This window comes from Solanum lycopersicum, chromosome 12 (assembly GCF_036512215.1).
Source record: "Solanum lycopersicum chromosome 12, SLM_r2.1".
In the NCBI taxonomy this organism is placed as follows: domain Eukaryota; kingdom Viridiplantae; phylum Streptophyta; class Magnoliopsida; order Solanales; family Solanaceae; genus Solanum; species Solanum lycopersicum.
Window position 1 is genome coordinate 29,852,529 of NC_090811.1, and position 144,179 is coordinate 29,996,707.

A 144,179-nucleotide genomic window follows, 5' to 3' on the forward strand; every position below is an offset into this window, starting at 1 on the left:
ATTGAGTTTTTGAAGCTCTTTGAGATTGATTTGGGTACTGAATTAAAATGACAGGTGATGAGAAGCCGCAGAAATAATAATTTTCTGCCAGTTTTTTTCTAGAAAAAGAGACCTCATGAGGTCTCTATTTTGCATTAACTTTCCAGATATTTCATTATAGCGACCTCATGAGGTCTCTTTTTTGCATTAATTTTTCCAGATATTTCACATTAGAGACCTCATGAGGTCTCCATTTACCATTTTCTATTTTATAAATGCAGAAGAGAGACCTCATGAGGTCTCCCTTTTGCATTAATTTTTTCAGCTATTTCAAAATGGAGACCTCATCAGGTCTCTAATTAACATTTTATAATTGCAGAAAAGAGACCTCATGAGGTCTCTTTTCTGCATTATATTTTCCGTAAATATCATAATGGAGACCTCGTGAGGTCTCTAAATATAAATGCAGAAAAGAGACCTCATGAGGTCTCTTTTATGCATTTATTAAATTAAATTAAATAATATCTTAGCGACCTAATGAGGTCTCTTAATTAAAATATAAAATTAAATAATATTATAAAATTGTGACCTCATGAGGTCTCTATGTAAAAAATATAAAATTAAATTAAATAATACATTAGTGACCTCGTGAGGTCTCCTTTTTGTAAAAAATCAGATTATTTGTTGGTGACCTCGTGAGGTCTCCGTTTGGCGACCTCATGAGGTCTTTGTGAAAAAGTGACCTGCATTTTACTGACCTAGCGTTGAGGTCTCTTTTTAGGTCTTCGTGCCAAGTCAAACTAACTTACATATATTTAGACGAAAGGAGTATTCATGTACTACACGTGGGCAACGAAGAGTCTGATGACCTTAAATTTTACTTTGTAAAATCATTTTTTTTGGGGAGGGGGGGGGGGGATCAAGAGTCTATCAAAGACACTAACACAACATTATTTATATTCTCTTCTTTTTTCCAAAGTTGTTATTATCTTGCATTCTACATTAGGTTGGTGTACATTAAAATTTTCGTCACCAATTTGTACTTATAAGAATTCATACTGATTCATTTATTTGCATTCTTTAAAGTTTCATGCATATTCGTATTTTTTTTGTTGAGAAATATGTAATTATCATAGTTACAACATGAATATTCTCTAATATGAAGTTGTAAGTGAATTTTTATTTTTCATATCTGCATGTTTTTGAGTTTTTTAAATACAATTTCGTAATTGATTACTATATTTTTGTATTCTTCATTTCTTCTATCTTTAGGATATAAATATAATTAACATAATCTCAATTTTTATATTTATAATTAATTGTTTTGAGAGTAAACATGTTAAATCCCGCAAAATATTTTACAACTAAACTTGTAAAGGAGAATTTCTTTCATAATCATTTATATTTATGTCTTCTTCGTTGTTTGATAATCATTTATTTTTTGAAAATAACATAGTTGTATTTTTTACCATTTACATGTAATCTTAAATGTTAAGAAAATTCATGTACTTAATGATTACATAGATAGGTACACAAAATAGTGCAAAAGTAAAAAATAAAAAATAAAAAATAATGTAAAGTAAAAAATTAGTGAAAATATTCATTGAATTTTATTGTATTAGAATTCATATTTAATTGTTTTATATAGAAATATTTTAGCATAAAGTTCAATAAATATAGTGTATTTATATTTTAACATAGTCATACTTTATTTTACTTTTGTAATTTTAGTTTTTCTATACATAATATGAAACATTTTGTCTATAGCAAGTTGATTTCTAACAAAATGTAGTTCAATCAATATGATAATATTTTTGTCTATATATTTTGATGTGATGTTTTTTATTATGGATGTCATGTCTTTATTTACTTTTGTTTCTTTTCCGTTTGAACTTGTACTTTTTTCTATAAATTTGATATTGCACCATCTAGATATTTTGTAATATTTTTCTTTATATGTATCTTCTTTATAGTAACTTTCTTTTTTGAATTAACACTTATGTTAGTAATTAAAATACATTAATACCTCTAATATAATAAAAGGTTTATTTTCATGATACATTAAAAATATTATATGTCCAATGTAATATAAGATTTTCAAGCTATATTATGTGATGAGGTATATTTTTGTGTCAAACTTACATGCAAAATGACTTAGCTTTGAACTTAGAGAAGAATTTATATAGGCTCCACTATGATATATTTACTTATATAAATTAACTTTTCCAATGTTCATTAGGGGACAAACGTGCAACACACATTATCAAGACTAGTATTATAAAAATAGAGAAAACACAAAAATCCCCCCTTAACTTGGCATGAAAACTTACTTTATCACTTTGACTTTACATACTATTATTTGCCCCCCCCCCCCCCCGCCCAATCATATCCAAAATAAATTCAATATCACCTTAAGATTATAATGTCATTTTCACAGTGACAAGTGCATCTCTAACGTGCCATGTCATTGGCACATCAACATCACGTTAATGTAACCTTGAAAAATTATTTAAATTTTGATTTTTAGTTCTTTTTTCTTTTAATTGACAACAATTTTAGAAATAAAAAAATAGAAAAAATGAGGATTAATCTAAAATTAATTATTTTTAAAGATCATCACCATAAATACAACAGTGCCATAAATAATGATTTTGAACAACAATTTTCAACTCCAACAATCTTCTCATTTCAATTTTCAAAATTAATGATATCAATTTTGATTCAGATCATGAAAAAAAGAAGACCCTTTTCTTAAAATTGAATTTGATATGTACGAAAAATTAGAAGAAAAAAAATAGTTGGGTATTCGACGACCAAGGAGAAAAAGGTAAAGAAATGATGGTTTGTGTAACACCCCGTATCCAAAATATACCAAAAAATGCATATTTTCAGAAGTTGCAGGTGCCAGTGACGGAGTCAACTATAGACCGTCAGTCGACTTACAGTCCATCAGTCGACTCCGTCGATGGGCCAATAGACTCTCAGTTCTTAGTCACAAATGACGGTCGACCAATACAGTATCAGTCGACTTACGTTCCATCAGTCGACTCCATCGATGAACATCTAACTTTCAGTTCTCAGTCACGAACGACGATCAGCCAGTACGGACGGTCAGTCGACTCTGTTGATTGATCAACTTAATTCCAGTTCTCAGTCGTGAACGATGGTCGACCAGTATGGTCCATCAGTTGACTCTGTCGATTCACCATCTGACTTTCAACTCTAGTTACAAACGATGGTCGACTAGTAGGAGTGTCAGTTGATTTATGATCTGTCAGTCAAATCCGTCAGTGACTCTAACAACTTTTAAGTCAGGGGTCTTTTGGTCTTTTCATTTTTTGTTTGGCCCCTAAGATACGTCGTTTAGACCCTAAATCATGAGATTTTAGTCATTTTAATCCTAGAAACATAACTAGAACTTACCCAAGGCAAAATCACTAATCAAAACTTAGAGAATTAAAAGCAAGAGAGGAGAAAAAGGTAAAGAACCCTAGTTCAAGAACATAGAAAGTTTCCATCAATTCGAACCCCGAAATTGAAAGATTTCTCCATGGAATTCATCACCAACTATATGAGATTTAACTTAAACCATTAGATCCCTAGATATCAGTCAGATTCTTGACTCCCTTATCAAGATTAGACCTAGGGTTTCTAGAACTTCATTAGATTATCATGAATTAGTTAGTTATATGTTCTGAATCAGATTACCATGTTGTTACTCAGTTTATTGCATGAATTTTAGAACTCTAGCTATGTTTTACTTTAGTTCTTGAATTACACATGCTAGGTCAGATATTTCAGTTATACATGCCTGAGTTATTAATGAATCAGTATCATTAATTATTGCATTATCATTTTGCATGTTCATTTTGAGCTATCGAGTATTTTCAGAAACTTAGTCATAATCAATTAACCGCTAAATCCATTGGGAGTAGCATATTATTTCAGCTATACTCTATCTTTTATTCTCAGTACCTTTCAAGTACTGACGCATACGTGCGCTACATCTTCTGGTGATGTCGATTAGGGTTCTTAGCATCCAGATCACATTTAGGTCGGTTCCTGATCTCCACTTCAACAAAATCAATGGTGAGTCCTCATTCTCCGAGGAAAATAGTCATGAGTTTCTTTTTCAGTATTTTTAGTCCTTTAGTTTCAGTTTGCTAGACTTAGCTGAGGCATGTCCTAGCATTTTTGGTTAGTTAGAGGCTATTCTCAAACATAGTTAGTTTCAACATAGTATTGAGTTAATATGTTCTTCATATTAAAATCATCAGTTTCATATATCTCATTTATATTATATGGGTATTCTGCATCTTTTCATTTTCATTATGATTTAGTTTCTGCATCAATTTATTATCTCTAGTATGCTCATGATCATGCCAACAGGGTTCGCTTTGGATCACTTGTGGTCCTAGGTCCTGTGTCCGCGTCTCAGGGGTAGCACGTGGCATGAAAAACTTGGTATTAGAGCATTAGGTTTAAATGTCCTAGGATGTTTGAAAAGTTTCACTAGGTAGAGTCATTTTCATGGGTGTGAAGTGCACCACATCTATTGAGAGGGAGGATATTAAGTGTTTTAGGAAAAAGTTCACTTTCTTGTTACTCTTATCGTGTGTAAGGTATGATTTCATTCCATTCTAACTCAACGTTCTACCTTTCAGATCATGCCTCCTCATAGAGTTATTGCCAGGAATGCTAATGCAGCTCCTCTAGTCCCAGATTAGGAAGTCTCCAATGCGGAGTTCAGGAACGTCATTCAGATATTGTCTCAGATTGTGGCCAACCATAACAATCGGGTTCAAGCTCTGGTGAATGCTAATGGTGGATGAGCAACTACAAGGGTCAGTGAATTTGTTAGGATAAATCCTTCTGAGTTCTTAGGATCACAAACTGATGAGGATCCCCATAATTTCTTAGATGAGATCATTATCTTTGAGATGATGCACGTCACTAGGAATGATCGAGTTGAGTTGGCATCATACCAGCGGAAAGATGTTCTCATATCTAGTACACTCAGTGAAAGGAAAATAGGGGTACAAATGCAACTACTATTACGTGGGATTGGATTAGTGAGACCTTTCTGGATAGGTTTTTCCCAATAGATTTGAGAGAAGCAAAGGCCTAGGAATTCATGAACTTAAGTCATGGTAACATGATAGTCCAAGAGTATGGGCTAAAGTTTAACCAACTCTCCAGGTAGGCTCCTCACATGGTTGCTGACTCTAGGGCTCAGATGAATAAGTTTTTGTATGGGTTATCAGATTTGGTGAAAACAGAGTGTAGAATGCTATGTTACTGAGAGACATGAACATCTCTAGGCTTATGACTCATGCTCACCAGGTTGAGGGTGATTAGCTTAGGGAACATTCAAGGAGAATAAGAAGGCTAGTACTAGGAACTATGACTACTTTTAGTAGAAGTCGAGTGGTGGAAATCGCTCACAATTTTAGTAGAGACCTTCGACCCCAGCCCCTTTGACAGCTAGTGTTCCATACTCCAAGAATAGTTATGGTCAGAAGGTTAGGGCACCAGAACTAAGTCTTAGGGAAGTGTTTTAGGCACCAAGACTTAGCCCACTTGCTCTAAGTGTGGTAAGAACCATCCAGGCGAGTGACCTCGCAGGAAAGGAAGGATGCTTTGGGTGCGGTCAGTCTAGTCAAAAGTTTAGGAATTGTCCTTCTAGATAGGGTTAAGGAGGTAGTAATGATAGAGTTCAGTCTACAACATCAGCAACACCATCAAGTCGCCCGACTCAGCAGGGTAACTCATCTGGTACAAAAGGTGTTCAGTGTACGCTCTTCATGCTCGCCAAGATCAGGAAGGTTCTCTTGATGTAGTCATTGGTACGTTACGAGTCTTTGACCTTGATGTTAATGCATTGTAGATCCATGGGATACTCTCTCATTTGTAACTTTTTACATTGCAGTCCAGTTCAATGTTAGTCCAGAAACTCTCTTGGAACCTTTCTCAATTCTCTACACCAGTTGGTGACCCAGTTATAGCTAGACGGGTATACAAAAATTGCCCTGTCGCAGTCTCTGAGAAGTCACCTCAGTAGATCTTGTAAATTTAGAAATGATAGACTACGATGTCATTCAAGGCATGGATTGGTTACATTTTTTTAATGCCTCAGTCGATTGTAAAACTAGGATTTTTCGTTTTAAATTTCCAAATGAACCAATCTTAGAATGGAAGGATAGTAGCTTAGCGCCAATGAGATGATTTATTTCTTACCTTAAGGCTAGAAAAATGATCTTTAAGGGTTATATCTATCATATAGGGGTTAAGGATTATAGCTCTGAAACCCCAAATCTTGGGTCAATTCCAGTAGTCATTGAGTTTCTAAAAGTGTTTCTAGAAGATCTTGCCGGAGTTCCTCTCGAAAAGGAAATTGACTTTGGAATAAACTCCTTCTAGATACCCAGCCTATTTATATTCCTCCTTACATAATGGCTCCAGCTGAGCTTAAGAAATTGAAAGAGCCGTTTAAAAACCTTCTAAATAAGGGCTTCATCAGACCTAGTATTTCGCCATGGGTGCACCAGTGTTGTTCGTAAAAAAGAAAGATGGTTCTCACAGAATGTGCATTAACTATAGACAGTTGAACAAGGTCACAATCAAGAATAAGTATCCCATCCCCAAGATTGATGACTTTTTTGACCAACTTCAGGGTGCTAGTCATTTCTCAAAAATAGACCACAGATCGGGTTATTATCATCTCAGAGTCAGCGATAATGACATTCCGGAAGCAGTCTTCAGAACTCATTATCGTCATCATGAATTTGTAGTTATGTCATTTGGACTAATCAATGCTCCTGTAACTTTCATGGATTTGATTAACAGAGTGTTCAAATAGTACTTGGACTTGTTTATTATCATCTTTATTGATAATATTCTCATTTGATCTAGGAATGAGGAAGAACATGCAATTCATTTGAGAGTTATTCTACATACTCTCAAATATCTCTAGTTATTTTCTTAGTTTATCAAATTTGAGTTCTGATTGCAATCCATTGCTTTCTTTGGTGACATTGTATCTGCGAAGGTATCTGAGTGAATTCGCAAAAGATAAGAGTAGTGAAACAATGGCCCAAACCTATCTCTGCTATAGATATTAGAAGTTTCTTAGGTCTAGGGGGTTTATAGAAGGTTCGTGGAAGTATTTTCATCCATACCCTAAGCATTAACTAGGTTGACTTAGAAAATGGTCAAGTTTCAATTATCAAATGATTGTAAGAAAAGCATTGTTGAATTTAAAACTAGATTGGCTACAACTCCTGTGTTGACTCTACCAGCGGGTTCAGATGGTTATGTGATCCATTATGATGCATCCAGAGTTTTCCTAGGTTGTGTGTTGATACAGCGAGATAAGGTTATAGCTTATGCTTCTAGACATATTAAGGTGCATGAGAAAAACTATCCATCTCATGACCTCGAGCTTGTAGCAGTGGTGTTTGCACTTAAGATATGGAGACACTACTTGTATGGTGTTCATGTAGATGTGTTCAGTGATCATAAGAGCCTTCAATGTGTGTTCACCAGAACAGTTCAATCTTCTCCAGAGGAGATGGCTTGAGTTTCTTAAGGATTATGATATGAGTGTGCATTATCATCCTGGTAAGGAGAATTTAGTAGTAGATGCTCTTAGCAGATTATCTATGGGTAGTGGTATCCCATGTTGAGGAAGAAAGGAAACAACTAGTGAAGGATGTCACATGCTTGCTCGCTTGGGAGTTTGCCTTATATGTATATCAGACAGTGGTGTAACAGTTCATAATGGGACATAATCTTCTTTGGTAGTGTAGGTTAAGGAAAATATAGACAATGATCCAATATTTCTTGAACTTAAGAGTGCAGTCCATAATCAGAGAGTGGAGGCTTTCTCCCAAAGGGGAGATGGTGTACTTCGCTACTAGGGTAGATTTTGTGTTCCTAATGTGGGTGAGTTGAGACAACATATTCTTGCAGAATCCCATACCTCAAGATACTCTATTCATCCAGGTGACACTAAGATGTATTGCGATCTCCGAGAAGTCTATTGGTGGAATGGCATGAAGAGGGATATAGAAGATTTTGTGAGTAAGTGCCCCAATTGCTAGAAAGTCAAGGTAGAAGATCAGAAACCAGGGGGTATGACTCAAGATATAGACACTCCTACTTGGAAGTGGGAAGTTATCAACATGGATTTCATCATGGTATTACCTCAAACTCGCATACATCATGACTCCATCTGGGTGATAGTTGACATAATGATTAAGTCTTCTCACTTTTTGGCGGTCAAGACTATATATTCGTCGAACGACTATTCCAAGCTTTACATTAATGAAATTGTGAGGTTGCATGGGGTTTCTTCGTCTATCATCTCAGATAGAGGTTCTTGGTTTACCTCTCATTTCTAGAAGTCATTTCAGAAGGGTCTTGTTACTCAAGCGAATCTTAGCACAACATTTCATCCGCAGATGGATCGACAAGCAGAACGTACCATTCAGACCCTAGAGTATATATTTATATCTTGTGTGATCAATTTCAAGGGTATTTGGGATAATCACCTCGTTCTTGTTGAGTTAGCCTAAAACAATATCTACCATTCCAGCATTAAGATGGCCCTTTATGAGGCACTATATGGGCGTAGATGTATATCTCTTTTTGGTTGGTTTGAAATACGTGAGTCAGCTTCGATTGGGCCAGATTCAATCCTTTATGATATGGAGAAAGTGCAACTCATCAGAGATAGACTTAACACAACCTAGAGTTGGAAAAAATCTTATGCAGATGTGAGAGAAGAGAACTAGAGTTCCAAGTTGATAATTGGGATTTATTGAAAGCTTCACCTATGAAGGGTGTGATGAGATTTGTCAAGAAAGGGAAGATCAGTCCTAGATATGTAGAACCTTACAAGATCCTGAAAAGGGTTGGAAAGGTGCATATGAGTTAGAGTTGCCAGCAGAACTAGCAGCAGTGCATCAAGTCTTCCACATCTCGCTCTTGAAGAAGTGTGTGAGTCATCCAACCTCTGTAGTGCCATTAGAGAATGTGGCGGTGAAAAATAGTCTTTCTTATGAGGATGTACTAGTTGAGATTATTGACCGTCGGGTTAGAAGGTTGAGAAACAAAGAAGTCACTTCAGTCAAGGTTTTGTGGAGGAGTCAGCTTGTAGAGGAGCTACTTGGGAAGCGGAAGAAGCCATGAAAGCCAAGTATCCACACCTCTTTCCTTTTTGTTCCGCTCCAGCCTGAGGTAATAGTTCCTCTTTCGTTTTTCATTCATTCATGCGTGAATTGAGCCTTAGAATCAACTTCCCTCAGTTTGTACTTGCATTTTCAGCATAATTGCATGTTCTTGGGTCTCAATTCATTCAGAAACTCAGTCATTGATGTTTAGTGGCAGGATTGCAGCTTTCTCCCTCTATTTCAACTAGTTTAGTCATCATTCAAGGAAGAATGGTCTGAAGGGGGAGATAATGTAATACTCTGTATAAAAAATAGATCGAAAAAAGTGCATATTTTCATAAGTTACAAGTGCCAGCAATGGAGCCAACTACGGACCATCATTCGACTTATGATCCATCAATCGACTTCGTCGATAGGCCAGCTGACTCTCACTTATATGTCACAAATAACGATCAACTAGTACGGACCTTCAGTCGACTTATGGTCCGTCAGTCGACACCGTCAATGAACAACTAACTTCCAGTTCTCAATTGCGAATGACGATCGACCAGTACGGATCGTTAGCCATCTCCATTGATTGATCATCTTACTTCCGATTCTCAGTCGTGAAAAACACTCGACCAATACGAACCGTCAATCAACTTCGTCAATTCTCCAGCTGACTTTCAACTCTCAGTCACAAATGATGGTCAACCAGTACGCCCGTTCGTCGACTCCATCATTGACTCAAACAAATTTTAAGTCAGGGATCTTTTGGTGTTTTCCTTTTTCGATTGGTCCCTAAGATACATCATTTAGACCCTAAATCATAAGGTTTTAACCATTTTCAGCCTAGAAACATAACTAGAACTTTCCCAAGTCAAAATCGTTAATTAAAACTTAGAAAATTAGAAGCAAAAGAGGAGAAAAAGGTCAAGAACCCTAGTTTAAGAACGCAAAAAGTTTCCATCAATTACATCCCCACAATTCAAAGAGCTCTCTGTGGAGTTCATCACCAGGTATGTGGGATTTTACTTGTGGATTTCTTTCACCTATTAGATCCCCATATATCAGTCATATTCTTGATTCCCTATCATGTTTAGACCTAGGATTTAAAAAACTTCATTAGATTATCATGAATTAGTTAGTTATATGTTCTAAATCAGATAACCATGTTATTATTCAGCTTATTGTATGAATTTTAGAACCCTGGTTATGTATTTCTTTAGTTCTTGAATTACACATGCTAGGTAAGATATTTCAGTTATTCAATTATACATGCCTAAGTTATTAATGCATCATTATCAGATTAATTGTTGCATTTTCACTTTGCGTGTTCAGTTTGAGCTATCCAATATCTATAAAAAGTTAGTCATAATCAATTAACCACTAAATCCATTAGAGTAGCATAATATCGAGTTTTGACTAGGGTTTAGCAATACCCAAATAGTCCAAGAACTACTAGCCAAGTAGGTTAAGTCCTCTCTGTGGGCATCATTTTAGTGATCACGCAAACATGCCTTTATACTTGTGGCAGGGTATATTGGGTCCTCCCATTGGGGTGTATATATCATACTCCACATTTAGCTTACGTGGATTTATTAACGGTTATTAGTAGCCCCCACAATTCAGTGAGACTCTATTGCATTGACCATATTTACACTTCAGTTATTATTCACTCTCAGCATGTTATAAATTTGGTCATTGCATCCAATTAGCTCAGCATTCAGTAAATCATGTTCAGAATATTATACTTGCTTTTGTTCTTGTTGAGTTATGTATTATTTCAGCTTTACTCTATCCTTCATGCTTAGTACCTTTCAAGAACTGACACACAGGTGCGGTACATCTTCTAGTGATGTCGGTTCAGGTTCAGAGCATCTAGATCACGTTTAGGTCAGTTTTTGATCTCCAATTTAGCAGAATTAGTGGTGAGTCCTCATTCTCCGAGGACAATAGTCATGAGTTTCTTTTTCAGTATTTATAGTCCTTTAGTTTTAGTTTGCTATAATTAGCGGAAACACGTCCCAACATTTCTAGTCAGTTAAAGGCTATTTTCAAACATAGTTTCGTATTGAGTTAATATGTTCTTTGTATTAAAATCATCAGTTTCATATATCTAAGTTATATTATATGGGTATTCCCCTTCTTTTCATTTTAATTATGATTTAGCTTCCGCATCAGTTTATTATCTCTAGTATGTTCATGATCATGCCAACAGGGTTTGCTTGGGATCATTTGTGGTCATAGGTTCTGTGTCCGCATCTCGAGATTAGTGCGGGGCGTGACAACAAGAAGGCTTGGAGCAGGGGAAAGAGCGCGTCTGTGAAGTTCGATGAACAAGAATTGGTGCGGGGATTTCCAAAGAAGAACAAATAGGGAGAGGATGGGAGTCTTAATAATTAGAAGAATGAAGTGGTGCAATGGTTGTTGATTGCGGCAATGGGTGGTGGGGTGTGGGGAAGAAGAAAATGTTAGGTTTCTAGTAGCTAAGGGTGGGGTGGTAGGGTGTGAGGAAGATGAAGTATGAATAATAATTCGTAAAAAAAAATGAGACCAACTTATATTTTTCTCTTTATTCTTTTTATCGATATACGCTTGTACTTATTAACTTGCCACGTTAGCAATTTGAGTTCATTTAAATTCAATTGATATGAGATCTTAAAAATATGGATGTTGCTTTTATTTAGCAAAATATGACATTTCCTATCAACGATTAATAAAAGATAAATAAAAAGGTATACATTAAAAAGGAAACTTCATCTTTTTCTAATTTGATTCTTTATTTTTGGCTCATCTAATTTTTCTTCTTCTTTAGAACCCAATAGGAAATAATCAATAATAACAAACCTCATTACAAATTAAAAATAATAAAAGCAACATTGTATCTTGGTCATTGCGTCTTGGTATGTATACAAACTTTTTGATGCTTCAAATAAGTTATCAATTTTGTTTTTGTGTTTATTCTTTTGATATATTATTAACATCTATCAATATTTATATCTCATTCAACCATCAGTATACCTTAAAAACATGAACTTCTTAACATGAATTTAAATTATTATAGTGTCTCTTAACTAAAAAAACTCAATTAGTATATTTTATATTTATATTTATTTATTTATATGATATAATATAAAAATAGATACTTTTTTACATTGATGAGTTGTGACTTTTCGAAAGGTTGTGAATTTTTTGATAAGTTGTGAATTTTCTGAAGAGTTGTGAATTTTCTGAAGAATTGTGAATTTTTGAAGGGTTGTGAATTTTTTGATAATGTGACTTTTCTGAAGAGTTGTGACTGTTTAGAAGGGTTGTGAGTTTTTCAAAAAGTTATCACTTTTCTAAAGAGTTGTGACTTTTCTGAAACGTGTTAACTTTTGTAATAAGGATCAATAAACACATGTTCATACTATTATTTGATGATTATATATAGAGGTGTTTCCTCTAATTTTTAAATTATTACTCTTTTTTAAGTTTTTATGCTTCTTCTTCCAAGAAAACCTCAAAAGTGATTTGCAGTCAATGAGTACGTTTGAATTTTAACAGAGAGTAAGATGTCATATAAGTAAGGTTTTGTGAACACATTGTACCAAGCTTAATCCATAATCACACTAGGTTACAAGCATGGATACAAAGATTAGCACTATGAAGATGATGAGGTGTTATTTAGTTACATGTATTCGAAAATTGTTAATTTACTTTGTCTCCAATTTTCGGTATGTTTTTTAACAGAATGTTAATAATTTCTTTTCCAAATTGTATTCTTTACATAATATATGGACTAGATATAGCATTAACATTTTTTTGCAAATTCTTTTGTTTAATCATAGCTTAAAAATATATAGAATACACATTTTGTTCTTTCTTAACTTTATATCCTTATAGTATTATGATTAATTCCTTTTTAAGATATTCATAGGTCACTCAGACGTTATTTTTATTAATGATGAGTTGAGAATTGCGACTCACATAGGGCTTATTATTCAATGATTTAGTGTCCTCAATACCTATTTTGTGCTCATAACTAAAGTTAATATGTTATTATGCAACAATAGAGGATTAAAGGCAAGGCAAGGACATTACATGCGAAAAGGAGCAAAAAAGGTTGACAACTGAATAGAAGGTGAAGTTCGCAAAGGTTACACAGTGACTCTCCGAGTGAACCTCCAGCTCACCAAAAGTTCCAACGAAGTGTCCCATGTTTCGAACCAACTTAGAGAGAAAAAAGGAAATTCAGCGACTCGCCAAAATGGATCGACGATAGCAATCCAACTCATGCCTAAATTTCCAAAATAATTTGTTGCAGTAGTAAAGCCAAAAGGCGAGAAGAAGCAACCGCCGAATCGGTCGGCCAACTCAATTAACCTCGCTGAGTGGACTGCGTACTGAAATTTTTGAGAAGTATAAATTCATTTTTTTTGGAAAGAACCCACAATGTGTATTCCTAAGATTTTGAGAGTTTCTGCATTTTTACACATTGTTGAATAGCTTTGGAAAAGATTTGAACCTCGAATTTGAGATTTTAGGATTCTATCTTTAATTTCGGCATTGATTATTGTTGATGGTTAACAATTCATATAGAAAATCTTACTGGCAATGATTTATTACTTTCGACTATAATTGACTAAAACTCCTTATTTTAGGAGTGTGATCATGTAGTCGAATGCATTAATTAGCTAATAGGTGTTATTTATTATTGATTTTAATGTTGTTTAGAAGTAGGTTCAATTATATTTTCATATTTTAATTGATGAATTGAATTTGAAAATTATGTTCTAGCTTAGCTCTCTATGTTTGATTGAGAAAGAGGTATAGAGTAGATAGTTGTTTGATAGTTATATTAATTGAGTCTTAAAAATCTACCTTGAGAAAGTGGATTTGATTGCGTCTTTACAAACACAACTTGAAAGAGTGGGTCGATTAAGGAATTGGGTTTCTTAGAAATGATAAGCTTGTTGAGGTTTGAGGAACTCACTTGAAATACAATAATTGATCGAGAGATGGCTATTGTATTGAAACCTAGCCTACCAATTGAGATTCAACAACTTTAAGCAACTATAAATTACCCATTACACGAAATTAACTTTCGAATTATCACATTCCTAAGGTACGATCTCTAATTGTTTAATCCCTATGCTAAGTATTTTTTTGGTGAAATTTGGTTACTAATTGCCACTATTTGATAATTATCATTGAAACTTCCTGATTTGATTTCATGTAACGAAACCTTTACTTCTACAAACGGTTATGCCATGTTTTTACTTCCTAATTAAATTATATATTGTATCACGCCCTGTGGGATCGACCCCAACTCCTACTTGGGTTTATACATGTAAGCGACCACCTACACTTAAAATTGAATGAAGTGTAGTTGAGCGTTATTAAAAATGGTCCCAATGTTTGGAGTGATCTTTACAATTATTTTATTGTAGTATTTTCTTGATCTTATTCTATTGTAGTGGAATTTTTTTATTCATGTTTTTTTGTTGGATGATCTAAAACATATGAAGAAATTAGTGTAAATAGGAGTAATGCAAGTTAACTTGAGAACAATAATGTCAATGGCAACTTGCATGATGTCAATGAGGATTAGCTCGAAAGTACCGGTGCTATTTGGTTTCTTTCAATTGTGTAAAATGTGATGTTTCATGTGACCAACATGATGTTACAGTCGTTGCAAATGAAGGGTCTCTTTGAGGACTTTCCCATGAGGATCCTCATGATGACATCCACAACTTAGTGGATGTGTGTGGACCATTTTCATTCAAGAACATCACTCAAGAGTCAGTCTGATTTTGTTGGGTTACCTTTTCTCTAATGGGAAAGCAGCAGAGTGGTTGAATGAGTTACCAAGGGAATCTATCACTTCTTGGGAGTAGCTACGGAAGTCTTTTATGAGAGATTTTTCCCTTCCTCGAAAATGGTTAAGTTGAGGGATAATATTCATACCTTCAAGTAGATTGATGGTGAGCCTATTCATGAAACTTGGTTGAGGTTCCAAAGTTACTTCTTTAGTGTCCTACTCATAGGTTTCTTGATAATGTGTAAATGATATATTTTTACCAGAACCTCAACACGGTCAACAAAGGTGTTGCATACCAACTCATTCAGGGTGGAATCATGAGACTACCATTTGATATAGCATCAATCATGCTTAATGAGATGCCAAAAATTAATTGTGCATTTTACACAAGGGAATACCAGGTGTCTCATTTAAATCTTGGACTAACAAAGGAACAAATGGGAAAAAAACAAGAAAGAGATAAAAACATGGCCAAGATAATGACCCAAATGGACCAATTGATGAAACATGTTATGAGAAGTGGTTCCAAGGTCGTGAATGCAATTAGTTATAATAGTGGAGTTATCACACCTCGAGCCTACACCCTAGGCGGAACTGACACTCAAGAACCATTGATGGCCCCAAGTGAACTCTTACTTATTCAGTGAAAGACTCCAAGCATTATTACAATCATCATATGTATTTCTACACAACTGTTTAATAAAATAATTTAGAACGTTTAAAGGTCAAACATTCAACTTGGCCAAAGTAGCAATTCAAGTGTTAACATAAGAAATAACAATGTAAAGAAAACTGAATTACTGATGTGCATTATTACAATGATCATATGCATTTCTATACAACTGTTTAATAAAATAATTTAGAACGTTTAAAGGTCAAACATTCAACTTGGCCAAAGTAGCAATTCAAGTGTTAACATAAGAAATAACAATGTAAAGACAACTGAATTACTGATGTCTATGAAGCCTCTAAAACAGAGAGGAATGTTGAGATAAGACCTTGATCATCCTAACAATGAAACACTAAAAGAAAATGATAAAAATGAGCCGTCTAGGAAGGTAGGAGTTTCACCAGACTCTGAGTGCTCAACTAGATCAACGAGGTGCTGGATGAGGATCATGATAACCCGTGTCTACATCATAAGACGATGTAGGCCTAATGACATCAATACATTGAATGTACGAGTATGCGAGGGGAAAACTAAACATAACATAAGTTTGAAAGGAATCTAAAAGAAACACTTACTTTGGATTTTCTCAACTCATGAATAACTTAACTCAATATAGAGCAATAAAACACATGCAATATATGGAAAACTTGTAAAATAGTGGAAAACAACTTCGTTCAATAAATAATATACAATAACAATCTCAACTTTACTCATATAATAAAGTAATATAGTTTTTGTGGAAGTTTCTCTAACAGAAAACAACCACTATGAGCTAATTGGTGATACATTATCTTGCCCACGCTGCTAGAACTGTCATATACTTTATCGTCATATAAAATGCCTTAACTAAGTGGATCCACTAGTCTATGCTAAAAAGCACTTAAGGAATCATCTAAAAAGTATGATCATTTACTACCCATGATGGCTACATGGTTTATGGAGAGTGAGTTATCTGAAGTCAAACCAGGAGTGGCTTAAGAATATTAGTGGCCTAAAACAAAAATTAAATGGGGTCTTCAACTTGAATCGTCAATAATTTTATATAATTGATTTCTTCTAGTTTTCAACTGATAATATAATCATTCTTGTTTTAAATTATTTTTCATGAGATATAATACTTCAAATATGTCAAATTTCTTCTATAATTCCTTCATTTTTCATGAAAAAATTACTTTTTCTACAAATAGTGTTCAATGTTTGTTAAAAGACAATAACTTATAACTTATTATTATTAAAAATGAGGCCCCTTAAATTTGGGGGCCTAAGGCACATTTCTTTTTTTTAACACAATCGAGCCACCTATGAGTCAAACTCACCCCCATTTTGATGCTTAATACTACTTCAAAATACTCAGCAACTTCTTTCTTTGGTTTGAGATAATTACTCAAAATTTATCTTAAAAGCCCTTTTGGAATTGATTTTCACATTCTTGCTCAAATGTAAAAACATTTACTCTTTAACTGAAAACTAGATCAAAGACTCTTTTGGAAATCAAGGTTTCCTTTATTCTTTAAATGTGAAAACATTTTACTCTTTGGGAATACATAGTCCCAATATACACTTTTGGAAGAAATTAAGTTAAAATTTCACTTTACTCAACTCAAAACTCAAGTCTCAAAACAAAGTTAAAACATTTATAAAAGACTTTTGAAAGACTTTATGAACTTCTCTTAACTTGGATATTAACTTCTCTGGATGTAACTATTGACTTCTCTTGACTTGACTCTTAACTTTTCTTTAATTGAATTATGGATTCAAGGATTTTGATTTATGACAGGAAAGATCTCGTGATATTTAGAAGTGTTTTTATATTGTTAAATATGAAAAGAAGATTAAGAAATCACTGGAAGCAAGTCAGCGACGCTGAGATGCATTTAAATATTTGATACTGAAATAAAATTTTGAAACACTGGAGTCCGCGACCTCTCCGTGACGTGGAGAGAAAAATTTTACATTGAAAGGACAAATCCGCGACGTGGACCGAGAACATGTTCCTTGTCCAATTTTTTTTTCTCGTTTTCTAAACCCAATTTACCTAATTTCAATTCTTTTTTATCAATTCTTTTTTAGATTCAAATACTCAGTATATATACACAAGATCCTAATTCAAAACAACTCTTAAAATGACATGATTTCATCAAGAACTGCACAATCCTATCAAATCTAAAGTACTAAAACGAACTTCAAGAACATAATTTAAGAACATCATACTATCAACTTTCTAGAAATAAATTTTGCTGAAACAAACATGATTGTCGTGTACGTGGACGAACCCAACACTATGAAAGTCTCACATACCTTGTAGGATTAATCCATGGCGAATTCCACAACCAAAATTTCAAGAACTTTACAAATCTTGAACTTCTCTTCTCCTTTCTCCTCTTTTCTCTTCTCTCAAAGTCCTAGCATATTTCTTAATTGCGTAAACTGAATTAACTCAATTTAGATCCCAAATAATTTACTAAATATGCATTTAATTAATTGGGTAAGGAAAAGAAAAATTTCCCTTCAAAAATCCGGATAAAATTTTCCTTATTGTAACAACCTAACTTCAAATGGGCATATCCCACTCATACGAACTCAGAATCGCGCAAACTTGAAAGCGTTGAAAATATTATTTCAAGATCTTTCCTATGATATCTGGAAGCACACCTAACTCATGTATAAATAAGAGTTACGGTTTCTTGAAGTTGGCCAAAAACTCAACTTAACATACTTAAAAAATTTTCCAGATTTTTATATTCTTTCCAAAATCGACCATTCCAATTTTTTAAATCCTTTATAGTCCTTTCAATTAGAGAGATATTAGAGGAGTGAACCTGATGACACCCAATCTAATTCCATGTACATTGATAAGGTTCAGTTCATGTCGAACCAAGTGGGGGGTTCTCATTTGAGCTATCCAAGGTCGGGGCAGAAATCAAGGTTCGAATAGAGATCACGATGATGGTTGGAGAGATTGGGATAAATAATGGAGAGACCATGGTGCAAATTGGAGATAAATATATGGTAACAAATATCACTATGTGCCTCCTCATGAACGTCAAAAGTCGAAGAAATAAAGGGATGATCCCGAAAGTTTTCGTACTAAGGATATCTGTGCTTGTATCTTAAACAAAGTGGAAGGATCATACAAGCTACTCAAGGAAATGAAACAATGACTTCACACTCGTTTTCTATCAAGGTACTTAAAACTTAGATGGGTCAAATCTCGGTTCATTTGAATCCAAGATCAAAAGAGGGTCTTCATAGTAATACTTTGGTGAACCCAAAGAATGAGGCTTGATGACATGGACACGTCGTGCCATGACATTAAAAAAGGCGATTCATGGGAGGTAACCCACGTTTTACTTTTGTTTTGAATAACGGTTGTTGCATGTGAATACAAATTTGAAATTTAAAGGAAAAGGGTAAATGGGCGAGCCAAAGTCCATTCAGCGAATCGACAAGTAGCTCAGTGAATGCGACTTATCTCGCCTTTTGGACCGACTGAAGGACGATGACTCTTATAAATTCGGCAGACTAAAGTCCACTCGGAGACTCACCGAGTGGATAGGTGGAATTAATAGACCTAACTGATCGAAACGCTAACTGAAGGGTCATGGGTCTTTCAACCATTTTTAATTCAAACCTTATTTTGAAATTTTCGACTCTTGTACATTTACAATCAAAGTTTAGGTTCTATTTTTCATTTCAATATTTTTGTGGATGTCCTTGTGTGCTCAGAAGCTAAAGTATTACTTGTTGTATCCCTTTGCTTTAGTTTCATATCTTTGAAATTGAGACTGGTTGGCCAAACTAGTTTTAAAATTGTAAGAGTTATGTTGAGAATGTGTTTGAGTAGTTTGTAGATCTATTAGTTTCTTTGATTTTGTGTTAAATTATTCATTATATCTAATTCGAATTCAATCATGCCTGATATCTTATTTATCATAATTTAGTTTGAGATTGGCGCTTAAATTGTGGGTTTGCATGTTAGGATTTTGTGTGGGTAAAGTTTGAATAACCTAAGTTTCACAAAAAAACTCAAACTTGCCCAATGATGAATTGGGTGATGTCATTCTTAAGAGAAAAATCATTATTTGTTTGAATCTAGGTCAATTTGGGGAAGTATGAGTGCCTCGGAGTATATGATAGTAATGGGTTAGGCTTGAATGACATAAAATTGGTTTTGAAATTGGATTATTATAGGTTGTGCGTAAAAAACTGGATATTGAGGTGGGAATCTAGCATGTTGGGGTATTTGGCAAGCTGAGTCAAGCTCGCCGAGTGACTCGGTGGTTCGCCAATTAATCCTTGATTACATTTTGGACCTGGAATGTTGGTAATTAATTTGTAACCTTCAGTGATATGCTTGTGCTCACTGAGTAGAGAATATACTATTTCAAGGGACATGTCGTGCGTTGTGATAAATATTATAATTCGATTGACGTGTCACACACCACAATTGATTTTATTATCAAGATACGTGTTTCATGCCGCGACAGATGCATGGACATGTATGTCCCCCGTATGTTCCCGACTGAGAGACAGTCGATGTGTATAGTTAGGTCATACATGAATCACTATACTTGACATTTCATTTCATTGCATTGCATATCATTATCATTTGTTAACTTGTAAGTGCTTTTCTTTGGAACTTGTGACTAGTGAACTTAATCTTATGTGTTGCTGAGTTGTAATTGTTGGAGTGAGGTGGTTGAACTATGCGTTATGTTAATTGTGAGGCATAAGGTTGGACTGTTTTTATACAGGTTGTAGTTGTGGAGGTTCGGTTGGAATGTAAAATACACTTATTTTGTTCCCTTTACTTGTGTTTACAAGTTTACTTGTTGAGTATCTTGCGGTTTGGTACTCGCCCCTTGCTTCTACATTTTGTAGGTTACGAGTTCGGATCTTCGTGATACTAGAGTTAGTTGTTTGTCATCTCAGTGGACCTTCTTACTCCTATTTTTGATTTGTTCTACTTTAGAGATAACATCATTTAAACTTGTGTTTTCTTTGAAATTCATTGTAATAAATTAGAGGTTTGTGCACGTGATAACCAGGTTTTGAGGATTTAGCTAAGTTAATTGATTATTTGCATTATAAATTGTTATCAAATTTCAGTTATAATTTATTTGCACACTTTATTGAAATTGTTGGGTTTAGGCTAACTTATCTTAGTGAGATATAATTGGTTATCAATGCTCTTCATAAATTTAAATAACCTTACCTAGGAGAATCAATAAGAAACTCTTTCTCTTTTACTGTATCAATTATTTTGTTTTAATTATCTGGATTTTTATTATTCGTGGTACTATGTTCTCATTTTATTCACACTATCTACGGATAAATATAGCTTGGATTAGTTAAGTTGCTTGCGGTCTTACTCTAAACAGTTTAAGTGATTAACTTAATCAAACAAACTTTAGTTTAAACAATAAATATCATTTATAATATTTATCCTATTTTGAATATGTAAACACCTAATTTTAATTGAGGTTTTGTCAAAAGCATGATTCTCTTTTTGGATCATGGGGAGAAATGAAGAAGAGACAAAGAGCTAAAAAGTATAAAAAGAGTAATACATTAAAAATAATTTCTTATGGTTAATAGAAAGCATGCATAGGGGATGTAAAAGAACCTAATTCAACCCCAAAGCAAGCTTATGAAGTGAGGATTGTTCAAGTCTATATAAGTAGATTGCTAGTCCATTTCCGAATGCTTTTATCCACTCTAACACCCCCGGTTACGCTCAGAACCAACCGAAGCTTGGACTGGAAGTCTAAACAGGATTGGACCTAATTATGATATCATGTAAAGATATGACTCATGCTCTTAAGACTGACCATCAGTCTATTCGCCAACCAATATGACTCTTTTAGCCATGGGATAAGAGGCAAGTGATAAGAGATGGTTTAGTTCATTATTTAAGATGCATATAGTATTTATCAGATAAAACGTTAATTGTTGAATTAAGTGACCAAATTATGGCTTGCAAATCAAACGAACAGAGAATTAAACTAGCTGGCCAACAGATCCCAGAAAACCTCTGGTTTTTTGTGTTGTGAAATACATAATGCCTGAAAAACAAGATATGCAATTAATTTAAATGAACAAAATAAAAAGGAGTGATAATGAAAAATATTAATTAATTAAATTACCTGCATGGAAAAAGCTATATGAATCAATAAGGATTCATCCCATGGCTTTCCAATAAATTGAAGACCAATAGGCAAATGAGACTTATCATAACCAACCTAGACAAAATATTAAATTAATTTGAATAAATAATTAAAATTAAAAGTGTTATCATATTTTAAGAAGATAGAGAGAGAGCATACATACGGGTACAGTAATAGCAGGCAATCCCAGAAAATTTCCTGCTATCTGGTATCGAACTAGTGCAGCTGAAATAATCATCAAGTTTAATTTTCTCGTAATTATTTTTTATGAATAATAGTAAAACCCCTTAGTCCCATCGACTCATACTATCTATACTTATGCAGATCATTGGGGAGAGCTTTTGGTATGCCGAATTGTCCTTAATTTTCCTTATGTTGTATTCAGAGATGGTTCTTTATGTACATATATAATACTGATTAGTAGCTCCATCACTTATACTAATATATACTAGGTGTTGGGGATGTTTTCATCTATGTATGTATATATATTTCTCTATTTTGATATTTGTTTCTTGCTTTCCTTATGTATATATATCTTCTATGTATGCGCTAGCCTGTTACTTTTGGTTATATATTCATTTAATGACTTCTATAAAATCAGACTACAAACAGGGATTAGTTACTCACTGCCTTGACTAGCCTTAAATATGATGAATTCATTGATATTGAAACTAGCAAAGACAAATATTCAGATGAAACAACTTGATAATTAACTATTACTCTCTCTCCACACTTTTAATTGTCATGGTTTCATATTTTAGAGTCAACCTATAAGAAATTTTTACTAATATATTTTGTATCATATTGATATATGCGAAAAATTACAACTTATATATATTACTTTTCGTATAGCTTTTGAATATCAATTTTTTTTGTTTAAAAAATCAAATTAATGTAATCTAGTTTAACTTTAAAAAGTAGTTAAATTTATATATTTGTAAAGTGCGTAATAAATAGTATAAGTCACAATAAATATTGAGAATTCAAAATAAATATGAAAAATTTGAAATGTGTCAGTACGCCAGCGGGAAAAAGTGTATATGTATATATGAAAAAATAAATTAAGATATATGAGTATGTATGTTAATAATAAAATGAGGTTCATAAATATATATATATATATACCTCCATTTATGTAGTCGAGTTCCCCAGTGTGGCGAGTGTCGTTGCCTATGCTGTAAGCCGTAACCCTACACAAGTAGTATATATTTGACAAAATTGATATGTATGTTTAAATTTATTTGATTACACTACTAAAAAAAGACCAAAAAGAGACCTAAAAATGGAGACCTCAAAAATAGGTCAATAATAAGAGACCTCATGAGGTCTCTATTTAAATTAATATCTTTTAATTTTTTTTTTAATGTTGGAGAGACCTCGTGAGGTCAATTTAATGAATAATATTTTTTTTTACCAAACTTATTTAAAAATTTTAAATTTTTAATCTAATTCTCATAAAATTGGAGACCTCGTGAGGTCTATTTTTTTTTTAACTATGAGGTCTCTACTTGTTAAATTAAAAATAATAATTTAATTTAATTGAATATTTAAAAACTTAGAGACCTCATGAGGTCTCTTAGACAAAACCAAAAACCTAGCCAAAATTAAAATAACTCTTTCTTCCCTCTCTTAATTATTTTACACGACGCGCCTCTCTCTCTTTCACCTCGTCGCGCCTCTCTCTCTTTCTCACCTCGTCGCGCCTCTCTCTCTCTTCGTCGATCGTCGCGGCGCGCCTCTCTCTTCGTCGATCGTCGCCTCTCTCCGTTCGTCGACCGCCTCTCTGCCGCCTCTCTTTCTCTCTCTAAGAAGCAGCTCGTCATTAAGCTCAATAAAGGTATTTTCACTAATTCCACTCATTTTTTGTGTTACTGTTTTTGTTTCTTTTTTTTTTCTTTTTCCTGTTGTACATTTGGGGTTTTTTGGAAATGATTTGAATTTGCATGACCTAGATTGAAGCTTTAATTTTGTAATTTGGGTTTTGGAGAGTAGTTTGGAGGTTTATATTTGAATTAATGAGTGTTGAATTGGGGACCCCTCGCTGGAATAAAGAATTTGAGCTGTTCTGGGGTGTGTGGTTTGTCGTCATTTTAAATGTAGCATTTTGGGAGTGAGGCATTTGACCTGAAATTAATGGATAATAGGGTTCTGATTCTGACTGGTTAGGGTGGGGTGGAATTTGTGGGTTAGAAGTGGATAATTGATCGAATATCATAGACAAGAAAGGGAAAAAAGGATTTCCACCTGAGGGTTATAATTATTTGTTTATGGGGCCATAAGTTATGTGAGATTACTTGAATATTGGGAGATCGAATTCAATGCTTAAAGAGGGCTCTTATAAGCAATGAGAGAAAAGAGGATTACGAGCAACTATTGTTTATTACATTTTATATGTCTCTCTCTCACTGACCTATGTCGCAGCAAAACTGTTATTAAATTAAATACTTCCAAAGAATAACAAAACATGAATCAACTTCAAATTAAATCCATTTGTGTCCAAGTTTTGGTATAGTTTGCCACAAAATGCAAATATCTTCGCATAGTACAACTACTTATGGTTTCACGTGAATTAGGACTTTTTATTTGTATTACAATGTATATTAATTTGAGATCGTTATAAAATCTCGTAAGTTTCAAATTCTAAATCCATATTATATTTGTTTAAGCATAAGTACCAACACTAGTTGATCCTATTGATGACAAAATTGATTTTCTTTGAAAATCAATTTGTGTCCATCTAGTGTTGACACTTAGCTTTAAATTTTAGATATAATTATTTGTTAAGCATAAGTACCAACACTAGTTGATCCTATTGATGACAAAATTGATTTTCTTTTGAAAATCAATTTGTGTCCATCTAGTGTTGACACTTAGCTTTAAATTTTAGATATAATTATTTGTTAAGCATAAGTACCAACACTAGTTGATCCTATTGATGACAAAATTGATTTTCTTTGAAAATCAATTTGTGTCCATCTAGTGTTGACACTTAGCTTTAAATTTTAGATATAATTATTTGTTAAGCATAAGTACCAACACTAGTTGATCCTATTGATGACAAAATTGATTTTCTTTTGAAAATCAATTTGTGTCCATCTAGTGTTGACACTTAGCTTTAAATTTTAGATATAATTATTTGTTAAGCATAAGTACCAACACTAGTTGATCCTATTGATGACAAAATTGATTTTCTTTTGAAAATCAATTTGTGTCCATCTAGTGTTGACACTTAGCTTTAAATTTAAGATATAATTATTTGTTAAGCATAAGTACCAACACTAGTTGATCCTATTGATGACAAAATTGATTTTCTTTTGAAAATCAATTTGTGTCCATCTAGTGTTGACACTTAGCTTTAAGTTTGTAACTATCGTGTTAGTATTAAGTTAAACTAAACTAATTAAACTTAGAAATTTGTTAAGTTAGTTAATAAGTTAAACTTGTTACTATAGTATTAGAATTTATTTAAAACTAGACTAATTAGACTTAGAAATTTGGTTAATAAGTTAAAATTGTAACTATTGTGTTAGTGCTTGACAAATTTAATTTATGATTCTTATGTAGATGGATCGTAGTTGGATGTATAATATGACTAATTTTGGTCGAATGGGGCTAAGACCTGAATTTGTAGAAGGTGTCATTGGTTTTTTGGAGTATGCAAAGACATTAGATCCTTTTCAACGTAGTGGTATGATTAAGTGTCCTTGTAATAAATGTCAATGTTTGAATTATGAAAAACCAGATGCTGTTGAGCTTCATATCTATCGAAATGGGTTTAAAAAAGAATACACTGTGTGGACTAGTCATGGAGAAATTGATAATAACTTTGATGTATTCCAACATTATGTTCCTGGTGAAAGTAGTAGCAATGTGAATTCTAATGCACAAAATTATAGAATTGATGACATGGTTCAAGATGCTTTTGGTGTGCATTCTGATTTTGATTTTGCTAATCAAGGTGAAGAAGCTCCTAATGTTGAATGTAAAATTTTCTTTGAACAATTGGAATCTGCTAGTCGGCCTTTATATGAGGGGAGTCCACACTCACAGTTGTCTATTGCGGTTAGATTATTAAGTATCAAATCAGATTGGAGTGTTCCTCAAGGGGCAATGGACTCTGTGATTGACCTTATTCATGATTTAGTTGACCCAAATCTAGAGATACCTGATAATTTCTATAAGGCAAAGAGGTTGGTATCAAAGTTAGGAATGTCATCGATGAGAATTCATTGTTGTGAAAATGGTTGCATGTTATACTATAAGGATGATATTGATCTAGAATCGTGTAAGTTTTGTGGAAAATGTCGTTATAAACAGACAGCTAGTGGGAAGAAAGTTCCTATTAAGGCAATGCATTACTTACCTCTTATACCAAGGTTAAAGAGGTTGTATGCGTCTAATAGATCTGCTCCTCATATGAGATGGCACCATGAACATAGAAGACCACCTGGAGTTATGTGTCATCCATCCGATGGAGAGGCTTGGAAGCATTTTGATAGAACATATCCACTATTTGCAGCTGAACCACGTAACATTAGATTGGGTTTATGTTCAGATGGATTCACGCCACATTCTGTTTCTGCTGCACCATATTCTTGTTGGCCTGTATTTGTAACACCATATAATCTTCCACCCGAGATGTGTATGACCAGTCCATATATATTTCTCAATTGTGTCATTCCTGGCCCTCGGAATCCAAAAGTATTGATTGATGTATACTTGCAACCTTTGATTGATGAGTTGAAACAATTGTGGGTTCAAGGGGTTGAAACGTTTGATGTGTCTCTTAAGCAGAATTTTAATTTGCGGGCTGCCTTAATGTGGACTATTAATGATTTTCCAGCATATGGAATGTTGTCAGGGTGGATGACAGCGGGAAAGTTAGCTTGTCCTTATTGTATGGAAAATACTAAATCATTCACTTTGAAACATGGTCGTAAAAATTCTTTGTTTGACTGTCATCGACAGTTCTTGCCAATGGATCATGAGTTTAGGAGTATGAAAAATGCATTCAGAAAGAATTCTGTTGAACAAGGTTATCCTCCTCCAATCTTAACTGGAGAACAAGTTTGGGGGAGGGTTCAAAACTTTCCAAAGGTCGCAAAAGAACAACCCTATAAATTTGATGGATATGGTGTTGCACATAACTGGACAAAACAAAGCATATTCTGGGAGTTACCGTATTGGAAGGACAATCTTCTTCGACATAATCTTGATGTCATGCATATTGAAAAAAATTACTTTGATAATTTATTTAACACAGTAATGGATGTCACTGGCAAGACAAAAGATAGTGTTAAAGCTAGAATGGACTTACCTGAATATTGCAGGCGAAAAGAGTTATGGTTGCAAGAGAAACAGAACAACAAGTTCTTCAAGCCTAAGGCTAGTTATTCATTTACAAGGGATCAAAAGCGTAAAATTTGTGAATGGGTCGAGCAACTTAAGATGCCTGCTGGACATGCTTCAAATTTAGGAAAATGTGTTGATATGGAGCATGGAAAATTACATTGTATGAAAAGTCATGATTGTCATGTCTTCATGGAAACATTACTACCCGTTGCATTTAGTGGCTTGCCTGATAGAATTTGGAAACCTATGACTGAAATCAGTTTGTTCTTCAAGGACTTGTGTTCTAATACGTTAAGGGAAGACAACCTAGTTCAGATGGATCAAAATATTCCTGTAATTACGAATAAATTGGAGAAGATTCTTCCACCTGGATTTTTCAATGTGATGGAGCATCTTCCTGTACATCTAGTGCATGAAGCACGCCTTGGAGGTCCGGTTCAATATAGATGGATGTATCCTTTTGAGAGGTAAATATTTAACTATTAATATTTTTATATTAATATGTTGTTTAAATCAATGATAACAATGTATAATGTAGGACTATTGGAAAGTCTAAACGTGGCATGAAACAAAATCATAGAGTTGAAGGCTCAATGGTTCAATTCCATCTTGGTAGGGAGATAACTAATTTTGGTTCTTATTACTTTAAAAGAAGTGTGCCATGCTTTCAAAATAGACCCAATTGCCATGACGAAGGTGGTGAGACTAAGAATCCACTATCAATCTTCAATCAACCAGGCAAAGGTTCAAAAAAACGCACAAGGAAAAATCTTAGTGCCATTGAGTTGCAGTCTGCATCTACACATGTCTTATTGAATTGCCCACAAGTTAAACCATTTGTTGAGTAAGTTTCTGGGTTCTCACTAAAATATGTAATTACAAGACAAAACAATTAACTCAATATCCATCTTGTTTGACAGTTACTTTGTGCATTTATATGGCAATGAAAGAGTATTTGAGAATTTCTCAAAGTGGTTTCAAGATTACGTAAGCCTTATAATATTTTCATAATACTATTATTATTAAATAAATTTATATTTAATTGATGCTAATTTCTTACTTTTTAAATATTTATAGATTTATGACACAAAAAATTGTCAATTTGACCAATTTTTGAAGGACATTTCTTGGGGACCCATCAAGACTTATTCAATGAATAAGTATGTTGTTAATGGTTTTAAATTCACTACTGAAGAATACTCCAAATATAAAAAAAATAACAATAGTGGAGTTTGGGTAAAAGGTGGTGATGGAAATCTAGATGGAGTTGATTATTATGGGGTACTCAAGGAGGTTTTGGAAATGGAGTATTCCGGTTGGCCTACAAAAAAAATTATATTATTTAGATGCAAGTGGTTTGATCCAACCCCCAAAAGAGGTACGAGAGAAATCAAACAATATAATATCATTGAAGTAAAGCACACAAGGGAATATGAAGCTTATGATCCTTTTATTATTGCACAAAATGTTAAGCAAGTGTACTATGTTCCTTATCCCTTGCGTCCAGATAAAGCTGATTGGTGGGTGGTTATTAAAACCAAACCCATGGGCCGTGTGGAAGTTGAAAACGTGTTGGATGTTGCATACCAAAATGATGATTCATCAATTGTTCACCACACCGTCGATATTGAATTAGAAAATGATTTAGAGCATCCTGAACACATATTAGAAGAGGTTGATATGGAAGAAATAACAAATGAAGGGGCAAATGCAACAATTCATGAGGATGAGTTTGAGTATGATGATGATGATGAAGATGAATATGAGGACGAGGACGAGGACGAGGACGAGGACGAGGATGAGGATGAGGATGAGGATGAGAATGAGGATGAGGACGAGGATGATTAGTAATTACCAATGTATCTCTGTATTAATTACCTTGTGTGCCTTTTGTTTTAATTTCAATAACTTCAACTTCATATGTTCTCGTGTGCTTTTTGTTGGATGTTGTTTTCGATATTATTTTGTACTTGTGGTTGTGGCTTTATTTTATCTTAAAAAGTGATGAACTGCTAGATAAGCTACTGGATGATGTTTGTCTCTCATATCTTCAATATCTAACAACCTTTGACTTGAATGTTTTTGTACTAATTAGATGACAGGTAAATGTAAGAATAAAGATATTGATAATGGCCCCAAAAAGAAAAAAAAGAAAGACGGTATGGTTAGTAGACAACAAACAGGTATACATATAAGATCAGACAACACAACATCTCTCTTACCAAAAGACACTCAGCCACATAGCTATTCTAGGCGGACCGTGCCTCCACGTATTATTCCTCCTTCGACCTATATGCATCCACCACTGAAATATACTCAGCCGCCCCCTCAGGTACCTTTGATGATGACCACATCAGGGAATGCTACCCCACAGGGATACAGTGTTTTGCCTCAAGAGGATAATCGACCAACGTCTAGTGTCTCTCGCACTAATACTCACAACCCTGCAGACTCACAACCATCATCATCATCTGCTTCACAACTTATGATGTCGAGTCTTCGCATTCAAGGTAATAGTTCTGAGCCTAACACTCCTACAACAAATCAGTCAGATACACCTGGTCATGACAATACACAAGTTGGCATGAGGGACATGCATAATAGACTTGTCATCGAGCCTGAAGGCTACACGTAAGTTTTTTTTTAAAAAAAAATTGTATGTTTATTATTATATGATTTAATTCTATTTGTTTTAACTTGTAAATGTTAAAACTTTGTATTACAGTTTCAATCCAGATGATGCTGTGGGGATCATTTCTCAGACAATCAAAGAACTCTATAGAGATGCTTATCCTACATGGGGCAAGTTCCCTAGCAATCTCAAGAGACAAATATTTTTGGAGTTCAGGGTATATTCGAATTTATTTGTTTAACACTATTAAAATACTTGTCTTCATTAATACTTATCAAATAAAATAATTTATGCTTTGATTGTAGAAAAAATGTGCTTGGCGTCCGGAACATGAGGCCAAAATTTGTGCAAACTTTCACAAGAAAGCTACGCATACTCTTGCTAGTTTGTTTAATAAAGCTCGTAGAGATAATAGCAAACCTAGCTGGGTTCTATCGGAGGATTGGGCAAAATTACTCGTGCATTGGAAATATGATCCAAGATTTAAGCAGATGAGTGAGATCGGTAAAAAGGCAAGATCATCTACTAAGGGTGGTTCTCTACACACAAGTGGGGCTCAAAGTCAAGGAAGTGTGAGGAGGAAATTGGTGTGTATCATTTTTCTTTGTGTTTATATATTTTATGTATTAATATATAATTAATCTTGATTATAACTTTATTATTTTATGTAGGAAAAGGAACTAGGAAGACCGATAACTCAAGCTGAGGCATTTAAGGCAACACACATTAGAAAGAAGAAAAATCCTGAAGATCCAGACGTGTGGGTTGAACCGCGAGCTGAAGTGACCTATGTAAGCCTCTAATTTTAAAAAATAATTACTTATTTTCTAAATTTATATTCTCATATGATAACATTCAATTTAGAATCGATATCTTCAAGCTTTGGAGGATTTACAACAAACTCTGCCTGAAGAAAATCAAGATATGCCACTTACTCAAGAACAGGATGAGAGAGTTTGGTTAGACTTGACTTGTGGGCCGAGTAGATATGGGTATGCATATGGAATGCCGCACAAAACCTTTCGTGAATTTTCTTCTGAGTTTGAAGGCCTAAATAGTTCAAATCATGATGAATCAATGAAGAAAAATTTGGCTATGGAGAAAAAGATTGTTGAGCTATCTAGCCAAGCCGAAGAATCACGGGCTAGGGAAAGGCGGTTGGAATTACAATTTGCGGGTCTTAAGGCTCAATTCGATGCATTACTTGCCTCAGGAGGGATTCCCCCTTGTTCTGGTGATGTCACTTTCCCTCCTCGACCTCCTCAATCTCAACCTACTCATTATCCAATATATGGTCAACAAAGAAATATGACCCATGAGAGTAGTGATGAAGAAAGTGACGAAGAAAGTGATGATTATGTGGAAAACACAGTACCACATTAGTGAAGTTTAGACTTTTGATAGCTAACTTATGGATCATTTTGTTAACTTTATAATTTTGTGATGGGAATTATTTGTTATGTGAATACATGATAACGTTGGAATGTATTATATAACTTATGGATATCATGGTTTTTGTTTAATATATAATTATGTTGAAGTGAGTTGCAATTGAGTTGATAAGAGAATATTTAGTAAATGTATTGCTTCAATTGAGTTTTTGAAGCTCTTTGAGATTGATTTGGGTACTGAATTAAAATGACAGGTGATGAGAAGCCGCAGAAATAATAATTTTCTGCCAGTTTTTTTCTAGAAAAAGAGACCTCATGAGGTCTCTATTTTGCATTAACTTTCCAGATATTTCATTATAGCGACCTCATGAGGTCTCTTTTTTGCATTAATTTTTCCAGATATTTCACATTAGAGACCTCATGAGGTCTCCATTTACCATTTTCTATTTTATAAATGCAGAAGAGAGACCTCATGAGGTCTCCCTTTTGCATTAATTTTTTCAGCTATTTCAAAATGGAGACCTCATCAGGTCTCTAATTAACATTTTATAATTGCAGAAAAGAGACCTCATGAGGTCTCTTTTCTGCATTATATTTTCCATAAATATCATAATGGAGACCTCGTGAGGTCTCTAAATATAAATGCAGAAAAGAGACCTCATGAGGTCTCTTTTATGCATTTATTAAATTAAATTAAATAATATCTTAGCGACCTAATGAGGTCTCTTAATTAAAATATAAAATTAAATAATATTATAAAATTGTGACCTCATGAGGTCTCTATGTAAAAAATATAAAATTAAATTAAATAATACATTAGTGACCTCGTGAGGTCTCCTTTTTGTAAAAAATCAGATTATTTGTTGGTGACCTCGTGAGGTCTCCGTTTGGCGACCTCATGAGGTCTCTGTGAAAAAGTGACCTGCATTTTACTGACCTAGCGTTGAGGTCTCTTTTTAGGTCTTCGTGCCAAGTCAAACTAACTTACATATATTTAGACGAAAGGAGTATTCATGTACTACACGTGGGCAACGAAGAGTCTGATGACCTTAAATTTTACTTTGTAAAATCATTTTTGGGGGGGGGGGGGGATCAAGAGTCTATCAAAGACACTAACACAACATTATTTATATTCTCTTCTTTTTTCCAAAGTTGTTATTATCTTGCATTCTACATTAGGTTGGTGTACATTAAAATTTTCGTCACCAATTTGTACTTATAAGAATTCATACTGATTCATTTATTTGCATTCTTTAAAGTTTCATGCATATTCGTATTTTTTTTGTTGAGAAATATGTAATTATCATAGTTACAACATGAATATTCTCTAATATGAAGTTGTAAGTGAATTTTTATTTTTCATATCTGCATGTTTTTGAGTTTTTTAAATACAATTTCGTAATTGATTACTATATTTTTGTATTCTTCATTTCTTCTATCTTTAGGATATAAATATAATTAACATAATCTCAATTTTTATATTTATAATTAATTGTTTTGAGTGTAAACATGTTAAATCCCGCAAAATATTTTACAACTAAACTTGTAAAGGAGAATTTCTTTCATAATCATTTATATTTATGTCTTCTTCGTTGTTTGATAATCATTTATTTTTTGAAAATAACATAGTTGTATTTTTTACCATTTACATGTAATCTTAAATGTTAAGAAAATTCATGTACTTAATGATTACATAGATAGGTACACAAAATAGTGCAAAAGTAAAAAATAAAAAATAAAAAATAATGTAAAGTAAAAAATTAGTGAAAATATTCATTGAATTTTATTGTATTAGAATTCATATTTAATTGTTTTATATAGAAATATTTTAGCATAAAGTTCAATAAATATAGTGTATTTATATTTTAACATAGTCATACTTTATTTTACTTTTGTAATTTTAGTTTTTCTATACATAATATGAAACATTTTGTCTATAGCAAGTTGATTTCTAACAAAATGTAGTTCAATCAATATGATAATATTTTTGTCTATATATTTTGATGTGATGTTTTTTATTATGGATGTCATGTCTTTATTTACTTTTGTTTCTTTTCCGTTTGAACTTGTACTTTTTTCTATAAATTTGATATTGCACCATCTAGATATTTTGTAATTTTTTTCTTTATATGTATCTTCTTTATAGTAACTTTCTTTTTTGAATTAACACTTATGTTAGTAATTAAAATACATTAATACCTCTAATATAATAAAAGGTTTATTTTCATGATACATTAAAAATATTATATGTCCAATGTAATATAAGATTTTCAAGCTATATTATGTGATGAGGTATATTTTTGTGTCAAACTTACATGCAAAATGACTTAGCTTTGAACTTAGAGAAGAATTTATATAGGCTCCACTATGATATATTTACTTATATAAATTAACTTTTCCAATGTTCATTAGGGGACAAACGTGCAACACACATTATCAAGACTAGTATTATAAAAATAGAGAAAACACAAAAATCCCCCCTTAACTTGGCATGAAAACTTACTTTATCACTTTGACTTTACATACTATTATTTGCCCCCCCCCCCCCCCCCCCCCCGCCCAATCATATCCAAAATAAATTCAATATCACCTTAAGATTATAATGTCATTTTCACAGTGACAAGTGCATCTCTAACGTGCCATGTCATTGGCACATCAACATCACGTTAATGTAACCTTGAAAAATTATTTAAATTTTGATTTTTAGTTCTTTTTTCTTTTAATTGACAACAATTTTAGAAATAAAAAAATAGAAAAAATGAGGATTAATCTAAAATTAATTATTTTTAAAGATCATCACCATAAATACAACAGTGCCATAAATAATGATTTTGAACAACAATTTTCAACTCCAACAATCTTCTCATTTCAATTTTCAAAATTAATGATATCAATTTTGATTCAGATCATGAAAAAAAGAAGACCCTTTTCTTAAAATTGAATTTGATATGTACGAAAAATTAGAAGAAAAAAATAGTTGGGTATTCGACGACCAAGGAGAAAAAGGTAAAGAAATGATGGTTTGTGTAACACCCCGTATCCAAAATATACCAAAAAATGCATATTTTCAGAAGTTGCAGGTGCCAGTGACGGAGTCAACTACAGACCGTCAGTCGACTTACAGTCCATCAGTCGACTCCGTCGATGGGCCAATAGACTCTCAGTTCTTAGTCACAAATGACGGTCGACCAATACAGTATCAGTCGACTTACGTTCCATCAGTCGACTCCATCGATGAACATCTAACTTTCAGTTCTCAGTCACGAACGACGATCAGCCAGTACGGACGGTCAGTCGACTCTGTTGATTGATCAACTTAATTCCAGTTCTCAGTCGTGAACGATGGTCGACCAGTATGGTCCATCAGTTGACTCTGTCGATTCACCATACGACTTTCAACTCTAGTTACAAACGATGGTCGACTAGTAGGAGTGTCAGTTTATTTATGATCTGTCAGTCAAATCCGTCAGTGACTCTAACAACTTTTAAGTCAGGGGTCTTTTGGTCTTTTCATTTTTTGTTTGGCCCCTAAGATACGTCGTTTAGACCCTAAATCATGAGATTTTAGTCATTTTAATCCTAGAAACATAACTAGAACTTACCCAAGGCAAAATCACTAATCAAAACTTAGAGAATTAAAAGCAAGAGAGAAGAAAAAGGTAAAGAACCCTAGTTCAAGAACATAGAAAGTTTCCATCAATTCGAACCCCGAAATTGAAAGATTTCTCCATGGAATTCATCACCAACTATATGAGATTTAACTTAAACCATTAGATCCCTAGATATCAGTCAGATTCTTGACTCCCTTATCAAGATTAGACCTAGGGTTTCTAGAACTTCATTAGATTATCATGAATTAGTTAGTTATATGTTCTGAATCAGATTACCATGTTGTTACTCAGTTTATTGCATGAATTTTAGAACTCTAGCTATGTTTTACTTTAGTTCTTGAATTACACATGCTAGGTCAGATATTTCAGTTATACATGCCTGAGTTATTAATGAATCAGTATCATTAATTATTGCATTATCATTTTGCATGTTCATTTTGAGCTATCGAGTATTTTCAGAAACTTAGTCATAATCAATTAACCGCTAAATCCATTGGGAGTAGCATAATACCGAGTTGGACTAGGGTTTAGCGTACCCAAATAATCCCAGAACTACTAGTCAAGTAGGTTTTAAGTTACCTAAGTGGGTATCAATTTAGTGATCGCGTTAGCAACGCCTTTATACCTATGGCAGGGTATATTGGTTCCTGTCGATGGGGTGTACACATCGGACTCCACTTTTAGCTCATGTGGCTTTATTATCGATTATTAGTACCTCCCATAGTTCAGTACGACTCTATTGTTTTGACCATATTTATAATTCAACTAGTATTCAGTCTCAGCATGTTATATATTTGGTCATTGAAACAGGTTAGCTCAACATTCAGAATATTATACTTGGTTTTGTGCTTGTTAAGTTATGTATTATTTCAGCTATACTCTATCTTTTATTCTCAGTACCTTTCAAGTACTGACGCATACGTGCGCTACATCTTCTGGTGATGTCGATTAGGGTTCTTAGCATCCAGATCACATTTAGGTCGGTTCCTGATCTCCACTTCAACAAAATCAATGGTGAGTCCTCATTCTCCGAGGAAAATAGTCATGAGTTTCTTTTTCAGTATTTTTAGTCCTTTAGTTTCAGTTTGCTAGACTTAGCTGAGGCATGTCCTAGCATTTTTGGTTAGTTAGAGGCTATTCTCAAACATAGTTAGTTTCAACATAGTATTGAGTTAATATGTTCTTCATATTAAAATCATCAGTTTCATATATCTCATTTATATTATATGGGTATTCTGCATCTTTTTATTTTCATTATGATTTAGTTTCTGCATCAATTTATTATCTCTTGTATGCTCATGATCATGCCAACAGGGTTCGCTTTGGATCACTTGTGGTCCTAGGTCCTGTGTCCGCGTCTCAGGGGTAGCACGTGGCATGAAAAACTTGGTATTAGAGCATTAGGTTTAAATGTCCTAGGATGTTTGAAAAGTTTCACTAGGTAGAGTCATTTTCATGGGTGTGAAGTGCACCACATCTATTGAGAGGGAGGATATTAAGTGTTTTAGGAAAAAGTTCACTTTCTTGTTACTCTTATCGTGTGTAAGGTATGATTTCATTCCATTCTAACTCAACGTTCTACCTTTCAGATCATGCCTCCTCATAGAGTTATTGCCAGGAATGCTAATGCAGCTCCTCTAGTCCCAGATTAGGAAGTCTCCAATGCGGAATTCAGGAACGTCATTCAGATATTGTCTCAGATTGTGGCCAACCATAACAATCGGGTTCAAGCTCTGGTGAATGCTAATGGTGGATGAGCAACTACAAGGGTCAGTGAATTTGTTAGGATAAATCCTTCTGAGTTCTTAGGATCACAAACTGATGAGGATCCCCATAATTTCTTAGATGAGATCATTATCTTTGAGATGATGCACGTCACTAGGAATGATCGAGTTGAGTTGGCATCATACCAGCGGAAAGATGTTCTCATATCTAGTACACTCAGTGAAAGGAAAATAGGGGTACAAATGCAACTACTATTACGTGGGATTGGATTAGTGAGACCTTTCTGGATAGGTTTTTCCCAATAGATTTGAGAGAAGCAAAGGCCTAGGAATTCATGAACTTAAGTCATGGTAACATGATAGTCCAAGAGTATGGGCTAAAGTTTAACCAACTCTCCAGGTAGGCTCCTCACATGGTTGCTGACTCTAGGGCTCAGATGAATAAGTTTTTGTATGGGTTATCAGATTTGGTGAAAACAGAGTGTAGAATGCTATGTTACTGAGAGACATGAACATCTCTAGGCTTATGACTCATGCTCACCAGGTTGAGGGTGATTAGCTTAGGGAACATTCAAGGAGAATAAGAAGGCTAGTACTAGGAACTATGACTACTTTTAGTAGAAGTTGAGTGGTGGAAATCGCTCACAATTTTAGTAGAGACCTTCGACCCCAGCCCCTTTGACAGCTAGTGTTCCATACTCCAAGAATAGTTATGGTCAGAAGGTTAGGGCACCAGAACTAAGTCTTAGGGAAGTGTTTTAGGCACCAAGACTTAGCCCACTTGCTCTAAGTGTGGTAAGAACCATCCAGGCGAGTGACCTCGCAGGAAAGGAAGGATGCTTTGGGTGCGGTCAGTCTAGTCAAAAGTTTAGGAATTGTCCTTCTAGATAGGGTTAAGGAGGTAGTAATGATAGAGTTCAGTCTACAACATCAGCAACACCATCAAGTCGCCCGACTCAGCAGGGTAACTCATCTGGTACAAAAGGTGTTCAGTGTACGCTCTTCATGCTCGCCAAGATCAGGAAGGTTCTCTTGATGTAGTCATTGGTACGTTACGAGTCTTTGACCTTGATGTTAATGCATTGTAGATCCATGGGATACTCTCTCATTTGTAACTTTTTACATTGCAGTCCAGTTCAATGTTAGTCCAGAAACTCTCTTGGAACCTTTCTCAATTCTCTACACCAGTTGGTGACCCAGTTATAGCTAGACGGGTATAAAAAAATTGCCCTGTCGCAGTCTCTGAGAAGTCACCTCAGTAGATCTTGTAAATTTAGAAATGATAGACTACGATGTCATTCAAGGCATGGATTGGTTACATTTTTTTAATGCCTCAGTCGATTGTAAAACTAGGATTTTTCGTTTTCAATTTCCAAATGAACCAATCTTAGAATGGAAGGATAGTAGCTTAGCGCCAATGAGATGATTTATTTCTTACCTTAAGGCTAGAAAAATGATCTTTAAGGGTTATATCTATCATATAGGGGTTAAGGATTATAGCTCTGAAACCCCAAATCTTGAGTCAATTCCAGTAGTCATTGAGTTTCTAAAAGTGTTTCTAGAAGATCTTGCCGGAGTTCCTCTCGAAAAGGAAATTGACTTTGGAATAAACTCCTTCTAGATACCCAGCCTATTTATATTCCTCCTTACATAATGGCTCCAGCTGAGCTTAAGAAATTGAAAGAGCCGTTTAAAAACCTTCTAAATAAGGGCTTCATCAGACCTAGTATTTCGCCATGGGTGCACCAGTGTTGTTCGTAAAAAAGAAAGATGGTTCTCACAGAATGTGCATTAACTATAGACAGTTGAACAAGGTCACAATCAAGAATAAGTATCCCATCCCCAAGATTGATGACTTTTTTGACCAACTTCAGGGTGCTAGTCATTTCTCAAAAATAGACCACAGATCGGGTTATTATCATCTCAGAGTCAGCGATAATGACATTCCGGAAGCAGTCTTCAGAACTCATTATCGTCATCATGAATTTGTAGTTATGTCATTTGGACTAATCAATGCTCCTGTAACTTTCATGGATTTGATTAACAGAGTGTTCAAATAGTACTTGGACTTGTTTATTATCATCTTTATTGATAATATTCTCATTTGATCTAGGAATGAGGAAGAACATGCAATTCATTTGAGAGTTATTCTACATACTCTCAAATATCTCTAGTTATTTTCTTAGTTTATCAAATTTGAGTTCTGATTGCAATCCATTGCTTTCTTTGGTGACATTGTATCTGCGAAGGTATCTGAGTGAATTCGCAAAAGATAAGAGTAGTGAAACAATGGCCCAAACCTATCTCTGCTATAGATATTAGAAGTTTCTTAGGTCTAGGGGGTTTATAGAAGGTTCGTGGAAGTATTTTCATCCATACCCTAAGCATTAACTAGGTTGACTTAGAAAATGGTCAAGTTTCAATTATCAAATGATTGTAAGAAAAGCATTGTTGAATTTAAAACTAGATTGGCTACAACTCCTGTGTTGACTCTACCAGCGGGTTCAGATGGTTATGTGATCCATTATGATGCATCCAGAGTTTTCCTAGGTTGTGTGTTGATACAGCGAGATAAGGTTATAGCTTATGCTTCTAGACATATTAAGGTGCATGAGAAAAACTATCCATCTCATGACCTCGAGCTTGTAGCAGTGGTGTTTGCACTTAAGATATGGAGACACTACTTGTATGGTGTTCATGTAGATGTGTTCAGTGATCATAAGAGCCTTCAATGTGTGTTCACCAGAACAGTTCAATCTTCTCCAGAGGAGATGGCTTGAGTTTCTTAAGGATTATGATATGAGTGTGCATTATCATCCTGGTAAGGAGAATTTAGTAGTAGATGCTCTTAGCAGATTATCTATGGGTAGTGGTATCCCATGTTGAGGAAGAAAGGAAACAACTAGTGAAGGATGTCACATGCTTGCTCGCTTGGGAGTTTGCCTTATATGTATATCAGACAGTGGTGTAACAGTTCATAATGGGACATAATCTTCTTTGGTAGTGTAGGTTAAGGAAAATATAGACAATGATCCAATATTTCTTGAACTTAAGAGTGCAGTCCATAATCAGAGAGTGGAGGCTTTCTCCCAAAGGGGAGATGGTGTACTTCGCTACTAGGGTAGATTTTGTGTTCCTAATGTGGGTGAGTTGAGACAACATATTCTTGCAGAATCCCATACCTCAAGATACTCTATTCATCCAGGTGACACTAAGATGTATTGCGATCTCCGAGAAGTCTATTGGTGGAATGGCATGAAGAGGGATATAGAAGATTTTGTGAGTAAGTGCCCCAATTGCTAGAAAGTCAAGGTAGAAGATCAGAAACCAGGGGGTATGACTCAAGATATAGACACTCCTACTTGGAAGTGGGAAGTTATCAACATGGATTTCATCATGGTATTACCTCAAACTCGCATACATCATGACTCCATCTGGGTGATAGTTGACATAATGATTAAGTCTTCTCACTTTTTGGCGGTCAAGACTATATATTCGTCGAACGACTATTCCAAGCTTTACATTAATGAAATTGTGAGGTTGCATGGGGTTTCTTCGTCTATCATCTCAGATAGAGGTTCTTGGTTTACCTCTCATTTCTAGAAGTCATTTCAGAAGGGTCTTGTTACTCAAGCAAATCTTAGCACAACATTTCATCCGCAGATGGATCGACAAGCAGAACGTACCATTCAGACCCTAGAGTATATATTGATATCTTGTGTGATCAATTTCAAGGGTATTTGGGATAATCACCTCGTTCTTGTTGAGTTAGCCTAAAACAATATCTACCATTCCAGCATTAAGATGGCCCTTTATGAGGCACTATATGGGCGTAGATGTATATCTCTTTTTGGTTGGTTTGAAATACGTGAGTCAGCTTCGATTGGGCCAGATTCAATCCTTTATGATATGGAGAAAGTGCAACTCATTAGAGATAGACTTAACACAACCTAGAGTTGGAAAAAATCTTATGCAGATGTGAGAGAAGAGAACTAGAGTTCCAAGTTGATAATTGGGATTTATTGAAAGCTTCACCTATGAAGGGTGTGATGAGATTTGTCAAGAAAAAGAAGATCAGTCCTAGATATGTAGAACCTTACAAGATCCTGAAAAGGGTTGGAAAGGTGCATATGAGTTAGAGTTGCCAGCAGAACTAGCAGCAGTGCATCAAGTCTTCCACATCTCGCTCTTGAAGAAGTGTGTGAGTCATCCAACCTCTGTAGTGCCATTAGAGAATGTGGCGGTGAAAAATAGTCTTTCTTATGAGGATGTACTAGTTGAGATTATTGACCGTCGGGTTAGAAGGTTGAGAAACAAAGAAGTCACTTCAGTCAAGGTTTTGTGGAGGAGTCAGTTTGTAGAGGAGCTACTTGGGAAGCGGAAGAAGCCATGAAAGCCAAGTATCCACACCTCTTTCCTTTTTGTTCCGCTCCAGCCTGAGGTAATAGTTCCTCTTTCGTTTTTCATTCATTCATGCGTGAATTGAGCCTTAGAATCAACTTCCCTCAGTTTGTACTTGCATTTTCAGCATAATTGCATGTTCTTGGGTCTCAATTCATTCAGAAACTCAGTCATTGATGTTTAGTGGCAGGATTGCAGCTTTCTCCCTCTATTTCAACTAGTTTAGTCATCATTCAAGGAAGAATGGTCTGAAGGGGGAGATAATGTAATACTCCGTATAAAAAATAGATCGAAAAAAGTGCATATTTTCATAAGTTACAAGTGCCAGCAATGGAGCCAACTACGGACCATCATTCGACTTATGATCCATCAATCGACTTCGTCGATAGGCCAGCTGACTCTCACTTATATGTCACAAATAACGATCAACTAGTACGGACCTTCAGTCGACTTATGGTCCGTCAGTCGACACCGTCGATGAACAACTAACTTCCAGTTCTCAATTGCGAATGACGATCGACCAGTACGGATCGTTAGCCATCTCCATTGATTGATCATCTTACTTCCGATTCTCAGTCGTGAAAAACACTCGACCAATACGAACCGTCAATCAACTTCGTCAATTCTCCAGCTGACTTTCAACTCTCAGTCACAAATGATGGTCAACCAGTACGCACCGTTCGTCGACTCCATCATTGACTCAAACAAATTTTAAGTCAGGGATCTTTTGGTGTTTTCCTTTTTCGATTGGTCCCTAAGATACATCATTTAGACCCTAAATCATAAGGTTTTAACCATTTTCAGCCTAGAAACATAACTAGAACTTTCCCAAGTCAAAATCGTTAATTAAAACTTAGAAAATTAGAAGCAAAAGAGGAGAAAAAGGTCAAGAACCCTAGTTTAAGAACGCAAAAAGTTTCCATCAATTACATCCCCACAATTCAAAGAGCTCTCTGTGGAGTTCATCACCAGGTATGTGGGATTTTACTTGTGGATTTCTTTCACCTATTAGATCCCCATATATCAGTCATATTCTTGATTCCCTATCATGTTTAGACCTAGGATTTAAAAAACTTCATTAGATTATCATGAATTAGTTAGTTATATGTTCTAAATCAGATAACCATGTTATTATTCAGCTTATTGTATGAATTTTAGAACCCTGGTTATGTATTTCTTTAGTTCTTGAATTACACATGCTAGGTAAGATATTTCAGTTATTCAATTATACATGCCTAAGTTATTAATGCATCATTATCAGATTAATTGTTGCATTTTCACTTTGCGTGTTCAGTTTGAGCTATCCAATATCTATAAAAAGTTAGTCATAATCAATTAACCACTAAATCCATTAGAGTAGCATAATATCGAGTTTTGACTAGGGTTTAGCAATACCCAAATAGTCCAAGAACTACTAGCCAAGTAGGTTAAGTCCTCTCTGTGGGCATCATTTTAGTGATCACGCAAACATGCCTTTATACTTGTGGCAGGGTATATTGGGTCCTCCCATTGGGGTGTATATATCATACTCCACATTTAGCTTACGTGGATTTATTAACGGTTATTAGTAGCCCCCACAATTCAGTGAGACTCTATTGCATTGACCATATTTACACTTCAGTTATTATTCACTCTCAGCATGTTATAAATTTGGTCATTGCATCCAATTAGCTCAGCATTCAGTAAATCATGTTCAGAATATTATACTTGCTTTTGTTCTTGTTGAGTTATGTATTATTTCAGCTTTACTCTATCCTTCATGCTTAGTACCTTTCAAGAACTGACACACAGGTGCGGTACATCTTCTAGTGATGTCGGTTCAGGTTCAGAGCATCTAGATCACGTTTAGGTCAGTTTTTGATCTCCAATTTAGCAGAATTAGTGGTGAGTCCTCATTCTCCGAGGACAATAGTCATGAGTTTCTTTTTCAGTATTTATAGTCCTTTAGTTTCAGTTTGCTATATTTAGCGGAAACACGTCCCAACATTTCTAGTCAGTTAAAGGCTATTTTCAAACATAGTTTCGTATTGAGTTAATATGTTCTTTGTATTAAAATCATCAGTTTCATATATCTAAGTTATATTATATGGGTATTCCCCTTCTTTTCATTTTAATTATGATTTAGCTTCCGCATCAGTTTATTATCTCTAGTATGTTCATGATCATGCCAACAGGGTTTGCTTGGGATCATTTGTGGTCATAGGTTCTGTGTCCGCATCTCGAGATTAGTGCGGGGCGTGACAACAAGAAGGCTTGGAGCAGGGGAAAGAGCGCGTCTGTGAAGTTCGATGAACAAGAATTGGTGCGGGGATTTCCAAAGAAGAACAAATAGGGAGAGGATGGGAGTCTTAATAATTAGAAGAATGAAGTGGTGCAATGGTTGTTGATTGCGGCAATGGGTGGTGGGGTGTGGGGAAGAAGAAAATGTTAGGTTTCTAGTAGCTAAGGGTGGGGTGGTAGGGTGTGAGGAAGATGAAGTATGAATAATAATTCGTAAAAAAAAATGAGACCAACTTATATTTTTCTCTTTATTCTTTTTATCGATATACGCTTGTACTTATTAACTTGCCACGTTAGCAATTTGAGTTCATTTAAATTCAATTGATATGAGATCTTAAAAATATGGATGTTGCTTTTATTTAGCAAAATATGACATTTCCTATCAACGATTAATAAAAGATAAATAAAAAGGTATACATTAAAAAGGAAACTTCATCTTTTTCTAATTTGATTCTTTATTTTTGGCTCATCTAATTTTTCTTCTTCTTTAGAACCCAATAGGAAATAATCAATAATAACAAACCTCATTACAAATTAAAAATAATAAAAGCAACATTGTATCTTGGTCATTGCGTCTTGGTATGTATACAAACTTTTTGATGCTTCAAATAAGTTATCAATTTTGTTTTTGTGTTTATTCTTTTGATATATTATTAACATCTATCAATATTTATATCTCATTCAACCATCAGTATACCTTAAAAACATGAACTTCTTAACATGAATTTAAATTATTATAGTGTCTCTTAACTAAAAAAACTCAATTAGTATATTTTATATTTATATTTATTTATTTATATGATATAATATAAAAATAGATACTTTTTTACATTGATGAGTTGTGACTTTTCGAAAGGTTGTGAATTTTTTGATAAGTTGTGAATTTTCTGAAGAGTTGTGAATTTTCTGAAGAATTGTGAATTTTTGAAGGGTTGTGAATTTTTTGATAATGTGACTTTTCTGAAGAGTTGTGACTGTTTAGAAGGGTTGTGAGTTTTTCAAAAAGTTATCACTTTTCTAAAGAGTTGTGACTTTTCTGAAACGTGTTAACTTTTGTAATAAGGATCAATAAACACATGTTCATACTATTATTTGATGATTATATATAGAGGTGTTTCCTCTAATTTTTAAATTATTACTCTTTTTTAAGTTTTTATGCTTCTTCTTCCAAGAAAACCTCAAAAGTGATTTGCAGTCAATGAGTACGTTTGAATTTTAACAGAGAGTAAGATGTCATATAAGTAAGGTTTTGTGAACACATTGTACCAAGCTTAATCCATAATCACACTAGGTTACAAGCATGGATACAAAGATTAGCACTATGAAGATGATGAGGTGTTATTTAGTTACATGTATTCGAAAATTGTTAATTTACTTTGTCTCCAATTTTCGGTATGTTTTTTAACAGAATGTTAATAATTTCTTTTCCAAATTGTATTCTTTACATAATATATGGACTAGATATAGCATTAACATTTTTTTGCAAATTCTTTTGTTTAATCATAGCTTAAAAATATATAGAATACACATTTTGTTCTTTCTTAACTTTATATCCTTATAGTATTATGATTAATTCCTTTTTAAGATATTCATAGGTCACTCAGACGTTATTTTTATTAATGATGAGTTGAGAATTGCGACTCACATAGGGCTTATTATTCAATGATTTAGTGTCCTCAATACCTATTTTGTGCTCATAACTAAAGTTAATATGTTATTATGCAACAATAGAGGATTAAAGGCAAGGCAAGGACATTACATGCGAAAAGGAGCAAAAAAGGTTGACAACTGAATAGAAGTTGAAGTTCGCAAAGGTTACACAGTGACTCTCCGAGTGAACCTCCAGCTCACCAAAAGTTCCAACGAAGTGTCCCATGTTTCGAACCAACTTAGAGAGAAAAAAGGAAATTCAGCGACTCGCCAAAATGGATCGACGATAGCAATCCAACTCATGCCTAAATTTCCAAAATAATTTGTTGCAGTAGTAAAGCCAAAAGGCGAGAAGAAGCAACCGCCGAATCGGTCGGCCAACTCAATTAACCTCGCTGAGTGGACTGCGTACTGAAATTTTTGAGAAGTATAAATTCATTTTTTTTGGAAAGAACCCACAATGTGTATTCCTAAGATTTTGAGAGTTTCTGCATTTTTACACATTGTTGAATAGCTTTGGAAAAGATTTGAACCTCGAATTTGAGATTTTAGGATTCTATCTTTAATTTCGGCATTGATTATTGTTGATGGTTAACAATTCATATAGAAAATCTTACTGGCAATGATTTATTACTTTCGACTATAATTGACTAAAACTCCTTATTTTAGGAGTGTGATCATGTAGTCGAATGCATTAATTAGCTAATAGGTGTTATTTATTATTGATTTTAATGTTGTTTAGAAGTAGGTTCAATTATATTTTCATATTTTAATTGATGAATTGAATTTGAAAATTATGTTCTAGCTTAGCTCTCTATGTTTGATTGAGAAAGAGGTATAGAGTAGATAGTTGTTTGATAGTTATATTAATTGAGTCTTAAAAATCTACCTTGAGAAAGTGGATTTGATTGCGTCTTTACAAACACAACTTGAAAGAGTGGGTCGATTAAGGAATTGGGTTTCTTAGAAATGATAAGCTTGTTGAGGTTTGAGGAACTCACTTGAAATACAATAATTGATCGAGAGATGGCTATTGTATTGAAACCTAGCCTACCAATTGAGATTCAACAACTTTAAGCAACTATAAATTACCCATTACACGAAATTAACTTTCGAATTATCACATTCCTAAGGTACGATCTCTAATTGTTTAATCCCTATGCTAAGTATTTTTTTGGTGAAATTTGGTTACTAATTGCCACTATTTGATAATTATCATTGAAACTTCCTGATTTGATTTCATGTAACGAAACCTTTACTTCTACAAACGGTTATGCCATGTTTTTACTTCCTAATTAAATTATATATTGTATCACGCCCTGTGGGATCGACCCCAACTCCTACTTGGGTTTATACATGTAAGCGACCACCTACACTTAAAATTGAATGAAGTGTAGTTGAGCGTTATTAAAAATGGTCCCAATGTTTGGAGTGATCTTTACAATTATTTTATTGTAGTATTTTCTTGATCTTATTCTATTGTAGTGGAATTTTTTTATTCATGTTTTTTTGTTGGATGATCTAAAACATATGAAGAAATTAGTGTAAATAGGAGTAATGCAAGTTAACTTGAGAACAATAATGTCAATGGCAACTTGCATGATGTCAATGAGGATTAGCTCGAAAGTACCGGTGCTATTTGGTTTCTTTCAATTGTGTAAAATGTGATGTTTCATGTGACCAACATGATGTTACAGTCGTTGCAAATGAAGGGTCTCTTTGAGGACTTTCCCATGAGGATCCTCATGATGACATCCACAACTTAGTGGATGTGTGTGGACCATTTTCATTCAAGAACATCACTCAAGAGTCAGTCTGATTTTGTTGGGTTACCTTTTCTCTAATGGGAAAGCAGCAGAGTGGTTGAATGAGTTACCAAGGGAATCTATCACTTCTTGGGAGTAGCTACGGAAGTCTTTTATGAGAGATTTTTCCCTTCCTCGAAAATGGTTAAGTTGAGGGATAATATTCATACCTTCAAGTAGATTGATGGTGAGCCTATTCATGAAACTTGGTTGAGGTTCCAAAGTTACTTCTTTAGTGTCCTACTCATAGGTTTCTTGATAATGTGTAAATGATATATTTTTACCAGAACCTCAACACGGTCAACAAAGGTGTTGCATACCAACTCATTCAGGGTGGAATCATGAGACTACCATTTGATATAGCATCAATCATGCTTAATGAGATGCCAAAAATTAATTGTGCATTTTACACAAGGGAATACCAGGTGTCTCATTTAAATCTTGGACTAACAAAGGAACAAATGGGAAAAAAACAAGAAAGAGATAAAAACATGGCCAAGATAATGACCCAAATGGACCAATTGATGAAACATGTTATGAGAAGTGGTTCCAAGGTCGTGAATGCAATTAGTTATAATAGTGGAGTTATCACACCTCGAGCCTACACCCTAGGCGGAACTGACACTCAAGAACCATTGATGGCCCCAAGTGAACTCTTACTTATTCAGTGAAAGACTCCAAGCATTATTACAATCATCATATGTATTTCTACACAACTGTTTAATAAAATAATTTAGAACGTTTAAAGGTCAAACATTCAACTTGGCCAAAGTAGCAATTCAAGTGTTAACATAAGAAATAACAATGTAAAGACAACTGAATTACTGATGTGCATTATTACAATGATCATATGCATTTCTATACAACTGTTTAATAAAATAATTTAGAACGTTTAAAGGTCAAACATTCAACTTGGCCAAAGTAGCAATTCAAGTGTTAACATAAGAAATAACAATGTAAAGACAACTGAATTACTGATGTCTATGAAGCCTCTAAAACAGAGAGGAATGTTGAGATAAGACCTTGATCATCCTAACAATGAAACACTAAAAGAAAATGATAAAAATGAGCCGTCTAGGAAGGTAGGAGTTTCACCAGACTCTGAGTGCTCAACTAGATCAACGAGGTGCTGGATGAGGATCATGATAACCCGTGTCTACATCATAAGACGATGTAGGCCTAATGACATCAATACATTGAATGTACGAGTATGCGAGGGGAAAACTAAACATAACATAAGTTTGAAAGGAATCTAAAAGAAACACTTACTTTGGATTTTCTCAACTCATGAATAACTTAACTCAATATAGAGCAATAAAACACATGCAATATATGGAAAACTTGTAAAATAGTGGAAAACAACTTCGTTCAATAAATAATATACAATAACAATCTCAACTTTACTCATATAATAAAGTAATATAGTTTTTGTGGAAGTTTCTCTAACAGAAAACAACCACTATGAGCTAATTGGTGATACATTATCTTGCCCACGCTGCTAGAACTGTCATATACTTTATCGTCATATAAAATGCCTTAACTAAGTGAATCCACTAGTCTATGCTAAAAAGCACTTAAGGAATCATCTAAAAAGTATGATCATTTACTACCCATGATGGCTACATGGTTTATGGAGAGTGAGTTATCTGAAGTCAAACCAGGAGTGGCTTAAGAATATTAGTGGCCTAAAACAAAAATTAAATGGGGTCTTCAACTTGAATCGTCAATAATTTTATATAATTGATTTCTTCTAGTTTTCAACTGATAATATAATCATTCTTGTTTTAAATTATTTTTCATGAGATATAATACTTCAAATATGTCAAATTTCTTCTATAATTCCTTCATTTTTCATGAAAAAATTACTTTTTCTACAAATAGTGTTCAATGTTTGTTAAAAGACAATAACTTATAACTTATTATTATTAAAAATGAGGCCCCTTAAATTTGGGGGCCTAAGGCACATTTCTTTTTTTTAACACAATCGAGCCACCTATGAGTCAAACTCACCCCCATTTTGATGCTTAATACTACTTCAAAATACTCAGCAACTTCTTTCTTTGGTTTGAGATAATTACTCAAAATTTATCTTAAAAGCCCTTTTGGAATTGATTTTCACATTCTTGCTCAAATGTAAAAACATTTACTCTTTAACTGAAAACTAGATCAAAGACTCTTTTGGAAATCAAGGTTTCCTTTATTCTTTAAATGTGAAAACATTTTACTCTTTGGGAATACATAGTCCCAATATACACTTTTGGAAGAAATTAAGTTAAAATTTCACTTTACTCAACTCAAAACTCAAGTCTCAAAACAAAGTTAAAACATTTATAAAAGACTTTTGAAAGACTTTATGAACTTCTCTTAACTTGGATATTAACTTCTCTGGATGTAACTATTGACTTCTCTTGACTTGACTCTTAACTTTTCTTTAATTGAATTATGGATTCAAGGATTTTGATTTATGACAGGAAAGATCTCGTGATATTTAGAAGTGTTTTTATATTGTTAAATATGAAAAGAAGATTAAGAAATCACTGGAAGCAAGTCAGCGACGCTGAGATGCATTTAAATATTTGATACTGAAATAAAATTTTGAAACACTGGAGTCCGCGACCTCTCCGTGACGTGGAGAGAAAAATTTTACATTGAAAGGACAAATCCGCGACGTGGACCGAGAACATGTTCCTTGTCCAATTTTTTTTTCTCGTTTTCTAAACCCAATTTACCTAATTTCAATTCTTTTTTATCAATTCTTTTTTAGATTCAAATACTCAGTATATATACACAAGATCCTAATTCAAAACAACTCTTAAAATGACATGATTTCATCAAGAACTGCACAATCCTATCAAATCTAAAGTACTAAAACGAACTTCAAGAACATAATTTAAGAACATCATACTATCAACTTTCTAGAAATAAATTTTGCTGAAACAAACATGATTGTCGTGTACGTGGACGAACCCAACACTATGAAAGTCTCACATACCTTGTAGGATTAATCCACGGCGAATTCCACAACCAAAATTTCAAGAACTTTACAAATCTTGAACTTCTCTTCTCCTTTCTCCTCTTTTCTCTTCTCTCAAAGTCCTAGCATATTTCTTAATTGCGTAAACTGAATTAACTCAATTTAGATCCCAAATAATTTACTAAATATGCATTTAATTAATTGGGTAAGGAAAAGAAAAATTTCCCTTCAAAAATCCGGATAAAATTTTCCTTATTGTAACAACCTAACTTCAAATGGGCATATCCCACTCATACGAACTCAGAATCGCGCAAACTTGAAAGCGTTGAAAATATTATTTCAAGATCTTTCCTATGATATCTGGAAGCACACCTAACTCATGTATAAATAAGAGTTACGGTTTCTTGAAGTTGGCCAAAAACTCAACTTAACATACTTAAAAATTTTTCCAGATTTTTATATTCTTTCCAAAATCGACCATTCCAATTTTTTAAATCCTTTATAGTCCTTTCAATTAGAGAGATATTAGAGGAGTGAACCTGATGACACCCAATCTAATTCCATGTACATTGATAAGGTTCAGTTCATGTCGAACCAAGTGGGGGGTTCTCATTTGAGCTATCCAAGGTCGGGGCAGAAATCAAGGTTCGAATAGAGATCACGATGATGGTTGGAGAGATTGGGATAAAGAATGGAGAGACCATGGTGCAAATTGGAGATAAATATATGGTAACAAATATCACTATGTGCCTCCTCATGAACGTCAAAAGTCGAAGAAATAAAGGGATGATCCCGAAAGTTTTCGTACTAAGGATATCTGTGCTTGTATCTTAAACAAAGTGGAAGGATCATACAAGCTACTCAAGGAAATGAAACAATGACTTCACACTCGTTTTCTATCAAGGTACTTAAAACTTAGATGGGTCAAATCTCGGTTCATTTGAATCCAAGATCAAAAGAGGGTCTTCATAGTAATACTTTGGTGAACCCAAAGAATGAGGCTTGATGACATGGACACGTCGTGCCATGACATTAAAAAAGGCGATTCATGGGAGGTAACCCACGTTTTACTTTTGTTTTGAATAACGGTTGTTGCATGTGAATACAAATTTGAAATTTAAAGGAAAAGGGTAAATGGGCGAGCCAAAGTCCATTCAGCGAATCGACAAGTAGCTCAGTGAATGCGACTTATCTCGCCTTTTGGACCGACTGAAGGACGATGACTCTTATAAATTCGGCAGACTAAAGTCCACTCGGAGACTCACCGAGTGGATAGGTGGAATTAATAGACCTAACTGATCGAAACGCTAACTGAAGGGTCATAGGTCTTTCAACCATTTTTAATTCAAACCTTATTTTGAAATTTTCGACTCTTGTACATTTACAATCAAAGTTTAGGTTCTATTTTTCATTTCAATATTTTTGTGGATGTCCTTGTGTGCTCAGAAGCTAAAGTATTACTTGTTGTATCCCTTTGCTTTAGTTTCATATCTTTGAAATTGAGACTGGTTGGCCAAACTAGTTTTAAAATTGTAAGAGTTATGTTGAGAATGTGTTTGAGTAGTTTGTAGATCTATTAGTTTCTTTGATTTTGTGTTAAATTATTCATTATATCTAATTCGAATTCAATCATGCCTGATATCTTATTTATCATAATTTAGTTTGAGATTGGCGCTTAAATTGTGGGTTTGCATGTTAGGATTTTGTGTGGGTAAAGTTTGAATAACCTAAGTTTCACAAAAAAACTCAAACTTGCCCAATGATGAATTGGGTGATGTCATTCTTAAGAGAAAAATCATTATTTGTTTGAATCTAGGTCAATTTGGGGAAGTATGAGTGCCTCGGAGTATATGATAGTAATGGGTTAGGCTTGAATGACATAAAATTGGTTTTGAAATTGGATTATTATAGGTTGTGCGTAAAAAACTGGATATTGAGGTGGGAATCTAGCATGTTGGGGTATTTGGCAAGCTGAGTCAAGCTCGCCGAGTGACTCGGTGGTTTGCCAATTAATCCTTGATTACATTTTGGACCTGGAATGTTGGTAATTAATTTGTAACCTTCAGTGATATGCTTGTGCTCACTGAGTAGAGAATATACTATTTCAAGGGACATGTCGTGCGTTGTGATAAATATTATAATTCGATTGACGTGTCACACACCACAATTGATTTTATTATCAAGATACGTGTTTCATGCCGCGACAGATGCATGGACATGTATGTCCCCCGTATGTTCCCGACTGAGAGACAGTCGATGTGTATAGTTAGGTCATACATGAATCACTATACTTGACATTTCATTGCATTGCATTGCATATCATTATCATTTGTTAACTTGTAAGTGCTTTTCTTTGGAACTTGTGACTAGTGAACTTAATCTTATGTGTTGCTGAGTTGTAATTGTTGGAGTGAGGTGGTTGAACTATGCGTTATGTTAATTGTGAGGCATAAGGTTGGAATGTTTTTATACAGGTTGTAGTTGTGGAGGTTCGGTTGGAATGTAAAATACACTTATTTTGTTCCCTTTACTTGTGTTTACAAGTTTACTTGTTGAGTATCTTGCGGTTTGGTACTCGCCCCTTGCTTCTACATTTTTGTAGGTTACGAGTTCGGATCTTCGTGATACTAGAGTTAGTTGTTTGTCATCTCAGTGGACCTTCTTACTCCTATTTTTGATTTGTTCTACTTTAGAGATAACATCATTTAAACTTGTGTTTTCTTTGAAATTCATTGTAATAAATTAGAGGTTTGTGCACGTGATAACCAGGTTTTGAGGATTTAGCTAAGTTAATTGATTATTTGCATTATAAATTGTTATCAAATTTCAGTTATAATTTATTTGCACACTTTATTGAAATTGTTGGGTTTAGGCTAACTTATCTTAGTGAGATATAATTGGTTATCAATGCTCTTCATAAATTTAAATAACCTTACCTAGGAGAATCAATAAGAAACTCTTTCTCTTTTACTGTATCAATTATTTTGTTTTAATTATCTGGATTTTTATTATTCGTGGTACTATGTTCTCATTTTATTCACACTATCTACGGATAAATATAGCTTGGATTAGTTAAGTTGCTTGCGGTCTTACTCTAAACAGTTTAAGTGATTAACTTAATCAAACAAACTTTAGGCTAAACAATAAATATCATTTATAATATTTATCCTATTTTGAATATATAAACACCTAATTTTAATTGAGGTTTTGTCAAAAGCATGATTCTCTTTTTGGATCATGGGGAGAAATGAAGAAGAGACAAAGAGCTAAAAAGTATAAAAAGAGTAATACATTAAAAATAATTTCTTATGGTTAATAGAAAGCATGCATAGGGGATGTAAAAGAACCTAATTCAACCCCAAAGCAAGCTTATGAAGTGAGGATTGTTCAAGTCTATATAAGTAGATTGCTAGTCCATTTCCGAATGCTTTTATCCACTCTAACACCCCCGGTTACGCTCAGAACCAACCGAAGCTTGGACTGGAAGTCTAAACAGGATTGGACCTAATTATGATATCATGTAAAGATATGACTCATGCTCTTAAGACTGACCATCAGTCTATTCGCCAACCAATATGACTCTTTTAGCCATGGGATCAGAGGCAAGTGATAAGAGATGGTTTAGTTCATTATTTAAGATGCATATAGTATTTATCAGATAAAACGTTAATTGTTGAATTAAGTGACCAAATTATGGCTTGCAAATCAAACGAACAGAGAATTAAACTAGCTGGCCAACAGATCCCAGAAAACCTCTGGTTTTTTGTGTTGTGAAATACATAATGCCTGAAAAACAAGATATGCAATTAATTTAAATGAACAAAATAAAAAGGAGTGATAATGAAAAATATTAATTAATTAAATTACCTGCATGGAAAAAGCTATATGAATCAATAAGGATTCATCCCATGGCTTTCCAATAAATTGAAGACCAATAGGCAAATGAGACTTATCATAACCAACCTAGACAAAATATTAAATTAATTTGAATAAATAATTAAAATTAAAAGTGTTATCATATTTTAAGAAGATAGAGAGAGAGCATACATACGGGTACAGTAATAGCAGGCAATCCCAGAAAATTTCCTGCTATCTGGTATCGAACTAGTGCAGCTGAAATAATCATCAAGTTTAATTTTCTCGTAATTATTTTTTATGAATAATAGTAAAACCCCTTAGTCCCATCGACTCATACTATCTATACTTATGCAGATCATTGGGGAGAGCTTTTGGTATGCCGAATTGTCCTTAATTTTCCTTATGTTGTATTCAGAGATGGTTCTTTATGTACATATATAATACTGATTAGTAGCTCCATCACTTATACTAATATATACTAGGTGTTGGGGATGTTTTCATCTATGTATGTATATATATTTCTCTATTTTGATATTTGTTTCTTGCTTTCCTTATGTATATATATCTTCTATGTATGCGCTAGCCTGTTACTTTTGGTTATATATTCATTTAATGACTTCTATAAAATCAGACTACAAACAGGGATTAGTTACTCACTGCCTTGACTAGCCTTAAATATGATGAATTCATTGATATTGAAACTAGCAAAGACAAATATTCAGATGAAACAACTTGATAATTAACTATTACTCTCTCTCCACACTTTTAATTGTCATGGTTTCATATTTTAGAGTCAACCTATAAGAAATTTTTACTAATATATTTTGTATCATATTGATATATGCGAAAAATTACAACTTATATATATTACTTTTCGTATAGCTTTTGAATATCAGTTTTTTTTGTTTAAAAAATCAAATTAATGTAATCTAGTTTAACTTTAAAAAGTAGTTAAATTTATATATTTGTAAAGTGCGTAATAAATAGTATAAGTCACAATAAATATTGAGAATTCAAAATAAATATGAAAAATTTGAAATGTGTCAGTACGCCAGCGGGAAAAAGTGTATATGTATATATGAAAAAATAAATTAAGATATATGAGTATGTATGTTAATAATAAAATGAGGTTCATAAATATATATATATATACCTCCATTTATGTAGTCGAGTTCCCCAGTGTGGCGAGTGTCGTTGCCTATGTTGTAAGCCGTAACCCTACACAAGTAGTATATATTTGACAAAATTGATATGTATGTTTAAATTTATTTGATTAAATATACGTACGTACGTACCCTGTTGTTGGTGTAACAATCACATCTGCCATGCTAAATATTCTTTTGTGAAACTGCAGCTGTCGATTTCTGGACGTGAAATAAAAGGGACAACGTACACTTTATTTACCTAATTGATCAAATTAACCAGTCTAAATTAAACTTCATTTAGGTTAGGATGTATGTTTGCAAATAGGATATAGATTATCTAGCTAGTGGGCAGATGCTAATTAGAAAGATTCTATGAGCTAGCTAGCTTTCGTCGATCATGAAAACTCACTATCAATTCCTATAAATTTCATATGAAAAGTGTCTGAATTTTAGACCATACGTATTATATTGTTGTGTACATACGTCTTCGTCGGGCATAGCATGATCATCAAGGTATAACATGACTTAACTTATTCAGACTCTACTCCTTGGTGGTTATATACATTGATTACATTAATAACATGACTTAACTAGTTATAATATATATATATATATATATATATATATATATATATATATATATATATATATATATATATATATATTTATATTTAATCCAGCTAGCTTTCATGTTATGTTTCACATGCTATTCAAATTTCTAACACAATACAAGATATTCTCATGACAATTAATTAACAATAAACGAAGAAACTATGTAATCTACTAATAGTTATATGTTGGAAAATATGAGGGATCTATATATATATATATATATTGCTCGTAGATATGATGAGAATTAGAAAGCATGGAGTATCAGTACTCTCTTAACTAAATATTCATTGGCATAATTGGTTATAAATTAATTTTGTGATGTAGTTTAAAAATTCAAGCCTTATGTTAATTAAAATACAAGATTAAATTAAACCAGAGAATGGGATGAATGATTAAAGTTAGCAGTGATGGAGGTTTTTAAACTGATGGTAGCGGTATATAAATCGCAAAAGTTGAAGCGTCTATATATATATATATATATATATATGTTTGGACTGGACTGGTGCATTCATTTTGGAGATAATTTTTTTATTGATACACTCTATAAAAGATTGATTGATGAGGAATAACAAAACAATTCAAATTCCCTTCCTCAGTTATTAGAATCAACCTATTTTTAAGGTTTAATATTCCCCTTTTTTTTAATTTGTTAGGTGTTCAGTTAGTGTTACACCAAAAATAAATCATATATAATGTTTCCCTTGAGCCAGAAATTAATTAATTAAAAGTTAGCAACAAGAGTAAGTCTGAAATTGTGGTAATTACCTAATTCTTTGAGCATTCAAATACTCCTGGCTACTGAAGGAACCATATACAGAAACTGCAACTCTAGCATCCCATCCTACTTCATCTTTATTCCTAATATATTCAAAACAAATTGTAAGTATATCATTTATCATTTGAAGTACTGCATTCAGATTCAAAATAAATTCCTATAAGTATATCATTTAGTAGAAGAGTACCAATATAGTAAAGAAAGAAAGAAAGAAAGAAAGAAAGAAAATTAATTAACTTACATTTTTTCTAGTTCAGGACCAATTGAAGTACTGCATTCAGATCCAATTGTCACATAATGTGCCAACCGCATTACCTCTAACTCTGGGATTGTAACTTGTATGGTCTTTAAAATATAAATCACAACAATGTTAACATGATTAAAAAGAATATATATATATATATATATATATATATGAGATGCTTCTTTAGTACAACTCAAAAGAATTTACTTGTATTTTCTCTCTCTCTATATGTATATATATTTGAAGTAATTAGTTTTTCATGGATATGATTTTCAGATATAATTTGATAATGTACAATTACATAAATTTTTAACTTTAGTTGAAAGACTAATAAGTGTCACAAATATATAAACAAGTAACATGATATTGAAGTGTTTAATTTGAGACTTGAGGCTATTGAAGTGTTTAATTTGAGACTTGAGGCTAGTTTAGTGAGAAAAGAGAATGTGCGTTAAATGATCAATGTTGATTACAGAGGCTCCTATATATTTTTATGAAATATATATGACACTTTTTAGACTAATACAATACCATTAGATTTTTAATCATTTCAACATGTTATATTTATGTCAATGCATTTGTGTGTGTACAAATTGTTTGATTAATTAGTCATCTAGCCACTTGTTTCCCAACAAATTAATAGTCTATTTCAACATGTTACATGATTGTTTTTACCTCATATAAAAGCACTTATATTATTATAATCCTATTTGACAATCAATCATTGAAGGATTCACTTATAGTTATTCAAGTATGAATAATCAAAATGGTGTAGACATAGTATTAGAATAAACTCAAGTTTCATTGAGAATGTAAAGGATTCATTCATTTCAGTTGTAGTTGAGGGCAATACTCTATATTAAACTTCGTCACTTGACTTTGCTATTGTAGTCTTTCTTAAAAGCTCAAAAAATACTATTGTTTGCACCAAGATAAATATTGTTGTACTAATACCTCCCTAGTTTATATCTGAGTACCTAAGGGTAACTGTGAAATAATGTTGCATATTTCATTTGATATATCTAAGTATTCCGTTGACACCTTGAAGATGTTCACTATCTGCACTCTACATAAATTGACTTATCAGATTTACTTCATGTTATCACCTACATATATACCATATAAGTATAATTGTGCCTCTCTTGAAAAGAAGGAAGGGTTTTCTCTACTATACATGCTTGAATACAACATGAAGTACGAGTACGAGGCTCCACATACATGTTTAAGATCATATAATATCTTTTTTAAATAGACAAACGTGATTGTGATATCTAGGATCAAATTGTTGACTCATAATATACAACTTCCTGTTGATTTCCATGTAAAATTGCATTTCTAACATCATTTATGTATATTCGGAATTCATAAACTTCAAATTCTAGATCTTCCTCTTCTGATAGTTTTGAGGTAAGATAATTAAGTAAGTAGTGTTATACTACGTCTTTTTTAGGCTTGAAACATGTTTAAACATATAACCATTTTCAATTACTGAAGAACTAACTTGCTAGATGATGTTCTCTACAAGAAAAATGAAATATTAGGAAATGATTAAATTACCTCCCAACCATAGTTGTCGCGCAATTTTTCTAAAGCTCGAGAACAACAAACTCTGATTTCCTCATTGCAGTCATTAAACCACTAAACAGAAGAAACAAATACAAAAAAAAAAGTTTGAATAATGTGCATGTATATGACTAATAGAAAAGGAAAAACTAGCAAGGTTAATAAAATGACACAAACCTCCCCATATTTGGCTAATCTGATATTAGGCATAGGCCTTGGTGACTTGAGCAGAGGAAAATATAATTTTGGCTGCGATAAAGAAATCGATAATAAGTACATGTTATAAATACATAATTTTAAGGAGAGAGAGAATTTTTACGAGAGCGGTTTGAGAATGATGTGATGAATTGGGGCCACTGATAGCTGCATAACTGGAAATTAAGTCAACTGATTAAATTTGTACATTCTAAATTAATTTTTTAACTTTAAAGCTAGCTAGTAAATAATACTAACACTAGAAGTGCATCTTCAACTGTACCAGCAAGTATCCCTACCATTCCAACCGTCCAATTCAGAGGAAGAACACTGACCAACAAGAGATCGTCGAGGTAAGAATCAATATATATTGGGAATTGACGTCATTTCTTGGAATTATGTTGCAATATCTTGATCATGTTCTGGACTAGTGAACAAAATAGTTACATACCCCGAGTGTGATACACGTCCAAAGCTTGGCTTTAAACCAACAACTCCACAAAGAGCAGCAGGCATTCTTACAGAACCTAAACTTATTCAGAACAAAAGAAAATCAGTGAATTTATATTAAGATTTAAGCACTTACTTGGTTTGAATAGGTCTTTATTATAAACAACCTAAATAAAATTTTAATATCATTGGGAAATGGTTATTGATTAATATGTCACCACCAACCACCTAGGTCATCATCATTAATGTCAACCACTATTAAAGTTGCCAACAACTTTTATCATCACAATCACCACGGTAAACTACTATCATTGTCAGACACTATATACTAGTCCACTCGCTACCACATGCATCACCTCCATTATTATAGTTATAATATCCAATGCAACCACAACTGTTGCATCACCCTCCACCATCATAATCAATCACTACAACCACTACAGGCAATCGATCCCTATTACTAATCCACCTCCACCATCATAATCAATCACTATCACCACTACAGGCAGTCCCTATTACCAATTACCTCCACCATAGCAACTAGCACCACAACCAACTACAGCCAACACATCATCAACAACCACACATTCTTTTTCATCACAATCACCACTAGCAACCATCATCGCTACCAACCACTATTGTTATCATATCGGTGTTTTGAATATTTCAATAAGCTCGTATGTGTTTTAGGAGTAGTTTACATATTTGGTTTGCACACTACGGTTCAACGGAGTCTCAGGCACTCAAATGAAAATTTTGGAGAAACCAAATTCTTATGGTGTTTGGTGTAGGATTTTTCTAGAAGTACATGACCAAAATTCAAGCTAGAAGATGACATAGGACAGAAGAATATTGAGGAAGCCCACACCAGAATAAATAGCTATATTTTAGTTATTCATAGTTCCCTAGTTTGTTTAAAATTATGTTAGATACTGTTAAGTATTAGTTTCTCAATTTCAGCAAACAAAAACTTAGTTTTAGCAGATTTTTAGCATTACTTTATAGCATCTTAGTTAAGCTGCGATGTATTTATTCAGTCTTATATTATCAATCGAAGACGTACTTTTTTCATTTTTTTCTTCAATCATCTCTTATTCTCCTTTGTTTAACACTAACAATGGCATCAAAGCCTTTTATATCTTAAGGGACTTGTGAGAATTTGTGAGTTAAATTGATTGAGTAAAACCCAAACATAATCAAGCCATTTCATAAAATTAGCTTGCAGAATGTATTTTTTTCATCAATTGCTCCTCGAGCCAGCTTTTGATGGAGAAAACTATCATGTTTAGGTTGTTAGGATGGAAAGTAATCTCTTGTAACACCTAGGAAATTGGAAATTGATAGAAAAGGAAATTCAGTGGTCTACGAGACAGACAACGGCTCGTAGGACTTCCTTCTGGTAATTGCCGGGGAGGTTACCATAGAACTGAAGTTGAGTTTTTAGAATTTCAAATTTCTGAAATTTGACCTACGAATAATCATGAACAAGACGAGTCGTAGATCAGTTTCATATAGGTATAGGGATCGTAGAAGGTTTGATGGTCCATAGAATAGTATTGTAGGAAGTTGGCCAATTTTAGGCCTTCTAACTCGACCTACAGTTGGCAGTAGGATCCGTACAACCTGTATGTCTAAACTGTAGGGTCCTCCGACATATGACAGAGATGCAATGTGGGCATTTTTTTAGCCTTGTAGATTTGGAGAAGGCGTTTCATATCCCCAAGTGGCAAGCTGCAATGATTGAGAAGAGTGAGACCTGACATGTTGAGAATTTACATACTGAATAATCTTAGTTATTGTTGAGTTGAGCACACTGAAATCTAGGATTAAGGAGTGTTGAGTCCATCCCATAAATTTTTGGTCAACTTTTGTCATTCAATTGTTATAAATAATTGGTAAAAAAGAATAGTGAGAAGACTTGAAAATAAAGATTTAGTAGTTGACAATTGGTAAGATTTGCAAACTTTTTTTGATTTTGCTACATTAATCTATGTCATTAGTGACATATGTATGATTTTCTCTTTCTATAAATAGAGAATTCTTGCTCATTTGTAAAACATACCAAGTTAGAGAGAGAAAAACTATTTTGAGAGCAAAGTGAGGTATTTCATGAACTATACAAAAAATTAGTCTTGAAGAAAAATAGATTGTGAGCGATATTTTAGTAAGGTGAAAACCAAAAAAGTATTATTCCTTTTCAGTGTGTAATACTCACTTTGAGTATTGTATTTGTGACTACAAAGTGTAAAATTCCTTAATATAGTGATATTAGTTGCTCCTCTTGGCCCGTGATTTTTTTCTTATTTAGAAGGGTTTGCACGTAAAATTCTTGGTGTCGTTATTTTCCCATTTTATTTCTATTACTTTTACCATATATATTTTTGTGTTTATCTGTGTTGTCCCAACAAACTGGTATCAGAGCCAAGGTTTTTTCTGATTATGCTCTGTGGTTGCAGCACAGTCTAAACTTCCACATCAGAAAAATTTACTTTGATTTTTTATAAGAATATTTTTGGGGAAAAACGATATAATTTAACACAAGTAGAATGGTTACTTTGAATGGTGTTAATTATGTCATTTGGAAGGGAAAAATGGAAGATCTGTTTTATGTTAAGAATTTTTACAAATCAGTATTTATCACTGTAAAGCCTGATAATAAAACATATGAAGAGTGAAATATGTTGCACAGATAGGTTTCTGAACACATTAGGCAATGGATCGACGATAATGTGTTGAACCATATTTCTGGGGAAACACATGCTCGAATCTTATGGGAGAATCTTGAAAGTTTGTATGCTAGGACGAGTGAAAACAACAAAATGTTCATAAAAAGCAGATGTTGAGTTTACAGTATCATGATGATTTTCAATGACAGATCATCTGAATAATTTTCAGGGAATCATGAACCAATTATCTGTTATGGGCATCAAATTTGATGAAGAAATCCAAGGCTTGATCTTACTTAGTTCCCTACCAGACTCTTGGAAAACATTTAGAACTTCATTGTCAAATTCTGCGCCTGATGTGTGATCTCTATGGATTCCGCCAAGAGTAGTGTCTTGAACGAAGAGATGAGAAGAAAAACTCAAGGTTCTTTTTTGTCGGATGTCCTGATAACAGACCCAGGGGAGGAACAAAACTCATGGTTCTCATAATAGAGAACAAAATATGAGCAAATCCAGGGGAAGACTAAAGGATATTTAGTGCTATCACTGTGGCATAAAAGGGCACACAAAGAAGTTCAGCAGGAAGTTGAAGAGGGAAAACAAAAACAAAGAGGAAACTAAAGAAGATGACAATGAAAATTTCCTAGCCACCATTACCACCGAAGATATTTTTACTGTCTTGATGCGGATATGATTATGATAAATATTGTTTGTGATGAGTCAAGCTGGGTTGTGGACACTGGTGCCACATCTCATGTGACATCAAGGAAAGATTTTTTTCTTTCTATACTTTAGGTGATTTTGGGACCTTGAGTATGGGTAATGAGACTGTTTCTAGGGTGGTTGGTATTGGTACAATTTGTTTGGAAACTAGTGTTGGAACTAAATGTGAAACGTGCTCCTGATGTTCTTCTGCACCTAATTACTCTTGGTGTTTTTGATGATGAAGGATATGTTAGTACCAATGGTGATGGAAAATGAAAGCTCATTCAGGGTTCCTTCGTTGTGGCTCGTGGTAACAAACGTCGTGGTCTATACTAGACTGCAACCTCTGCTTTTGTTGATATGGCGGATGCGGTTGAGAGCGATAACTCTTCAACGTTATGGCATAGAGACTTACCCACATCATCGAGAAAGGACTTAATGTTCTAGATAAGAATTTTTTTTGTCAAATTTCAAAAGTGCTAAATTAGAAAAGTGTGAGCACTGTTTGGTTGGTAAACAAAATAGAGTTTTCTTTAAGTCCTAACCTTCTTCGAGAAAGACAAAGTTGTTTGAGTTGGTGCTCTCTGATTTATGTGGACCAATAAAGACAAAGACATTGGGTGGTGCACTCTACTTTATCACTTTCATTGATGATTGATCGAGAAAACTTTGGGTCTATGTCTTCAAGACTAAAGACCAAGTGTTAGATGTCTTCAAGCAGTTTTAGGTTTCACTCGAAAGAGAAACTGGAAAGAAACTGAAATGTATTCGTACTGGTAATGGTGGTGAATATTATGAATCACTTGAAGAATACTGCAACCATCAAGGTATTAGACACCAGAAGACTCCTCCCAAGACTCCTCAACTTAATGGTTAGGATGAGAGAATCAAAAGGACCTTGATGGAAAGAGTTAGATGTTTGCTTTCTGAAGCAAAGTTGTGGAACTCATATTGGGTTGAGGCTTTATTAACCGCTGCACATGTTATTAATATTTCTCCTGTTGTTTCTTTGCAAAGTGATGTACCAAATAGTGTTTGGTATGCAAAGGATGTTTCCTATGACCATTTGAGAGTATTTGGTTGAAAAGATTTTGTAAATGTGTCAAAAGATGAGAGGTCATTGTTAGAACCAATCAAGAGTGTGCATCTTCGCTGGATATGGCCTTGATGAATTTGGTTATAGGTTATATGATCCAATTGAAAAGAAACTTATGAGTTGTCGTGATATTATTTTTATGGAAAATAAAACAATTGAAAATATTGACAAAGCGGAGAAGGTAGAATCTTCAAGTTTTAATGGTATAGTTCATCATGTTGAAGTTCCTCACACAAGTGTGCATGATGTTGTTGGGCTTGATGATCATGGTCCATAATCATGTATTGAATCAAATATGTTGATGTTGATAATAACAATGATATTGTTATTGATGATCCTTTTGCTCATGAAGTTATAGACGAATCAAATATTTCGCTTAGGAGATCCACAAGATAGCGGTTTCCTTCCTCCTATTATTCACCCAATGAGTGTGTGTTACTCATTAACGGGGGAGAAACATAATGTTATGAGGATATAATGATAGATGAGCACAAGGATCAACGGATTGAAGCCATGCAAGATGAGATGAAGTCTCTGCATGAGAACCACACTTATGAGTTGGTAAAATTGCCCAAGGGCGTAAGAGCTTTGAAAAACAAGTTAGTGTTCAAAGTTAAATTTGAAGAACACAACTTGAAGCCAGGTACAAAGTTAGATTGGTTGTTAAGGGATTTAGTGAAAGAAAGGGTATTGACTTTGATGAAATATTTTCTCCTATTGTGAAAATGTCCTCGATTCGCATAGTTGTAGGTTTGGTTGCTAGTCTTGATTTAGAGATTGAGCAGATGAATGTGAAGATGGTTTTCCATCATGGTGATCTAGAAGAAAAGATTTATATGGAACAACTTGAGGGCTTCATAGTAGATGGCAAAGAAAATTTTGTGTGCAAACTCAGAGAGAGTCTATATGGCCTAAAATAAGCTTCTAGACAGTGGTACAAGAAGTTTGAATATTTTATGAGGGAGCAAGGATATAAGAAAACTTTTTTAGATTATTGTGTATTTCTACAAAATTTTCTGACAATGATTTTATCATCCTTTTGTTGTATATGGATGATATGTTGATTGTGGGCAAGAATACTTCCAAGATTAACGAGTTGAAGAAAGAGGTGTGTAAGTTTTTTGCTATGAAAGACTTGGTCATGACAAACAAATTTTGGGTATGAGAATTACTCGTCTCATATATGAAAAAAAGATTTATTTGTCCCAGAGAAGTATATTGAACGTGTACTTGAGCGCTTCAATATGAAGAATGCTAAGCATGTTAGCACACCTCTTGTTGGTCATATGAAGTTGAGCAAGAAGATGTGTCCTAAATCTAGGGAGGAAAAAGAGAACATGTCCAAAGTTCCAAATTTCTACATCATCAAAAATCTAATGTATGCAATGGTATGCACTAGACCGGATGTTGCTCACGCAGTTGGTGTTGTTAGCAGATTTCTCGATAATCTCTAGGAAAAGAGCATTGGGAAGCTGTGAAGTGGATACTCATGTATCTTAGGGGAAGATCAGATGAATGCTTGTGTTTTGGATCATCAAATCCAATCTTGAAAGACTATACAGATTTTGATATGGAAGGTGACCTTGTAAACAAAAAATCCACTACTAGATATTTGTTTACTTTTTTAGGGGAGCTATATCATAGCAGTCAAAGTTGCAGAAGTGTGTTGCATTATCTACAACTGAAGCTGAGTATATTACGGCTACTGAAGCCGACAAGGAGATGATATGTCTAAAGCGATTTCTTCAAGAACTTATTTTGAATCAGACGGAGTATATTATCTATTGTGACATGCAATAGACTTGAGTAAGAACTTCATGTACCATGCAATAACAAAACACATCGACACCAGTTCGTGATTAAGTGGAGAGTGAATCATTTCACCTCAAAAAGATCCACACTAGTGAAATCCTGCATATATGCTAACCAAGACGATACCGAAAGACAAGTTCGAGTTATGCAAAGAACTTGTAGGTATGAGCTCTCTCTAAAGAAAATGAAGATACCTCCTTTCAGTGAATGGGACTGGAGGGGGATATCTGTAGAGTCCATCCCATAAATTTTTGCTCAACTTTTGCTATTCAATTGCTACAAGTAATTGGTAAAATGGAATAGTGAGAAGAGTTGAAAATAAATATTTGGTAGTTGGCAAATTAGTAAGATTTGCAAACTTTTTTTTGAATTTGCTAATTTACCTATGTCATTAGTGACATATGTATGATTTTCTCATTCTATAAATAGAGCATTCTTGCTCATTTGTAGAACACACCAAGTTACAGAAAAAACCCACTTTGATAGCAAAATGAGGTATTCCATAAACTATACAAGAAAAATAATATGTGAAGAAAAATAGATTTTGAGCAATATTTTAGTAAGGTGAAAACCAAAAGAGTATTGTTCCTTTTGAATGTGTAGTAGTCACTTTACTTATTTTATTCGTGACAACACAGTGTAAAATTTCTTACTATAGTGATATCAGTTGCTCCTCTTGGCCCGTAGTTTTTTCCTTATTTAAAAGGATTTTCACGTAAAATTCTCGGTGTCGTTATTTTTTCATTTTATTTCTATTACTTTTAACATATATATTTTTGTGTTTATCCGTGTTTTGCCAACAAGGAGAACATCCTTACTCTAACTTATCAAGAAAAAAAATATGGAATCCTTGTGATAGAAGGAATGAACAAATATGTGAATTTTGTCACCTATATTAATGATATCTTTTATAGCCTTGGTGAAGAAGAAAGTTATTTTGCCATGTTAAGCAAATCAATTGTAGTGTTACCTTATTTGAAGACGTAAGTAAAAAGAGAAATGACGAAGACCATTAATCTTCTGGATGAATGTTAAAGAATTGAAGCTAAGCCTGCCTAGGAACATTCAAAGTGAATTATTAAAGGTTTGAACGAAGAAGAGAACAGGCAAGAAATCATAAATTAAATTATTCACAACCTCAGATATTTGAAACAACGTCATGTTAGTTACCGCCCTAAAGAAAAGCCCTCCTAATTTCAGAATTAGTAAAGCTTAGGCCTATTTTTTAAAATACATTTTGAATATCCATTATTAACTATTATAGTACAAATATTTACATTGGGAAAAAATAAATGAGAGAAACAAATATCATAAATATTGTTATGTTAGAAAGTTTAGTGAATAATTACCTCCTCCATCGACACCAATGGCAGCAGGACATAATCCTGCCGCCACAACAGCAGCAGAACCACTAGAAGAACCGCCGGCAATCCTTCCAATATTGTAGGGATTTCTAGTAGTTCTATAAGAAGAATGAATATTCAAGAAGTATATAATTACATGATTTTTCACCTCTAACATAAATTAACTATAACACATATTTGTTCAAACTCTTCAAAAACATTGTGCGAGAGATAGTGATGTTCTTTGGCTTATAATTTATTTCCGATTAAAATAAACATAAAACACAAATTGTTCTTACCCATGATGAGGATTTATACCACTAGTTCCAGCACCAAGCTCATGCATGTTTGTTTTCCCCACCAATATGGCACCGCACAATCTCAAACGTTTCACACACTCCGCATCATCCTTGCATTGTCTTACCTTATGCATCCATTTTGTACCTCCTGCACGTCATTTGGATAATCATGATTCATAACAAATGAAAAACTTTAAATATATATAAATGGAATTCAAATGTAATATATTAATGCATGTACTACACAAAAACATTGATCTAGAGTTGATAAATAAGGAAGAAAGGTATACAATATTTAAGTGCGATTACAGATCTAGAGTTCAATAATCAAATTAACTTCCTATTTATATATTGTAATAATAGACTAACATCCTAACTAATTACTTATTAGACAAAATGGTCAAATGTCCCCGCAAGCTATTACCCAGTTTTCAGCTATACACTTAAATTTCACGAGCCACTTGAACTGTTTAAAATTGAAATATATAGCCCCCTAAAAGGTCACACCCACATTTGTGTTAGAAAGTGAATACACTTGTCTGCCACATCATATTAATTATCTTTTCAATTAAAAAATTATTATCTCTTTCTTTATTCTATTTTCTTTTATATTTTTTTTTCTTCTCTTTCCAGCCCATTTCTTTTTTTTCTTTTTCTTTTTCTTTTTACTTGGCATTTGTTTGATGAAACTTTTTTTTCATTGAAAAGAAAATTTCAAGTTTTATTTATGATAGTTTTAATCTTATAGTAATGAAATTCCAAGTTTTATAATTTAAAGATAAAATTACAAATTTTTTATAATCTTTCATTTTTGCCATTTGATTAATTTTTTTCCCAACATTTTCCTCTTCCTTGCAAACATCAAAAGCTTATCAATCAACCCAATTCACTTCTTCCTTCCTACAATAATATTATCAAGTCTTAAACCTTTGATATATCAAAAAAAAATCAAGTTTTGGAGGAGTTAATGATATGTTTCATGTTTTCATCATCGATGACCGCAACAATAATTTTGAAAGGTAAAATCTAGCGAGAATTTTATTCCTAACCGTTTCATCAACATTTTTATTGATACTCAAGTTATTTTCATGGATGAGTTTGTCAAATTTTTCAAATTGAGGTAATGGATACATAACAATGGATTTTTTCACTATTTTCAAAAATCTCAAATGCGTTCTTTGACAATCAAAAATTCTTTCCAAATTTGAATTTAAATTATTAAATTAGGACACCAAAAATCAACATAAGAATTTTCTAACTCATTTGATCATGTGTTTAGTCATGATGATTAATAATTTTAATCATATTAATAAAGAGTTGGTTTTTAGAATTTTCTAATTTCATGTACAAATTGAATAATCAAAATTCTAAAGTCAAGAGGGATAATGAAATTTCATGGTGAATCCAATAAATGTGATGGTCGCAGCGGCTAAAAGATGGTCAGTAGTGGAGAGATTTGGTTTATGTTGTTGTGAAAGAGAAATTGATTTTCATAATGAATGGAAATGTTATCTAAATTCTATACCAATTTATTTTAAACAAACCAACTAATTAAATTAATTTAGTGCTGGCAATTTAAGCCCACTTTTTATTGACCCGCTCAAATAGCCCATCAAATAGGGGTTGAAAGAGTGATTTTAAATATGGGTATTATTTGGGACTATACCCATATTTTACCCATTAAAAATATGGGTATATTATGGGTAAACTACGGGTCAATTATGGGTATTGCAAATTTTCTCCAAATTTTCAAAAAACCTTCTGTTACCAAGTTTTTTTAAAAACAATTTTTCAAAACTTTCATATATGGATCCCTATTAATATTTCAACTTTCGACCTCCAACCCACTTTCCAAAAAAAAATTAAAGTTTATTTTTTAAAAATATTTTGAACTTCAAAAGTTCATTTTAAACAAAAGTATTTTTCAACTTCAAATATTTATTTTTCACCCTACCCTGGACCCATCCACCCAGTCATCGTCCCCTCACACCCACCCCCTACCCCCAACCAACCCCCACCCTTCAAAAATATTAAGTTTGTTTTAAAAATATTTTTAACTTTAAATTTCTTCACCCTACACAAGAACCCCCCCCCCCCCCCAAAAAAAAAAATTAAGTTTGTTTTAAAAAAGTTTTTTCAACTTTAAATATTTATTTTTTCACCCTATCCTGGACCCACCACACCCCAATCATCGTCCCCCCACCCCCGACCCTTCAAAAATATTAAGTTTGTTTTTAAAATATTTTTAACTCTTAATTTTTTCACCCTACCCTAGACCCCCTCCCCCCTGGTAGCCCCCTATCAGCCCCCCCCCCCCCAAAAAACCCCAAAAGTTTTTAGTAGTTTTTTATTTTTATAATAAAATAAATTAAATGAAGTATTTTCAACATATTTCATCTAAAAAAAAGAATAAAATATTTTCTCCACTTTGAATTCTTAAGCAAATAATTATTTATTCATGAAATATGGGAAAACTAGTATTTTACCCAACCCATTTTCACCCATATCAAATATGGGCGGGTTGAATGATTACCCATTTTATGTTTATCCATTTTCAACCCGCCCATTTGCCGCCACTAGACTAATTCAACAAAATGGAGGCCAAATTTCTACTCTGCTTCTGCTAAGCTTATGGAATTGACATGTTGTTTCTTAGATTTGCATGACATTAGATAATCACAAAAGTTAACCAAGTTTCCTGCAATGGATCTTCTTGTACTTGAAAAAGCAGCCCAATCAACATCACAGAAAAGTTAAAGTACGATAGAATACTAGATGATATCAAAAAATTTGTACCTAGGGCCTACTTCAACTTATCTCACAACTCCAAGAGACTTCCAAGTGTAATGATACTCTAGGTATTTTCTCCTTTCTGCATTCTTTTCAGCGTTTAAAGTGTTCTTAAACAGATCCTAAGCCATCTATGACTCACGAAACTGATAGTTCGGTCAATTGGTCATTCGTTTTGCTTTTGAGCAAGATTCGTACTTTAGAGTTTTTGAAACTTGAACAGTTGACTTTAGTCAAAAAGATTGGGAAGAAGGGCTCATAATGAAATTGTAGCAGTTTTCGTTAGCTTTGGAACACTGAGTTTAGTCTAAAAGGACCTTTGTTGCGAATCCTAAGGCTTTCAGACTCATTATGAGTCCCCTTGTAGAATTTGAGTTAAAATGGAGTTTAGATATGGGATCCACTTCTCATCGAAAAGGTTTCATTTATTTTATTCAGAGTTTTGGATTTTCAATTTTTTTTTAACTCAATTATTTTATTCGGGGTTTTCTACATCTATAAATAATCCATAAGATTAATTATTGAGAAAGAAGGATACAATGATAAAAAAAACATTTGATTTAGGTTTTTTTATTTTCTTCTTTTTTATTTATTTTACATCTTTTCTTTGAATGATTGGTTGTAATTTCTCTATGTCTATGTGAAATTGAACTTCTCTTTCTTGAATTATATTTACTTAAAATATGATTGTTTAGTGATTTTAATTTTGCATGATTTGTTTATCATATTAGTTATTCTTATATTCTTGTGATTACTATTTTGATGTTTGATCACCATTAGAATAAATTTATTATCTTCTTCTGAACTTATAGAGGGATGGAACGTGGAATATAAGGAGCATGATCTTTTCTTGCATATCAGTTGAATTGATTTCTGTCTAGGACAGGGATATACCTAGGTGTCTTGATTGTTTAAAATACGGAAAGACAATGTAATGCTCATAGTTGGTTCAGTTTATCCGCGGTCAACGATGTAGTTAGACTGTCAAATGTGGTAGACGGTTAGAGCTGGTCGGGAGATCATGACGGCTAGGTAATCAAACCCGTGAATCAATAATTAGATAATCAAATAAGTTGATGAAATTGATGTTAGTAAATCATATTCAATGAAAAAGGTGCATTAAAGCAAGCAAGCTAGTTATTGGGAAAAATAAAGGCTTGAGTTGTAGTGATCATACGTTAAGATTTGCACCACGATTACATATTATGGATAACATCAAACATGGACCCGTACTGTTTGTAAGTTAATCGACGAAGTTAATAATGGGCATGTATGTATGTATTATTGGGTGAACCAAAATATATGGAGAGCCTTGTTGTGTAGGTAGAGTTATTTTGGTTGATAGATATTGCTTGAAAAATGTGAGTTTGAGAGCCTTGATATTGAACTTGAAATTGAAGTGTGTGAATGTTGGGCTATATACTACTCCATTTGAATTGAAACTATATATCCTTGATAAATAATGATGTTCTTAATAACAGATAGTATTAAATAAATAGTATAAAATAATATTAGTATTTACTGTGTACTAATCCTAGTCCTATTACGATTAGTACTCCTTAATCCTAGTCCTATTAGGATTAGTACTCCTTCCTATATCTCCTATATATATCTCCCATGTATTCCCTTAACACTTGAATACAATCAATATTCCTTCATGTTATCAAGATCCAGAAAACCTAGATCTTCTTTTCTCTAGGTTTTTTTTCTCTCTTTAGGGCACCGATCGTTCCCTCTCTTCTCTTGGGCGGCGGCAGCCATGACAACCGAGGCGGATCCTCTCGATTCACTTCCTTCTGGCGTTAAACTCCTTCTCTGGCATCTTCATGCCCTGATTCCCGAAAAATTATCAGACATAAATTACCCTACATGGAAAATCACCGTTCTTACAGCCCTTGAGGCCAATTACCTTCTCAAATACGTCGATGGAAGCACAGAACCACCGCCGTCAATCATCACCCCACGGACAAATCAGAAAAACCAATCCGGCCCATGCCGCCTGGAAAGCCGTGGATGGCCAGATCCGATCATGTTTGATTGCGGTCATCTCTCCCACGGTTCAGAAACACGTCCGATCCTACACAACTGCTTCAACCCTATGGACGGCCCTCGCAACACGCTATGCATCAATTTTCCACTCTCATATTTTTCAATTGCGTGATCGTCTCCACACAATTACCAAAGGCACGAAAACTATGGCGGTGTATTTAGATGAGGTCTCCACCATCATCACAGCCCTCGACACCGTGAACGAAATCATTCCCGAAAAAGATCTCGTCATGTGCATCGTTCGAGGGCTCCCATCAGCTTACTCCTCCATTAAACAGGCGGTTCAAATCAGTCCAACGCCCGTTGACCTGGCTACTCTCTCCTCGTGGCTAAAAAGTGAAGAAATCAACGTGGATCTGGAGAGCAAACTTTTTTTCCGAGAAGCCACTGTTATGGAGCCGGCCACCGCCCTTACCGCAAGCCAGAACTATCGCGGGGGGCGTGGTGGCGGCCGGCAGGGGAGCCGCGGCGGCTACGGCAGAAACAGCGGAGGCCGCGGGCGCGGCGGTCGGCAGGGCAGTCGTCCGCCGTACGACGGTCAGCAGCATGGCAGCAACAACATCCTGCACTCCTTCGGCAGCGGCGGCCAGTCGTCTTCCAGCGGTGGGCAGGGCACTTACGAGCGGGATCGTCCAACTTGTCAAATCTGTCAGAAAACAGGACACACCGTTGTTTGTTGCTGGTTTCGGTATGAGAGCCGAAATAGTGCTATCCGTGCCAATTATGCATCTCAAGCCGGCCCTTCCTCTGAATGGCTGTTGGATACTGGGGCCAACATGCACGTTACTTCTGATCTATCCAAGCTTAACGCTCCAAATCCATATCATGGCTCCAATGGTATTACTGTTGGCAACGGTGAGTCCCTTAAAATTTCTCACACTGGCACGGTTACCATTAAAACCCCCACCGCTATCTTTCACCTAGGTAACCTTACCCACGTCCCTTCTATTAAAACCGATCTCCTTTCAGTTCACCAATTCACAAAAGACAATAATTGCTCACTCTTGTTCACCTCTAGTGATTTTAAGATCCTAGACAATACTACCAAGAGGGTGATTTTTCAGGGCCCCTGTGAGCATGGTCTGTACGTTCTTCCTAGCACAAGTTCGTCTGCCCACCCAGTTTCAGAAAGCGTTCCTGTGGCTCCAGTGGCTTTTTCGGCTGATGGCCACAGTCTGTTGTGGCACAGTCGTCTGGGTCACCCGTCTACTCAAATAATAAATTCTTTAATGTCTCAATTAGGTTTTTCTTCCATTCATGTAAACAATTGTGACTCCTGTTCAATTGTTAAATCTCATAAATTACCTTTTACTTTATCTGAGAAGCGTACAACTGCACCTTTTCAACTTATTCATTCTGACCTATGGGGTCCTACTGCTATTCCTTCATTTGCTGGTTTTCGCTATTATATTTGTTTTGTGGATGATTTTACAAAATACACTTGGTTGTACCCACTAAAACACAAATCACAGGCATACACCACCTTTGTCACTTTAGAAAAAATGGTCAAAACATAATTCAATTCTCATGTTAAACTTTTTCGAAGTGACAATGGAAAGGAATATGTAAATAACATCTTTGGCCAGTTTCTGCAATCCCTGGGAATTATACATCAAACCTCCTGTCCATACACTCCCGAACAGAATGGGGTGGCTGAGCGTAAACATCGCCATCTCATTGAAACGGTGGTTACTCTTCTACATCAATCTCATCTCCCTATCTCCTTTTGGGTAGAAGCTCTAGCCACCGCAAACTACCTCATTAACAGAATGCCCAGTCACACCCTCTCCAACAAATCACCCTATCAACTCCTTTACTTAGAACTTCCCAATTATACCAACCTCCGCGTCTTTGGGTGTCTTGCCTACCCTTGGTTACGCCCTCATATTACTCACAAATTACAACCCCGATCCCGTCCTTGTATTTTTTTGGGCTATCATCCTACCTCCAAGGGTTATCGCTGTCTTGACCCACAAACTCATAAAGTCTACATATCTCGTAATGTCAAATTTGTCGAAAATGAGTTTCCTTACGAGTCTATTTCCTCCTCCACAAATACATCATTCATTGGCGTCCTTCCCCTTTTTCCAACATACTCACAGGGTCCCTCACCACCTTCCCCCACACCTCCACCCACTACCCAACCACCCCTTATCACCCCTTCGAGCGTCACCCACAATACACCCGCAACCACCACCCACACTCACAACCAACCCGAACCACCCCATACCCACAACATCTCCAGCCCAATCCGTTTTGGGTCCTTCCCGGCCACCCCCGAATCACCACCGCCCGTGCCACCCCTCAATACTCATCCCATGTTAACCCGTGGCAAAGCCGATATCTTTAAACCCAAAACCTTTCAAACTATCATACTACCAAATACACCCCTTCCCGATAGTGAACCAACAACTTACTCTGTTGCCTCAAAAAATGCTTATTGGATTCATGCTATGGATGACGAGTTTAAGGCTTTGACTGATCAGAAAACTTGGGTTCTTGTACCTAAGCCCCATGGGCGGCACCCAGTGGGCTGTAAATGGGTGTACAAAATTAAACACAATGCAGATGGCAGTATTTCCAGGTACAAGGCTCGTTTGGTTGCTAAAGGCTACAATCAGGAGTATGAGCTTGATTACTCCGAGATATTCAGTCCTCCTGTTATTCGGCAGGAAACCATTCACCTGGTACTGTCACTCGCCGTGCGCAACAATTGGCTCATCAATCAGTTGGATGTTTCCAATGTTTTTCTTCATGGCATGCTTGATGAAACTATCTACATGACGCAACCACCGGGCTATGTTGATCCCCGCTTCCCTCAACATGTTTGCAAACTCCAGAAGTCTCTGTATGGGCTCAAGCAAGCCCCCCGTGCTTGGTACACACGTCTGAAAACGTTCCTCCAGGGACTCGGCTTCACGTGTTGCGTACACGACACGAGTCTGTTTACTCAACATTCAGCACACGGTATAGTCATTCTTCTTGTCTATGTAGATGATATCATTATTATAGGCTCTACTGCAGCTCTCATTCAGGATGTCACTCGAGCTATGCATACTACCTTCAAAATGAAGGACCTTGGCCCGTTACATTATTTTCTGGGAATGGAGGTTTCTCGGACAAGCAACGGCTTGTTTCTTCATCAGTCAAAATATGCTTGAGATCTGTTGTAGAAAGCTGGACTGGAAAAATGCACCAGTCAACCAACACCGATGGCAGTCTCTTCGTCTACGAATGGAGCCGACACCCCCTTTGCCGATATCACCCACTTCCGCAGCCTCATTGGGGCTCTACAGTATGTGGCCATTACCCGTCCTGACATCCAGTTTGTTGTCAACCGAGTTGCTCAGCGCATGCATCAACCAAGTGAACATGATCACCATTGTCTAAAACGCATTCTTAGGTACATTTTTGGCACTCTTGGTTGTGGTTTACTCATTCGACCCGGGGACTTGGAGCTTCGGGGTTTCTCAGATTCAGATTGGGCAAATGATAAAAATGACAGAAAATCTACATCAGGGTTTCTCATTTTTTTTGGGGCCGAACCTGATCTCCTGGTGTACAAAAAACAACCCAAGGTCTCTCGGTCCTCGACTGAAGCTGAATACCGCGCCCTTGCTCTTCTTGCTGCTGAGACCATGTGGGTCACATATATTCTTCGCGAACTCCACGCCACTCACACTATTCCTGCTCTCTATTGTGACAACAAATCAGCCATCTGTGTGGCCAAGAATTCCGTCCTACACACCAGAATAAAGCATGTTGATACCGATTGTCTCTTTGTTCGCGATGAAGTTCAGGCCGGCACCATGACTGTGCAGTATGTACCCACTGAAGAACAACCGGCTGATTCTCACCAAGCCTCTCCCGAGCCGACAGCACGATTACCTCAGTTCCAAGCTTTCGTTTGCTTCCGCTCAGCTCAGCTTGAGGGGGGATAATAATAGATAGTATTAAATAAATAGTATAAAATAATATAAGTATTTACTGTGTACTAATCCTAGTCCTATTAGGATTAGTACTCCTTAATCCTAGTCCTATTAGGATTAGTACTCCTTCCTATATCTCCTATATATATTCCTTCAGTTCTTAAGGGCGTAGATCATGACACAAACTTAAATATTGATCCTAATCCTATGTACATTCATCACAATACTACTCTCTATGTATGTGGCCTAATTAAGGTTTAGTTCAATGTGGGCCATGTGAAAAGGCTAAAGTTGATTTTTTGGAAATATCATAGATTGTTCTAATAATGTTTCTAAAATAGTGTAGGATAATATCTAGGATAATTATCTTGGAAAATATCTAGATATCTAGAAGATAAAGATCAATAGAATTTTTTTTTGTAGAAGTATCTAGAAGAATTTCTAGAACCATCTGTGAACAAGTATAAATATGGGTGGTCTTGTACATTTGTAGTCAACCCAAATTAAGTAGTCTTCTTCTATATCAAAGTTTTCTTTTCAAGATATTTCCTTTCCTTTCTAGCTTCCTCTTCTTTAGTTGAATCTTTCTATCTTAGTTAACGATCTTGGGCTAACAGAAGATTTCCATAATTATACTTTTCTTCTGCTATTCTCTACATGGTATCAAATTCATAGCCGTAGATTGGTTTGCGAGTGTTATTTAAAGATCAGTTTGGTGGTAGATTCAACTAGTTTTCATAGATGGATTTTAGCGGTCGTGTTAATGGACTAGGGATGGAGTTGTTGAAGCAGTCCAATTACAAGGTATGAAGACATGTATGGAATCATACCTTGTGGGAGAGGATTTGTGGGATGTTCTTAATGGGAATGACACAAGTCCTCCTGCTGGCGGACCAGAAAATAGAAGTGTATACAAGAAGTGGAAGCAGGTTAATGCAAAGGTGGAGTTCATTCTGAAGAGGATAATCTCCTCCGGTTTATTTGATCACATTATAAAGTGTAAATTAGCTCACGAGATATGGATGACCCTCGATCGCTTGTTCAACAAGAAGAATGAAGCTCAGCTGCAAATATTGGAGAATGAATTGGCTAATACTACTCAAGGTAATCTTTCTATCTCATAGTACTTTTTCGAAGATTAAGAACTTTTGTTCTAAGATGTCTTTGTTGAATCCAGAAGAGGCTATTTCTGAAGCACGAATGAGAAGAATAGTCATTTTTGGGTTAAACTCGAATATATTCAATTTGTGACGTCGATTCAGGAATGTGCTTAACAACCATCATTGGAGGAATTTGAAAATTTGTTGACCTCACAAGAATTACTAGCCAAGCAGTGGGCTAGGGTGTTTGTCAAGGACGAAGAAGGAGATGCTCTTGTAGCCGACAAGAGCAACTTTAAAGGAAAAACAGGAGATATGTCACACTCTCATTCCTCGAGTGGTTCACGCTCACCTAGAGAGAAGGAAGAACCTTCTAAATATTACGAAAAGAGTCTCTCATATGTTATAGTTGCGGCAAAGTAGGACACATAAAGAAATATTGATGAGCCAAGGAGCGCAATATTGCTCAAAAAGTTGCCGAAGAAGAGGAAGAGTGGGGAAAAAGTTTAGTAGTTGAGGCTCGAGCAATAGATGCCATGATATACATCAACCTTGAAAGAGATTGGATCGAAGATTTAGAATATAGTGTAGCCGATCATTTGGACAAGCAAGAAACTGACATTAAGCAATAAATTTTTTAGGATGTTCCAAGTGGTGATATGGTAGCTTCCATTAAAGAAATAGAAAAAGAAGATTCCGAACAGACAATATCTGAAACTACATGTTCTAGTGGCGACCTTTACAGAAAAGCATTGATGGAGATGTATTGGTAGCGAAGTATTTGGTCAATCATTTGCAATATCAAGGCAAATTAATGGCTTGGAGGAATTTTTGAAACATATGTAGAAAGTAGAGATCAGATAGAGGAAGAAGTTGATGTTAAAGACTTGGAGTCAAACGATATGCTCTTTGAAAGCTCCGAAACTGCCAAAAAGTATATCAAGGAGATGATAAGATAATATGAGAGTAGATCCTATGTTGGTATTGAGACTTCGCAGGAAATTGATAGTGCTTCTCTCGATAATATAATTGTTGAGAAGTTTAGAGAAAAGGGGAGTTTGAGAACTCAACAAGGAGAGAATTCCCCTGGATCAATTACTGATGAAAAATCTTCACCATTTGAAGAACCAAAAGGACTTCAGAAAAACTCCCGAGATTTTCATCAAGACGTGGCTCAAAGCTTCGTTTGAATTCTTGCACGACAAGTACAAAATAGTTTTCAAAAAATCACTTTGAGGGGGAGTGTAAAAAAGCTAAAGTTGATTTTTTGGTAATATCATAGATTGTTCTAGTAGTGCTTCTAGAATAGTGTAGGATAATATCTAGGATAATTATCTTTAAAAATATCTAGATATCTAGAAGATAAAGTTCACTAAAATTTTCTTTATTGAAGTATCTAGAAAAAATTCTAGAACCATTCATGAACTAGTATAAATATGGGTGGTCTTGTATATTTCTTATCAACACAAATCAAGTAGTCTTCTTCTATATCAAAATTTTCTGATTCAAAATTTTCTCTCATTTTTAGCTTCCTCTTCTTTAGTTAAATATTTCGATCTTAGCTAATGATCTTGAGCTAGTTGAAAATTTTCAGAAATATACTTTTCTTCTGCTACTCTCTACATGTCAACCACTAAGTAAACTAAAGGGGACTCACCAGATCTTATATATTGTCTTATCCCTTCAACATACATGACACATTATAACCTGCTAATAAATGAGTACTGTACATGTATATGATCTTGTCCTGTGGAGGGTGAGGCTGCCCATTAATGTACTGAGAAACATAATTAATACTTACTAAATAAGGTAACAAAAATCTTTTACCTGTGGTGGGATAAGGCATACAATCAATTTCATCTTTTATGCCAATTGGAACTCCATCCAATACAGATAATGCTTCACCTGATCACAACAATCACATTATTATTATGCTATAATGCAAATCAAAACTTTTTTTACACATAAAAAAATTCCAAATCATGATTTTTGAAAATTTTGGATATTGTCTAAAAGTTGACTTCATATCGCATGTCCAAACACTTATTAAAAAATACAAATTTAAAATCCTAAAAATATGAGGCTATTTTGATTTTGATGTTGTAAAATTAAGAGACCTTAAAAGCAACACAATATGGGAGAAACTAGTAGCATGATTGACAGAGTACGAATATTTAGAGGCTAGGGTCTGTGGATTGAAGTCTTGAAGATTTAAGTTGAAGAAATCTCTTAAATATTTCTTCAACTCATTGCTATTTAAGTGTGTGTTGTGACGAAAAAATAAAAATGAAAATCTAACAATAAAGAACACCAAGTTTAACATGGAAAAATCCTTCAAACGGAAGGTAATCATCACGGGATCGAAAAGATCTGAATTGCTTCACTATACCAACAAGAGGGTTACGAATATTCTTTCTAATGGCTACACAACAAGTGCCAAAAGAGAACAAACAATAGCTACACCAACAAAAGATAAATAGAAAGAAACACCATCCAAACTCAGCTTCTGTTCGGGACTTAAAATAGGATCTTTCTTACCTCCGAATCTGATCTCTACCGTTCAAATCAACCACCAAATTTCAGCCCGATGCAACGATTAGTTAATCGGAAAATTCAATTTTAATGTTGCTGGTCTGAGAAAAAGACTGCAGCAAATGGACCTTTTTCCTTCTCTCAAAAAACTTCTTTTACGTTCTAATGTCTTTCAAAAACAAGATCAATGAGCAATTAATTATTTTCTCAAGACCATCCTCAATTTATAGAGTTGTGATTTTTCTTACAAAGTCAAAACCAACTACAAATAGGATTACACTTCCAATTATTTTCCTAATAGAATTGGAAACCAAATAAAGAGAATAATTTCAATCATATTTCAAGTAGGATTAGGCCATGAGCCTTTGGTTGGAATATAGGCAATAGCCTAACATAGTGTAGTGTAGTATTTTATTCCAGCCATGACTTTTATCTTGCTTACGAGAGTAGTAATTTGGGTTTTTTTTCTAGTTTTGCTTACATATTTGATGATCTTTATTTTTAATAAAGTCCGTATATTTGAGCTTGAGAGAGAAAATTAAATAACTAGAATTTGGGGCGTTAATCCTCATCTAATACTTGGAGTTAGTAAGATATAGAAAAACATATATTTGTGGTGTCTTCAATGCACTTAATTAATCTAGATAACCAATTAATTAAATAGCGTTGTTAGTGTCCGAAACAAACTAATATAGAATAGTAATATAGTATATGAGATTATTAACATAAACTCACTCGCTCCCTCTTATTTGTAAAAAAAAAAATAAGCATTGTTACTTGAGAATCGTTTTCCATGTATATATCCATGCATGCTTGTCACCGTATATGTTAAAATCAGGTTTTGAACCTAACTTACGCTTCAAAAGCTAGCTTAAATAAATGATTATTGCCTAAGTCTTATAACGAGTATACTCATCTCATCAACCATCGATGTGAGACTTTTGTCATTCTTACACCACCTCACATCCAGTGCTTAGCATCTGGTGCGTGACAAATTTTGATTTTGGAGGTCACCACATCGGGTCAATTTTGATTTTAGAGTCCACAACATTGAGTGAGACAGACCCTTCTCTGATACCATGTTGAAATTAGGTCTTAGACCTAATTCATACCCCAAAAGCTATATCAAAGGGAGGAGAATTGTCCAACCCATATAAGGAGTACACCCGTCTCAGAAACCACCAATTGGGACTTTTTTTATTATTTTTTTACTTACTTTGCATGTAGATTACTTTATATTTCTGCATGCCTTAGTTATACTTTTCTTAAAAGTCAATTATTATTAGCGTTTGTTTTAGCATAGTTTGGGATCTAAACTTCCAAACATGTATTTGATTTTTTTTTTATTTCTTTGTGTTATTTGTATATGGTAGTTGTGTTTGATAGAAAAAAAGACGTATCAAAATTTGAAAAGAGAAAAAGATGGATTCATATATTATGAAAAGTAATAAATTAAAATTTGAAAGAACATTATTTAAATGAATATAATGTAGGTATGTACGTACCTTGTTGGTATCGTTGAGTTGATTGAGCAGCTTGTGTCAAGATATCGTGAGCGTCAAAGTTAATAAAAAATGACATTTGCATTGAAGGAGTACATGACTGCTCAACCGCTGATAAAAACCTTTCCATTACCTATTATCATAATTAAACACACATATTATTCAATTCTAACAAACACACACACACAACTTTTCTTTTCTATGAGAGTAGAAATAGAAATTAATATATACCTTGGTGGGTGTAATAACCTTAGAATTATAAGCAGTTGAATAATCCAATATGCTCCACCTACTGAAGCTCTTTAGATCCTTAATTGGAGCTACCATACATTCCAATGCCTGCCTAACTTGCTCCCTTGGAGACGTTCCACTTTGATTTTCTTCTTCCTTTCCACCTGTAACCAATTAGTTACTCTGTATTTAATTGCCTAACTATTATTTGATTAATTGAATAAGAGGAAATAAATTAAATTAGGCTTTATAGTAATAGTTTGCTAATTACGATTTCTAGCTACATGTTAGAGAGAGGAGAGAAAAAAACGAGATTCGGAGAGGGAGGAGAGAGGTGAGCGACAGAGGGAAGAGATTAGAGAGAGATGAATTATATTTGTATATCAATATATATAACTTGTATACATATGTATCAATGACTGTATTTGTATATATGTATGCATAATCATATATCTATAATTAATATATGTATGTATCAATGAATACAATAGTATTAACAAAGTACAATTTTTATCAATAAGTAAAATGTATACAATCATATTAATTTGAATTTGTACGTGTATAATTTATTGTCAATCATGTGTATGAACGAATACATGTGTATTTCTATTTGTATCACAAAAGAGATTTGTATAGTTGACACTTATAATCTGTACTTTTATAATTGATTCTTATCATATGTGTTTGTAAGAACGACGGTTAACATTTGTATTTGAGTAATTTGTGTTTGTATAAGTGAGAGATATTGGACAGAAAGAAGTGAAAGAAACAGGGCAGATAATTTGTATATGTATATGTATATATAAAGGTTAATCACGAATAATAATTAATACAAAGTGTAGAGTAATTGACTAGAGTATGTTTGTTTACCCATGCAATTTTCCCATTAAATAATGGGTAACTTACATAAATTTGAATAACTTAGAAGTTAATTACTTAGATACACATCAATTTTTAAGTTGATTTGCATGTATTTGAGATACATTGACAAATCTCACTCGGGTCTTCCCATCTCACTCGTCACTCTCCTACCAGACACACAGGAATCACTCTAGATATATACATATACATGTATCTAGTATGCATATCATGTATTAGAGATGTACATGTAGACAAATCTAATCCACCTGCATTCTGTTCTGATTCGCCTATCTACCTATTTTAATTTTCTGGTAAAAAAAAAATATCTATAATTGTATAAAACATATATTTATGTATAGATGATTTTAATCTATATGGTATTATTAATTAATTAGTGATATAAATATAATTATCTTAACTATAGAGAAAATTTATAGATATAATAAAAATGTTTATGTAATTAGACAATTTCTCCTTAAATAAATGCATTACTCATTCTAGTTTACCTCTTTAGTAATTGAAGCTCTAGAGTGTAGATATTGAATTAGAACGATAACTTCCTTATACAGTAATATACAAAATTCAAGAATCCTATATCAAAATTTTAGAATTTCTTCTGAAATTTATATTAGATGCAGAAATTGTTGTTATTTAAAGTCCTATTTTATATATGTTCTTTGTATTGTAAAATTATTATATTATTGAACTTCACTTATCCTAAAAAATTCTTTATCCATGAATAAATTTTTTTATAACGAGAGAAGTGTACATTGGATCAGATTGGTTCAAATTTCTTAAATACCAAATTAAATTATTTATGTCCAGATTTTAAACCTATAAATCATATTAAACTAATAAAAGTCAGTCCAGATTATAAACCTATAAATCATATTAAACTAATAAAAGTCATGAATTTCATCCTCCAAGCTATTCAATTTTCTCATGAAATTTTTTAAAGTCTTCCTACAAACATAAAATAAACTTTTACTTCAGATGTTTCTTTAGTCCTATCAAAATGTAACCATTTAATTAGGTGCTTCTTAAGAAAATGAGAGACGCCGCTATAATATTCAAGAAAATAATAACCAAATAACAAAGAATAATTATTACAAATTAATAAGTAATAATAAAAATAATTATAATTTTCAAGTACTAAATCATGTTAAATTAAGTCTTAGATAAAAAAATAATTATATGACCATATATTTAGAAGAAAACGAAGTTTTTTCAAATTTTTAATTATTTTAGTCAATGTAATACTAAATAACATATATCCAAACTTAAGTGTTCACCCTGAGATGCAAAAATTTATAATCTATAAAAGGCCAGCACACTTGTAAGTATATAAAAGAAAACAAGTAAAGGGAATTAAATAGCAAATTAACCTTCATAATAGTGAAGTGGAACATATAGAGGTGACTCTTGCAACTCAGCAAATGTAACAAGCTGCCAAATGAAACTATTTGTCAGTAATAAAATACACACAACTGAGCATATGTAGATCTTAATATAATTATGTGATATTTTTTCATTTTCGAAAGTCAAACAATTTAAGTTTGACAAAAATTTGCGCGTGGAATCTCAATTTTTTAAAAAATGAAATTTACATATTTGTAAATTATGTAAAAAGTATTATAAGTCACAATAATTAACAATTCAAAATAATTAAAAGATATATGAAAAATGTTACAATAAAAAATAGATTTATTTGAATGTTTGAAATTTAAAAAATGCCACAGACGGGGAAGTATGAGGTAAAATTAATGTACCTTGTGAATTAAGTTATTTCTCTTGAGAAAATAGAGCATAGTGGATCCAAAGATGGGCGTTTCCAACAACCATGCAAACACTTTAACAAGAAATCCGGCCATCCTAGGGGCTGCATATAAATATACTAAAATTGTAATATAATTACAAAAATAACTTATTTAGTATCACAAATATAAAAATAAACATAGATCTTTTTATTATCTCAACAATAAGAAAAGTAAACTATTTTTGATAGAATCCTGCCTCAAAACAAAATTTATAAATGCATAATTCACTTTTAAATTAATTTTCAAATTGTTAATTAAACGTTATATTAATTTTATACACGATAGCTTAAATCTTAACTAGCCATTAAATGATGTGTAACAACTATGATCAATCAACCATATTTTATGGCCGTGGCCTTTTCATTAAATGCTGAAAAACATATACACCTTTCTACTCCAGGTTTACCCCATCCTATTACTTACATCTAAGTAAAGGGGATTAAAATATATAAAAAAGAGTAATTAAATATTTATAATTTTTTAGTGAAAGAAATTCATCTGGTGATCAACTTTGTAAAATGAAGATGATCTCTAAGGTAGGAAAATTAAATCATAAGAAGATGATTCGTACTATCCGATCTATTTAATATATATATATATATATAATTCAAGAACTAATCAATCTCCTATACTAAATAATTTATTTTAATTAAGAAATCAAATAAAGATATTTTTTACACTTAGTAAAAGTTGAAAGATCAAGTTTTAACCAATTATTTAGATCTAACTCATGATCTCCATTCAAATAACATTTAGGTATCATCCATTTATTCACTCCATCTAAATCCAACCTAATCTATTCATTAGTTTATCACCCCATAATAAGATGGAACCAAAAACCAGGACAATCTTTGTTCAAAAAACAAAAGTGTGCATATATAGAATCATCCAAAAGTTTTAGATAAAATTTCTCATGTTGTATATATGAGTAAGTTTACATGTGAAAGAGAAAAATGAAAGAAAACAATATAATAAATAATGTAGATAAACCTTTGACATTGGCTGTGAGATAAAATTGATTACTATTGGGACCAACATCAACATCTTCAACAGCTTTGTAAATCTCTCCTTTAGTCTTCAAAAATCCCATTTGTATTATTTGAGAGAGAGAGAGAGAGAGAGTGGAGAAGCAGAACAAGAAATGGGGTGTTTTATAGCAAAGTTTTTTTTTTTCTTTTTTAAAAAAATTTATCGGACAAAACAACAATTCAACTTACGTTGCCCATGCAAATTTTCCTTCTTTCTTATACCCATAAACTATTGTAACTAACATACAAATATATTTCATCATATTTTTTTGATATTATTGCTCCACGTTTTAAAAATAAAGTATATATGCCTTTCATTTTAATAAAAAGTTAAATAGAGATACGTGGTACAATTTTATCCGTCGATCTAATATTTAATAAATATTAAATTTGTGAATAAAATTATGACACATATATATGCGTTAATATAGATGATATATATATTTTAGTTCTTAGACAACTGGACACCAATAGTATGACAAACAATTATTTTGACATTTTCTAAGCATAAGCGTTACAAACACTGACTAATTTGTCATTTTCCATTTCACTTTACTTCTCATTCTTACTCTCTTTTTCATTTTTTTTCTTTTTTTAAAACAACAAAAATGTTAGTAGCACATAGCAGGCCAAGTGGCGCACTCATTAACCATCACTAATTAAGAATTAACAAGAACTATTATCCTTTTTCCTACATTTTTTTTTTCACTTTCTTTAAAAATTAGTATGTAATCATGATAATTTTGAAGAACGCTTAAAAATTGTCCTTTTTAATTTCATCATACTTTTCTTTTTCAAATTTTACCTTCATTTTTTTTATTTTAATAAAAATGACCCCATTTGTATCTTCTTCTTCTTTTTTTAATTTTTTTTTCAAAAAAAATGAAAATAAGGCATAGCCCATTCATTAAATGACTAAAAACTGTACCAAAACGAAATGAGTCATTTGAGGAAAGGAAATAAGACAACAAACCGAAAATGATCCCATTTGTATCATCATCTTCGACAACCTTATTTATGTATCTTTTCAACAAGCTAAGCTGTTGCATTCTTTGACACTCTTTGGGAGTTGATGTCTAGAAGAAAATAAAAAGTATAAAAGTTAACTTATGTTCCTTATATATATTCCACAAAATGATAAAGATAAGAGTTAATGAATATGGTTGGGATAGAAGAAGAAAATACTCCTTAGTTTTTATTTATATGTCGTCCTTATTAAAAATAAATGATTATTAATACACCCCCCATTTCTAAATCTATTTCATTTTATATGTCATTCTTACTAAAAATAAATGGTCCTTAATATTTGTCATTTCACAAAATTAATGCATAAAATACATTATTCTTCCAGTTTTACCCTTTGAAAGTTATTAGCCTTGAAAGTATACATTTGTCCAACATAGAAAATTTAAGTACTTAATCATGTTCATTGGTCAAATTAGTTAATCAAAGTAAATAAATTCATATTCATTTATAGAAAACTTGACTTCAAGAGAACACTAAATAAGATTACAATGGTAAACTTACCTAGTTTCTTAAAGGAGTAAAACCTAAAATAGTGACATATAAATAGAAACAGAGAGAGTAGTTGTGTAATACATCGGAAAATGGAAGTTGACTTTGGAAAGGAGTTGCAAATTTTGAGTTGACTGTCGCAGGATCTACTATTCGTAAAAGATTCTGTAGGCCTTAGAAGGCGACCGTAAGACGGATTTCAAAAATTGGAAAATGTCAAGTCTCTGATGATGGTCTGTGGATGAACATGACAAGCCGTAAGATTTTCAAGGGGCCATTGAAAGAACCGTAAAGTTGATTCAAACTTGGTGAATTTTTGGAACCTTGGACTTACGAGTCGTGGGATCTGTTACAGATCATAGGATGGGTTCTGCGAAAAGATGTTTGGACTTGGTTTTAATCACTTGGCTTATACAAGTGATTTTTACGAGCCGTAGAAGAGGTGACGACCCATAGTAATGATTCGTTGAAGTTGTCTAGTATTTTTAAGTCAGAATAAGTGATTTTTATGGTTGACTAGGACATTCCGTAAGGAAGACCTATATGTCGTAGGTCAAAATCGTAGAAGTCACATGACAATTTTAAGTAACGATACCCATCTAACCCTAAACTACATCGTTTTTGCCTTAAAACTACCATATGATCTTCTTTACCCTCACCGCGAAGCCTATTTTCTCCCTTTCACCAAAAAGTTCCAAAATTCCTCAAGTCTTCTTCTCCAAATTCTCTCAAGAGCTCTAAGGTGAAGAGAAACTATTTTAAGCTTCAAGATCTCATTCTCGTTTCTTAGGACTTTGATTATCAAGGTATGTGTGAATTCATCAATGGATTTCTTTTATTCACTAGGTCCTAAAAGAATCTCAATCTTCTTATTTAATTTAATCCAATTCTATTAGGGTTTCATGCAATTTTCCATGGGTTCTATTTATCATGATTCAATTGTTTACATTCAATCATATTATGCATAATTTGATTTAATTACATGAATTTCAATTGATTTCATAGGGACCCATGCCTATGCCTGAACTTGAATTATGAATGCTTATGAAATTATGAACTATGATAATGAATTTAATTAAGGATTTATGCATGTTTTATGAAAATAATGATTTATGACTAAAGGATGCTTATAAATTGTCAATGGTTTGTGAAGGATTTTCTCATAATTGAATAAAACAATGATTTAGATGCTTAGAAATCTAAGTATTTACTATGAAAATTTTACGAAATTTTAATTTGTAAGGAGCTACTCTATTATGACTTATGATTGGATTTAATCTTAATTGTTGCCTTTCAAGTATTTTGATATGAATATGGTTATGTCTATTCCATTGATATTACTTAGTACCGAGAATACTTTAAAATGAAGTCCCTACTGCTAGTAGAGGTTTGGTCTTTAACAACAGTTCTCTTGTCCCAAGCTACGTGCCCACGTAGAATTGTCTTAGTTTACCTAAGCTAGTGGATACACTTCAGTAAAGAATGAATGTGACATAATTTTACCTTGCCAAGTAGATTCTTCTTGTTGGTGTAAGGGTCATGCCAGATTCCATGTTATAACTCAAATGGTCTTATCGTCGGTTAATGGTAAATATCCCACAAATGAGCTATGTTTTCTTCAAAGGTTTTACGAAAGTCTCTCAAATAGTTTGAATTATGCACTAACCTCATATATGATTTATGATTTCTTTCAATTTTATTTTATTTCATTTTACTTGGTCTTGCATATCAAGTTTAACTTCATCATGCTATCATGCCTAATTTTATGAATTTACCCATACTTAGTATATTCATCGTATTAATACATATTTGTGCCTATATTGTCTCATAATATAGGATCCAATGCCCCTCCTCCCATTGGTGGTTAGCTTGGATTACTTTGTTAGTACCGTGGATTGGTGAATACTCATGCTTCGAGGAAAGTGTCATTGTTGCTTTATTTATGTTACTGTCTTTTGTTTTAGACTTGTACACGGCGTATGAGTTATGTACCAACCATTATTATGATATTTAGAAAGTCTATGTCTGATTAAGTATGGATTTCTGCACTTATGTTCAGATTTCTTATATGATATAAAACTTGTATTTCCTTCTCTCTCTCGTGTTGTATTTTTTGTCATCATGCTTATGTAAACTGGCATGTTTAGGACCTCTTAGGGTTCTATTCTTCTTGTAATGCCTAGAGGGTACTTTGGATCGTGACAAACTTGTAATTCGAAGCATCATGTTTTAGTAAGATTCTAGGATGTCTGACAAGCCGCGTTGAGTAGATACTTATTCATGAGTGTGAAGCGTGCCAGATTTATGAATTGGAGGTGCCACGACCCAGTGGTACCGCCTAGATGTAACAAGGCACATAGAAACCCCCATGTAATCCACTTATCATATCATAACATAAAGTACTAGAACAATAAAAAGTAAAAGATATTTCAAGTCTTAAAAAAATTTTGTACAAAAAAGCGGAAGTCTTGACTTGTCTCAGTATAACCATCTGTAACAATACCTAAATGATATAAGACCTAGCCCATATAAAATTTACATAGAAAGATGATATATGAAATGAATTACAACATATGAAAAAGTTTTTCTCGAACAATAAGGACTGTTCAACAAAGCTAGGAAGATATACAAGTCCAAGCTTTATCCACTAGAATGACCACCTCGAGAACCAGACCCTACACTTGGAGAAAATTAAGAAAAATAGGCGTTAGTACAAAATGCACTAAGTATGATAGCCATGAATAAAAGATCATTTAAAACATGCTAAACGGGATACTTATTTTCAAAACATGATATATACCAAGTTTAAACATCATCATAGAGGTAGTTGGAAACCATAAGTCATAATCATAAGAGATAACTATATAATAATCGGTATGATCCATGCATCTAGATCAACATAAAATAAAGATAAACACTTCATAAGTAACCTCAAATCATGTGTATGCAATGAATGGGTAAAACCCCACTGATACTAAGCAAAACAATTTAGGCCCTCATTCATACTCACCATCTTTTGATGCAAGATGACATCATCTTTTAAAATACTTGAACTCGTTGCCAAACTTCATGTATTATCCTTAGTTCATTAGTCAAGCCCTTGATGTCCATGAACAGTATGAGATGTTTCCATAAGCATGTCTTAGTTCATTTATTGCATATGTACACTAATAGATACTTCTTTAAGAATGTCTTAGTTCATTACTCATCTCATTATCTTTGAATACTATGAAATGCTTCTTTAAGCATGTCTTAATTCATCATTACTTTCAAAACTTTGAGATACTTCTTTAAGAATGTCTTAAGTCATCATTCATCTTGTTATAGTTGGGATATATCCTTAACCAACATAAGACCATGTGAGTTATCACATGATCCCCTTTGATGTTATCCACACCGAAAAGGGTTGGTCTACTTGCCTAACGTAGAACCAATTTGTTAGTTTAGTTGGATCCACTAGTTAAACATCTTACGGGCACATAGTTATGGGATAGTTATATCCACTAGCTAAACATCCTACGGGGCATGTAGTTATGGGATACAAAGATTGCCACTAGGAACCCGAACTCCACTTGGTGAAGGCTCCCATCTCATGAGATATACTTTGGGATACCCGGACTCTACTAGGTTATAGTTCCCATTTCGGAAGTCCGGACTCAACTATGTGTGAGCCTCCATGTCATTTCAATACCTACTCAGTACTAGGCATAAATACCACAATATAGTTATTGAGTGTTACTTAACTCAAGTCTCATGCAGCAGAGATATCCTAGACATTCAAATACATGTTAATTCATTATATTAGCTACCATACATGAGCAACTATCACATTCCATAATCACTTCTACTCTTAGATTCAATTAGGTGAGAAAAACCTTTCAACCTTAGAACATTCATTATGTGATAGAACTTTCACTTTAATTTAATTATGAGTTCATGAGAATAACTCGTGACTTTAATTTCAATCAGCCCACTACAACAACCTAATCATTAATACTTCACTCTCAAAGCATCATTACAGAATTTACTTAAATTTCATAGTCAAGCATAATATCATACTTTACCACCTTGAGGTTAAAACTTAATTTCAATCAACACATATAGAATTCAAGAATTATACATGAATATCATCATAACTCAAGTAATTATAATAATTTACACATTAACCCAATCACTACATGCATAATCCCATAACATTATTCTTTCATCAACAAACGCACATCATAATATCATAATTGAGGAAATATGAGAATTTCGTGGCTTCTTGGAGATTTCAACATAAAAAACTTATTAAATAATCAATTCATACATAATATGAAGTAATTATAGCATTGGATTTCTTTTAAAGGAACCATGACCTTAAAATCACACCTTAGTTTTGGAGATTTCTATCTTTAAAATTGAGATTTTGAAGGGGGTCCATTAATTAATTATATCCATGGATGAAGATCTACTATATCTTATCAATTAATCCCAATGATTTTGATGTGAAGAACCTTTTCCTTGAACCCTATCTGTAACTTCATTCTTCTTCTTCTTTGAGTTTCTAGAGAGAGCATTTTTGGATAGGAGGAGGTTCTGGGAATTGATTTGAGTTTAAGAAATAATGAGTTGGATGACTTAATTTAAGGGTTGAATCCCTATACATGTGATCTAAATTAGTATAAAATTACACCACTCAATATTAATTAAAACCAAAACACCCCTAAGTACCTCTAAACTAACCCACTAAAAACAGTTCCCAAGCCCCATCGACTAGACCTCATTGATAGACTGTGGTTCGAACCACAACCCATGCTGGTGTACTGTGTTGGGTTCAGAGAATCTGATTTCAGGCTAGGACCTACAGACACCACCCACGGAGCGTGTGACACACCCATTGTCGTGGATCCTGCCATGGTTGACTAATTTCTAGCAGTTTTGTGGTCCTTCTCAAGGACAATGGTTGGTCCTTGAAGGGTCGTACCTTGATGTTCTAATATGAAATCCTCTGTTTTTAAATACGGGGAACTATATTTACCACTCTAACCCTCATGTTAAGTTCTAGTTTAGCCTATTAATTTCTGGAACATTATAATATCTCCCCTTGGAAAAATTCATCCTCGAATGACGATTTAGACACATTGCATAAGTAAAGTCTCAAGACTAATAACCTATCATACATGCAACATCATAATAATGCTCATCAATGCATCACAAGGAAGTATGAACTACATCTAACAACTCATAATGCATGTAAACTCACCATTTCTCATGTTCATAAGATGAACTACCTTCTCCAAGCTACAAGCATGCTCAGCACAATCTGAAGGGGTCAATATGCAATTTACTCTAAAAAACCATAACTAAGGCATGTTTAAAAATTCGTCTCATAAAACATATAGACAACTTATACTTAATGCATAACAATATGAGGGACAACACTCATATAATTCATGTTCTTTAAAAAACATAAGCTTTCATGAACATGCATAACGTATGGAGATCATGGAACACATAAAACACTCATGAATCCAAAATATAAAACAAACTAAGAGGAACTCTGTCTTAAGCTAGAGTAGGAGTAGAAGGAAAAATATGAGGATATCGGGACATCAACAACCTTGTAGTGTAAGCACACCATTTCCCCCTTGGGAGTAAGCGTCTACTAATTCGTTAAGTACCACTTCTTTCAAGTCCATCTCAAACGACATAACCAAAGACTCATTACAATCATACTGGGTTATAGAAGCCGTCTTTGGAATATCATCCCTTTTCACCCTGATCACGTGATAACCCGAACAAAAATCAATCTTTGAGAAATAACTGACCCTTAAAGTATGTCAATACAAATAATCTGTTTTGCTCACTCTAACTTGGATAGGCTCAATTGGGAACTAAAGGTTGACTATACGAGTTCTTCAATCAATAGCAACATACTAGGAAGACAACTAATTCATACCGAGAATCACATCAAAGTCTAACAAGTAACATCAAGATCTAATAAAACATTTACATCTACAACGAAGTATCGTTATACTGGTGCCTATATAGGGAGAGCTCTCTTGGTCATCTTTAGAAGGGAGTGCATAGAATCGGTGTTCTTTTGAAGCATTGGAATTTGAACCTCTAAGAAAAGCTTGAATTGCATTTTCCCCTTTTCCTTAAGCATAGGGCAATCTCTCATCTTGTGACCATTTTTTTGCACAACCATACTAGCCGTCCATGCGGCTAGGCACCTACCATAGTGCTTTCTTTCACACTTAGTGTAAGTGGGCTTAAGCAACAAACATTCACTATTACCCTCTCCTTTTGGAATAGGGTTAGATACCCTATCTTGGTTATAACTATAAGCATTGGGGTCCACTTTATCTGAAAGACTTTATTGTGTTCTAGGTTGACCATGTCCATCAAGTCTAGCATTAGAAAAATTCCCATCATCGGTCCTAGCCCTTTTTACCTCTCTAGACTTTTTATTAAGTTTTGATTCCTGAATTTGTTGGGCGTACACCATAAAACGTTAGATATCCATATCATGGAGGAGCATTGTCGTACGAGACTCTTTTCAAACCAAGTCTTACACATCCAACATAAACCTACTCATCTCAGCCCTTGAGTCCATGATATACCGTGGTTTCACGGCATTATTAATACTTTTTCCTTAAGTTTAGTGTGTCCAAAAGCCTTTTTGTGCTCCTTATTTGCAGGAAATCTGTCCAAAGATGAATGCGGAGATTTTGAGCGAAGAAATGCAGAAGAGACCACCTACGGAGCTTGTGACGGTTTGTAGGTGGCAGCGTAGTGCAACTGCTGAAGGAAGATGGGGAAGTCTGACCAAGTGTGGGGTTACGGAGTCCATGACGGTCCGTCGTGTCTATGACGGTCCGTCCTGCAGGTTCATCATGAAGTTCAGAGAAGTAGTCCCAGTATCCATATTACAAGAGTTTAAGTGTTTTGAAACGAAGACTCTCGACGGACCATTGTGCCTGTGACGATCCGTCATACTTGCCGTCGAGGGCAATGAATAGAGCAGCAGAAGAAATTGCACAAGTATGGGATGACGGAGTCCATGACGGTCCGTCGTGACAAAGACGATCCGTCGCGAGGTCCGTCGACCCAGCCGCGTTTTGACAGATTTCCAGCAAATAGAATCCTTATTTACTTAGGTTTTTATTTTCTATAAGTAGTTTGAAAAACCTCATTTTTGGGGTTAGACACGGTATTATTAGTTAGACTTTTGATTATTTGGTTAGGCTTTTGATTATCATTAGACTTTTTGTGAGATTCTTGATTACTTTGAGATTCTTGCAAGTGGTTGTTGTTGATTTTTGTTGATTAATCAAGCAAACTTTCGGATTTTACTCTTTCTCATTGAAGTAAGTACATGAATTCTTATATAATATATTTGAATATTGTGATTATGACTATGGGTAACTAAACTCCATAACTAGGGTTGTGGGAACCATAGGCAAATAATGAGGTAAAATCTAACTAAAATAACAATTCTAGAATAGTGTTTTGCATGTATTAATAATTCTTTCGCTTAGAAGTCTTTTTAACGGATGACCAACGTTAGAACTCGCCTTAGTGCTACTTGCCGGACCAAGGAGGTAGATAATAGGAAAACAATTATCAACATAGATTTAGTGTATACTATCCAATAGGCTAGTATTGATTGGTACGAGGTAATAACTTAGTCAAATATCGAATACGATGCTTAATATGAGGTAAAGATAAGGGTTAGGATAGCAACACACGTAGCCGGACCAAGGTACGGAGTGAAATTTTCTAGATGCTGGACCAAGGATTTAGAAATACATAACTTATCACTTTGCATGCAAGATACTAGGAAAGAATTGTTATAGTTAGAATTATCAAGTTATGAACCTGTGGGGAACACATAAACCCTAGTTACTTTGATTAATTGATTAAACTCCAACATTCAAAGCTGTTAAGTGTCTCTTTCAATTTCTTTAGTTATTTTCATTCATTTAGAAATAGAAACCCCCCTTTTATTGTTTTTACTTTCCAAGGAAGTAATTGACTGAACAATAGTAATAATAGATTGAAGTTAAGCCTAAACTATTTTCCTCGTGGGAACGATTCCAACCTCACTAGTTGGGTTATTTACTTGACACGACCGCTTTACTTCTTATTTGAGAAGTAAGTTTGAGCGTATCAGTACACCACTATAATTGGAGCATATTTTGAGAGTAAGGTGAACTTTAGATCGTACTCCTTGACACTAATAATTCCTTGATGAAGTTTGATGAACTCTTGTACCTTTTCTTCCCTCAACTCGAGGGAAAAGAAGCTATCAAGAAATGCCAATTTAAATAGTTCCCATTCTACTGGGTCCACTTGTACAAGTCTCTCACCCTTCCATTGATCATACCAAACTTGAGCCAGATCTTTTAGTTGGTAGGAGACTAAATCCACATTTTCTTTCGAAGACACCCGTATAATACTCAATACTTTATTGACCTCGTTGGTGAACCTTTGAGGTTCCTTTTCCACCTTAGAGCCATGGATTTTAGAGAGTTCATTCGTGCAGAACCCCTCACCTTAGAAGCAGCCGAATCGACATTAGGATTCACCAGAGCTACAACCTCTCTATTGTCTTGAGTCGTCATGTCTTGAGCCAACATTTTGATAGTCGTCCTAAACTCCGCATGGGTCACATTCTCAACCAAAGGATCTATGATAGATTAGAGAGCTAGAGGATGAGCTCATTGGTGCATATTGTCATCCTCCATACTTCTAGAATTAGCCCGTTATGTATTCATATCTTAAAGACACAAGAGAAGGATTAAGAGAGAGATATTTTAGATTTAAATCTATACCATGACTTAAGAGGAATGAAGAAGTGAAATTTCCAAAACATGTTGTAGCATCTCATTCATAAATGTGGCGCGCTTCATATTATGAACAAGACTCTACTTGATGTGGCTTTTGAGACGTCATCCTAGAATCATTCTAAATCTTGTGCGTTGATTACAAAGGTTTTCATGACCCAGGAGTACCCCCTAGATATAACAAGGAACATAGAACACCAAAAGGTCCCATATAATCCACTTATCATATCATAACATAAAGTACTAGAACAATAAAGAGTAAAACACATTTCAAGTCTTAAAAAAATTGTACAAAAAATAAAAAGTCTAGACTTGTCTCAATATCGACATCGATTACAGTTTTTGTAGGGCCTAGCCCATATAATATATCTAGAGAAAGGAGATGCATGAAATGGGCTATAACATATGAAAAAGTCATCGTCAAACCTTGAGGATTCATTAACAAGCTAGGAGGATACAAAATTCCAAGATTTAGCCACTAGAATGATCACCTCGAGAACCAAACCCTAAACTTGGGGGAAAATGTATAAACAATAAGCGTTAGTACAAAAATGCACTAAGTATGATAGCAATGCATAAAAACATTAAAATATGCTAAAAGGGACATTTTATTTCAAAGCATGTTATATGCCCAGTTTAAACATCATCATAGAGGTAGTTAGAAACCATAAGTCATAATCATAAGAGACAACAAAATATTCATCGGCCTAATCCATGCATCTAGACTACCAAAAAATAAAGGGAAACACTTCATAAGTAACCTCAAGGCATGCTTGTGCAAAGCATGAGTAAGACCCTATAAATCTGAATCATACTAATCAAACCAAGTTAGGCTGTCATACATATCGGCTAAACCTTCCACTTTCTATCACTTTATCTCGCCCAGTTTCTCTCATTCTTTCACCTTGCTATTTTCCCTTGTTTCTTCATTTGTGTAAGTGACTCTTTTCCCTTTTTTTCTCTTTTTTTCTTTATTATATTTTTTTCAACGAGTTCTTGAGTCACTTTACTTTTGTTCTTTCTCTCTCTTTGTTCTTTCAACCCCACTTTCCAGAGCATTCCTCAAAACAGCCACCCTCAACTCATGGCTTTGCCATGAGTCAAGGTACACAATACCCAAATTTGGGTCAGGGCCATAACGAAGGTTGTTTATGCATTAGCCACCCTCAACTTATGCTTTTGGCATAAGCTGAGGTGCACATGTCCAAGGAGGGACCAGGGCAACATATTGTTCCCGGAAAAGATCAGTTGGGGTGAAAAAGTAAGGTCTAATTTTAAGCTCAGATTATTTGGATCAAAGAAGGATAACTTTCATTTGGTTTCTTTTATTTAGGCTAGAAATGGGCTATCTTGAATAAGGGCCTATGATCCTTTCCTAATTGTCTGTTACAGCTCACTTTTAGCAGCACTAACCAGGTAAGTTCTAGCTCAGTACCAATAGTGGACTATTCAAATTTCCTCACACTCACTTGACATCTCATCACTATACCAGATTATTAGACACCTAGTTCGAATTGAAGACTTAGGGTAATGCAATGGTGTAATTCTATTTCATGATTAGAGCCACACAATTATCAGTTACTATGCCTAGTCATGCAATATTTTCCAGTTTTCTCAGGATATCAATTTAGCCATCATGCTTCAGAGTTAAACTATGTACAAAAGATATAAACATGCCAATTCAACAGAAAAAGTAATCAGTCTTTTGGGGAAAAAGAACACAGGCAAGAAAACCCCAAAAGAGGATAGTGAGTTTGGCTACTCAGACTTCACCCTACACTCACTTTCCATTTACCCCACCCCCAACAAAAAAAAACATGCAATTGTCCCCAATGCATAAAAAAAATCTAAATATTAGAGTGGTAGGTGAAGCAAACCTGTGGCGCAAAGCGCCATCGATCAGCAAGATGGTGGGTCCAGTTCCCCGGAACCCACGTCCTCTGCAATCTGGACACCCTCAGTGGTGTCCTCAGCAACACCCGCACCATCAGTAGTGCCTCCTGCTGTCTCTATAGTGCGGGAGCTATACGCCCCAGCCGCTAACTGTGATGCTCTGATCTGGTGCGCCTCCTCCTCAGCAAGTGAGGCTCTCCTCGCAGCCTCCATCTCTCGGCGCTCCTTCTTCCTTGCTCGCGCCTCATCCTCTGCTCGACCCCTACGCCTCTTGGCACTCTCTCGAGGGGGAGGTGGTGGAATTTCTGAAGTAGTAAACAGGGCTGCCAGCACAGTGTCCTTAGCAGGCTCGACATAAGGGGCCTCAGACTCCGGCACCTCGCCTCTAAGATCGTGTCGATGTCTGCACGAAGACTATCGACTCAGCCTGAAGAGTCGACACATCCACTGGAGGGGCTGGTCGGGCTAACACTCTCAACTCAAAGGCGTCCAGGCGCTGGTTGACCTCATCAATCTTCCGCTCTGTAAACTGCTGCATCTTTCTCTCTAAACGCGCTTCAGACTCAGTAATCGGCTTCTGCATTCACGGTTGGATATGATGCAGAAGAGTGGCTGTGCGAGAGGAGCTCGGGGTTGTGCTACTACCCGGGATAGACTCAACCGAGGTAGTGTCAGTGGACGCCTGTGTAGCTGTGCGGGCCTGGGCTACCGTATCCGCAAGATCATCAGCAAGTGGGGGCAGCTCTGGACGAGGCCCTCTGCGTGTAGCCAACTCATTGGCCTCGTCTCTGATGAGGCCAACGTCAATCGTGCCCTGCGGGGTCTTCAGCTGATTTACGTGCCATATGGGCACACCTGCGGACCTGCAAAGGGCAAAAATCATACACGGGAAGGGGTAGGTAGTAGTGACCTTGAATGCCCTCTCGTGCATGACTGCCTGGAGAAGTCATGCGAAGTCCACCTCTAATCTGGCTATCATCGCTGCCATCAACACTGCTCGATCCCAGGTAACGATGTTATCAGCAGTTGTGGGGGAAAGGCAGTGACGGACGAGCAGCCACAAGAACTTTGCTATGAACGTGAGGTTGGCCTTCTTGATGGCCCCCTTCGGCTCAGTGACCCACTCGGCACCCTCTCCATCTACTGACAAGTGCAGGGCCATCCACCTCTTGGTGGTCTCTCTCAGTGCTGGCTCGCGCAAGAACTGTCCATCCTTTCTATCTTCCAGCGGTAGTCAAACTCGGCAGTGAAGGGGGTCCGAGTAGCATCTGCACTCTCGCCGTATAGAAACCGGCGGATGGCTGGCAGGGAAATGTCAACCTGCACGCACCGGACTCAAACCTGCTCCAGTGGGGCCTGTTTAGCGGGAGCAGCCCGCCTATCGATTTGTGATCGGAGAGTCTCTACGTAAGATGCGTAGAACTCTCGGACCATTTCCTCGCTGTATCGTCCCAACGGACATACTGTCCACTCTAAGCGATGCCTGGTGAAGAGGTTGTGGATCTCCGGCATCGTTGGGAGAGTCCCTGTAAGTACCCGCCGCTCCAAGGTGAGTGTCCGAGTCATTACTCCTTTATCAGTTAGGAACTTGGCGTCGGAGTAAACTTGAAACTGGCCGTCGACACACCACCGGTTTGGTTGGTCAGAGGCTGGGGTGGGGACCTGATCTGGTTCGCCGGATGTAGAGTCTCAACTGTCAGCCTCATCAGACGAGGCCGACGCTGTAGCAGTGGCGGGTGCGGGAACCTCAGCAGAGCCAGAAGCTTCCTCGGACCATGATACTCCTAAGGAGCCAGACTCTCCTTCCTCATTTGTGGCTGACCCAGAGGGTGTACCGGTCAGTGTGCGCTCCTCATCAGACTGGGAGGCAGTGACTACGCCGGATGCCACCGTCTTGGGTGTGGCTCTGGGAGCACGTGCAGCACGGGAAGGTGCGGAAGTGCCTGGGGGCACATACTCAGGGTCCCGCCCATCATCAGAGCCGATGATCAAGAATGCAGATGGGGCAACAGACTTTGATCGCCCGCGTGCGTAGGTTCGGTCTTTTTTGGGTGCCATAGTAGGTAGTACCTGCAAAGGATCACTATTAGTACGACTAGTGGCAAACTAGACAAGCGAAACTATACGATAAAAAACAGTGAGAATAATATGTAAATGTTGTATAAACAGTGACACACGACGGGCCTGGTAACGGCTCGTCGTGACTATGACGGACCGTCGTGAGGTCCATCGTGGTGTACTTGGACTATGTATAAATAGAGAACCCTGAAAGAGGGTCTCTGACTAGCATCACGGTGTGTGCAGGACGGACTGTCACAGTTACGACGGTCCATTGGAGATGTCCGTCGTAGGACACTTGGGGAAAAAAATGGAGACCCTTAGGAGAGGGGTCTCTGACTGTTATGACGGTCATGCAGGACGGATCGTCGTGGGTACGACGGTCAGTCACAAGTGTCCGTCGAAGGACACTTGGAAAAAAAACTGGAGACCCTTAGGAGAGGGGTCTCTGACCGGTATGACGGTCATGCAGGACGGACCGTCGTGGGTACGACGGTCCATCACATGTGTCCGTTGAAGGACACTTGGAAAAATAATGAGAGACCCCTAGAAACAAGGTCTCTGTCTAGCATGACGGTTATGCAGGACGGACCGTCGCCAGGACGACGATCCGTCACATATGTCCAGTAGGACAGGGGTGCTAGGGCTTGTGCAATGGACCCTACGACGGTCCGTCGTGGCTAGGATGGTCCGTCATCGGGGTCTCGTTCTGAATGACAGAGACAGAACTAAAGGTACCCTAAGCAACCCCGATGAACCCACATCAAACTTGAAGTGGTTTGGAACTATATGTATCTAACCTAACTACCTAGGAAACTAGCAATAAAAAAGCATCTATGTCTAAAGTTGTAAACATGGCAATTTCGAACATTTGTAACCTAGGTTAGGCAGAGTCATCTATAGTAAACAAAATACAATGAGGAACTAAGCTTAATACTAACTAGTAAACACAAATGCAAGATAAATGAGTATAAATTTAGAGACACATACCTTAGAAATGGAGAAAAAGCAAATGGACAATGACTCAGTTGGCAAGGTAGACACCTACAGCAGCAACTCCGACTAGTAGATGATAGTTTTAAGGATTTGGAGAATTCTGGGGGTAATGATCAGTGAGGGGGAAATGTGGAAGTTGAAAAGAGATGGGAGATGAGAGGAATAATGAATGAATGGGGTGAAAATGAGGGGTTGGGGTGCTTAAACGGTCAGATTTTGGAAAAGGGTCCAGCCGGGTCGGGTCGGGTATACCTCATTAATCACACAATGGTTCCCCGACGACGGTCCGTCACAGTTGTGACGACCCGTCGTTGGTTCCATCGTGTGTGCCCTAATTTCATAATGACAGAAAAACGTACCTGGTACGACAGATGCATACGACGGTCCGTCCCAGACGCGACGGTCCGTCAAGGTCTCCGTCAGTGACTGCTGCAGAGTACTTTTCTGCAGAATTTCCTGGTGATGTGCCTGCAAATTTAAAACCCATTAATAGAAAAATGCTACCATTACTAAAAAGACGATAAGTATTGGGTTCCCTCCCAACAAGCGCCTGATTTAATGTCGCGGCACGACTGGGGACACTCGATTACTCAGACTTCATCAAGATGGTATGCCTCTATCACTTCATTTGCCGATTCAGCATGCCCGAAATAGATTTTTATGCGCTGTCCATTCACCTTGAACCGCACACCCTCCTTAGTTTCCAACTCAGCTGCTCCATGAGGGAATAGTTGGGTAACCAAGTAAGGACCAGTCCATTTGGACTTGATCTTGCCTAGAAACAAGTGCAACCTGGAATTGAATAAAAGCACCAAATCTCCGACCATAAATTCTCGCTTTTCAATTTTGTTGTCATGGTACTTCTTCATCTTTTCTTTGTATAGTGCTGAGCTCTCGTAGGCTTTTAGGCGAAATTCATCGAGTTCATTCAACCCATTTAACCGTTGCTCTGCAGCTTCACTCCAATCAATTTTTAACTTCTTCATGGCCCACATGGCTTTATGCTCTAACTCAACCGGAAGATGACAAACTTTCCCATATACAATTTGGTACAGAGACATACCTATGGGAGTCTTATATGCTGTCCGGTAGGCCCAAAGAGCATCATCAAGCCTCCTTGACCAATCCGTTCTACTAGCATTCACTATTTTTGACAATATCTGTTTTATTTCCCGATTCGACACTTCAACTTGCCCACTAGTTTGAGGGTGGTAAGGAGTGGCCACATTATGGCGAACCCCGTATTTCTCCAATAACCCCTTGAACAATCTGTTGCAGAAGTGGGAGCCCCCATCACTAATAATGGCCCTTGGGGTGCTAAAACGAGAGAATATATTCTTTTTCAAGAATGCACTGACACTCTTCCCTTCATTGTTTGCGAGGGCTATGGCTTCGACCCATTTAGATACATAATCAACTTCTACTAGAATGTACTTCATTCCAGGAGAACTCACGAAAGGGCCCATAAAGTCAATACCCCAAACATCAAATAACTCAATCACAAGAATGGGGTTTAGAGGGAGCTCTTGCTTTCTTGAAATACCACTATCTCGTTGACATTTGTCACATGCTTTAGCAAACCCATGAGCATCTTGATGAAGAGTTTGCCAATAGTAACCACATTGTAATATCTTGTGAGCGGTTCGGATACCACTGTGATGTCCGCCAACAGGTGAAGAATAGCATGCCTCCAACACACTCAACATTTCACATTCTGGCACACAACGCCGAATAAGCCCATGGGCACAACTCCTATACAAGTATGGTTCATCCCAAAAGAACTTCTTCACATCGTACATGAACTTTTTCCTTTGATGAAAGGACAAGTCTGATGGAACAATATCACTAGCCAAATAGTTCGCAAAATCTGCGAACCATGGAACCAAGTCTTGTGAAGCAGCTACATGTTCATCGGGGAAAGTGTCATCAATGTCAGTCTTATCCCCTAACTCTCTCATAGCTTCCTCCTCTAGACGAGACAAGTGATCAGCAACTTGATTTTCAGTTCCTTTTCTATCCAGCACTTCAAAGTCAAATTCTTGCAGCAGTAATACCCAACGAATCAGCCTAGGTTTCGCATCCTTCTTCGCCATCAAATATCTCAGGGCTGAATGGTCAGTATGCACTATAACTCTAGCACCTAGCAAATAGGAGCGAAATTTCTCAAAAGCAAAGACTACTGCGAGGAGTTCTTGCTCAGTCACTGTGTAGTTCTTCTGAGCTTCATTTAGGGCTTTACTAGCATAGTAAATTGGGTGAAAGATTTTGTTTCTTCTCTGTCCCAATACTACACCAAGAGCCACCCCACTAGCATCGCACATTACCTCAAATGGACTGTTCCAATCCGGAGAAATAATGATAGGCGCAGACACTAAATTTTTTTTAGCTCACCGAATGCTTTAAGACAGGATTCATCAAAACAAAATTTACATTCTTTCTCCAGCAATTTGCACAATGGGTGTGAAATCTTTGAAAAGTCTTTGATGAATCTCCGGTAAAAACCTGCATGCCCAAGAAAGCTTCTCACACCTTTCACAGAGATCGGCGGGGGAAGTCTCTCTATTACCTCAACGTTAGCTCGATCAACCTCTATGCCCTTTTTTGAAATGCGATGACCCAACACAATACCCTCTTTCACCATGAAATGACACTTTTCCCAGTTTAATACCAAATTGCAGTATTCACATCTCTTAAGAACGTTAGATAAATTGGTCAAACACCACTCGAATGAATCACCAACCACAGAAAAATCATCCATATAAACTTCTATAGTATCCTCCACCATATCAGAAAATATTGACATCATACATCTCTGAAAGGTTGCGGGTGCATTGCACAACCCAAACGACATTCTTCTGAACGCAAAGGTCCCATATGGACAAGTGAAAGTGGTTTTCTCTTGATTTTCTGGTGCAATAGAAATCTCATTAAACCCCGAATACCCATCAAGAAAACAATACCACCCTTTTCCGGCAAGTCTATCCAACATCTGATCCATGAAGGGCATAGGAAAATGGTCTTTTTTAGTCCATGAGTTCAGTTTACGGTAATGCATACACACCCTCCATCCAGTAACTGTTCTCATTGGAACAAGTTCATTCTTTTCGTTGGGGACCACAGGCATTCCCCCTTTCTTAGGTACACACTGAACCGGGCATACCCAACTACTATCGGCAATTGGATAGATTACTCCGGCATCCAACCACTTGATGATTTCCTTCTTCACAACCTCTTGCATAGGAGGATTCAAGCGTCTCTGGTGCTCAATACTCGGCTTATGATCAGGCATGAGTTGAATTTTATGAGAGCAAATACCAGGAGGGATCCCAATAATGTCCGCAATGGTCCACCCAATAGCTCTTTTGAACCTTTTTAGTACCTTTACCAAAATCTGAACCTGTTGTTCATCCAGGTCTGATGCAATGATTACCGGCAAAGTGTCGCCATTTCCTAAGAATTCATACCTAAGATGAGATGGGAGAGCTTTTAATTCAACTTTTGGAGCCTCCTCTATCGATGGTTTCGCGGGTGGGGACTCACGAATTTTTCATATCAAGCTCAAATTTCTTCGGTTTAAACCGAAAATCACCTCAGTCAAGAGCCGTGACTAATGACTCATATTCTTCAATGCAATCGCTATCAAAGTTCATTGTCACTGCCGCTAGTGCTTCGACACCTAGACATTCTTCTATTTGTGTCCAGATGTCTCACCCATGTTGTAGGATATAGCATATACAAATTGGATCTCACCACTCTGCCTCGTGGACCTACAAATATTAAAGGTCACTTTCTCATTGTTCAACCGAAATTTCATCTGCCCCTTTTCCATGTCTACTAAGGCTCTTCCCGTAGCTAGGAATGGCCTCCCAAGGATAATAGGCACTTCAAAATCAATCTCGCAATCAAGAATAACAAAATCAGCTGAAAGATGAATGACTCCACTTTTACTAGCACATCATGAAGTATCCCTATGGGCCGTTTAAATGTTCGATCAGCCATCAGTAGCCGCATCGCAGTGGGCTTTGGGTCACCCAAACCCAACTTCTTGTAAATCGAGAGGGGCATGAGATTTATGCTTGCCCCAAGATCACATAATGCTTTCACAAAATGTAATAGCCCGATTGTACAAGGAATAGTGAACGCACCCGGATCTTCTTTCTTTTGGACCAGAGATCTTGTAGCAATAGCACTACAATGCTGCATTCTATCATCATCCTCAAAAGTAACCGATCTTTTCTGTGTGACCAGATCTTTCATAAACTTGGCGTAACCGGGCATTTGTTCTAAAGCTTCTACCAAAGGGCCATTGATAGAAAGCTGCTTCAACATTGTTATAAAACGCCGATATTTGCCATCCTCGGTCTTTTCACTAATCTTTGAGGAAATGGGGGTGGTGGCCTATGCATAAGAGTTACCTTTTTAGGCACTTCAACATCTTTTGCAATGCTATCCTCTAAATCAGCATCAACATTTACCACTTTATCAGTATCTTTTGTCACCCTATTCTCATTAGATGACATAGGTGGGTCAATGGCTTGCTTGCCACCGCGAGTAGTAATTGCCATACAATGTCCATCATTTTTCGGATTTTGGACAGTGTTGCTAGGAAGAGTGCCCGGTTGCCGTGTGTTCACAGTTGCAGATAATTGGGCCTATTGTAACTCAAGTTGCTTAATCGATATTGCATGTATATCAACTTTTTGCCCAATACCCGCTAAATCATTCCTCAACTCTTTATTGTGATCATCACTAGCATCGAACCTCCTCATCATTTTATGCAACATATCCTCAACTCGCGACATACTACCTCCACCATCCCTAGGAGTAACTTCACGATTTTGAGGAGGAACATAGGGTCCATTTCTATCGTTTCTATTACCATAGTTACCCCTGTTGAAGTTGTTGTCGCGATTGTAGTTTCCATCTCAGACATAATGACCCTCACGATTGTAGTTACCATAGTTCCGACCTTGGTTCCCTTGAACTTGGCGCCAATTCTCCTGATTAGAGCCTTGGGCACTTGGTCGGAAACCCCCCATCTGTTCATTTACTGCATAGGAATCCTCCTCATAGTAACACTCATCGTTTGGAGGTGGTGGTTTAGCCAAGTCGTTGACTGCATTAATCTTTTCTGCACCCCTAGTGACATGTTTTAGTACCAACCCAAGCTCAGTTCTCATCTGAGCCATTTCTTCCCGAATCTCATCTGTGGCTGGGTTGTGAGTGGATTGCACTGCAAAGGTGTTTCTCCCTGTATCATACTTTCTAGTACTCCAAGCTTTGTTGTTTCGGGAGATTTTCTCTAATTTCTCAGCAATCTCAGCATAAGGACATTCTCCTTAAGATCTACCTGCTATAGTGTCCAACAGCGCTTTATTGTTATCACCCTGTCCCCGATAGAAGTATTCCTTCACTGACTCATCATCTATATGGTGATTTGGAACACTTCTCAAGAATGAGGTGAATCTATCCCAAGAACTACTAACTGACTCTCCTAGTAGTTCCACAAAGTTGTTCACCCCGTCTTTGTGGTTTAATTTCTTAGAGACCGGATAGTAGTGTGCTAAGAAGACATCCCGTAGTTGGTTCCAAGTGAAGTTGGAGTTGTATGGGAGCTCAGTGAACCACAGAGCAGCCTCTCCCGTCACTGAGAGAGGAAACACTCTGAGACCTATTACATCTAGATCCAAATCAGGCCTCCCCACACAACTTTTACACACTGCCCTTACCTTAGCTATATGGGCATGTGGATCCTCAGAAGGTAGCCCTGAAAACAAACCTCTAGTAGTGAGCATTTGCATCAGGCTACTAGTTACCACAAAAGTGTGGCCTATGGGTAGAGGGGGCAAGACAAGTGGCCCATCCGAGTCTGCTATGTTATCATACCCTCTGTAGTATGCTTGGGGTCGTGGAACATGATTTTGTCCCCTCTATTGATGTTCACCGGGAACGTCGGGTAACATCTGACCATGAACATCCACTGGATTTGGGATGTTCTGGTTTGGATCCTCATCAATTATTCCCAAGTTTCGATTTATGTTGCGCAGTGTACGCTCTAACTCACGATCGTAGGGAAACAATGGTTATCTTCCTCTCCGTGTATTTGGCATACAAGGAGGATAGTTCAGAAAGGAAATCAAAAACAATAAAACAAAGTAAAATCAAGAAAATATCAACTAAATTATAGTAATAAGTTCAAGTTAATCTAAAAGCTAAATTCCCCGGCAGCGGCGCCAAAATTTGATACGCTCAAACTTACTTCTCAAATGAGAAGTAAAGCGGTCGTGTCAAGTAAATAACCCAACTAGTGAGGTTGCGATCGTTCCCACGAGGAAAATAGTCTAGACTTAACCTCAACCTATTATTACGATCGTTTAGTCAATAACTTCCTTGGAAAGTAAAAATATAAAAAGGGGGGTTCTATATCTAAATAAGTGAAAATAAACAACGAACTTGAAAGATACACTTAACAGCTTTTAATTTTGGGTTTTAATCAATTAATCAAAGTAACTAGGGTTACGTGTTCCCCACAGGTTCATAACTTGATAACTCTAACTATAACAATTCTTTCCTAGTATCTTGCATGCAAAGTGATAAGTTATGTATTTCTAAATCCTTGGTTCGGCATCTAGAAAATCTCACTCCGCACCTTGGTCCGGCTATGTGTGTTGCTATCATAACCCTTATCCTTACCTCATATTAACCATCGTATTCGATATTTGACTAAGTTATTACCTCGTACCAATCAATACTAGCCTATTAGATAGTATGCACTAAATCTATGTTAATAATTCTTTTCCTATTATCTACCTCCTTGGTCCGACAAGTAGCATTAAGGCGAGTTCTAACGTTGGCCATCCGTTAAATAGACTTCTAAATGAAAGAATTATTAATACATGCCAGACACTATTCTAGAATTGTTCTTTTAATTAGGGTTTATCTCATTATTTGCCTATGGTTCCCACAACCCTAGTTATGGAGTTTAGTTACTCATAGCCATAAACACAATATTCAAATATATTAAATAAGAATTCATGTACTTACTTCAATGAGAAAGAATAAAGTCCGAAAGTTTGCTTGATTAATCACCACAAATCACTTGTGAGAATCTCTAAATCAAAACACTAATACACAGAGTCTAATAATATGATGTCTAATCTAGCAGAGTCTAACCTCAAAAATGAGGTTTTTCGAACTATTTATAAAAAATAAAAATCTAATTAAACAAGGATTCTAATTTCTGGAAATCTGCCAAAACGCGGCTTGGTCGACGGACCTCGCGACGGACCGTCGTGGTCACGACGGACCGTCATGGACTCCATCGTCCCATACTAAGCAATTTCTTCTGCTGCTCTCTTCATTCCCCTCAACGGCAAGTATGACGGACCGTCATAGGCACAACGGTCCTTCGAGGGTCTTCGTTTCAAAACACTTCAACTCTTGGAATCTGGGTACTGCGATCACTTCTCTGAACTTCATGACGAACCTGCAGGACGGACCATCGTAGCCACGACGGACCGTCACAAGCTACGTAACCCCACACTTGGTCAGACTTCCCCATTTTCCTTCAGCAGCTTCTCTACGCTGCCATCTACGGACCGTCACAAGCACGACGGACTGTCATCAGCTCCGTAGGTGGTCTCTTCTGCATTTCTTCACTCAAAATCTCCGCATTCAACTTTGGAAAGATTTCCTGCAAAACAAGGAGAAACTCATATAAAATCTAGCACAAAAAGACTTTTGGACACACTAAACTTAAGGAAAAAGTATTAATTATACCGTGAAACCACGGTATATCAGTAACCTCAAGGCATGCTTGTGCAAAGCATGAGTAAGACCCTATAAATCTGAATCATACTAATCAAACCAAGTTAGGTTGTCATACATACTCTTCATCTTTTGATGCAAGCTAACATCATCTTTTAAAACACTTGAACTCGTATACTAAACTTTGAGTATTAACCTTAGTTCACCAGTCAATCCCTTGATGTCCATGAACACAATGAGATGCTTCCATAAGCATGTCTAAGTTCATTCATTGCACATGAACACTATGAGATACTTCTTTAAGCATGTCTTAGTTCATACTCATCTCGTTATCTTTGAACACTATGAGATTCTTATTTAAGCATGTCTTAGTTTTTCGTTAATTTGAACACTTCGAGATACTTCTTCAATAATTTATTAGTTCCTCATTCATCTTGTTATAGTTGGGATATATCCTAATCGACATAAGACCATGTAAGCTATCACATGATCCCTAATGAGTCCATGATTTGGAATCGTTTAGGTTTTTATTTTAATAGATGTAGTATCCTCAAATTCATATTTTGTGCCAATAAATAATATAAATCCTTAAGTTTCAGGTATTTGTATTGAGGAACAAACATGTACACTAATGAGCAAAAAGGAACAAGGTAACTGAAAAAATAAAGAAAAGAAGGCTTATGGATTGCCTAACCCATTGGTCGAGTCGTCGAATGGCTAAGATTTAGGCTAATTTTCCAGAGTGCAAGTCTTGAAGGATAAAATCAAATGGGATATTGAAAGGATAATTAGGGAGTCACAATGGTTCTGCTCTGCAGAGGTAGATCGCACAAAGTTATAGAACTTGAACATGTTGAAAGCTAAAGTAGAAAAGCGATGGAATTGGACAAAAGGAGATCCCGACTTATTGTTCCAAATAGTCCTGTAACATTTCGCAATTTAAAATAGCTAGGAAGAAGCTAAAAACTAAAAATAGTAATTTTTGAAAATAATGAAAATCTGGAAATTTGTAAGTTAGGAAAAATGAGTTTTTGGTCAACTTCAAATGTCCATAACTTCTAGCTCAAGATTATTTAGAGGTACTTCTAGATATGGAATGAAATATGTTAGAAACAATCTTTCTAATGCCACTACGTTTCTGCAATTTTGAGTTTGTATGAGTAAGTTATTCCCTTTGGAAGTTGGGCTATTCGATTAAGGAATTGACCAATCCTGATTTTAGATGGGTAGTTTTGTTTTTTTTTACCTAATTAATTAAATTCATTTTTAGTAATTAATTGGGGTCAAAACTGAGTTAGGTTAGTTTATGCTTTTGAAAATAGAGTAAGGGTTTATAGAGAAAGAACACATGAAAAATGAGAAGAGGAAAACAAGATTCGCCAAGAATGATCGAACTTGGTTGTGGATTTCGCCAAGGAATTGATCCTACAAGGTATGTGAGTCTTTCATAGCATTGGGTTCGTTCGACCACGTGCCAAAAATGTATAATTCAGCGAACTTTGTCCTTAAATAGTTTGAAAGTTGATGTTCTTGTTATGTATTCTTGAATTTGAATGATGTTCTAGAATTGAGCTGAATTGAAGAGTAACTGAGATTTTTGCGTTGAGTTTTAGAGTTGTTTTGAGTTAGGTTCTTGAGTAAATTTGCTAGGTATTGGTTGTAAAATGAATTTGAGAATAATAGTCGAGTTTAGGCAAATTTGGGCTGGAAAACGAAGAAGAAAAAAGTTGGACAAGGAACATGTACGAGGTCCAGTGAGCAAAAAGTAGCTCCCCGTCACGGCTTGGACGCGGGCTCCTCTATCTCTAAATTTAGTTTTGCGATCATTTATTTATAAATATATCCGCATTGCAGACTTTTTCTAAGATAGTGATTTCGTGACTTTCTCATGTTTAACTATCTTAAAACACTCCTAACATCATGACATATTTCCTATCACAAATCATAATCCTTGAATTCATAATTCAATTCAAGGAGAGTTAAGAGTAAAGTTTAGAAGTTAAGAAGCAAGTCAAGAAAAGTTAATAAAGTTTTCAAAAATCTTTTACAAACGTTGTTACTTTGTTTTAAGACTTAAGTTCTAAAAAGTTTTGAAGTTCATTTCTCAAAAGAAGTATATGGAAACTAAGTATACCCGAGAAGTTTAAAATGTTTTCACATTTGAGAAAGAAAGGGAACACTGATTCCAAGAGAGATTTTAAGCTAAGATTTTAGTAATTATCTCAAACCAAAGAAAGAGTTTTGTTTTTACAAATACATGAGCTATGAATCTATTGGAAGTAGTATTGAACATCGATATGGGGATGCGAGTTCATAGCAACTCAAGTCTCGATAAACCATGTAGCCATCATGGGTAGTAAAGAATCATAAGCTAGTGCATCCACTAAGTTAAGTGTTCTATATGACGGAAAAGTATAAGACAATTGTGGCAGTATGGGCAATAAGTTGTATCACCCCTTAGGCTCATAGTGATGGTAATCTGTTAGAAAATATCCCATAGAAACTATATTACTTTATTTTATGAGTAAAGTTGAGTTTTTTATTGCATTGTCTTTAACAAACTAAGTTGCTTTTATTGTTTTATAAATATCATCATATATTGCATGTGTTTCAAGGCTATATTTTGAGTTAAGTTATTCATGAGTTGAGAAGAGTCGATGTAAGTGTTTCTTTTGGAATCCTTTTCAAGCTTATGTATCGTTTAGAATTCCAACTCACATACTCATACATTCAATGTATTGATGTCAGTTAGCCTACATCATATTATGATGCAGACATAGGTAACCAAGATTAACATCCAACGCTTTGTTGATTAGGTTCAGCACTCAAAGTCAATTGGTGAGCCTCCTTGCTTCTAAAGGTCTCTTTTTTCATTACTTTATAATTTTTATTTGTTAGGATGATCGGCGGTTCTGTTCCAATATCCCTATTTGTTTTAGAGGCTTTATAGATAGTTAGCAGTTCAATAGTCTTTACACTATCATTCCATATGTGAAGACTTGAGTTGCCATTTTGGCCAAGTTGAATGTTTGAATTTTTAAGCGTTCTTAGTATTTTATTATTCAAGCGAGTATAGTGTTATTGATCATTATAAATATATATAGAGTCTTTATCTGAGTAAGTAAGCCAGGACAATGGTTCACTTGAGGCCAGCAATTATTTTTGAGTGTCGGTCATGTCAATGGAGTGTTGGTAGCAGGTGTGAAGCGCACCATATCTACAATTACGAGGCCGCGACACTAAGAAAATATTCTCACTTCTTTCATACTCTGAAAAATAGAGTTAGGCTTTTCGAGAAAGATCACAAGAAAAATGAGAATAGGAAAAACAAGATTCGCCAAGAACGATTGACTGTAGATTTTGCCAAAGAATTGATCCTACAAGATAAGTGAGTCTTTCAAAGCATTGGGTCCGTTCACCCACGCGCCAAACATGTTTAATTCTGTGAAATTCGTTTTAAAAGTTTTTGAAAGTTGATATTCTTGTTATGTATTCTTGAATTTGAATGTCTCTCTTTAATTGGGTTGAATTGAAGAGTTTCTGAGATCTTTGCATTGAGTTATAGAGTTATCTTGAGTTAAAATCTAAAATGAATTTGAGAACAATAGTCGAGTTTAGAGAAATTTGCGCTAGCAAATGAAGAAGAAAAGAATGGTACAAGGCGTCCCTACACAGCAAAAGTTACTCAGTCCTAGCAAGCATAATGTAAGGGAAACACATTTTAGTAAGTCATATATGATGGTGAAATCTAGTGAAATGTTGAACCTATGACGTGAATAACTATAGTTGAACAAAAAACCAAAAAGAATACTGATGTTGAGATCAAAAGAAAATAGATTGGTGACCAAATATGCAGTCATGTTCTCACGCCCACGCCCAGAAAATTCCTCCCTCTTCCCCTTTTATTTTGCCTTTACAGCCGCCCCAACCTGATTTGAAGGGCACAAGTAATTTCTATGCTAGAGTCTATAATGAATTTGATTACTTCGAAATTCCATTGTTAAGATATGCACCAAATGCATGGCTACACTTTTGGAATCAACTGCCTGGTCTCACATTTGTACAATGGTTGTCTAGTTCTATGACATTTTCAATTCATAAACCCGCCTCCTGGTATGATTGGCAGTCCTTGTGATGAACCTTGACTCTGAGACATTAGCTGTGACCTTGCAGGACCTTGCATGTAGGTTTGGTTCATCCCTGTTCCAACCATTGGTTGCTGCTGCTGTTGCTGCTGCATTTGCGGAATCTGCTGCTGCTGCTGCATTTGCGGGATCTGCTGCTGCTGCTGCATTTGGTGAATCTGTTGTTGCTGCATTTGGGGAACCTGTGATTGTTGCAACGGAATCTGCTGTTGTTGCTGCAGTTGCATGAGAGGTTGCTGCTGTTGCTGTTGTTGCAGCTGTTGAAGGGGTTGCTGTTGTAGTTGCGTAAGATGCTGCTGCTGCTGTTGCTGCTGTTGCTGCAACTGTGGATGTTGTGCTTGCAGCTGCTGCTGTTGCTGCTGTTGTTGCTGTTGACTTGGTATCTGTGGCTTAAACACCACCATATCCTGAAGACACAAAAATAGCATTACACCGAAGGCTCATGCACAGTAAAACCATTCCTAAAAAAATTGTCAAATTGATCATCAATGAAATAATGCTAAGAGTACATAACATTTCTTACCCCAGGAAAAAGCATTCCAATCAAGCGGCAGGCTTTATCAGAAACAGACAGAAGCAGTGTCTGCGATGGGAGTTGTATTACCGCACACTGGACAATTTGTGGAAGACCACAAGCTTAGTTCATTGAACCAGTTAAAGAAAGAGAAAGCTGTTTCTGGAACAATTAACAAATAACAGAACAAGATTGATGTAAATCTAAGAGCTCTATTACTAAATATAGCCTGCCTCTCTCCAGATATACACAGAGAAAGTAAATAAATAAATCAAGAAGAGGAAACTGGGGAGTGAGATTGCTCAATGCATTATTGTCAACAGACGGGTTAGAAAAGAACATGCAAGCCACCCGTGTAGCTAGGTCTTCTTTAGAATAACAAAACAATTTCACCAAAAAAATTGTTGAGATGCATGTTAGTTCTGATGCAGATTTCAATTGTAAAATAAATTCAGTTCTCATAGTGGATCTTTAATAAATTTGAAGTTGCAGAGATAGATGTCTTAAGCAGTTAAATCTTTATGTTTTGCTTAAAGATGCGGAATAACCAACATATACAAATGCCATATTTTTTTTCCCCAAATAAAAAAGAGATTAAGTGGCCATAGGAATGTCATCTGAATCATCATTTCTCACAATGATGCAAAAACAAGACTGCTGTACTTGGTAAGATCTTCAGCAAGGTTATCACATGTTCACTAAAACAAATTCACCCATCAACCAAACAGGAAGGGAAAAAGTAGTTAACTTGTGTAGTCACTTGAGTTCAACTAACATTTGCAGTAGACTCGCAAATTCTGTAGACAATGCAAAACACCCACGTGAAACTCTAATCTGCAGCTACCTGATGTGTCAAAACTCAAAACAGTTCAACCAGTGTTGTGAAAAGCGCAGAAAAGCGCGCTTCAAAGCGAGGCGACCCTTGTGCGCTTTTTTATCTTGAGGCGAGGCGATCTGAAAAAAGTTCTCGCTTCAGATGAAGAAGCGAGAAGCGACCCTAAGGCAAAAGCGGAATAAAGCGCGCTTTTTATAAAAAAAAAAAGCGACAATTAGGTTTTTTTTAAAAAAATAATCTGAAAATAACCTTCTCTCTCCTCACGACTCTTCTTTCACGACTCTTTCCCTTCTTTCTCTCCTCGCGACTCTTCTTTCACAATACTTTCCCTTCTTTCTCTCCTGACAATCTCGACTGAGGCTGCCTCTCTCTTCAACCTCGACCGCAGGTATCTTTTTGTTCATCTCTTTTTTAGCTAACGTTTATTAGTTCATCTCTATGAGTTTCTTTTCTCCTGAAATATACAATCTTCGTCTGTACTTCATCTCTTCATCTCTCTGAGTTTCGACTACTCTAGTTTTTTTTTCTTCTTCTCTTCTTTTCTTCATCTCTGCTGCCTCCTCTGTTTCTAATTACTGACTGTTGCCTCCTCTGTTTTTTCTTTTCAATTCTTTTGCTTTTTTTTTTTTTAAATTTTGTGATCAGTCTAGCAGTCTTATTGAAGAATAGGAGTTTGAATCTTTGTGATTTAATTACGTTTTTGATTTTTTGCTTTATATGTTATGACTTATGAGTATTTTTGCCTATGTAATTTCTTCAATCTTATGTAATTTCTTTCAATCTAAGACTATATTACCTCTATTTAGTTATTTAATATTTTTTTTATTTTTATACTAAATGTCACTTTTTTTAAAAAAAGAGCGCGCTTTGCATCACGCTTCTCGCTTCTGCGAAACAAGCCCTCGTCGCTTTTTTCCGCTTCTCACTTCTGTGAAGCAAGCCCTCGTCGCTTTTTTCCGCTTCTCGCTTCCCAAAACACTGAGTTCAACATTGATGCACTAGAATAAGCCTCATTTTTAAATCCACATGAAAGGGAAAAAAAACTGTGTTTCATCTACTCCAGTCGATGACAGGCCTAAACATAATTCACAGACAAATGCCAACTTCCACGTGATTTAATACCACAAGGTACCTATTTCAATGTCTGAAACAGCAATTAGTGAAAACAGCTACATTTACCTCAAATAGCTATTCAGTAAATCATATTGTTACTTCATAAGACTGAAAACTGCAGCTTTCAACTTGAGAACTTGATCTCTCCTTCATTGGTCAAGAGAATGGCATGGTGTCTCCTTACATCGTTGTTAATGTATGTGATTAAATAGATGGCATCTCTCTTTACCCTCTGACAGACTATCTACTTTTGGATATTGTGTTCCAGTTGTGGACATTTGGTGTCTTGGGAAAGTAATTAAAAAAATGTGGTTCGTATATCTAGTGTACACAATAATATCGGGCTATCGCAGTGGCAACAAATTAACTTATATGGATCAAGCAACTACTGAAGGAGTTGAAAATCGGAAACACAAAAGGGATGGAATTTGTGTGCAATAATGAAGTTGCAGTTCACATTGTATTGAATCTAGTGTTTCACAAGAGGACCAAACACATACAGATTGATTCTCATTTTGTTAGAGAAAAGGTACTTACTCTCAGAAGGTTCCTGCTATAAGTGATCAGCTTCATATATACTCACCAAGTCCCTAGCCAATCCTAGAACAAGTTATATATCTAAGCAGCTTGGTACATATAATTTGCATGCACCAACTTGAGGAGTGTCAGAATCCTGGGAATATTCTATATCGTGTATAAATAGTAAGTAGCTTGATTTATTCCTATTATAATTGGATATTGATTTATATTGATTTCCTTTCCTTTTTTGGACATGTAAACTTAGCTATTTAAACCTCAATAGCTTGTGAGGAAAATGAAGTTGAGTTCCCTCTAAAACTCTTGTTTTCTCACAACATTATGATACTTTGCTGCATCATGAGAAAATTATGTTTCTATCCAAGTTTCAGTCACAAGCACCTTGACTTTTGTCTCTAAAAACATCTCTACAAGATTAAACAATCTTCTTCGAGCCATTCATAAATGTTGTTTTTTCTACATTTTCGTCTACACTGTTAGAGGGGAGATCCAACCTGTGACTATATGTCCTTCTGGTGAGAATTTATTATTCTCATCTTACAATCCACTAAAGACCTTATTACACTTTCATATCTTCCTAAAAGGTTTAAATATGATACCATGTCAAAGAGTGTGACCATCTCATTAAAAAGCTTAAATTTGTTACTTTTTTGAAATAGGTAACTTTGTATTCACACAAAAGAGCTCATCAAGGAATTGATGAGGAGGGATTTACAACCCCCAGGGCGTGCATCATTCTCAAATCCAAAAAATTTCAAAAATTCACAGTTGGCCTATAAACTCCGCTAAACTATCTACTTCCCCCACTACATCTTGCTTACACCAAAAAACAAAAGGCTAAGACACTCATCTTAATCATCTGGGAACTGCTAGTCCTCCCTTCATAGCATTTGTAGAGAAAGCAAATCTTTTATTTACGTAATTATGTTTTTAGCAATGGTCTTGGACAAGCTTCACCTCATGACTTGACTTTTCGGAATGACTTAGGTCCCACAATTTTAATGGTTTCAAAGACACCATAATCAAGAACAATAAACTAGGCGACTTGCATGTGTGCAGTTGACATTGCGGCAAGATCGATGCAGTGAACCAATAAAAGAGCTACAATGTAAATCTAGTTTTGCTCTAGCTGCAGAAAATCGGTCTTTTAATTAAAGAACACTACCATAAACGAGAATAGGGCAGTTCAAATGGATGCAACAAAGATGCAGGCAACCTATAAAAGAACTACAATGAAAAGGGGTTAGTCTCTAGCTGCTAAAACTCAATATTTAAAAGTAACAACACTTACAAGCTTCTTTTCTTGCAGCTGACTAAGGAACCCATGCTGGTTCATTGCCCGAAAAACTAGAAAATCTGCCTTCCCAACATATTGTCTGATCCAAAACAAAGATGTAATTTTCATAAAGCAGTAATTGCACTGTGGACGAATAATAAGAAAATGTTTCTAACATGAAAAAGATCCACCAAGCAAAAAATTAATTGATCTAAAATGAATTACTTGTTATTCATGTGATCTTGGGAAATAAGGCGAACAATTTGCATTGTTGGAGGCCAATTTGCAGCAAGCCTGACAAAAACACAAAGGACAAATCAATTCCAAGTGTTAATACAGTTAAAAAAACACTGCATTATGGAAGTGAAAAGAAGACTAAAGATGCATAACAGAAAAACAAAAAGATAATTTTCCAGAAATGACATCATTTGCTTCAAATACATAAGAGCATCCTGTATATCATTCCTATGTAGCTACCACAAATCGAACAAAGAATCACATTTGGTTTAAGAACTTCTACATCGACTAAACAATTATAGCTGAAAACTAAAATATGAGTTAGATTCCTTCCACAAATTTATTAGTTACCCTAGAGAATTAGATTCCTTCCACACATCAATTCAATATAATGCAATCCGGAGAAGTACAACTTTCATCAAAGGAATCACAAGCATCCAACTAATGCTGCCAGCACACCCCAAAAATTTGTCATCGCTTAATCCTATTTTTCAAACACTTCAAGATTGGCTAGATCTCACCTGCCTATCCAACGCTAGAGTACATCTGAAAAGAACTCTATTTGTCTGCTACTTACTTCCATTCTTAAGTCTACCAGGGAAGCAATTTCTCATCCAGTATGGTTGCACACAGTGATTGAGGAGATGTCCACTTTACACGCAAGTGGTATTTGGGAACTTGCCCTTCATCCTTCAGGAAATCTATTGTTGGCTATCGTTGGGTTTATGTAGTCAAAGTTGGTCCAGACGGCCAAATTGATCAGCTAAGTCCCGCCTTCTTGCCAAAGGATATCATCAGATATGTGGCTTAATTGTGGTGGTACTTTCCCTCATGTGGCTAAAATAGCATATGTCCACCTCTTTCTATCCATGATTGTTGTTCGCCATTGTCCAATTTATGAATTGAACATTAAGAATGTTTTTCTCTATGACGACATTGATGATGAAGTTTATATACAGCAACCACTATGTTTTGTTGCTGAGGGGATGTCTAGTGGTAGTGTATGTCGATCGTACTGGTCACTCTATGGTTTGAAACAATCTCCTCAAGCCTGATTTAGTAAGTGCAACATAGTTATTTAGGAATTCAGCATGACTGGTAGTGAAGCTGATAGTTGTGTTTTATCAACATTCAACTTCAAGTTTGTGTATTTATTTAGTGGTTTATGGTGACAATATAGTTATTATTGACAATGATTGTGATGGTATCACTAGTCTAAACAACATATCTTTTGGCACTTTCAGAAAAATAATTTGGGTAGAATGAAGTTACTTTCTAGGTATTGTTTTCCTTTTTTAATGATGAGAAACCCGCAACCGCTACCCTTTGGATGCGCACTGGGTAAAATCCCTCACTTCTATGCAATAGCTTACGAACCACGCAGGAGAAGTTACCTGCATTAGGCAAACCCGGTGAGACGAGCTCGACCAAGAAGGCAAACATCTTTTTTTGCTAGCAAGGGGTTTCGAAGCTGAAACCTCCAACATGGAAGTCCAAAGCCCAATCAATTGGGTCTTCCTGAAAGGGTATTTTATTCCTATTTCTTAACAAAAATATGCTTCTGAGATTCTTGAAGAGATAAGATGGGCTGTAAATCCAAAGGCACTCCTATGGAACTGAATGTTAAGCTTATGCTACGACCCATTGACACTCGAGGCTCAAATCCATAAGCAGATCATTGGATACACCAATGTTGATTGGTAGGGTCACCTTCTGATAGACATTCTATGTTTGGTAATTGTATTTTAGAAGCCAGCAATTTTTAGTGCGTTGTTAAAGCAAGAAATAGAGTGTCGTTTCTCATTCTAGTCCAGAACATAATATCAAGCAATATCTATGACAACATGTGAGCTAGTTTGGAGCAAGTGGGTGTTGAAGGATTGAATTTGAAGAAGTAGGCTAGCAATCCGATTTCATAACTAGTTGGTACGTTCGAATAATAAAAAGAAGTTCTCTTTCTAATCCTATTTAGATTCTGTCGGGTGAATACAATCAAACAGAATCCAATTCTGATGCAAAAATTCAAATTAAAAAATGAAATAGAAAAGATACAAAATCAAAAAAAAAAAAATCACTAAAGGTGGGTTGTAAACCTTATTAGATACCATTGACTCTGGTATCTAATTAGTTTTACATACTATTGGATTTGAACCAATGACTCCCACCGTATGAAAGCAGTACTCTAACCACTGAGTTAAGTAGGTCATTTATCATCCCAAAGAGAACCAAATGAAACCCATCCTGTCGATGGATTATAAATATCATATTACTTGTAACCAATACTAATATAAGGAATACCACTCAAAGAGATCAAAGATTCTTGATGTTACATCATGGAATATTTCTCTTGACAAGATTGAGAAAAAATTGTAAAGGGAAATGGGTTATAGAATAATGTCTCAGTTGTAGAAAAAAAGAATTTTATAAAAGATGAATCCCTCAAGAAACAAGTTTCTAAGACTAAATCAGGAATTCCTTGGTGTCTCTACCATTTACTGATCTTGCTAAATTTGAGAGATCAGTGCATCATGACAACAGAGTTCTTTAGGTGTAAAATAAAAGATCTTGCAATTCGAAGATGGAAAAGACAGTAGCATAGCTAAACTTACACTATAAAATACAACTACCAAATATCCGTACAACTTATGGAAGACAAATATATAGTCCCTTCACAATCCAACAAGGAATGGGAACGTTGCAACAATAACAGCAGACCCATTGAAATCCGACAAGTGGGGTCAGGGGAAGGTAGAATGTACGCAAACTGTACCACTACCTCGAGGAGCTAGAGAGGATGTTTCCGAAAAAACCCCGGGTCAAGTGCAGAAAATCCAAGTACAAAGAAGGAGACAGTGAAGAAAATATAGCGAGTAACAAGGAAACAGTGCGAGTCTACCAGAAGGAAGCAAGACAACAACAAAACAGTGCGATAACTCAAACACAAAAAACAACATAGTAGGATTGTTTATTGTAAGTGACATTGTGAAATCACTAAATCAAGCATTTATAAAAATGAAAACTTACGATTCAGAAGCTGAGGCACTCCTATACCCCTGCCACAAGAAATTGGATCACAAGATTTTGTACAGTTAGTAGAGATCCAGCAAACCATTTTACAACATGAAGAGATAAGTAGGCAATACTTCATGTCTCAACACAAAAGCTGGATTGCCTTCTTTAAGACACTATCACTTAATGATAACCATTAGAAAAAGATCAAAAAACACAAAAGAACTTGTAATCACTAGAAGTTCCAATAAGACAAGTTATAAGCATACCTCCAATCTGGTAATAAATACAGGCTGCCCCTGTCTCTGACCAGATAAGTTTCCCTGCAACATTTTCATTACAAATTATCAGGAGTACTTCATTAACATCATACAGAAATGTAGAGCTTCTTGTAGGTAGTTTCTAAAAGAAAACAAGATATGGGAAAACATGAATTCGATCGGGATGACGAAAAATTATAGCAAAATAATCAGAGTTCTTGAAAAGAACAGCAGTTCAAAAAATTGAATAAATACCAACCCAGTTTCTCATTGTAGTATATAACTTGCATATTATCACACTATTCAAGGGTATAGACATATCCTCAGTATAAACTATAAGTTCAAAATTGTGGTCTTACAACCTCAAATATGATTTTGCTGGTTCTGCGCAAAGTCTAAAACAATTGTTTCTTTCAAAAGTTAAAGTAATTGGTTATGCATCAGAATAAGTTCTATCCTCAGCCCCAAACATCAGAGCAACCATTAGCAATTCACTAATATTATGTTATGGTTCAAGCAAATCAAACTGTAAGGTGCCTTAGGAAAACTCAAAACAGTGCACTCAAAATAGTTCTCACAGAAAAAGACTTCGAAGCATTAAAGGCCTGAGCTATCTTTTACCTCACCAAGATAACTATACCAGAGTTAACAAAGCATTAGAGGAAAAAAAAAAGCGAAAGAGCCAGCTGAATTCAAAATTATTACCCCTCTCAACTATATGCATATCACTGAATTCAACAAAAGCAAAAACTACATTGCTTATCTGGTAGAACAATTGCTATATGCAAAACCACATGGTTAGTTTTAACTAACAATTTTGGTCTAGCCCTTAGCATCACAAGATGGCAGTATAGGACTTCACTTCGACTGCCACACTGTTTTAAAAGAGTTTTAACAGACTACAATTTGCATGGAAACACTGTTGTTTCAGTTCCTAAAAAATGTAATTTGGAAGCACCAGCATAAAATATACAAATTTAAATCATCCTCATACTTACCCACCAGTCCACCCACAAAATCAAACTCCATCTTACCTCTTAATATTGTTCCTTCATTATCTCTGTAGTATTTACATCTGGCACATTAGGTTCATTTTCTGAGACTGACATCTGAAATGAATCAGAAAGAAGGAACCCAGCAACTAAACACGAGGTAGCCGCTAGGTGTGAAAAGACAACTAAGATTGGAGATAGCTGATTTTCCAGAAAATCCATTTATAGTAGAGCATATATTCATTCCAAATCCACTTCAAAGATTTCTTTGCCAATTTACAGAATTATCAGGAAATTACTCAAATACCCCTCTTAATTATAACTGCATCTTAATAATCAAATAGTATAGGCGACTGGATATCAAAGTTCAAACACCCCAAAAATAACAATTGTGAATCCAACACAAAATGGAAGGATGAAACTGACTGAGAGACATTATAGCTGGTGCCCAGAGAAATGGTGCAAATATCGCAGTCATGGCAACCCACTAGGTCCTATCGGGCGCGTCTTAAATTCCCCCTTAAATCATAATCACCATATATATGCAATAAACACCTAACAGTTACTACAAAATAATTTTTGGCATTGTGACTCATAATTATTATATTGAAATGACCACATTGTTACACCACATAACAGAAATGAGATACAGAAAGTTCGTCAAGAAAATCACATGTTATAGTGGCCTCTTAATGGTGAAAAACAAAAAAAAAAATCCCATTTCCGTAAGTATCAGATATAGAAATCTCAACAGATATTGTATGGCCAAATCATTTCAGAATTACAGACTGATTGATTTAAAGCAAAATAAGAAGTTCCAGCAGAGAACATCAAGAAAATATAACCTGTGACATTCTAAAAGAACATATATGTAAAATTCATATTTTATCTGTTGTTCGGGCGATGAAAATTTAAAGGCATGAGTTAGTTTCTATAGGAAATTAGGAACAAAGTCCGCAGTCCAGTTTCAGCCTTTCTACTGATTAATCGGTCTTACCTCCCAAACTTTGACATATTTTGATTGAGCTGATGGCAATGCACCAGATGTTTGCTGTTGAGATAGAGGCATGTTCGCTGATGTGCTGTTCACACCAACTGGTTGCATGCCTGGTTGTCCTTGTTGAGACATCCCTGGAGTAGGCATCATTGTGCCAGTTCCGGAAGGCAAACCAGTTGCACCCAGCCCAGTCAGCATATTCTGGTTCATCCCTGTCCCACTTGGCATCATTTGTGTGCCTGGTATATTACCTTGGCTCATTGCAGGAACCGTTTGACCAGACATACTGGGAGCAGTTGAAGTGAATGAAGAAGGAGCTGAGTTTTGTGTATTCTGTGCACTTCCTGCTAGTGGAACAGCCCCAGTCATTGTTGTCACACCTGATTGCCCAGATGATAATACAGCTTGAGAAGCAGGGACGGAAGATGCCATTCCACTAGATATCATACTTGAAAGCATAGGGGTGCCACCCATAGATTGCAGTCCTATAGAAGTCCCCCCGCCTAGAACTTGGTGTGCCTGAGCAACACCGTTCAAGATTTTGACATTTGCTGCTGCAGCAGCAACCGGACGTAAGGACTGAGTCATACCACTGACTATGGGTTTCATCTCCTGAACATTCTCAGTATGTGATACCATCTCCTGAGAAACAGAAAGAGGAGAAGAAGCTTGCAAACTTGGAACCGGTTGAAGAGCAGGACGAACAGACGGAATATGTGAAAATCCAGGTCCAGTCATGGGGGTCACAGTGTTGGGCTCCTGAAAACAAATATTATAATATCATAGCATCTATGAAATATCTGTGTAGCGAGCAGGTGTACAAGTTGTTGAATCTTACAATTTTTACAGTTGCCGGAGGAATATTTCCAGCGGAAATTGGTGGTCGACTGATAACAGATACATTTGCTGAGAGGTAAATAAAAAGAGAATTAGTATCCCTCCAACAGTACAATTGCAGAGTAATTTATATATCCCAGCATACTATATATTAGACTACAGTAATACACTTATAAACATTTATCCAGTAACTTTTTTATCAACTAAAACTGTAATTTTAGAGAGTTCTCAACATTATGTAACATAATTAATCCTCAGATAAGATAAAAAGATGTATACATGTAAAAGATGCCAAAAGTATCATCACCATGTGGCCACATTCACCTCAACCAAATTAGGGAAGACTAGGGGAGGGATAAATTGAAATTTTTAGCAATAGACAGTAGACACTACAGCTGAATTAAGAGTTGAACAGTTCAGCAATTAGTTGTCTATCCAACTGATCGTGCTTGAACTCCAAAAACTGAAACAAATTACACATGAAAAAGATTACACAGAACGAATTGCACAGTGGAATGAAATCATTCCCCAACATATATCAGGATGAATAAAGTTCAAATATTGGTTTTACTTATTTTTCTATGGGTTAAATGTTTTGTCTATTGAACAGCTTGACCCTGCCGACTTCAAAATAAAGAGGGGGCTATTATTCTTAGTTTTCCTTTATTGCACATTTGGACTTTGTTAGTGTTTAGGTATACTTTCACAGTATTGTTAAGTGTTCCACACTGGACAAGTACAAATATCCTCATTGTAAAGTCTGTTGATAAAGGAATAGAAGTGTGAGAAACTAAAGTCACACAAGTTTTTCCCCATGTTCTTTGGTATTAGCGTGAAAAATTTACTGTGCAACATACAGCGACTTCCGCGAGAGAGAAACCGTCATCCTGCAGTTATTTCTGGTGACAGCAAAGTTGTCTTCTTCAAAACTATTTTTCATCAGTGTTGTGCACAGTGCAATACCAACACCACCACTAGTCCATCGGCGTATGATTACCTAGTCCCAGCAAACCCAACCGGCAAGAGCATTACTCGTGCAGGTGACAGACCAGACAGACCAGACAATTCCAGCGAGATCAAGCCATATGTCGGTGCCCGTGAGGTTTTTTGGCCATCCTCCAATGATGCACTTTCTTCTGTGATGTTCATCAGGTCATTCTGGCCACCAGAACACCACCTTCAAGAAAACAGCTTCAATTACTGGTGACTCCCAGACTTCCCTCTTTTATCCCTGAGGTCACCTAGCCTGTCTGAGTCCATCTCATGCGGTGTTTTTGAAAGCAAGACGCAAAAAAGCGAGACCAAAACACTAGTGGTCAATGAAGTGGCTTGAGAACCATGAGGTCTCGCGTTCAAAGATCCAGAAGAAATAAGAACACTAGGATTATTTCACCCCATTTGTCTTAGCCTTGGTGGATTGGTACCTGATGGTGGTGGAAGGTGGCAGTTATCCCATGGAATTAGTCAAGGTGCACGCAAACTAGCTCAGACACCACAGTTATTAAAAAAAAAACGAGAGAAGTGAAGCACTCACATCAAGTGAAGCTAAATGGGCTATACAGGACTTGCATGTTGATTACAACTATCTTTATATTGTCTAAATCTTTTTCATTGTATGTACTGGCAAGTTCAACAAACTTATGCAAGCGATTAGCATGATTCCGAGCGAAGCTGATAACTTTGTATTTTATCGATACTAGGCCTTAAATTTATGTTCGAACCAAAGCTAATCACTTTGTTCATGTGGATGAAATGATTATCACTTGCATTGATCAAGAGGGCATTAACAGCTTGGAACAACATCTCTTTCAGAACTTCCATACCCAGGTAAATTCTGGTATTTTCCATGTTTTGGGTAGATTAGTCCCAGATCAAGTATTGTCATTTCACAACAGCAGTGTTCTGGAAAGTGAGAAGCGAGATAAAGCCACAAGAAGAACGAGAATAGAAAAATACACCTAATCTCGTTTTTCATAACCGACGCTTCAGGCTCGCCTCGCTTCTTCTACTGAAGTGAGTGCTTTTTTCATCTCACCTAGCTTTAGTGACCTAAGTTGATTATGTCTGAGATTGCCATAAGACCTCCCTCTTGGAAACTGGCTAATCAAACGGGGGCAACCCATTTTACTTTTTTAAAAAGTTTCTGCTTACTTGCCTTGTTATATTATGGTAGTACAATGTTTTGCATGAAAATAGAGTAGATGAATAATCATTTGCTGTAAAATTATTTATTTGAATATATCATATTTCCTATCAGAATACGATTAACCAACATGTAAATTAATTGATTACGATAAATTGAATCAGATTTTGCTCTTTTTTCTGATGACAATTGGGACTTATGAACTTACATGGATCAAACAATTACTAAAAGATGGAGTTTGGGAAGCTACTCAAATGGATATTGTTTGCGAGAATCATGCTGCACTCTGTATCGCCTCAAATCTCGTTTTCCATAAGATGACCAAGCACTAAGAGATTGGTTGTCACATTCAAAAGATGCTTTTAGCAGATATGGTCACAAAATTTGTAAAGTCTAATTATTAGCTCAAATTCATACTTACCAGCCTTTCCCAGGCCCTCGAGTCTCGAGTTAGTTATATATGTACAATCTCGGTATGCCTGACCAGTTTAAAAAGGTATAAATATCCTCACTGACGTCACACATTCCTATACACACTTCCTCTCATGTTCTGTATTTTTTTAATGAAGTAAGAATTAGTATTAAAGCACTGTGTATGTGCTGATTACAAAAGAGATATTGTTAGCTCTATTCAAAAGTCCTATGCTAGGGATGGGAAGATGACAAAATCCAAAAGAGACTCAGGGAGATAACAGGGTATAGACTTCCAACTACTTAAAGCAACTAAACATTGAACCTTTAGGAAGCGCAAGGAGTTGCTAAATCATCAAAACACCTTCGGTTTCTTTTACTCGTGTTCTATTTCTCACTAACTTTATCTTTTGGTGTGTATTCCTATATTTCTATTCACAAAAGTACACTGCCAAAACAGAAGTGCAAAGAAAGAGCACACAAATGAATAAAGTATTATCAGGCTGAGCAAACGCTCCTACAGAGTCAGTATATGATAAAGGTGGAAAATAAGTTTCTAAAAAAAATGAACAAACCAGCTGAATTAGAAATTGATTGTGTGCCAGAAACTGGAAGAACAGAAGACACATCCATCTTGACAGGGCTGTGATTTGACGCCAAATTGGTCAGTCCAGAGCGACTGAAAGCAGCACGAGCCTCGATGAAGTTTTCGGATATCAGAACAAGAAAGTTTGGATTCTTAGCCGTATCAATGGGCGGGTCAGCTGCTCGTGGATTGTGTTTTCCCTGTATCCAACAAAATTCATACTTAGTTCCATTTTTACAAAAAAAATCTAAAAGATAAAAGAACATCAGGATAACAGTGTGAGCAGAGTGAGAGACATTATAAGTTCCTCTTGCTTTCATGGAAGACAGACCTACTGCCAAGAATCATGAAATGATAGAATGAAGATAAGTATCATGGAGGATTCCAAGACAATGTTAAATGATAAATACTTTATCCACAATGCCTTATAAGGTTGATCATATCTAAGCACTTATGAAGGCTAAATGATTCTGCACCACTATAGGATGTTGCATACTCTCAAACTCGGACTCCTAAAATGAAAAAAAGAAAAGTTAATGGAGGATGTCACTGTGGAGCTCATGGATATTCTTACTACTGATAAACAAGCATAGAGTTTGAAACAAATGGAACTATAAAGTCCACTTTCATCACCTTCCTCTACTTAAAACTAAGTGATAATGTCATGTGGTTCCATCATAAATTCATATTTTTTAACTAGTGAGATAGTCTCCATGACGTAAGTATTGAAGGAGTGAGAAGTGCTCCAAAGATTACTCCATTAATGACACTCCAAGAATATATAATATGTCGTACACAAATCATTTAGAATCATGTTGTAAATATATGGCACCTGGGCCTAATTCAACCTCAAAAGTTAGTCATGAGGGGAGGATTGCCCAAATCCATATAAGCAGATTACTAGTCCATTCCCTAACCGATGTGGGACTCCAACCCACTCTAACTCTCCCCATTCACGCCAAGACCGTAATGGAGCATGGACTCAAAGCCCAAACGGGGATTGACCTGGCTCCAATACCATGTGAAAAATAAAGGAGAAAAATATAATTGAATTGTGTATCTACATTATTACATTGAGCCCTATTTATAGACACTACATTGCAATCCTTAACCAAGTAGGATTGTATATGTTATTCTCATTCCTGTTCTAATTCTAACACATGTAACTTGCCCCAATCCTAAGCATAGAATCATGATAAATGAGTCACAAAGTCAGTAACTTTCTGGTTCAAGAGAGTGTAATAATATTGTTTCTGTCGAGGTCAGACAAAGCATGCAAGAAGTCAATCTAGGAGAAATTGAAGACAGTAAATATTGTAGGTATCAGGAACAAAGAGTCATGTTTCAACACAATACAAACAGTCTTTGATAATAACCAAAAAGGAAAGAAATCAATGAAGTTGGCCACAGTTACCGCATCATATATTGCTCTTAGTTTTGGAAGCTTTTTTGGGCATATAACTGACAGGGAAATAGAACACTGCAACGGAAAGAGAAACTTGTTAGCAAAGAATGAAGCAGTATACGTGAGGGGAACGCCAGGGTTTTAAAAAGTAAAAGGCCTTAGATCAGTACCTGAGGGAATGTCTTTGCAACTGTCTCAGCATCAGCTAGTCGACTATCTGTTTGTGCTTCAATATTTTCGTTCTGCTCCAGTTTCTGCATCTGTGGTCGATAAACTGGTGTAGGCAACGGATAAGGGTTGCTTCCAGAAATAAGTATGCAATGTTTTTTCCCTTCCATTTTTTGTTGAGTTTGGTTACCATTTGGTACAGAAAACATCTGAAGGAAGCATCAGTCTAGTTACATATATATGTTAATAAATTGAAAGGCTCCTCTTCTCCATGGAGTTAGATGAAGAGTTTAAATACATAAAGTTATTCCTTAGAAGAATCGAAAACAAAAAGTCAGCACTGATAGAGAAAGCACGTGAATTTGATAAGATCATAGAGGAAAGAGAATGGAGAAGGAAGAACATTGAAGAGGCTAGTATGACAAGGGAGCTAGAGGAAATAGCAAGATATGCAGGAATCTCATGGACAGAAGTCTAGGTAAATCTAATTGAAACATGGTGATAGCAATCTCAAGTTCGTTTAAAAGATGGTCAATGCACATAGAAGATACCACCTATTGAGAGACTCAAAGTAGAATGAACAACGAAGAAGAGCCCAAGGAGATAAATCAGAGAAACCTGGCAAGGGGTGGTGAAAACAGGTTAATGTTGGAAGAGACAATGTCTATTGATGGAGATTGTTTGATACTAATTAGAAGTGTTTAAACCTCAATCTTCCATATGTTATTTTTGTATTCCTTATGCCAATCAAAGTGGTAAAAAGTTGATAAAAAAATTGATCAGACTTCTTGTGGAAAGGAATAAGAAAAAGAGAGAATAAGTGATTTCTGTGTGTGTGTGAGTGTGTTATGATTTACACTGGAATTTCAATCGGGGGTGTATATTGCTAGTGGAGACTAGGGAAGGAAGGAGTGTAGGGGGGAAAGGAAGACAATGAGGAAAGTCAAGTGTGAGTTAAGAAATTTTGAAGGAAGAAATTCTTGGCCAGAACAAATGGTGTCGAAGTCGATAACGAATTGGGTAAAGAGAACTCAAAATGGTGAAAAACAAAATAAGATGAAACATATGAAAAGATGATAATATCCCTGGACTAGTGAACCAATTTTGAAGCAAAATTTAAACCGGCTCATTAGTAAGTTTGGGTTGAACAGTGAGGACCATCTGGATCAAAGGTCCATGACATTTTCTCCAAGCTATGAATAATCTAGACCAATGGACTTTGTAATGCAGCGACAATGCCTGAAAAAGACATGGCACGGCAATGTTTGATGGAGCTCTGAGAGCTCACTTGAATGAAGGAAATTAAGGGGAAAGGGACAGGGGAGTAACGTGAGGCCCAAGAGAGAGTCAAAACCCAATGGACTCGCTTCCTCTAGAAGCGAGGAAGGCAGACAACTTTAGGAAGGCAACTAGAGAGGGTGGCGACCGTGGCGTACAGTATTATTTCAAAAAGGGCTTTCAGTGTAACTTAGTGAGCTATCTACAGAATTGGTGGTTATCAACCAAAATGTTATCTGTCTAACACATATCACATGTGATTCATAAAGGTCATTTTGATTATTGATATTATCACATGACAACAATAGAGATGCAAAGTTCATTTTTTAAACAACTTAAAATCAATGAAACACACCACTAATGCTTCAGCAAGTCCTTCTGCAACTGCAGCGTCATTGAAACCACCTCCTGAAAAAGGTATAGCTGAAAGCCACTGCAAAAAGGTATCCATGTCTTTTGTCCAGCCACTCCGCTGAACCAGGCAAGCTGCATAAAAGATAGTAGTATAGAAGAAGAACAGGAAATAAAATTGTCAAGCAAAAAGAAAAAGAGAAATATGTGTCTTGAAAAAAAAAAAGATAAGTGAGAGAACTTGAAAAACGGGAATTCTTTTTTGACACAAGATCAAAATTGAATAACCCCCTTCAAAGATTATGTTGCTGTGGGCCTGTGGCCACAATTTCTTTTTTCATTTTTCATTTTTCCTTATTTGGGGAAGAGAATAGGGAGGGTAATATCACTGAAATTACAACAGATCATAAAATCCACTAGAATATCACTGAAATAAATCAATTTGAAAGTTAAGAAATTGAAGTTGACTGTAAGACGTTATCAAGAGGATCTATCAATCCTATGCGCATTTAGACTCATGAAAGTCAGATACAAAAATAATTCATAAATCATGGATCAAAAGTGTCACAACTAAGTTATTTAAACTCTATGCTGAATAGATAGATTTGGCATGTAAGAATCACATAATTAGATAGTTTCCACTTCATGGAGATGGTACACACACTTCACCTAGAAAACAGCCCAGAAATCATGGAATGATGCAGATTTCATCTGGACATACCATAATACCACTACTGAAATTTTTGTTTCCACTGTTTGAGAGAGATTTCAGACTGGGATAGAAAATGGTTTTAAGCGCATGACTCAACAAGCTCTCATGCTTGAAATTGCAATTAAATCAGCTAACAGAACCAGAAATTAAGAACAAGAAAAATACAAACCACTATAAGGACCATGTGTATTAAACATGACCATGGAGACCTCCACATCGGCTGCAGATGATTTCTGGAATTTCAAAATGGAAGGTAAAATTAGCCTAGCTAGTAGAAGAACGTACAATCAATTGCTTCAACTTAGATAGCATGGAATACTGTTTTCTTTTTCAACGGCAATTTGGAATGTAATGGGACATGCTTATTTGAGTTATAAATTACGTTGTTCATGATGAATATTGAGATATTAAATTTACTCATACAACATTTCCACCACATAAATAATATAGAAGAATAACCAGTTTACAAAATCAGCCATTTAGAATATGCGAACCTGTGAAGTTGAGTCCACTCCAAAAAAGCACCTGCACAAATTACCAAAAGGCTATTACTCAGAAAACTTTATCTTGAATACTACTTGTAGGGTTTAATATGACTAACTTACAGAACAGGAGACCGATATATTAACAACAGCTTCGCTATAATTAGGTAACATATATACAATATATCAACCAACTATTAGGGGAACAGAAAGCACTTTAATTTTCTTTGTTTGGTGGCTGCAGGAGTGATGCTATCGACTAGGGCTTTAAAGTTCCATTTGGAGGTATCAGAGGGATCTAAACCAAAAACTCTTCCACGAAAAAAAATTGAAAATAAGGATATCAAAGAAAAATGATATGGATGGCCAGTTAAAAGCGTCCAATCATCATATAAAGTTATAAGACAATCTAATTTCATTGAAAGGATGGAACAACCATGAACAAGCTCCATAACAACATACTGGCAAATGAAAAAATTTATGCATGTGTTGATTCAAATACTAAACAAACATCAGAATTTAGAAGAACCACTCGGCGGAGGTTTCTGCATCAGCCATTCAAGCCAAACAAACTCCCCAACTGTTTCAGCTAAACGATCAGAAAGCCAAACAAAAATAAATAGCCATGGTAAAGCAAGATAAAAGGAAGAGCTGAGTAGGTGAAGGAGGATGAATTCTCAGTCATTTGCTCAACAAAACATGTGTTTTTGCTTGCATATGTGCGGCTCAGCATATTTGAGAAGAACACCGAACTGATATCAATTCAAAATTGGATGATCTCACCTTTCAGAAATACCAGTAAAAGAAAGAACTAAGAAGCATCTCAAATGAAGAAACCTAACTGAAAATCGATAGAAATCTATAATTAAGTAGACCAGCGATAGAAGGTCAGAAAGCAGGTCTAGTTATCCCTCTCAGTGGTCAACAAGAATTGTTAGCAAAAGAAACCTGCAAATGTACCTTTCCTTGACTACAATAATTTTTTCCCTTGAACATATTCTTCTCGTTAGCAACCTGAGCTTGCCCCTAGAGGGGAAACATATACATGACCTTGAGTGGCATATAATCAACCTTGTCATGGACAGGGTTATATATAGTAAATAACCAAAATGAGTTGCATCCACACCATATGGATGGAGGATTTTCCCTGGTAGTCTTGGATAGACTCTACTCCCATTTAAACATGGCAGTATATTAAAAACATCTTAATAAATCCTTCATTCGAATTGTGCCCAAATTTTCAAATATAGATATTGATTTAAGATTTCTCAATAGTTAATCTTAAGTTTTAAATTTAAAATCTGCATTTAATACTTCTCCAGAGTTTATATATCTTACGAAGCAGGGAATGTAGTGAGCCAGCAAGTCAACTAACAGTCTAAGAAATTGAGGGTCTCAATAAGTTTATTGGATTGAGAAAAATATGCCACAAAGATAACTGTAATGCATGCATAATAGTTGGCAAAGCAATAATATCTTAAACAGCATAATTCAATTAACATGGCTTCTTTTAGTTTCCTTCAACCAAAGAACGGAAGTAATATAATTGGAAGTCGTTTATCCAGTTTTACTCTAAAAAGCCTATTTCTAAACAACTATTATTGCTGAAATGCCTCTTCTGAAAGAGAATTAACCTTGTTTACTTATCCTTTCAAAAAAATAGTTCCATCCATGCAGAAGATTAAAATACACTGTTGATTCCAAGCTCCGCAGACTTAATCAACACGCGACTAAAAAGTTAAGAGAAAAAGGTGAACAACATTTTCCTATTAAATGATCATATTTCCCTTATTCATGCTTATCTGTATACCTAAGGGCTTGGTCTATTTAATTTTTGCTAGAATAAGAGGGGAATTTGTCGGTCTAAATAATTAACATCGGATTTGTGTTGCCTAAAGGTTTCACTTTGACTATCTTCTCCAACACTTTGACTTTGAGGGGGTAAAATGCATATATTTTGTTTTCTTGATGTCACATTTTGGTTGTTTAACATCCTCATTGTCTATTGCTGCAGTATTACCTCACTTTTAAAGAAAGCAGATGAGCAAGGCTATGGTGCCACTATAAATTCAATTAAACACAATAAATATAAATCAGCTAAGTAGTCAAAGTGGAGAGATAGAATAGAGTAACCAAATTTCTGAAAAACAAAGACCACAGCTGTTGAAACTTGAAAAGAAGAATCACTGATTGAGAGCCTTAAGAAATTAAAAATGAGAGAGATACGAGATGATGAAGGTTGCCAGAGAATTCATGGAGAAATAGTAATTGTGTGAACAAGAAATTGTAAGTAGGATTTACGTTACTAAGGCTGTTGCCTCGACTCTTAAAAATGTCACGAGGTGGATGTCGGATACTTCAAAAGTAGTAAATTTTTGGAGGATCCGACAAGGTTGCGGCAACATTTTTGGAGATTACGAGCAACTTAGGTTTAGGGTTTGAGAGAACCATGTAAACAAAAGATCTTATAGAAGGGAAGGGTGGGTAAAGTGCAAAGGTTGGAAATACCAATCATTGCAAACAACTACGAGTTCTTTAACCGCCTCCCTTCAGGAATTAGACTTTTTGTAAGCCATTCATTCTAATTTTCATTTTTCAAAGTTAAACTTCGGTATCAAGGCTTCAAAAGTTTCCCATATTAGTTCAGAGAAACTCAAATGCTATGTGCACATGATTATCACATAGAGAAATGGTATTCTCCTGAGCACAGCATTTTCTCAATGATTTACTAGCATCGGAATGCAGCATTTTCCGTAAAAGATATTTACAAAATTGAATAAATAAACAACTCAATGTATTCATAGTAGACGAGTTTGAATCTATGGTCTGCTGAGGTCAGGAGTTGGATTTCAATAGCTTCTGACCATAATTTTGATTAACTTCGGGTAAAGGTTGAGGTTTTAATCCCCATCCTAAACTAGGGAAAGATAATCGGCCGACATACAACAATTCATCCAAATAACGAAAATCAATGACTGAATTCAGGATGAAATACTAAAACAAAAATGGGAACAAGTAGAAAAAACAAAAACTGAAAATTTAAGTGTATGAAAATGAGTACCTGATAATTTTATCAAGGTAATCGGAAACGATGATTTTCCAGTAAGGGCCCAACACAGCGGTGCCTTCAACGGCGACGATCAGTTTGTCCACCATCGCTGCTTTAACCAACTGCTTGATTTTTCCTTTCCACGTCCAACCTTGTCTTGTTTATTCTTTTCTTATAAAATATTACTCTTTTAACAATAATAATTTTGTGCAGCAGCCAAAGACACAAAATGTTGACTTGTAAATACTATCCCTAGGGTTTGTTTGTTTTTTAATTTATTTCCCTAATATTTAACATTTATATATATATATATGGAAATAAATAAATTCTCAATAAGAATTAACACACCAAAAATAATTATGGTAAATATTGTATTATGGTAAGTTACTGTACTAAAAGCAACTTCCATTGCAAATCGTTGTGTGATCGTTTCTTCCAAAGTTATACAATTACTTCTAAATACGTATATTCGTAATTGGAAGTTGGGAGTTTACATTAAAAAAAAATAAGAATAAAAGAGGACTCTATGTGGTTTTTGTTCACAAATGAAGTTGTTTAAGTAGATGAAGAATTTCGGAAAATGTCAAGTCTCATATGATGACCTGCGGACTGGCAAGATGGTTTGTAGAATGGTTTGCGATTCAAAGAGAGGAACCGTAGGAGTGTCCTAGAAAAAATTTGAGGAACTTTGGGTTCTATGAGAGGGCCCTACGGATCGTAGGAAGGACTTTGTAAAAGTTGACCCAAATCTCAGTCTTCATTACTCGATCTATAGTTGATTAGTACGAACAATAGAAGTTTCTATAATCTGTAGGTGGCACCCATAGAGTCGATCCCACACTATTTAGTAGGGATATTCCAGTGTTTTCCCACCCTTTCTAAGCTTAAACCCCAACATTTTTACCTCTAATTAAGGGCTAAACATTGTTGATCAACTCTTTTACGTTCATTAGCACTCCCAAGACTTAGAGTAATCATCCATGATGAGAAAGGTAGGGTTTTCAAGCATCTTCTTCAAGTTCTTTGCGTTTCTTAAAAAAAAAATGGTCTTCCAAGTATATAAGGTTATTCATACTGATAGACTGAGTTCGTCCTCATGCCCTACATCTAAATTCAGTCAATAAGAGTCTAATCTAGGGTAATACCCTTAGTTTTGAGAATTCTTGATATGAATTATGTTATCAATTTCAAGTTCTAAATTCTTAATTTTGAGTTGCAATATATTATGCATCGAGATCTTCGAGTTGTTTTCCATGTTTATATTTCCACTTGAACTCTATGATGAGTGGTAGATTTTCACTCATTTGAGGTCTTTTTAGTTCAACAATTAGTGTCCTCGTTGCCTGTTTATGTCCTATCTTGATGATATTTTGAGGTTTTTAAGGTATGAAGGATAAAGGACAAGGCAATGATGAATACATGGAAATAGGGCCAAAAACATTGTAAGGAGTACAAATTTCCAACTGGTAGTCGGCTAATAAAAATGGTGGATCGCCTGATTGGTCTGACCTCACCCAAGTTGACTGTGTGCACAATTTTAAATATTCAAGGCAGGTTGGCAGACTAAACATGAAAAGGCAATTCGCCGAAGTTGAATGGGCGAAATAGAAGTCAATCACAAAAGGTGACATAATTTTGAGCAAAAATAAAAGTTGAAAGAGTATACAAGGGGGAATCGGTGATCCATTGAATGTGAAAAGTTGACTTGATCAAGTTCACCAATTGAGTTTCAAAGATATGAAGCTTGAAATAAAAGAAGAGTGAGCTAAAGAGCAAAACACAATCTGCCAAATGAGTTAAGTGAGCCCTACTAGCATCACCAAATGAGTCACATATGTAATCTTGGGGAAACTATAAATAACCGAAAGGAGAGAGAAAATAAAGGAAGTTTTGGGAGAGGCCCGTGGAATGTTGAGATAAACTTTTTGCTAATTTCATATTTAATTTTGATATTGAGAAGAAAGATTTTTTTTTCTTAGTTTTTGTGTTTTCCAAACACTCTTGTAATTAACAATTGAGGGTTGAAATTGAAGTGGTTGTTAAATATTATTGCTTAATTTCAACACATTAATGGCTAGTAACATCATAAGTATAATTTCTTTGTTCTTTATGATGTGTGACTAAAATTCCAACTCTAGGGGTGTGATTATAGGGTTGGGTGTTGATTTAATGTAGTGGGTCTTGTTCTATGTTGTGTTTTATTATTGTTCATCTATGCGTAGGTTATTTAGTATGAGATTAAATTCATGGGTTAAGGTTGCAAAGTATTCCTATTCGAGATCTTCAATTGATGTTCGAAGATCAACTGAAGTGAGTAAATAACTTAATGTATGCAATTTAGGTGTGACTTTTATGGTTTGATCAAAAGAGAAATTATAGTTCATTTCTAGTTGCCAAATCTACTCTAATGATCGATTTTCATAAGGTAATGAGTTGATTTGTGATTCACCTAGATGATACTAAAAGGGAATTATATGATATGGTACTATGAGATCGAAAAAAGATTAGTTTCATTGAAGATTTCCTAGCCTATCCATATTTATTTAGCTATTGAGAAGGACATGTATGCCCCTTGTAACATCAACACCAATCTCCACAACTCTAGATGGTCTCTCACTTGTGAAATCCCTATGTTTTTAGTTTAATTGTCATACTTTATTGCAATTCTCTATTTTGTAAATTTGGTAAAATTATCTACCCAATTGTTCTAAAGTGCTACGATGACATACTTAATTTCCTTGTTGAATTCTAATCCTTATATCATTCCTCGTGGAATTCATCACCGACTTTTCATTCTGTATTTTTATGACTGACGATCGCTTACTATTCTAATTATTTTGAGGTAATTTTAGCGCTATAAAAAATGGTGCTGCTACTGGGGAATGGTAGCTAAGAATTCAATTTGTGAAGTTAATTTGTAAAGTTGAGTTTGTTCTATACCCTGGCAAAGTATATGATATTTCTAGATGAGTGGATGAGATGATATATCATCACGAGACTCATAGTGATGATGTATCATCATGAGAGAGAATTTTCTGTGAGTTAGCATATTTTACTTTGTGAAGCTTTAAATGATCTTAACTTCTATTTATACTTTACATTTAGTTGAGTATTTTGTTGCAGCCTTTTAAGTTTTAGTTATTGTTGCTTCAACCATATTACATATTCGTACTTTCAATGTACTAATGTCATTCGATCGTCATCTTTTATGATGTATATACATGTGTTTTGGATCATCAATAAGCCTTTTTTTAAGATTACTTCACACCCTTGATAGTTTTTTGGTGAGACCTCCTTGATTCCGGAGGACTCCACTTATATAGTTCAGTCTTAGTTTGTTTAAGGTTGTTGTGGGTCTTGTAGAGATACATGTCTTGAAACAGTAAATGCTTCATAGATAGATAATATTGAGAGTCTTCGAAATTTCTTTTAAGATATTCTGATAAACTATTATTGTTGTCATTCAGTATTTCCAGATAGTTAAATTATGTACTTAGACTAAATGATTTATTTTTGTTTTAAAGCCTATATCTACTTGAGTTAGTCTTCCGCTAAGTAGTCAATTAGGCCAATGGTTTGCTTGGCGGCCAACAATGGTTCTCGAGTAACGGTCACGTCCAAGATATGGGCTCAGAGCATCGCAGGTGCACCCAAAGTCTTCAAATCCTGGACATGTCTTAACATGCAATACTGGTGGAGCTAGCAAAGGGAATATGCGACATAGTTCATATGGTTTTTGTGTTACTATTTGGAGAGCTTTAAGATTTTATATTTACCAAGTTTTCCAAGATATTAGATTGGAGACAAATTCTCTATGTTTAAAGAAGATGATAAAAGGGCACCAGAAAATAACTTGCGAGATGGCAGAGACAATTGAGGAAGTGAAGAAAATGGCTAGTCAAATAGATGTACAATTTTATCATATATTCATAGAAACCAATCAACTAGCTGATTTAATCACAAACACGACAATGAATCAAGAAGACATGAAACAAGTCTTAGTTTTAACCAACAACAAAGTATGGGAAGGAAGATTTTGAACATGTACCAAAACCAAATACCAACAACTAGAGTAAGTAAAAAGTATTTAACAACAACCACAACATCCAAACATGATAGGAGAGTAGAGAAAGGTCACACAATCTCATAGTTATTACATTTACCAGATCGTTTATGACCAAATAAAAAAACAACTGTAAAAATACTAACTAGCCTAAGCTTTGTCAGCCAATAAAACAATACTTTCACAAGTAAAAGGCAAAGGTCAAGGAACAAAATCCACATTACATAACTAGCATCCAATTAAATGTAACAACTCATTATGTCAGAGATAGTGAAATTCTAAAAACAACCTTCAGAACTTGGTATGGTCATTATGAATTTGTAGTTATGTCGTTTGGACTAACTAATGCTCCTACAGCTTTCATGGATTTGATGAACAGGGTGTTCAAACAGTAATTAGACTTGTTTGTCATTGTCTTTATTGATGATATCCTCATTTACTCTAGGAATGAGGAGGAACATGCGAGTCATTTGGAGTTGTTATGTACACTATCAAAGATCTCCAGTTATTCGTTAAGTTTAGTAAATGTGAGTTCTGGTTGCAATTCGTTGCTTTCCTTGGTCACATTATATCTAGAAAGGGGATCCGAGTGGATTCACAAAAGATAGCAGTGAAACAATTGCCCAGACCTACCTCTGCTACAGATATCATAAGTTTCTTAGGTCTAGCTGGTTATTACAGAAGGTTCATAGAAGGATTTTTCATCCATAGCCTCACCATGGTCAAGTTTCAATAGTCAGATGATTATGAGAAAAGCTTTGCAGAGTTGAAAACTAGAAGGCTTCAGATGGTTATGTGATTTGTTGTGATGCATCCAGAGTTGGCCTAGGTTGTGTGTCAATGCAACGAGATAAGGTTATATCTTATGCTTCTAGACAACTTAAGATCCATAAGAAGAACTATCCAACTCATGACCTCGAGCTTGCAGCAGTGGTGTTTGCACTCAAGATCTGGAGACACTACTTGTATGGTGTTCATGTAGATGTGTTCACTGACCATAAGATCCTTCAATATGTGTTCACCCAGAAAGAGTTGAATCTTCGTCAGAGGAGATGACTTGAGTTTCTTAAGGATTATGATATGAGTGTGCATTATCATCCTGGTAAGGATAATGTAGTAGCAGATCCTCTTAGCAGATTATCTATGGGTAGTGTAGCCCATGTTGAGGAATAAAGGAGGGAACTAGTAAAGGATGTCCATAGGCTTGTTCGCTTGGGAGTTCGCTCAATATTAGACAATGCCGTAAAATTTTAGAATGGGACAAAATCTTCTTTAATAGTGGAGGTTAAAGAAAAGCAAGACAGTGATCCAATCTTGCTTGAACTTAAGGGTGCAGTCCATAATCAGAGAGTGGAGGTTTTTTTCTAAGGGGGAGATGGTGTACTTCGCTACCAGGGTATATTGTGTGTTCCTGATATGGGTGAGTTGAGACAACATATTCTTGCAGAAGCCAATAACTGCAGATATTCTATTCATCCAGCTGCCACTAATGATGTACCGCAATCTGCAAGAAGTCTATTGGTGGAATGACATGAAGAGGGATATGGCAGATTTTGTGAGTAAGTGCCCTAACTGCTAGCAAGTCAAGGTAGAACACCAAAAACGAGGGGGTATGACCCAAGAGATTGACATTCCTACTTGGCAGTGGGAAGTGATCAATATGGATTTCAGCACAGGGTTACTTCGTACTCACAGACAACATGACTCTATTTGGGTGATAGTTGACAGGATGACTAAGTTTTCTCGCTTTTTGGCGGTCAAGACTGCATATTCGACGGAGGACTATGCCAAGCTTTACATCAATGAAATTGTGAGGTTGCATGGGGTTCCTGTGTTTATCATCTCTGATAGAGGTCATCAGTTTACCTTTCATTTCTGGAAGTCATTTCAGAAGGGTCTTGGTACTCAGGTTAAGCTTAGCAAAACATTTCTTCCACAAAAGGATGGACAGGAAGATCGTACAATTCATACCTTAGAGAATATGTTGAGAGCTTGTGTGATCGATTTCAATGGTAGTTGGGATGATCATCTTTCTCATATTGAGTTCGTCTACAACAATAACTATCATTCCAACATTTAGATGGCCCCTTATGAGGCTTTGTATGGGCGTAGATGTAGATCTCATATTGATTGGTTTGAAGTAGGTGAAGCATCTTTGATAGGACCAGATTCAATCCTTTACTATGGAGAAAGTTCAACTCATTAGAGATAGATTTAAGACAGCCTAGAGTGGTCAAAAATCTTACGTAGATGTAAGGAGAAGGGAACTAGAGTTCCAAGGTGATGATTGCGTTTTCTTGAAAGTGCCACCTATGAAGGGGGTGATGAGATTCGGCAAGAAAGGAAAGATCAGTCCTAGATATGTAGGCCCCTACAAGATCTTGAAAAGGTTTGACAAAGTGACATATGAATTAGAGTTTCCAGTAGAACTAGCAGCAGTGCATCCGGTTTTTCACATGTCACTGTTGAAGAAGTGTGTGGGTGATCAAGCATTCCTAGTGCCATTAGATAGTATGACTGTGAGAGATAGCCTTTCTTATTAGGATGTACCATTTGAGATTCTTGACTGTCAGGTTAGAAGGTTGAGAAACAAATAAGTCAATTCAATCAAGGTTCTGTAGAGGAGTCAACCCGTAGAGAGAGCAACCATGAAAGCCAAGTATCCTCACCTCTTTCCTTTTGATCCCACTCCAGCTTGAGGTAATAGTCCCACTTTAGTTTTTCATTCATTCATGCGTGAATTCAGTCTTAGAATCATGTTCCCTTAGTTTGTACTTGCATGTTCTTGGAACACAATTTAGTCAAAAATTAAGTTTTCAGTGCTTAGTGGTAGGAATTGCAACCCTCTCCCTCACTTTCAGCTGGTTTAGTCGTCATTCGAGGACTAATGGTCTCAAGGGGGAGATAATGTAACACCCCATATCCAAAACAAACCACAAATGCAAATTTCAGAAGTCGCATGTGCTAGTGACGGAGCTAACTACGCACCATTAGTCGACTCCATCAATGGTCTAGTCAACTCCGAGTTCTCAATCGTGAACGACGATTGACCTGTGGGACTGTCAGTCGACTTACAATTAGTTATTCAACTCCGTCGATTGACCAACTAATTTCCAGTTCTTAGTCGTGAATAATGATCGACTAGTACGAAGTACGAACTTTCAGTCGACTTACGGTCCATCAGTCGACTCCGTCAATGGGCCAATAAATTTTTACTTCTCAGTCTCAAATGACGGTTGACTAGTATGAACTGTCAGTTGACTTATGGACCGTCAGTCGACTCCATCGATTCGACAACTGACTTTGATCTCTCAGTCACAAATGATGATCGACTAGTAAGGGCCGTCAGTCAACTTGTGGTTCGTCATTCGACTCCGTCAGTAATTCCGACAACTTTTAAGCAAGGGGTCTGTTGGTATTTTCCTTGTTTGTTTGGTCCCTAAGCTACATCGTTTAGACCCACCAAATTTTATAGGGTGGGTTGTTAGTTTATCATTTAAAAACAATGGTCAAACTTGTAGTTGATTAGGATTAAGACACATTTACATGATGAGGGGTTCGTTAGTGAGACGGGCATGTGTGTACCGATAATTGGATGACAAGGGCTGAGATGGATCGAAAGTATAACGGAGGTCATGGACGTACCATTTATCAAAGTTCATGGGTAAATACGTCCTTTTTCCCTAAACTAAATTTGTATGAGTTATACATATTTTTTAAACTATATTACTAATAAATATATGTTTTTAACTAATATTATGAAATAACTAATTGATTTATGTTTTTCAAATTAGTATATTTCAGTTGAACTGATCATACAAACTAAAAGTATAAGATTTCTATGATCATCGTGAAAGGCATTTTGACAAAAAAAAAGGTTATAAATAAAATGTCACACATTATTATAATATTTGACAAAAAAGATAACATATAAAGTCTAACTAAAAAATAAATGACTGCAATATGAAGTCTCACGTCAAAATTACTAAACAAATGAAACTGAAAATAAAACATAAGTTAAATTCAAAACAAATTAGTCTTATATAAAATTTGAGCATAACATATATAAATATGATTTAAAAGAAAAGGAAAACCTAAGTCTATAACCTCAATAAACAAAGAATTCTACTTTTGTTTAAAATTTAGAATACTATCAAAATTGTGTCAATAAAAATAAAATAAGAATGACATGAAAGATGAATAATACAAAAAATTACATGGAATCACATGAAATAAAGGTTGATAATGAGAAGTGTAACAATCAGGGCGTATCCCCTGGTCGTAACACGACGTACTCAACCTCTCGGAGTTCTTATACAAGTCCTTAGCCATATTTCATCGCATAGACATAAAACAACGGAAAATTTAAAACTTTTTTATAAAATAACACAAGGCGAAAAGTAATCTCATTTAAAACCTTTTTAAAATATAATGGAAGTACTAAGTCTCGATATAGCCATCTTGTAACATGACTACAACACTATAACACTTCGAAAATCCAAGACGTGTTCTAGAGCCTAACATAAGTATCATAAAGTATAGACACTATTTTAAGATCTATATTAATGAATATAAGTCATTTAAGAAGCCTAGAAGCCAAAACATCCAAGAACATCCATGACGTGCGGAAACTAGTTCAAGGAGGTACTAGCGTGCCTTAGCCTATTTGACTAGCTTTTAGGAGTTGGAAAATCATGAAATTTGATTGAAGGGTGTATAACATGTGTTTAAGTTGATTCATGGTCGAAAAATTTGGGTACGACTCCCCAAGGACCAACCAAGGGCCCTTGAGGAGGACCCTTGCATTTTTGGGTCAAGGCTGCCTGGGCAATGTTCACCCACGAAGGGGAACGATGGAACGTGTGTGGATCGACGGGGCGTCGATGTCATCTGTTGACAACACTTAGAAATTTTGTGTAATAATACATTTGGACTAGTCTCTAAACTTAGATATGGATGTGCAGCACGGAAGGGGGAGGAGCCGTCGACACACAAATGGACCGTTGGTCGAGGTCTCATATGTGAGGGCTGAGATTTTCTGCACATTTTTTGTTGGTTCTAATTAAATAATTAATTAAGGGTCTAGTTAATTAGTTAGGGGATTATGTAGGTCTAATTAATTTAATTAATGACCCATATAAAGACCCTAACCAAAGTTAGACTAACCTAAGCTCATAATTTCCAAACCCCGAACTCTCTTCCTTCTCTCTTCTTTTTCTCTCTAGTGAAGAACACCATTGAAGACCAAGCTAGGGAAGGGTTTAAGGGATGCAAAGAGTCAAGTTTCACCATCAATCTTCATCAATTATCAAGGTATGGGATCTAATTCACCTTTGAGACCTCTTTCCTCAAAGGGTTTCATCAAATTGATTTCCAAAATTAAGTTTTCAAGTGGGTTTCATTCAATCTCGAAAATTATGTTATGAATTGATTTGTTTATAATTTATTTTATATATTTTGAATAATTTAACATGTATTCTAACTTAATTATGATATATCTTGATGTTTTAGTCTAGTTTGTAGAAGATGACCTTTACCCCTTAACCCTAGGTTATGATCTTGATATGAATTTTACTGTATTGGTTCAATTGATTTGGTTATTGTTTGAATTTATATTAGATGTTGTTTTTATATCAATTATGACTAAATTAGGATGAATTATAGTCCTATATTCTAGTTCTTGAGAAGTGATCTAGGTTTAAAGTATGTTGTGAATTGACCTAAGTATCTTGTCTTAAGCTATGAACTAGTATTGAATTATGATGTAGTGATTCTTTTATCCTTGTTATCATGTTGATCATTGAAATATAATGATGTTATAACCTAATTTGGTTGAATTAAGGGTTGATGGTAAGACCTTGATGATTAATTATGAAGGAGACTTGGTAAGTCTTATGATCCCTATCCTTTACTTTAAATTATGGTTAATTGTGATTAAGTCATGATGTTGTATTGGATTATGCCTTGTATTAGGATTGATAGGCTTGTGTGATGTTGAGTTGAAATGTCTTGACTATGATTTGTGAGGTGTTGGATTAATGTGTAAATGTTATAAGGATGGTAAATGATTTACTAATGTGCCTTATCATGATATGAAAATGTTAATGTGCTAACCTCAATATATGAATTGTAATGAAATAACAACACTCATGCAATTCTTATTGATCTATGATGATGATGACATTTATACAGTGTTTAGATCATTGACCTACAATAAGCTATTATGAATAATAAAGACATTTCAAAAGGGACTCTAGCTTAACACCGAGTAAACTAGAGTGAGGAGTGTCCTTTCCCACATAGGGAAGGTAGGATCACTAATGTACTCTTGAGATTAGAGACAACAATGCATGTAGCATAAAGAGGGTCCTAACTATATCTCCTAGTTCTTGAACTATGTTGCCCCTATAGGAATACTAGCTAGTGGATCCACGTGGTTGCTACGTTCAAATTTTGGTACTACCTTGGCAAGTAGTCCACCTTATTTCGGTGTGGCGTTCCATGACACCGAATTCCACATTATCTCATCTGGTCTATGTTGGTTAGGTCAAGATATTCCCAAAAGGTAAAATGAACTAAACGAATGAACTCTAACTAAGATAACTTAAGGGGTCTAGCTTAGTCTAGGTAGGGGTATGGGACTCTACCTAAACATTTCACTAGTTAGCCTTGAGGGGAGTCTTAGGAGGATGTTATTATGTATGAATATGCTTATAATGATACATGATATGTATATGGTGAACTTGCACATTGTTGATACTATATGTTGATTGGTGTCACTTATGAATATGTGTTGAACTATATTGTTAAAGTATGATGCTAAATACTTTTAAATGTCATGTTATGTGAAGTGGGATGTTGGTCATGATTCTTGTTGAGTTACTTGACTGAGTAAGGTTATTGGGCTTTGCTTGGTCATTGCACTTGTTGACTTGATAGAGGTTCATGGGTAATTGTCTTGCTTTAGTTATGTTGAAATGTACTCTCATTCATGCTTTTTTTCGTTATGACTTGATGATAGAGTTATTTGGATATGTATTCAACTATATGCTATACATGTTGACTTGACTAGACTTGATGTTGTTGTTTTTGTGATGTACATGCCTATAACCTAAACATGTCCTATTTGTTAGTATGGTCTTGTTGAATGTGCATAAAGGTTTTCAATGAAAAGTGCATGCTTATTGAAATGTCCCTTTACTTTGCATGTTTTAAAAGTATGTGCGCATATGGTCTCATACTTAGTACAAGTGGTGTATTAACCCCATTTCTTCCTTTTCCCCAACTCTTTCGGTTTCGGTCGTTGAAATTCTTTGTAAGACGACTTGAAGAAGACTTGGATCTCTTGATCATTCAAGTAGGGTAGGTCCTCACTTTCCGAGGGCAATTCCAATATCAATCCATGAAGTTGTTTTGGTATTAAGACTACTCTTATGTTTCTTTCCTTTTATTTGAGTACTAAACATTGTATGACCTATATGTGGTCTAATTACTTTGATTTATGGGATATGTCCAAGTTC

The 144,179-nt window shown here is 35.4% G+C and overlaps 3 protein-coding genes across 7 annotated transcripts; 1 reads left to right on the forward strand and 2 right to left on the reverse strand.

Annotated features, from left to right (window-relative positions):
• Nucleotides 1-21,493: 21,493 nt before the first annotated feature.
• Nucleotides 21,494-84,319, reverse strand: LOC101260320 (fatty acid amide hydrolase-like). 5 transcript variants are annotated; one of them, XM_069292411.1, is made up of 20 exons: nt 84,159-84,319; nt 83,121-83,230; nt 82,737-82,797; nt 80,491-80,654; nt 80,263-80,392; nt 78,053-78,130; nt 66,358-66,505; nt 66,065-66,177; nt 58,438-58,513; nt 58,245-58,316; nt 58,111-58,162; nt 57,969-58,040; nt 57,786-57,866; nt 56,226-56,329; nt 55,975-56,067; nt 54,748-54,816; nt 22,900-22,964; nt 21,938-21,999; nt 21,754-21,849; nt 21,494-21,672 (listed from the first exon to the last, which is right to left on the reverse strand). In XM_069292411.1, the coding sequence occupies exons 1-20, from the start codon at nt 84,256-84,258 to the stop codon at nt 21,613-21,615; spliced, it is 1,806 nt and encodes a 601-aa protein (XP_069148512.1). In that variant the 5' UTR covers nt 84,259-84,319; the 3' UTR covers nt 21,494-21,612. The 5 variants fall into 5 exon arrangements, 2 of the variants coding, with proteins under 2 accessions (XP_069148512.1, XP_069148511.1); XR_011213219.1 differs by having other exon boundaries at nt 21,537-21,672; nt 21,934-21,999; XR_011213218.1 differs by lacking the exons at nt 21,494-21,672; nt 21,754-21,849; nt 21,938-21,999; nt 22,900-22,964 and adding exons at nt 53,202-53,380; nt 53,462-53,557; nt 53,642-53,707; nt 54,606-54,670.
• LOC138340717 (uncharacterized) lies at nt 29,765-31,253 on the forward strand. The gene is made up of 3 exons (XM_069292669.1): nt 29,765-30,345; nt 30,430-30,549; nt 30,623-31,253. Exons 1-3 carry the CDS (start codon nt 30,250-30,252, stop codon nt 31,139-31,141), a joined length of 735 nt encoding a protein of 244 aa, XP_069148770.1. The 5' UTR covers nt 29,765-30,249; the 3' UTR covers nt 31,142-31,253.
• A 26,646-nt stretch (nt 84,320-110,965) lies between the features above and the next one.
• On the reverse strand, nt 110,966-132,861 carry LOC101258928 (mediator of RNA polymerase II transcription subunit 25). Its single transcript, XM_004252639.5, has 15 exons — nt 132,609-132,861; nt 129,560-129,590; nt 129,235-129,298; nt 128,358-128,488; nt 126,727-126,933; nt 126,566-126,631; nt 125,141-125,351; nt 122,013-122,080; nt 121,175-121,933; nt 119,195-119,248; nt 118,941-118,969; nt 115,905-115,973; nt 115,695-115,779; nt 111,928-112,014; nt 110,966-111,811 (listed from the first exon to the last, which is right to left on the reverse strand). The coding sequence occupies exons 1-15, from the start codon at nt 132,701-132,703 to the stop codon at nt 111,350-111,352; spliced, it is 2,418 nt and encodes an 805-aa protein (XP_004252687.2). The 5' UTR covers nt 132,704-132,861; the 3' UTR covers nt 110,966-111,349.
• Between the last annotated feature and the right edge of the window lie 11,318 nt (nt 132,862-144,179).

Bases quoted from the DNA above. Each gene is read 5' to 3' on its own strand.
- LOC101258928 (XM_004252639.5), bottom strand. From the start codon at position 132,703: ATGGTGGACAAACTGATCGTCGCCGTTGAAGGCACCGCTGTGTTGGGC. The intron at 126,632-126,726 runs GTACTGATCTAA...TTTCCGTTGCAG, and splicing joins TTGCAAAGACATTCCCTCAG to TGTTCTATTTCCCTGTCAGT. The intron at 118,970-119,194 runs GTATGCTTATAA...TTCTTGTGGCAG, and splicing joins TATTTATTACCAGATTGGAG to GGGTATAGGAGTGCCTCAGC.
- LOC138340717 (XM_069292669.1), top strand. From the start codon at position 30,250: ATGAGTGAGATCGGTAAAAAGGCAAGATCATCTACTAAGGGTGGTTCT. The intron at 30,346-30,429 runs GTGTGTATCATT...TATTTTATGTAG, and splicing joins GAAGTGTGAGGAGGAAATTG to GAAAAGGAACTAGGAAGACC. The intron at 30,550-30,622 runs GTAAGCCTCTAA...CATTCAATTTAG, and splicing joins CGCGAGCTGAAGTGACCTAT to AATCGATATCTTCAAGCTTT.
- LOC101260320 (XM_069292411.1), bottom strand. From the start codon at position 84,258: ATGGGATTTTTGAAGACTAAAGGAGAGATTTACAAAGCTGTTGAAGAT. The intron at 78,131-80,262 runs GTACGTACATAC...TGTTGTGATCAG, and splicing joins AACTCAACGATACCAACAAG to GTGAAGCATTATCTGTATTG. The intron at 66,178-66,357 runs GTAAGAACAATT...TTCTTCTTATAG, and splicing joins GGTATAAATCCTCATCATGG to AACTACTAGAAATCCCTACA.